The sequence below is a fragment of the Equus caballus genome, chromosome 10 (genome assembly GCF_041296265.1).
Source record: "Equus caballus isolate H_3958 breed thoroughbred chromosome 10, TB-T2T, whole genome shotgun sequence".
Lineage (NCBI taxonomy): Eukaryota > Metazoa > Chordata > Mammalia > Perissodactyla > Equidae > Equus > Equus caballus.
The window spans coordinates 24,623,731-24,765,297 of record NC_091693.1 but is presented as its reverse complement, the minus strand read 5'-3'; the positions used below and the strand labels follow the sequence as shown (position 1 = coordinate 24,765,297).

Sequence of the window (141,567 nt, the reverse complement as noted above, 5' to 3'; positions counted from 1 at the left end):
AGGAAAGTGCTCTTTGGCTTTAAAAGGGAGGAGAGTCAAGGGATGCAAAGGGCTGGTCTCCTGGCATGGGGCTGTTTCTTTGAGACTCTTGATATGGAGTCCCCCAGTAAGAGGGAGATGAGCCATGAGCCCTCAGACCTGAGAATCAACCCACCAAGAGCTGCTGTTCAGGTCACGGTACTCAGAGAAGGACAGTCATCCCTCCAAACCTTTCTAGGCTGTGCAAACTTGGTCAAGTTCCTAACCTCTGTGCCTCAGTTTCTTTATTTGTAAGATGGGAATGAGAATAGCACCTGCCTCACAGGACTAGACTATTTTCAATGAGTTACCACTTGTAATGGATTTAAACAGTATGTGGAAGAAAGGAACTGTTATCAATTTCCGTTTGAAGATAAACATTTTGCCACATGCCTCAGAGGAGATGAGATGTTGGCAAACATCCTGCTGAAAGAAAAGTAAGTAAACTAAAGAGAAGGAAAGCAGACAAGTTTACTCTTCTTTACTCAGGGATGTTAGGAGAAAGATATATTGGCCTGGGATGACTGGGGTATCCTCAACAGAACAAGGGGAACAAAGAATGAATTTGAGAGGAAATGTTCAAAGGCTCTGCTTTCAGGTCAGTGTTTCATAAACTCAGGAATCTTCAACTTCAAAGACGTTTTTATTTATGTTTTCATGTTGGTAATGACACAACACATCATCTATGCAGTAGGTATGTTGGGGTCATCTGGTTGACTGCCTTATACCCAAGGACTGGGGAGCAACATTCGTCCACACTGGGAGTCTTGGGAAAATGCTTTCTGTTAAAAGAAATCAGTACATGGATCACACATGACAATATTTGCTCTTGAGAGTAAAGATGCTCCTTACCCTAGGAGTGTGTGGTTTACAAGGGAAATTGAGATGGCTCGTCCAGTGTTCAAAGCTTATATCCCTCACATGAAACCAGAGTGGCAACCCATTGAAAGATATTATAACTGGGTTTGGGTTGGCAAACTTTAATTTTCCTGGAAGAAGAGCTTTCTTTACATAGAACCCCAAATGTTCTATGTCCGAAACATACTTTTGTGAAGTGGGCATTCCCTTTACCTTAAATCTAGAAGAGGAAATATGTGATCTTCTCCCTGTGCACACTCTGAAACACCGAGAGCAGAGGCCGTTCCACACAGGTGCCAGGGAAGCCATATTAGTAATGTTATACATAGTAATCATTTTAATGACTAAATATTTTAGCTCTTATAGACTGAGAATTAGCCATCCTTCAAAAAAATGTTTTTCGGGTTCTTATGTAAATTTTCATAGACATGCAAAAATGAGGCAATGAATATTTTAAAGTAGATTTATTTTTATAGAAATATTACATCCTCCTGATTCAAAAGACAGAGGTTAGTATTAAGAACAAAGTAAATATGTCCTTTCCTGCCATCCAGAAGTAATCATTGAACATGCTCATCTGCATCCTGTTGTTTCCCCTTAAAATTATATCTTGAACATTTTCACTCCTTTCTCTCTGTCTCTAATGTAAATGAACATGAATTATATATATAATTATGTACATGACCAAGTAGAAAACCATTCAGTCATTTAAATCATGCATATAGTATAATAGATAACAGTATATATATTACATCTAATATGTTATACATATATAAATATATAAATATGCACATATAAATATATTTGCATAATTATATTACATATTACAATGTTAATATATTTAACATGTATAATATATAGTTTATTAAATATTATATAAATATATAAATACATAAATATGCCCGATATAAATGACTGAATAGTTTTCCATTTGGTCATGTACGTAATTGTCTTTATCATTCTCACAGTTTACTTTTATATATTTTTTGTGTTTGTGTGTTTATGTGCACATGTGTGTGCCTGTGTTTGTGTGTGTGTGTGTTTGTGCGGCTATTTAAAGAACACTGAACTGAGAATTCCTGAGAAAAGGAGTTCTGCATTGTGTAACCATCTCTTGATGTCAAGTTTCTGGAATGGGTTTGTTGAGTCAAACGTAACCCACATCTGATATTTTGAGACATGTTGCAAACTACCCTCTAGAAATTCTGCACCAACTGACGCTTCCGCCAACTTCTTCCTCTGACTCAACCACAGAAGCGAGTCAGGCACCGCAGACTCTGAGTTGCTACCTTCTGTGCAGCTCTAAAATCTGCTCCTGCTTTCCACACCAATGACCTTATTAGGCTCAGACCAGACCTTCTGTAATGTAGATTCTTTTGCCAGTCTTATGATGGACTCTTGTCTTCAGTCTCCTCCCTTGTAGTCCAGTCTCCACGGTGGCCTCCAGGAAGATCTTTCTCAAACACAGTTTTGATCCTGTCCCTGCTCCATTCAAAACTCCTCCTTGATTCTCAATCCCTTTTCCATAAAATCCAGACTTAATGTGATTTTCAAGACTTGTTTAAATCTGGCCTCAGCTGATTCCCAACTGTCTTATCTCTTTTCACATTTTTCCTCCACTTGGTGCTCAATCCAAGCTAAAGGTTTGTGGTTCCTAACACATGAGGTAATACTTATTTACAGCATCTCTTTATCAAAAGTGATGGTAGGCTTTTTAATTTTATTTTTTAAATAAAAATTGTGTATGTTTAAGGTGTACATGATGACGACTATAGTTAATAATACTGTTTTGAACTCTGGAATTGCATCTTATAGACGTGGGTCCTTTGCTATCGCCTCTGCGGTTGATTTCTCCCCATCCTGTTAACTCCCACTGGTTAACACCCCATTGGTTATCACTTCCAGATAACTTGACCAACTGCATTGTTACAGAATATTCTACCTAACTTTCTTCACCTGCTAGACCAGGGGTTGGCAATGTTTTCTGTAAAGGGCCAGATAGTAAATATTTCAGGCTTTGTGAACGCTAATTCCTATCTCAGAGACTCAGCTTTGCCATGGTAGTGCAAAAGTAGCCACGGGCAATATGTAAATGAGCATGGCAGTGTTCTAATAAAGGTTTATTTACAAAGACAGGTGATGGGCCAAATTTGGCCCATGAAGCGTGGTTTGCCAATCTCTGGTCTGGTGTAAAGTTCACCAAAACTGCAGGCTGAGGGTCAGTGTCCTGTTTCTGTAAATAAAGTTTTACTGGAACATAGTCGCTCCAACCATTCATTTACATATGAAGTTTGCTGACTTCTGCACTATATCACTGGTTCTCAACCTTGGTTGCACGTTAGAATAACCCGGGAAGCCTTAAGAAATTTTACTGCCTGCAAGAGATTCTTATCTAATCAAAATGGTGGAAGGTGGAAATCTTTGTTTCCAGGATTTAAAGATTCTTTAGTTGATTTAAATATGCAACCAAGATTGAAAATCACAGTACTCGAGCCATATCTCTTAAGTTGTTGTCTCTTAATTGTCTGAATTTGAAACAGTGGGATTTTATACTTTTCCCGAGCCATAGAATCAATCTTCAACTCTCCTTCTCTATCTCCTTCCCCAACAATTCTCATCCAAACTAAAGTTTGGGAACCATTACACTAGACCAGGTGTTGGCAAATGTTTTCTGTCAAGTGTGAAATAGTAAATATCTTAGGCTTTGAGAGTCATCTGTTCTCTGTTGCATCTCTTTAACTCTGCCATTACAGTGTGAAAGCAACCACAGGTAATATGTAATGTGCAAATGAAACTGTATGACTCTGTGCCAATAAACCTTTACTTATAGACACTGAAATTTAAGTTTTGTATAATTTTTACAAGTTGGAAAATATTATTCTTTTTTCATATACTTCCATCCTATTTGGGGTCCTTTGGTCTTCATGAATATGGCTATGCCTATTAGCTTGATTGTGGTGATGGTACCACAGGTGTTTGCATGTGTCCAAACTCATCAAATTGCACACATTAAATATGTGCAGTTCTTCGTGTATCAATCAACCTCAATAAAACTGTTAAAATAGTATTCTTCTTTTGATTTTTTCAACCATATAAAATGTAGTGATGGCTGCACGACAGTGTGAGTGTACTTAATTCCACTGAACTTTACACTTAGGAATGACTAAGATGGTAAATTTTATGTTATGTACACTTTACCATTAAAATGAAGCCAAAAAAGGGAAAAAATATAAAAATGTAAAATATATGGGCTGTACAAAAACAGGTCGCTTGCTAGATTTGGCCCTTGGGCCATAATTTGTTGACCTCTACACTACACAAGAAATTCTTTGGCAAGTGGGATGGTTTTAGGATCTTTTCCATGCGTCTAGGTTGTAACACAAAACCTCACACTCAAGAGGATTTAAGTATATGTGTTTAATCGATGAATAATGAAAACTTATGAAAAGTTACTGCATCATTCTTTTGATAACTTTGGAGGGTTGAGGAATTGCTGGGCAATGACAGTAGAGATTCTGGAACTGATTGGGTGATAATCTTGAGGTCTCTAGATTCAGAGGGGGTGGCAGGACTTCTGAGTGAGAGGGGTCCCCTCAACCGGGCTGACGGCCTCAGATTTAGCATCAGCGATTCCAGAGGAGGGACCTTCCAATGGGCAGCTGTAAGTCCTATTGCCCATGAAATGCTGGCACCAGTGTGTGGCTTATTTTAGGGCAAGTATTGCATACTCGCTAGTCTGGGTCTGTCTGGGCAACGAGGGTGTGGCAGCTGTCCCCTGTGTGGGGACACTGCAGGTCACCTGGGAATAGGTGACCTCCTGAGGGTCTACAGCTTCAGAGGCCTGAGGAAGAAAGGGAGACTATGAAAAGCAGGTGTGACATGGGGGATTTCTGGGGGCAGCGTAGAGGAAGAAACTCTTACTTGTCCATCCGTTGGTCCATCCTTGAGCTGTCTCTCTTTCCTAGCAGCATCTAGAGGGAAGAGGAGATTGTCACGGACTGCATATTTGTGTCCCCTCAAAATTCATCTGCTGAAACCCTGACTCCCAATGTGATGGTATTTGGAGGTGGTGCCTTTGGGAGTTAATTCAGTTTGGATGACATCATGAGGGTGAAATTCTCATGCTGGGATTCGAGTCCTTCTAAGAAGAGGCCAGAGGTCTAGATGCCTGTCTCTCCACTGTGTGAAGACACAGCAAGACGGTGGCCATCTGCAATCGAACTCTCACCAGGAACCGAATTGTCAGCACCTTCATCTTGGACCTCCCAGCCTCCAGAACTGTGAGAAATGAATGTTGTTTGAGCCTCCCAGTCTACGGTATTCTATTATAGCTGCCAGAATGCACTAAGATGGAGGTGGTCATGTTTTCAGAGAGGGCTGTAGTGGATTCCCCCAGCTCTCTGTTCTGGTTTCCCAGATGGGAGCCGGGTTGCTAGAAGTGATGGTAATCAGAGCAGGAGGCAACAAAACAGCCCACACCTCCTTGCCTCTGGATTCCTTCAACCGCCTCCCCTGCTCCCAGCAAATTCCCCTCCCCATTTCTTCTGTACAATTTGCACCACCAGGGTCTCTGTGTGGGCTCCCCTCCCCCTTTCAAGAACATACTGTTTTTGGCCTTGCAACGGTGGAAGATGAATAGGAGGAGGAGGAGAAGGAGCAAGAGAGTAATGGCCACTGGGACTCCAATCAGAATGTTCTGGTATTTCTCCCAGGAGTTTTGGTTGTCAGGTGAGGCTACAAAAGAGACAATAGCTTTGGAGCAGCTGCCCTTTATAAGGTACCTTCACACAAGGCACAGTTTCTGGGTGCCGTCTCAGATCCCATCACAGTCTCAAAGCACAGAACTGTTGACCCCATTTCTTGGAAAAGAGGAATGAGCTTTGACCACCTCACAGTCATAGATGAGGAAGCACTTGGAAACGGAAATTTGTGTGAATATAGAGATCAGCACGTGACGCAGATCAAACCTGGCACATCACTGTTACTGTGTGGCCCATGAGCTCAGAATAGATTTTACATTTTTAAACTGTTGACACAAATCAAAAGAGGAACAATATTTTGCAACACGTGAAAGCTATCTGAAATCCAAACTTCAGTGACCGTTCGTACCGTTTCGTGGGAACATGACCTTGCTCCCTGGCTTTTGTATATTATCTGTGGTGGCTTTGGTGCTACAAAGTCAGAGTTGAGTAGCTGGGGAGACCAGATGCCCACAAAGCCCAAAACATCTACTATGTGGCCGATTATGGAAAATGTTTGCCCACCCCTGAAGTAGAGGAAGAACAGCTCAGGAAAGAGCCAGCAGAGAAATACAGAGCGTGATGATAGCAAAGCTGAGAGGAGAGCTCATTTCAAGAATTAAGAATTCAGCAGTTATATCGAAATTTGTATGGAAAAAGTATGCATTTGCACTTTGAAAAAGCAGCCACAGACAAGACATAAAGAATTCTTTATGTGTTGGCTAGATTCCAATAAAGCTTTTTCTTTTTTTTAACCAAACGAGCACCGAGCTGGATTTAGCCCTCAGACCAGTCTACCAATCTCTGTTCTGTCAATCTCTTAGGTATTTTGACCCCAATAGATTTTGTTTGCGAGCGTATTTGTCTTTTCCTTTAGGATTCTCTTCTCCCACTACCCACAGTGCCTGGATTATTTTATCTACTTGCTTTGTGATCTTCATGCTCAGCAATTCCACACTTGTGTCTCCAGTCCTTCATCCTTCTGGCTCAAGATTTATAAAGCTAACTTCCCATTGCACATTTCCCCCAGAATGAAGCACGGCCAACTCTAAAGCAACAAATCCAAGTTGAAACTTCTCCTCTTGCCCCTGATCTTGGAAACTCCTCATGTGTCTATTTCTCTGTGAATGGTCCCCCAATGCACCCACATCACAGGCACCGATAGAGAAGTGACTTGGGACTGGAAGTAAGTTCATATTAAATTCTTCTGAGCATATAGGCAGGGAGTGAGAGCGGCCGCACCACAAAAAGTCTTGTCTCAACAGTCCTTAGTCATGTACAGAATTTGCTTCTATATCTGTGGGGAAAATGGTGCTCAGAGGAGGGAAAAGACTTACTGAGGGGGGCACAGTGAATTAGTTGTAGAAACAGTTTTCATAATTTTAGTGTCATCAGCCCAGTATAGGGATGAAGCCTCCAGAGAACCCAGTTGAGTCTAGAGCTCACTAGAGCAATTATCCTGAGCTGATACTATGAGTATTTGCCCTTCTGGGAGTAGGGCAAATGGGTAAGGGGCTGTGAATCCTGGACGCTCTCAGGAATATTGGAAATGTGGATCAATGACGAATGACATCTATGGATAGTACTGATTTTATTTGCAATCCATACACTCTCTAACCTTCTGCTCATCCTTGTGGAGAGCAGTCCCTATATCTGTTTGCTGTCTCTGCCTCCAGCCATCAGAACTCCTCTTGAAAAGCTGGCTGTATTTCTGGTAAATAGCCTTCTACTCCAAGTCTGAGAGAAGAGAAAATGGAAACTCCTCCTTTCAGTTTTCCGCCTAAACTCAGTTACTCACCAGTTGAATTTTGGGGGTTTGTGGGGTCTCCATGGTCAGGAGATTCTGCAAATGGAGATGAAATGTGGGTGGTTTTCTTTCTCTCTGCTCAGGCTCTCTTCTATTTGGATGTTTTTTAAAGTTTTCAACCTAAACTCAGTTACTCACCAGTTGAATTTCGGGTGTTCATGGGGTCTCCACGGTCAGGAGATTCTGCAAATGGAGATGAAAGTGAGTGGTTTTCTTTCTCTCTGCTCAGGCTCTCTTCTACTTGAATGTATTTTACAGTTTTCCACCTAAACTTGGTCACTCACCTTTTGAATGTCGGGGATTCATGGGGCCTCGAAGGCCAAGAGCTTCTGTAAATGGGGATGAAATGTGAGTGGTTTTCTTTCTCTCTGCTCAGGCTCTCCTCCACTTGAATGTTTTTTAAAGTTTCAACCTAAACTCAGTTACTCACCAGTTGAATGTTGGGGATTCATGGGGTCTGGATAGTCAGGAGCTTCTGCAAATGGAGATGAAATGTGAGTGGTTTTCTTTCTCTCTGCTCAGGCTCTCCTCCACTTGAATGTTTTTTAAAGTTTCAACCTAAACTCAGTTACTCACCAGCTGAATGTTGGAGATTCATGGGGTCTGGATAGTCAGGAGCTTCTGTGAATGGAGATGAAATGTGAGTGGTTTTCTTTCTCTCTGCTCAGGATCTCCTCCAATTGAATGTTTTTTAAAGTTTCAACCTAAACTCAGTTACTCACCAGTTGAATGTTGGGGATTGATGGGGTCTGGATAGTCAGGAGCTTCTGCAAATGGAGATGAAATGTGAGTGGTTTTCTTTCTCTCTGCTCAGGATCTCCTCCAATTGAATGTTTTTTAAAGTTTCAACCTAAACTCAGTTACTCACCAGTTGAATGTTGGGGATTGATGGGGTCTGGATGGTCAGGAGCTTCTGCAAATGGAGATGAAACGTGAGTGGTTTTCTTTCTCTCTGCTCAGGGTCTCTTCCAGCCAGATTCCCAATGAGTACACTGCTGTTCCCAGCCCTTGGGCATGTGGTACGAGAGCAGCATTGGGGGTGAGGGGGAGTGAGTTCCTCCGAGCTTTTGTATAAACAGATGGTGCTGACACGGCCTTCCCACCCCACTGTCCTCCCTTTTCCCAGTCCCCGCTCTACCTGGACACTGTCAGTCTGCAGGAGGGGACCTGAGGATGGATGGGCTGGGGCTTCCTCACCTCTGACCTGAAGATGCAATGGGTCACTGGGGCGAGACCACACATAGGGGTAATGTTCAAAGAGTCCGTAGCATCTGTAGGTCCCAGTTTGTGTGGAGGAGACTTGATTCAAAAGGAAGACAGCCTCGTGATTACCACCCTGGTGGCTGGTGAGTTGGTTCTGGATGATGCGATCTCCATCTTCTTTGCGAAGAATAAATGCTTCAAACTTGAGTGTGGAGAAACATTGTAACTTCGCATTCTCCCCGGAAGCCACTACAGTTCCAGTCATGCTTGAGAGCAATGGTTTGTCATAAGCACCTGAGGAAGAAGGAAGTTTGGTGACAAAGGGAGGGACACCTGCATTGTTCGTTTTTGTTTCCCGGGAGCAGACATGGCTCTGGTTTCTATCACCTCATTGTCCTGCCCTGAGGAGTCTGTCTCTGCCTCACCTCTGATTCCTTCCTAGGGATAGAGGTTTTGGTCCTCTGTGCTTGATATCTGCAATGTCTAGTACTTCGCTCTGCAAAGAGGTCAGTCCTGGCTCTGCTGCCTCTGTGTCCCACTCACCGGTCATCACCAGCTGCAGGGGCTCACTGAACTGGGACCAGCTGCCTCCACTCTGATAGGAACAGTGGTACAGCCCTGTCCTGTCTGGTGTCATCTCTGTGATACTGAAGCTGTTGATCGTCTTAGACAGCAGTTGTTTCTCTCTGTCCGAGGGCTCAGGGCTTCCCACTTTAGATATCACATATTCTTCAGCGTCTGCAGGCCCTTGGCACAGGATGGTCACAGGATTCTTAGATCCAACCGTGGATCCAGGCAGAGCTGTGATGCGAGGTGGGGAGAGATTTCCTAGAAGGAAGGGAACAGGCATGGACTTACAGGTGTGTGGGTTTCTCATGCCGTCCTTCCACTCCTCTCCTCTTCCAGCCACTGGCCCAAATGTGGAGTCCCGTCTTCCCAGCAGTCAAGAGAACTGATATCTGGCCTAAACCAGGAGTAGGGTCCTGGGAGTGTTAAGAGGAATACTCACTGTTCTGTGCCTGAGTGTTCTGGCCTAGATACAACCCTGGAAGGAAACAGCGGGTGAGACAGTTTAGCCTCCTAGAACTGCTGGACCTGCCCCCCTGTAGCCTGTATTTGTAGCTGGGCCCTTCTCTCTCAGACTCACCAAGACAGAGCAGGGAGGGAAGCACCACGGACATGGTCCTGTGCCCAAGTCGGCCTGCTGGCCCCAGCAGTGCTGCTCTGATCAGGAACAGGCTTGTCTGCAAGTGACACAGACCTCCAGGAAGTGTGGGATGGCGTAGTTCTCAACCTTAGAGTGAAGGCAATCCACATCCTCTTTCCTCCTCCTGGGTGGGGCTTGCAGAAGTGCCTGACATCATGAAGACGTTCATCACCTGAACTTCCACCTACAATCAGTCCAACCTGATCCCTACTTCCTGTCCCAATGCCACATGAGCCTTTTAAAGTTTGTATATAAAGCCAGCGGTAAGAGAAATCACAGGCAAGGAGCAGGACCGAAATAACTGCCAGGACTGCTCTGACAGACCGTGTGAGCTTGTAGCTCTCGCTTTGTAACACTGAGATTATATCTCTTTGTGTACAGCAGGGGCAACGATAACGAACTTCTGAAAAGCTGTCCTCACAGCGTGAGCACGTTGTCCAGAACAGGCTCTGCCAGAGAGGCAGTAGCGTAATTATTAGTTCTTCCTCTTCGTCCGTCGATAGTCCCAACACGTTGTTGGCATCGATCCTGTCCATGGGGAAAATGGTGAACCTAAAGAAGGTACTTTCATTGCATTTTGTCACAGCTTAGTTCTCAAACCATCACACTGGCTGAACCTTACTGAGCAGCTATTCTGTCCATTCTTCTGGATCCATATGTAATTTAGATTTAAAATCTTCCCCTCGGGGGCAGCCCGGTGGCACAGTTGTTAAGTGGGCATGTTCCTCTTTGGCGGCCCAGGGTTCACCGGTTCGGATCCCGGGTGTGGACATGGTGCCAATTGTCAAGCCATGCTGTGGCAGGCATCCCGCATATAAAGCAGAGGAAGATGGACACGGATGTGAGCCCAGGGCCAGTCTTCCTCAGCAAAAAGACAGGATTGTTAGCAGATGTTAGCTCAGGGCTAATCTTCCACAAAAAAGAAAAAAAAAAATCTTCCCCTCATTCTGTTGACATGAGGCATTCTTCTCCATAAATCTGAAATAATTTAATAGTAACCCTCACTGAGTTTTCCTTTACGAAGATCACATGGGGGAAGGTTACTTATAATCTTCAACAAAATGGTGGTGGGTTGGATTATTCCACCAAGTTATTTAGTCAGCTCTTAATTCATCAGAGTCTTGGACCTTAGGTCCATTTGTAGAATCATATATAGTTCTGCAAAATCACAAATATCTCCTGCTTCTGCTCAAATTTCTGTTTGGTTGTTGGGCATTACCAGCGTCTTCACAGCCCAGTCAATTAGGCTCAGACAAATCAGATCCCTATGTCTGTATCCTTGGGTCACGGCCTGGTCATAGAGAAACGTGATGTGGAGTTTGTGATTGGAGGTGTTGGTGGCTGAGGAGAAGGGGTTTCTCCAGGACTGAGAAGATAATGGAAGGTTCCAACTCAGAGGAAGAGGCCGACAGGTCAAAAGTGGTTACACAGGGCTTTCCTCTCTTTGACACCAGGGGAAGTATCCATATCTGTCTGACTCTCTATCTATCATCTCTCTCATCTCTCTCTCTCTCTCTCTCATTTCTCTCTGTCTTTCTATTTATCCATCATCCCCCTACATATTTCCATCATGTATATCTCTCATTTATCCCTATTTATTTATCATTACCTACATCTATCTATTAAACTTTACCATCATCGTCTCTCATCCATACATCATCTATCATTTATGTGTCTTTTATTGCCCTATCAATACCTATGTCTCATCTGTCTATGATCTATCTATCTATGATCTATCTGCCTATGGTCTATCTGTCTCTGCCACTGAACCATTAAAAGAGTCAAGAACATAGCAGTCACTATTTCCCAGGAGAACCATTTCCAGTCACATTAATTACTGTTTCTTTGCTCTCAAACTATTTGGACTCATTTTTTTTTTTAAAGATTTTTTATTTTTCTCCTTTTTCTCCCCAAAGCCCCCCGGTACATAGTTGTATATTTCGTTGTGGGTCTTTCTAGCTGTGGCTTGTGGGACGCTGCCTCAGCGTGGTCTGATGAGCAGTGCCATGTCCGTGCCCAGGATTCGAACCAACGAAACACTGGGCCGCCTGCAGCGGAGAGCGCGAACTTAACCACTCGGCCACGGGGCCAGCCCCTATTTGGACTCATTTTTAAAGGATATCTCATAGGACTGGATTGTTGTGTTCTAAAACCTGCTGTCTATTTTTTACAGTCTGAGGACTAAGAACAATTTTTACATTTTTAAAGGATGGAAAAAAATAAAAAAAATTTAATATTTTGTGATTCAATGAAGATGATTTGAAATTCACAATTTAGTGTTTGTAAACAAATTTTATTGGAACCCAGCCAGGTTCGTGTGGCTCTGTGTCACCTACAGTAGCTTTTGTGCGACAACAGCAGAATTGAGTGGTCGTGAAGAAGATCAGAAGACTGACAAAGCCCAATATATTTACTATTTGTCCGTTAGAAAAAGCTGTCATTTAGAACATGACAGTGACGGCAGGAAGAGTCTGAGCAGGCGTTCAGATAAAACATCCAAGAAAAAGTTATGCATGTGCTAACACTGAGAAAAAGTGTAGGAATTAGCCAGAAGAAGGGAAATTTGGTGAGGTGACAGCAGCCAGTGTTAGAGAGCTCTTAGAGAGTGTCATCACGGGGCAGAGAGGAGAACAAAGAACAAGTGGTGGACCTTAGACTCTACCTGTGTCTACAGAACGGAGTATCCTTCTTGTTAAACTCTGAGGATATTTGTGATTTACTTCAGTAGGTTGGAGCTAAGAGTTCCAGAATGATTTCATCAACTCAGCTGTAACAGGAGTCTGATCTGACCATTCTGTGAGTCTGTTGTTTTAGTGCCATGCTCTTAAAGGTGTTCCTTTTCAGAAAAAACAAAAATAAACCCCAAACTGGAACAATGGCTAACATCACAAACATCGGTGTTACTTGAATCGTGAAAGAAACACACCAACATAAACGTTCATACTTTTACATTTGCTTTGTATATTCTGTAAATTAAAAGTAAAGGACGTTATTGAAAAAAATCAGCATTTCTATTCCTAGACCAATTTTTTTCCCCTCAAGTGCAATAACTCCGGAACTTACACATTCAGACATACAGAACCAGGATTCGTTAAGCATCTCTCTCTCTCTATTTAGATCATGTCCTGTCTCAAATTCTAAAGAATATTAAATATTCAATCCCCACGTCTCCCCCAGGAGTTAGTGCACAAGTGCAAGCACAGCCCTGCGCTATGGTCAGATATACTGAGCTCCGGGAGGTCGGCTGAATGGTCCCCCTCAAGTTGTGCTCGTCTAATTCCCAGAACTGTGAGTGGGACCTGCCACAGCAAAGGGACATTGTGAGGCGAGGAAGATGAGAATCTGGAAACTGAGAGATTATCCTGGATTATCTTCTTGGGCCGAATGTCACCACAAGGGTCCTTATAAGAGGGAAGCAGGAGGGTGGGAGCAAGAGAGAGAAGAAGGCGGGAAGGAAGCAGAGGTCAGAGAGGAGAGAAGATGCTACACTGGTGGGTTTGGAGATGGAGGAGGGATCCAGAAGGCAAGGAATGCAGGCGGAGCCCAGAAACTGGAAAAGGCAGGAACACAGACCACAGCCTAAAAGAGGAACGCAGGCCTGCAGACACTTTTTAGACTCCTGCTCTCTAGAACGAAAAGAAAATGAATTGGTGTTGTTTTAAACTGAAGTGTCTGGGGTAGGTTGTTACAGCTTCAACAGGAAACGAATCTTCTTCATTATCTCAGTAGATGACATGGCCAGGGCCCTATCTCCTCTAGCTGCTCCCCCAGGGTCCACACAATCCTCAGATGCCAAAAGAGGGACATCAGTGCTGTCATTACACTCAGGTGGGGGCTTGTCTGTGTCCATTTAAGGGCATCTTCCGGCTGTACCAGGCCTCAGCCAAGAGCATCCCCAGGACCAAGAGAATCAGGCCAGCCATGCTCAGCCGGACTTGATTCTCTGCAGAAAGATGCCAAGCAGCAGGCTCTGCGAGAAAAAGGACAGAAGGGTACAGAAGAGGCATCAAGGCCCATTCTGCTAACATACTCCAAAACCCGAGCCCATTTCTCCAGTCTACTGGCTCTGGCATGTAGCCTGCCCAGCAAACCCCTCACTGGATAAGCCATTACTTACCTTTCGTTCCTCCTGTCATTGAGACTGTGGTGGTGATCCTGACAGGGAATTCTGTGATCAAGAAAGACAGGAGTTGGGAACAGGGTACCTCTTCTTGCCCATTGGAGCCCTGTCTGCTCTTTCCTTGCTATTTCCCTGTGATAAGCCATGGACTCAGCAAACAGGGACTGTCCCCCTTGACAGTCTGTGGGCACATGAAGCTTCTCTCTACCTCATGCCTTTTGCACCTGCTCTTCCCTGTGCCTGCCCTGCTCCTTCTACAAAGATCAGCAGTTATCAGGTGAACGTCTGGCGTTCGTGGGATCGGGATCGTCAGAAGATTCTGCAAACGGGGCTGAAATAGGAGTGGTTTTCTTTCTCTCTGCTCAGGCTCTCTTCTAACCGGACTCATAAAGACTGCACGGCCCTTCCCTGGCCCCTGGGCTTGTGGTAGGATAGCAGCATTGTGGGACATTGGGGGTGATTTCCTCTGAGCTTTATGTATAAACAGATGGTGGCGACATGGCCTTCTCACCGTGCTGTCCTCCTTTTCCCAATCAATGCTTTCGCTGGACACTGCCAGTCTCCAGGAGGGGACATGAGAATGGATGGGCTGAGGGTTCCTCACCTCTGTTCGGAAGCTGCAACCGGTCACTGGGGTGAGGCTGCCCATGGAGGGCATTGCTGAAGACACCGTAGCATCCTAGACACTCTCAGGAATACTGGAAATGTGGATCAATGACGAATGACATCTATGGATAGTACTGATTTCATTTGCAATCCATACACTCTCTAACCTTCTGCTCATCCATGTGGAGAGCAGTCCCTATATCTGTTTGCTCTCTCTGCCTCCAGCCATCAGAACTCCTCTTGAAAATCTGGCTCTATTTCTGGTAAATAAGCCTTCTACTCCAAGTCTGAGAGAAGAGAAAATGGAAACTCCTCCTTTCAGTTATCCACCTAAACTGGGTTACTCACCAGTCAAATGTTGGGGGTTCATGGGGTCTCGATGGTCAGGAGCTTCTGCAAATGGAGATGAAATGTGGGTGGTTTTCTTTCTCTCTGCTCAGGGTCTCTGCTACTTGATGTATTTTAGAGTTTCAACCTAAACTCAGTTACTCACCAGTTGAATGTCGGGGATTCATGGGGTCTGGATAGTCAGGAGCTTCTGCAAATGGAGATGAAATGTGGGTGGTTTTCTTTCTCTCTGCTCAGGGTCTCTGCTACTTGATGTATTTTAGAGTTTCAACCTAAACTCAGTTACTCACCAGTTGAATGTCGGGGATTCATGGGGTCTGGATAGTCAGGAGCTTCTGCAAATGGAGATGAAATGTGGGTGGTTTTCTTTCTCTCTGCTCAGGGTCTCTGCTACTTGATGTATTTTAGAGTTTCAACCTAAACTCAGTTACTCACCAGTTGAATGTTGGGGATTCATGGGGTCTGGATAGTCAGGAGCTTCTGCAAATGGAGATGAAATGTGAGTGGTTTTCTTTCTCTCTGCTCAGGGTCTCTTCCAGCCAGATTCCCAATGAGTACACTGCCGTTCCCAGCCCTTGGGCATGTGGTATGAGAGCAGCATTGGGGGTGAGGGGGAGTGAGTTCCTCCGAGCTTTTGTATAAACAGATGGCTCTCACACGGCCTTCCCACCCCACTGTCCTCCCTTTTCCCAGTCCCCGCTCTACCTGGACACTGTCAGTCTGCAGGAGGGGACCTGAGGATGGATGGGCTGGGGCTTCCTCACCTCTGACCTGAAGATGCAATGGGTCACTGGGGCGAGACCACACATAGGGGTAATGTTCAAAGAGTCCGTAGCATCTGTAGGTCCCAGTTTGTGTGGAGGAGACTTGATTCAAAAGGAAGACAGCCTCGTGATTACCACCCTGGTGGCTGACAAGTTGGCTCTGGATGATGCGATCTCCATGTTCTTTGCTAAGAATAAATGCTTCAAACTTGAGTGTGGAGAAACATTGTAACTTCGCATTCTCCCCGGAAGCCACTACAGTTCCAGTCATGCTTGAGAGCAATGGTTTGTCATAAGCACCTGAGGAAGAAGGAAGTTTGGTGACAAAGGGAGGGACACCTGCATTATTCATTTTTGTTTCCCAGGAGCAGACCTCGCTCTGGTTTCTATCACCTCATTGTCCTTCCCTGAGGAGTCTGTCTCTGCCTCATCTCTGATTCCTTCCTAGGGATAGAGGTTTTGGTCCTCTGTGCTTGATATCTGCAATGTCTAGTACTTCGCTCTGCAAAGAGGTCAGTCCTGGCTCTGCTGCCTCTGTGTCCCACTCACCGGTCATCACCAGCTGCAGGGGGTCACTGAACTGGGACCAGCTGCCTCCACTCTGATAGGAACAGTGGTACAGCCCTGCCCTGTCTGGTGTCATCTCTGCGATCCTGAAACTGTTGATCGTCTTAGACAGCAGTTGTTTCTCTCTGTCCGAGGGCTCAGGGCTTCCCACTTTAGATATCACATATTCTTCAGCGTCTGCAGGCCCTTGGCACAGGATGGTCACAGGACTCTTAGGTCCAACCGTGGATCCAGGCAGAGCTGTGATACGAGGTGGGGAGAGATTTCCTAGAAGGAAGGGAACAGGCATGGACTTACAGATGTGTGGGTTTCTCATGCCGTCCTTCCACTCCTCTCCTCTTACAGCCACTGGCCCAAATGTGGAGTCCCATCTTCCCAGCTGTCAAGAGAACTGATATCTGGCCTAAACCAGGAGTAGGGACTTGAGGGTATTTAGAGGAATACTCACCCTTCTGTGCCTGAGTGCTCTGGCCTAGACACAACCCTGGAAGAAAACAGCGGGTGAGACAGCCCAGACTCCTAGAACTGCTGGACCTGCCCCCTGTAGCCTGTATTTGTAGCCAGGCCCTTCTCTCCCAGACTCACCAAGACAGAGCAGGGAGGGAAGAACCAGGGACATGGTCCTGTGCCCAACTCGGCCTGCTCTTCTGAGGAACAGACTTCTCTGCAAGCGACACAGACCTCCCGGAAGTGTGGGACGGCCTAGTTCTTCCCCTTAGGGTGAAGACAATCCACATCCTCTTTCCTCCTCTTGGGCGGGGCTTGCAGAAGTGCCTGACATGCTGAAGATGTTAATCGCCTGAATTTCAATCTACAACTAGTCCAACCTGATGCCTACTTTCTGTCTCCAATGCCACATGAGCCTTTTAAACTTTCTATATAAAGCCAGTGGTAAGAGAGATCACAGGCAAATGGCAGGACTGAAATAACTGCCAGGACTGCTCTGAAAGACACGTGAGCTCATGGCTCTTGTTTCTTAAGGCTGAGCTTCCGTCTCTTTGTTTACAACATGGGGCCATGATAATGAGCTTCTGAAAAGCGGTACTCACAGTGCGTGCCCAGTGGCCGGAAGAGGTTCTGCCAGAGAGATGGTAGCGTAATTATTAGTTCTTACTCTTCCTCTGTTACAGTCCCAACAATTGTTGGCACTTATCTTGTCCGAGATGAAGCACCTAAACACGGTACTTTCATGGGTTTGTCACAGCTTTGTTCTCAAACTATCACAGTGGCTGAACCTTCCTGAGTAGCTATGGCATCCATTCTTCTGGATCAATGTGTAATTTAGGTTTAAAATCTTCCCCTCGTTCTACCTATGTGAGGCACTTTTTTTCATGAATGTGAAATAATTTAATAGTAACCCTTCCTGAGTCTTTATTTATGAACATTACATGGTGGAAAGTTACTTATAATCTTCACCATAACAGTGGTAGTTTGGATTATTGCGTCAAGTTATTTAGTCAGCTCTTTTTTTTTTTTGAGGAAGATTAACCCTCACCTAATTGCTGCCAATCCTCCTCTTTTCGCTGAGGAAGACTGGCCCTGAGCTCACATCTGTGCCCATCTTCCTCTACTTTATACGTGGGACGCCTACCACAGCATGGCTTGCCAAGTGGTGCCTTGTCTGCACCTGAGATCCGAACTGGGGAACCCCAGGCTGCTGAAGCGGAACGTGCAAACTTAATGGCTGCGCCACCGGGCCGGCCCAATAGTCAGCTCTTAATTCATCAGGTTCTCTGGACTTTGGATCCATTGGTAGACTCATATATAGTTCTGCAACATCGGAAATATTTGATTTCTGACAGGTCAGAAGTGGTTACACAGGGCTTCCCTTTCTTTGACACCAGGGGAAGTATCCATATCTATTTATCTATGTCTCTTTATCTTTCGTGTACCTTATCTCTATCTGTCTGTCTATCTATCTGTCTATCTATCTGTCTATCGATCTATCTATCTATCTATCTACCTATGTACCTATCCTCTCTCTGTGTCTTTCTCTCTATTTATCCGTCATCTACCTAGATATTTGTATCATATTTATCTCTCATTTATCTATATCTATCACTTACCTCTGTCTATTTATTAAACTTTACCATCATCGTCTCTCATCTATCCATCATCTATTATTTATCTGTCTTGTATTTATCAATCAATATCTATATATCATCTGTCTATAATCTATCTATCTATCTATCTATCTATCTATCTATCTATCTATCTATCTATCTTCATCCTCTGAAATAGGGAGCCCTTGAACACACCAGTTGCTATTTCCTAGGAGAACCATTTCCAGACACAGTAATTAGTGTTTCTTTTCTCTCAAGCTAAGTGTTTCTTTTCTGTCAATTTTTGAAGGACAATTCATAGGACTAGATTGTTGTGTTCTAAAACTTGCTGTCTGTTTTTTACAGCCCCAAGAGTAAGAACAATTTTTACATTTTTAAATGCTTGAAAAAATGAAAAAAATTAATATTTTTTGGCCCATGGAGATGATTTGAAATTCAAGTTCAGTGTGTGTAAACAAATTTTATTGGAACACAGCCATGCCTTTGTGGCTATGTGTCACCTGAAGTAGTTTTGTGTGACAACAGCAGAACTGAGTGGTTGCAAAGAAGATGAGATGACTCCCAAAGAAGAGAAATTTAGTAAGGGAACAGCAGCCGGTAGCAGAGAGCTCTTTGAGAATCTAATCACAGGGCAGAGATGAGACCAAAGGGCAAGTGATGGAACTTAGTATCTCCATGTCTCTACAGAACACAGTATCCACCTGGTTTAAGTGTGAGGATATTTATTCTTTACTTCAGTAGATTGGAGCTAAGAAGTTCCAGAATGATTTCATCCGCTCAACTATAACAGGAGTCAGATTTAACCATTCTGTGAGTCTGTTGTTTTAGTGTCATGCTTTTAAGGACGTTCCTTTTCAGGGGCTGGCCCGGTGGTGCAGTGGTTAAGTACGCACGTTCCTCTTCTCGGCGGCCCAGAGTTCGCTGGTTTGGATCCAGGGTGCGGACATGGCACAGCTTGGCACGCCATGCTGTGGCAGGCTTCCCACATATAAAGTAGAGGAAGATGGGCACGGATGTTAGCTCAGGGCAAGGCTTCCTCAGCAAAAAGAGGAGGACTGGCAGTAGTTAGCTCAGGGCTGATCTTCCTCAAAAAAACAGAAAAAAAAAAGATGTTCCTTTTCAGAAAAAACAAAAATAAACCCCAAACTGGAACAATGGCTAACATCACAAACATCGGTGTTACTTAAATCGTGAAACAAACACACCAACATAAACGTTCATACTTTTACATTTGCTTTGTATATCCTTTAAAGTAAAAGTAAAGGACGCTATTGAAAAAATCAGCATTTCTATTCCTAGACCAAGTTTTCTCCCCTCAAGTACAATAAGTCAGGAACTTACACATTGTGACATACAGAAGCAGGATTCGTTAAGCATCTCTCCCTCTCTATTTAGATCATGTCCTGTTTTAAATTCTAAAGAGTATTAAATATTCAATCCCCACGTCTCCCCCAGGAGTTAGTGCACAAGTGCAAGCACAGCCCTGCGCTATGGTCAGATGTACTGAGCTACTGGAGGTCGGCTGAATGGTCCCCCTCAAGTTGTGCTCGTCTAATTCCCAGAATTGTGAGTGGGACCTGACACGGCTAAGGGACATTGTGATGTGAGGAAGACGAGACTCTGGAAACTGAGAGATTATCCTGGATTATCTTCTTAGGCCCAATGTCACCACAAGGGTCCTTATAAGAGGGAAGCAGGAGGGTGGGAGCAAGAGAGAGAAGAAGGCGGGAAGGAAGCAGAGGTCAGAGAGGAGAGAAGATGCTACACTGGTGGATTTGGAGTTGGAGGAGGGATACAGAAGGCAAGGAATGCAGGCAGAGTCCAGAAACTGGAAAAGGCAGGAACACAGACCACAACCTAAAAGAGGAACGCAGGCCTGCGGACACCTTTTAGACTCCTGCTCTCTAGAACGAAAAGAGAATGAATTGGTGTTGCTTTAAACCGAAGTGTCTGGGGTAGGTTGTTACAGCTTCAACAGGAAACGAATCTTCTTCATTATCTCAGTAGATGACATGGCCAGGGCACTATCTCCTCTGGCTGCTCCCCCAGGGTCCACACAGTCATTAGATGTCAATAGAAGGACATCGGTGCTGTCATTACACTCAGGTGTGGGCTTTTCTGTGTCCACTTAAGGGCATCTTCCAGCTGTACCAGGCCTCAGCCAAGAGCACCCCCAGGACCAAGAGAATCAGGCCAGCCATGTTCAGCCGGACTTGATTCTCTGCAGAAAGATGCCAGGCAGCAGGTTCTGCGAGAAAAAGGAGAGAAGGGTACAGAAGAGGCACCAAGGTCCATTCTGCTAACATACCCCCAAACCCGAGCCCATTTCTCCAGTCTACTGGCTCTGGCATGTAGCCTGCCCAGCAAACCCCGCACTGGACCAGCACTTACTTACCTTTTGTTCCTCCTGTCATTGAGACTGTGGTGGTGATCCCGACAGGGAATTCTGTGATCAAGAAAGACAGGAGTTGGGAACAGGGTGCCTCTTCTTGCCCATTGGAGCCCTGCCTGCTCTTTTGTTGCTATTTCCCTGTGATAAGCCATGGACTCAGCAAACAGGGACTGTCCCCCTTGACAGTCTGTGGGCACGTGAAGCTTCTCTCTACCTCATGCCTTTTGCACCTGCTCTTCCCTGTGCCTGCCCTGCTCCTTCTACAAAGATCAGCAGTTATCAGGTGAACGTCTGGCGTTCGTGGGATCGGGATCGTCAGAAGATTCTGCAAACGGGGCTGAAATAGGAGTGGTTTTCTTTCTCTCTGCTCAGGCTCTCTTCTAACCGGACTCATAAAGACTGCACGGCCCTTCCCTGGCCCCTGGGCTTGTGGTAGGATAGCAGCATTGTGGGACATTGGGGGTGATTTCCTCTGAGCTTTATGTATAAACAGATGGTGGCAACATGGCCTTCTCACCGTGCTGTCCTCCTTTTCCCAATCAATGCTTTCGCTGGACACTGCCAGTCTCCAGGAGGGGACATGAGAATGGATGGGCTGAGGGTTCCTCACCTCTGTCCGGAAGCTGCAACCGGTCACTGGGGTGAGACCACACATAGAGGGCATTGCTGAAGACACCGTAGCATCCTAGACACTCTCAGGAATACTGGAAATGTGGATCAATGATGAATGACATCTATGGATAGTATTGATTTTATTTGCAATCCATAGGCTGTCTAACCTTCCGCTCATCCTTGTGGAGAGCAGTCCCTATTTCTGTTTGCTCCCTTTGCCTCAAGCCAGAACTCCTCTTGAAAATCTGGCTCTATTTCTGGTAAATAAGCCTTCTACTCCAAGTCTGAGAGAAGAGAAAATGGAAACTCCTCCTTTCAGTTTTCCACCTAAACTTGGTTACTCACCAGTTGAATGTTGGGGATTCATAGGGTCTCGATGGTCAGGAGTTTCTGCAAATGGAGATGAAATGTGGGTGGTTTTCTTTCTCTCTGCTCAGGGTCTCTTCCAGCCAGATTTCCAATACCTACACTGCTGTTCCCAGCCCTTGGGCATGTGGTAGGAGAGCAGCACTGGTGGTGAGGGGGAGTGAGTTCCTCTGAGCTTTTGTATAAACAGATGGTGCTGACACGGCCTTCCCACCCCACTGTCCTCCCTTTTCCCAGTCCCCGCTCTACCTGGACACTGTCAGCCTGCAGCAGGGGACCTGAGGATGGATGGGCTGGGGCTTCCTCACCTCTGACCTGAGGATGCAATGGGTCACTGGGGGAGACCACACATAGGGCTCACGTTCAAAGAGTCCGTAGCATCTGTAGGTCCCAGTTTGTGTGGAGGAGACTTGATTCAAAAGGAAGACAGCCTCGTGATTACCACCCTGGTGGCTGACGAATTGGTTCTGGATGATGCGATCTCCATCTTCTTTGCTAAGAATAAATGCTTCAAACTTGAGTGTTGAGAAACATTGTAACTTCACATTCTCCCCGGAAGCCACTACAGTTCCAGTCATGCTTGAGAGGGACGGTTTCTCAAAAGCACCTGCGGAAGAAGGAAGTTTGGTGACAAAGGGAGGGACACATACATGCATTGTTCGTTTTTGTTTCCCAGGAGCAGACATGGCTCTGGTTTCTATCACCTCATTGTCCTGCCCTGAGGAGTCTGTCTCTGCCTCATCTCTGATTCTTTCCTAGGGATAGAGGTTTTGGTCCTCTGTGCTTGATATCTGCAACGTCTAGTACTTCGCTCTGCAAAGAGGTCAGTCCTGGCTCTGCTGCCTCTGTGTCCCACTCACCGGTCATCACCAGCTGCAGGGGCTCACTGAACTGGGACCAGCTGCCTCCACTCTGATAGGAACAGTGGTACAGCCCTGTCCTGTCTGCTGACATCTCTGCGATCCTGAAACTGTTGATCGTCTTAGACAGCAGTTGTTTCTCTCTCTCTGAGGGCTCAGGGATTCCCACTTTAGATATCACATATTCTTCAGCATCTGCAGGCCCTTGGCACAGGATGGTCACAGGATTCTTAGATCCAACCGTGGATCCAGGCAGAGCTGTGATATGAGGTGGGGAGAGATTTCCTAGAAGGAAGGGAACAGGCATGGACTTACAGGTGTGTGGGTTTCTCATGCCATCCTTCCACTCCTCTCCTCTTCCAGCCACTGGCCCAAATGTGGAGTCCTATCTTCCCAGCTGTCAAGAGAACTGATATACTGCCAAACCAGGAGTAGGGTCCTGGGAGTGTTAAGAGGAATACTCACTGTTCTGTGCCTGAGTGTTCTGGCCTAGATACAACCCTGGAAGGAAACAGCGGGTGAGACAGTTTAGCCTCCTAGAACTGCTGGACCTGCCCCCCTGTAGCCTGTATTTGTAGCTGGGCCCTTCTCTCTCAGACTCACCAAGACAGAGCAGGGAGGGAAGCACCACGGACATGGTCCTGTGCCCAAGTCGGCCTGCTGGCCCCAGCAGTGCTGCTCTGATCAGGAACAGGCTTGTCTGCAAGTGACACAGACCTCCAGGAAGTGTGGGATGGCGTAGTTCTCAACCTTAGAGTGAAGGCAATCCACATCCTCTTTCCTCCTCCTGGGTGGGGCTTGCAGAAGTGCCTGACATCGTGAAGACGTTCATCACATGAACTTCCATCTACAATCAGTCCAACCTGATCCCTACTTCCTGTCCCAATGCCACATGAGCCTTTTAAAGTTTGTATATAAAGCCAGCGGTAAGAGAAATCACAGGCAAAGAGCAGGACCTAAATAACTGCCAGGACTGCTCTGACAGACCGTGTGAGCTTGTAGCTCTCGCTTTGTAACACTGAGATTATATCTCTTTGTGTACAGCAGGGGCAACGATAGTGAGCTTCTGAAAAGCTGTCCTCACAGCGTGAGCACGTTGTCCAGAACAGGCTCTGCCAGAGAGGCAGTAGCGTAATTATTAGTTCTTCCTCTTCGTCCGTCGATAGTCCCAACATGTTGTTGGCATCGATCCTGTCCATGGGGAAAATGGTGAACCTAAAGAAGGTACTTTCATTGCATTTTGTCACAGCTTAGTTCTCAAACCAGCACACTGGCTGAACCTTACTGAGCAGCTATTCTGTCCATTCTTCTGGATCCATATGTAATTTAGATTTAAAATCTTCCCCTCGGGGGCAGCCCGGTGGCACAGTTGTTAAGTGGGCATGTTCCTCTTTGGCGGCCCAGGGTTCACCGGTTCGGATCCCGGGTGTGGACATGGTGCCAATTGTCAAGCCATGCTGTGGCAGGCGTCCCGCATATAAAGTAGAGGAAGATGGGCACGGATGTGAGCCCAGGGCCAGTCTTCCTCAGCAAAAAGAGGAGGATTGTTAGCAGATGTTAGCTCAGGGCTAATCTTCCACAAAAAAGAAAAAAAAATCTTCCCCTCATTCTGTTGACATGAGGCATTCTTCTCCATAAATCTGAAATAATTTAATAGTAACCCTCACTGAGTTTTTATTTACGAAGATCACATGGGGGAAGGTTACTTATAATCTTCAACAAAATGGTGGTGGGTTGGATTATTCCACCAAGTTATTTAGTCAGCTCTTAATTCATCAGATTCTTGGACCTTAGGTCCATTTGTAGAATCATATATAGTTCTGCAAAATCAGAAATATCTCCTGCTTCTGCTCAAATTTCTGTTTGGTTGTTGGGTATTACCAGCGTCTTCACAGCCCAGTCAATTAGGCTCAGACAAATCAGATCCCTCTGTCTGTAGCCTTGGGTCACGGCCTGGTCATAGAGAAACGTGATGTGGAGTTTGTGATTGGAGGTGTTGGTGGCTGAGGAGAAGGGGTTTCCCCAGGACTGAGAAGACAATCGAAGGTTCCAACTCAGAGGAAGAGGCCGACAGCTCAAAAGAGGTTACACAGGGCGTTCCTCTCTTTGACACCAGGGGAAGTATCCATATCTATCTATCTGACTCTCTATCTATCATCTATCTCTCTCTCTCTCATTTCTCTCTGTCTTTCTATTTATCCATCATCCCCCTACATATTTCCATCATGTATATCTCTCATTTATCCCTATTTATTTATCGTTACCTACATCTATCTATTAAACTTTACCATCATCGTCTCTCATCCATACATCACCTATCATTTGTGTGTCTTGTATTGCTCTATCAATACCTATGTCTCATCTGTCTATGATCTATCTATCTATGATCTATCTGCCTATGGTCTATCTATCTCCGCCACTGAACCATTAAAAGAGTCAAGAACATAGCAGTCACTATTTCCCAGGAGAACCATTTCCAGTCACATTAATTACTGTTTCTTTGCTCTCAAACTATTTGGACTCACTTTTTAAAGGATATCTCATAGGACTGGATTGTTGTGTTCTAAAACCTGCTGTCTATTTTTTACAGTCCGAGGACTAAGAACAATTTTTACATTTTTAAAGGATGGAAAAAAAAAAAAATTTATTATTTTGTGATCAAATGAAGATGATTTGAAATTCACAATTTAGTGTTTGTAAACAAATTTTATTGGAACCCAGCCAGGTTCGTGTGGCTCTGTGTCACCTACAGTAGCTTTTGTGCGACAACAGCAGAATTGAGTGGTTGCGAAGAAGATCAGAAGACTCACAAAGCCCAATATATTTACTATTTGTCTGGTAGAAAAAGCTGTCATTTAGAACATGACAGTGACAGCAGGCAGAGTCCGAGAAGGCATTCAGAGAAAACATCTAAGAAAAAGTTATGCATGTGCTAACACTGAGAAAAAGTGTAGGAATTAGCCAGAAGAAGGGAAAGTTGGTGAGGTGACAGCAGCCAGTGTCAGAGAGCTCTTAGAGAGTGTCATCACGGGGCAGAGAGGAGAACAAAGAACAAGTGGTGGACCTTAGAATCTACCTGTGTCTACAGAACGGAGTATCCTTCTTGTTAAACTCTGAGGATATTTGTGATTTACTTCAGTAGATTGGAGCTAAGAAGTTCCAGAATGATTTCATCAACTCAGCTGTAACAGGAGTCAGAGCTGACCATTCTGTGAGTCTGTTGTTTTGGTGCCATGCTCTTAAAGGTGTTCCTTTTCAGAAAAAAGAAAAATAAACCCCAAACTGGAACAATGGCTAACATCACAAACATCATTGTTACTTGAATCGTGAAAGAAACACACCAACATAAACGTTCATGCTTTTACATTTGCTTTGTATATTCTGTAAATTAAAAATAAATGACGCTATTGAAAAAATCAGCATTTCTATTCCTAGACCAAGTTTTCTCCCCTCAAGTACAATAAGTCAGGAACTTACACATTCTGACATACAAAAGCAGGATTCGTTAAGCATCTCTCCCTCTCTATGTAGATCATGTCCTGTTTTAAATTCTAAAGAGTATTAAATATTCAATCCCCACGTCTCCCCCAGGAGTTAGTGCACAAGTGCAAGGACAGCCCTGCCCTATGGTCAGATGTACTGAGCTGCTGGAGGTCGGCTGAATGATCCCCCTCAAGTTGTGCTCGTCTAATCCCCAGAATTGTGAGTGGGACCTGCCACGGCAAAGGGACATTGTGATGTGAGGAAGACGAGACTCTGGAAACTGAGAGATTATCCTGGATTATCTTCTTGGGCCCAATGTCATCACAAGGGTCCTTATAAGAGGGAAGCAGGAGGGTGGGAGCAAGAGAGAGAAGAAGGCAGGAAGGAAGCAGAGGTCAGAGAGGAGAGAAGATGCTACACTGGTGGATTTGGAGATGGAGGAGGGATCCAGAAGGCAAGGAATGCAGGCGGAGCCCAGAAACAGAAAAGGCAGGAACACAGACCAGACGCTAAAAGAGGAATGCAGGCCTGCAGACACTTTTTAGACTCCTGCTCCCTAGAATGAAAAGAGAATGAATTGGTGTTCCTTTAAACCGAAGTGTCTGGGGTAGGTTGTTACAGATTCAACAAGAAACAAGTCTTCTCCGATATCTCAGTAGATGACATGGCCAGGGCACTATCTCCTCTGGCTGCTCCCCCAGGGTCCACACAGTCATTAGATGCCAATAGAAGGACATCGGTGCTGTCGTTACACTCAGGTGGGGGCTTGTCTGTGTCCATTTAAGGGCATCTTCTGGCTGTACCAGGCCTCAGCCAAGAGCACCCCCAGGACCAAGAGAATCAGGCCAGCCATGCTCAGCCGGACTTGATTCTCTGCAGAAAGATGCCAGGCAGCAGGTTCTGCGAGAAAAAGGAGAGAAGGTTACAGAAGAGGCACCAAGGTCCATTCTGCTAACATACTCCAAAACCTGAGCCCATTTCTCCAGTCTACTGGCTTGGCATGTAGCCTGCCCAGCAAACCCCGAACTGGACAAGCACTTACTTACCTTTCATTCCTCCTTTGATTGTGGCCACAGTGGTGATCCCATCAGGGAATCTGGGGTCAAGAAAGACAGCAGTGGGGAACAGGGTGCCTCCAGTTGCCCCATTGGAGCCCTGGCTGCTCTTTCCTTGCTATTTCCCTGTGATAAGCCATGGACTCAGCAAACAGGGACTGTGCCCCTTGACACTCTTTGGGCATGTGAAGCTTCTCTCCACCTCATGATTTTTGCATCTGCTGTTCCCTCTACCTGCCCTGCTCCTTCTACAAAGATCATCAGTTACTCACCAGGTGAAGGTCTGGGGCTTGTGGGAACAGGATGGTCAGAAGCTTCTGCAAATGGGGCTGAAACGGGAGAGATTTTCTTTCTCTCTGTTCAGACTCTGTTCTCCCCAGATTCCCAATGACTATACTGCCCTTCCCTGGTGCTGGGCATGTGGTAGGAGGGCTGCTTTGGGAGTGAGGGGAGTGAGTTCTTTAGAGCTTCTTGTCTAAGAAGACGGTGGTGACATGGTCTTCCCACCATGCTGTCCTCCTTTTTCCAGTCCCTGCTCTACCTGGACACTACCCATCTCCAGGATGGGACATGAGGATTGATGGGCTGGGGCTTCCTCACCTGTGACCCAAAGCTGCAATCGGTCACTGGGGTGAGACCACACATAAGGGTAATGACCGAAGACACCATAGCATCTGTAGGTCCCAGTTTGTGTGGAGGAGACATGATTCAAGAGGAACACAGCCTGGTGTCCACCACCCTCAGAGGTGGAGATTTGGTTCTGGATGGTGTGAACTCCATCTTTCTTCATAAGAATAGATGCATCAAACTTGAGTGTTGAGAAACACCGCAACTTCTCATTCTTCCCTGAAGGCACCATGATACCAGTCATGCTTGAGAGGAAGGGTTTCTCATAAGCTCCTGAGAAAGAAGGAAGCTTGTAGATAAAGGGCTGGGCCACATGTATGCATTGTCCCTTTTTGTTCCCCCAGAGTAGACATGGCTCTTGTTTCTATCCCCTCCTTGTCCTGCTGTGAAGAATCTGTGTCTGCATCATCCCTAGCCCTTTCTAAGGATAGAGGTTTTGGTCCTCTGTGCTTCATATCTGCAACGTCTGGTTCTTCCCTCTGCAAAGAGGTCAGTCCTGGCTCTGCTGCCCTTGTGTCCTACTCACTAGTCATCACTGGTTGCAGGGGGTCACTGAACTGGGACCAGCTGCCTACACTTTGATAGGAACAGTGGTACAACCCTGCCCAGTATGGCGTCATCTCTGAGATACTCTAAGTGTTGGACGTCTTAGACAGCAGTTGCTTCTCTCTATCTGAGGCCTCAGGGCTTCTCACTCTAGATAGCGCATATGCTTCAGCTTCTGAGGCCCTCTGCACAGGATCATCACTGGATTCCCAGGTGGAACCGTAGATCCTGGTAGAGCCATGAGAAGAGGTCGTGGGAGATTTCCTAGAAGAAAGAAAACAGGTATGGACTTACAGGTGTGTTTGTTTCTTATGACCTCCATCCATTTCATCCCCTGTCATAGCCACTGGTTGGAATGTGGAGTCTCCTCTTCGCAGCTGTCAAGAGAGCTGATATCTGGCCTAAACCAGGAGTAGGGTCTTGGGAGTATTAAGAGGAATACTCACCCTTCTGCGCCTGAGTGCTCTGGCCTAGACACATCCCTGGAAGGAAACAGTGGGTGAGACACCCCAGCCTCCTAGAACCGATGGACCTGCCACCTGGAGCCTGTATTTGTAGCCGGGCCCTTCTCTCTCAGACTCTCCAAGACAGAGCATGGAGGGAAGCACCAGGGACATGGTCCTGAATCCAAGCTGGCCTGCTGGCCCCAGAGATGCTGTTTTTATGAGGAACAGACTTCTCTGGATTGACAAAGACCTCCAGGAAGTGTGGGTGTGGCCCCACTTTCACAAGGAGAGCAAAGGCAATGCACATCCTCTCTCCTCCTACTTCCTCCTTTGTGGGGCTTGCAGAAATATCTGATACATGAAGAGGTTCATCATCTGAACTTCAAGCTACAATTAGTCCAACTTGATCCCTGTTTTCTGTGCCCAGCACCACATAAGCATTTTAATCTTTCAATATGATGCAAGGGATAAGAGAGATACAGGATATAGAAGAGGAAAGAAACCATTTCCAATCATAAGACTGCTCTGAAATATCATGTGAACTCATGGCCCTCCCTTCTTAATTCTGCATTCCATTTGCTATATACAAAATGGAGGAATGGTAATGAGTTCCTGAAGAGCTCTAATCACATAGTATGTAAATTCTCCAAAATAGAGTTTGCTGGAGAGGCAGTCACATAATTATTATTTCCCCTCCTGCCCCGCTTCTGTCTCTATTCCCAACATAAAGCCAGTACTGATTCCCCATGGGTGTTAATTTTGAACCTAAAAGAGATACTTATACTAGGTTAAGTCTCACCTTTGTTCTTCAACTTTTCACACCGGCTGAGCCTGACTGCACAGCCATGCCACTGTTCTCCTGGATGAACAGGTAGTGCTGATTTAAAATCTTACCTTATCATACCTTCATAATTCTATCATCACCCAAAACCTAAAACAATTTATAGCCAATCTTTTATGAGTGTTCATTTCTTCTAGATAGGTAGATTACAGAGAGGGAGTTTGCATTTAATCTTCAGGAAACTTATTAGTATTTTAAGTGAATAGTTATTTAGTCACCTGTGTAATCATGTTGTAAATCTAAACCTTTTGCAGGTAGGATTCCATGGGAGCCTCGGGACTACTGTGAGTGCCATGGAAGACAGGCTTTATTACAGAGATTAGAGCTTAGGCGATTGTGGTCCAGACAAAGAAGTCTGTAGAAGGCCAGTGCCATTGCATCTGGTGTTCATTCTGATGTCACTAAGAGTCAGCCAGCTTGAGTGTTGAGAGGAAAAGCTGGATATGAGGTGAGACAGCTAAAGGGCACACTGGAGCCCTCAAGGGAATTTGGGGGCCAATCTCTCTTTCTCCATCTCCAACCTCAATGGTGTATGATGCTCTTCACCACAGATCTTCAAAAATGCTAATGCAGCTGCCAGCCTCGTTGAAGGTGCTGAGGGAGCTGGAGGAACAGTGGGTTTGGCTGTGGGCTCACACCAATGGGTCAGCCAGCAGGTCCCATATAACATGTGTCTGTATAACATTGTGTATAACGTGTGTCATATAACATTGAGGTCTGTAGAAACAGCAGGGCCCACATCAAACCTGGTCTATGAGGGATTTGGGGCACTGCTGCTGGAAGCTGATGCTGGAGGCTTGTTCACCAGCCCTCCAGTGGTTTTGACGCTTCACAGTATTATCTAATACTCATTTTAAGTGAATCAGGAGTGCAAGCTTCCACTGATATCATCTAAAAGCTGTGAGATTTAATGAGTGGTTGGTTCTGGGGCTGATAGGAAAGGGAAGAAGTAAGTATGGATGGCCCTAGGTTTTTATTTGAGTTACCGACTGAAGGCTGGTGCCATAATGAAGGATTGAATGAGCCTGCATTTTTGCATGTGTGTGTGTGTTGTATCGATGAAATATCTTCACTCACTGTATTACCTCATACGTTCTATGCCTTCAGGACAGAGGTGGGTCCTGGAGGACTGGCTGCTTCATATAATGGCTGCCAAACTTGTGTTACTGTTTATTTAAGGACTGTCTTTCCCTGTTTAAAATACCTCCATGTTTAGTCAATTTCACAAGGCAAAGTCTTATATTCTCTTTGACACTGGCCACCTCTTGCCAGAGACCTTGGTAGGGGTCCACATTCCTTATATCCACGGCTCTTAATTTATTCGCTTCTATGGCCTTTGTAGACAATGGTAGAATTGTACGTAGTCCTTCAAGTTCAGAAATAGCTCTTACTTCCACTAGGATTTCCCTTTGGTAGTTGTGTATCAGTAGCATCCCTCTAAGCTTAACATTCTCATCATCATGGCCTGGCCAGTTAGGCCCAGACAAGTCAGAGCCCCTGTGTTTACGTCCTGGAGTCATGGCCTGGGCATAGAGAAACATGGTGTAGAGGCTGTAATTTGAGATGTCTGTGGGAGAAGAGAAGGGGATTCCCCAGGACTGAGAAGATCATTGAAGATTCCAACTCAGAGGAAAAGACAAACAGGTCAAAAGTGGTTAGAGAGGGCTTTCCTTTCTCTGACACTAGGGAAAAATATCCATATCCATATCTATCTGTCTATCTATCTATCTATCTATCTATCTATCTATCTATCCATCCATGTTTCTAACCTATGTCTTTCTTTCTCTATCATCTTTCTACCTATTTATTATTTATATCTCTCACCTATCTTTCTCTCTCTATTTCTATATATATGTTACACACATTTGTATATTTATCTATTATTTTCTTAGCTTTCTGTATCATGTATATCTCTCATCTATATCTATTTTTCATTCATATACATCTATCAAACTTCATCATCTCTTATCTATTCATCCATCCATCATCTATCTATCCAACCATTATCTATCTATCTATCTATCTATTTCTTTTTCTATCATCTTCTATCTGTCTCCATCCTCTAGAGCCACAAAGAGCACCCTTGACCACAGCAATCACTATTTCTTAGGAGAACCATCTCTAGGCACATTCCTTATCATTTCTTTCCTCTCACACTGTTTTGGCCTCAGCTTCTTGGGGAACAGAATATAAGACTGGATTATTGGGTTATTAAGCCCCCTGTCGGTTTTTATATGCTCTGAGGACTAAGAATGATTTGTACATTTTTAAATGATTGAAAAAATCAAAAGAAAATAAGTATTTTGTGACCCGTGAAAATGGTCTGAAATTCAAAATTTGGTGTTCCTATACAAAATTTTATTGGAACACAGCCATTCCCACTCATTTATGTGTCATCTACAGTTGTTTTTTGCTAAAACAAGAGAACTGAGTAGTTTGACGGAGACCAAAGATCTTGCAATTTAGTATTTGGCCTTTATAGAAAAAGTTAGCTGATTGCTGTTTAGAACATGACAGAGGCAGCTAGCAGAGTCTGAGAAGGCATTCAGAGGATACTTTCAGGAAAAAGCTATGCACATGCATATTTCAATGATTTTTAGTAAATTTACCAATTTATGTAACCATCACTGCAATCTGGTTTTAGAACATTCTATGGCCCCAATGAAATCTCAAATTTCACTTTATAGTTTATCCCATTGCTACCTCCAGGCTCAGGCAATCTACTTGGTGTCTCTATAGGGTTGAGCTTCTTGGAAATTTCGCATTTCAGATTTCTTGGAATCATGATAGGTGGTCTTTTGCATCTGGCTTCCTTTCACTTGGCTTAATGTTTGCAGGGTTCATCCACGTTGTGGCATGTATCAGTACCTCATTCTTTCTTATTTATTTTTATTGATTGATTGAGATATAGATGACATATTGTATTGTGTAAGTTTAAGGTGTACAACCTGTTGATTTGATACATTTGTACATTGCAATATGATTACGACCATAGTGTTGGCCAGCACTTCCATCAACTCACATAATTATAATTTTTTCTTTGTGGTGAGAACATTTAATATCTACTGTCTTAGTAACTTTTGAGTGCATAATGCCATATTTTTAACTATAGTCACTATGCTGTACATTAGATTCCCACAATGTATTCATCCTATAACTGGAAGATTGTATCCTTTGACCAACAGCTTCTCATTTCCCCCACCCCTCAGGCCCTGACAACCACCATTCTACTCTCTGTTTCTATGAGTTTGACTTTTTTGGTTTCCACATATAAGTGATACCATGTAGTGTTTGTCTTTCTCTGTCTGGCTTGTTTCACTTGGCATAATGCCCTCGAGGTTTATGCACGTTGTCACACATGGTAGCATTTGGAAAGCCTGTTTAGAAACAGGCGGTTTAGAGGGTGGTTTTATTTCTCCCTCCCAGGGTGACAGTCTTGCCTTGTCCAGGAGATTCATCTGCTCACTTGCAGAGCCCCATGTCCTGGCTTACATAGATTTTAATAGCACTGGACATTCTGTTGAACTATTTTTGATTGTGGCTCTTATCAGTTCATCCAGTGCTCTGTTCTGGCCACATAATTCCTCTTTTACATGTCCAATCACCTTCTCAGTCTTTGTCTACCCCAGAAAACTCATTGTTCCAACAGAAGTCTTTTAATTCTACCCCTTTCCCCTGCCACCATGAGTTACATGAACTTGGGGGTATTGCTTAACTTTTCAGTTTCAACTTATTCACTCTTAAATGAGGATGTTAAGAGTGCATATACCCCCTAGGGTGTAGGATGATTAAAAGAAATAATTTAACACTGGCTTATGGTACATATGATTCCATGGAGAAATATGCGATTATATTTACTTCTAGCTGATTTCCTAAACACTAAAATGTGTATGTGAGTGCATGTGAACAAACGAGTACACCTTTAATTTACGTTTTTTGTTATTTAGTGAGCTAACTAGCTAGTTATTGTTCTTAGCTAATAGTTCAAGGCACTGACTGTCATGCCATCCTTTCTTGATTTGAATGCTAGATCAATCAATTGCAATCCTATAACTCGCTGAGAATTAGCTTTTAACATCAGTAAAACTGAAATGATAATATTTCCTATTTCATAAATTTTACAAAGATTAAAAGATGTAACCACACAGAAGGCTATTAGAATAGTTTTAAGCAATAGTTTGCTGAGTAATTTTATTATTATTAACATTGACTTTTCATTTTAAAATTGATCACTAGTAATCAATACTTCATTTTAATTACACAGGTTAAGTCATCATGTTAAAATACTGTGTAGTATTGGATTCTGAGGCGTGGGCTAACATAACCTGTTCTGCAATGCTTACTTTTGGGCATTTGCTTGTTTTGCAGAAGCCTAAGCTCACTTACAAATGTATGAAAATCTTTCCATTATTTGTCAGGCATTCTTAATTTTTGATAGCTGTTTATTGATGAGGTTAATCATCAAGACACTTAATGGATTTGTATTTCAGTATTTCTGAGTTGTAAGCGTGAGTTTTGAAAAGAAGATGAGAGATGTGATTTTTACAGAGTGAAGGAGAAATATGTTTGGGGTGTGTTTGTTGTATGTGTGTATAGAAGCAGCAAAGTGATGGGCACTTTTTATAATCAGTGAGTTGAGACATGGCAAGATGTGGCTTCAATTAAATTCCCATTTGCTTAGGCTAATTGGTAGATCTAGCCAACATAACATTCCACAGTACAGTTTATTTTTCAGGGAGACAGAAAGATAAGCTGACAGCAGTAATCAAGGCTTTTCACCTATATTTTGAGTAATCATATCCAGAAATTCTCTGGCCAAAGGTCTTCCAGTTGTATAATCCAGCAGATCATGGAAAAATAGAAAACACTTCTTACATACCCACATGTACACACACACACAGACACACTGAGCTGTGGCTTTTTCCATATTTATCCTATTTTATCCATTCAAAGCCTGCAAAATAGCTGGTGGGAATCATGACTTTTTGTGTTTGAAAGTGCTAATTTACCTCTTCTTTCTCTAAGTTTAGAAGCAACTCTGGGTACATATCCAAGGGAAGCGAAATCAATATCTCAAAGAGATATCTGCACACTTGTGTTCACTGCAGCATTATTCACAGTAGCCAAGACATGGAAGCAACCTAAATGTCCACCAACAGATGAATGGATAAAGAAAATGTGGTATATACATACAATGGAATATTATTCAGCCATAAAAAGAAAGAAATCTTACCATTTGTGAGAACATGGATGAACTGGAGGACATTACACTAAGTGAGGTAAGCCAGACACAGACAGGCAAATATTGCATGGTCACACTCGTATGTGGAATCTGATATATGGATCTCATCAGGATTGTGGTGTAGGTGGACTCTGAACTCACCTCCTCTGATGAACACAACCAGGTTACAACTATTCTTGGAAAAATCACTTGGGAGAGAGAACTGAAAACTGGATAAAAAGAACCCGCACAACCAGGGATAGTCCTGACTGAGGTGGACTAGGGAGAAATTCCTTCTGGAGAGAAAAAGAAGCCACCTTCATGAGCTGCAGAGCTTCACAGCAGCTGAGTGGGAGCCACCCTAAGGTACACAGCCCTCCCTGGAGTAGTGGGGGATCTGAGTGGGGGCATGTCACCACTGTAAGCATCCTTCAGACTCAGCACAACTGAGATGAGTGTCCTACTGTCTGTCTTCCCTGACTGTTAACTGCAATGGGGAATACCCCCAGACAAGCTATCGGAAGAAAGCCGAAACAACCTGGCTCTTAAATGGCCCATGCACAAATTCATCCACCTCAGAGAGCAACCTAAAATCATCATAAAGAAAGCTTCACAGTCCTTTGGTAAAAGAGACTCACCTGGTAGGCTCTGGGTGCATCTTGGTGAGAGGTGAGACCTCTCAGGAGACTGAGACATTGGTGGTGGTCACTGTTGTGACCTAGTACATGTGTGCTGACACAGACGCTGACAGTCACCATTGAAGTTCTTCCACTGGTCTGATAGCCCTGGGGTCTGCCACACCCACTAGAGTGTAGATTTAACCTACTTCAGCCAGGGCAGGCAGCCCACCCTAGGGACTGGCCCCACCTAACAGCAAGACCTCATGCTACTTGTCAGCCTGCATATACTGAGTGCCTTGCTCCTCTACAGGCAGGTGAGTGTGTCTGCCTCTGTGGGGCAGGGCTTGTGTGAGGACCAGGTGAACTGTGGGGTGCTTTGGTGGAGAAGTGGGGGCCTCTGCAGTGGGGTGACTGGCTATGCTCCAGGGAGTTGGGAAGTGTGCACGGACCAGTGCTGTGTTGACAGTGTGTGTGGACCTGTGGGAGGTGGGGCTTATCAGTGGCAGAAGACCTGTGCTTCACAAATATCTACAAAGAGGATCAGCCCTGTCTTCTGAAGCCTGAAACAATTGTGTTCCCCTTTCTGGGTCAGCCCCACTCAGTTGCAATCCTAAGAGAGCTGACAACAGCCTTGCAGGCCTGAGGCCTACAGCAACTCTAAGCCCCTGAGCCTAGCAACCAGCTACACTGGGTACCAACCCAATTAAGAGGAAAACCACAACAGGAGTGTGCTATTAGACCTTGTAGTCAATGGTGCTGGGGCTCCGCAAACTGGATTTACTGACTGCCAGCCAGGGAAGGAAAGACTAGACTCTCTGGGTACCTGCAGTGAAAGCAACCCTGCCACAGCAGAAGGACACAAGTAGCCTACAAAGGGGTCACTCCTGGATCATTTGGACTGGTGATGAGAGGGAAGCACACTGCTGGGCCTCAAAAAGAGTCTCTTACATAAGGCCACTTTTCCAAGAACAGGGGACATAGCTGACTCACCTAATACAGAGATATAAGCACAGAGAAAGAAGTAAAATTAGGAGGCAAAGGAATACTTTCCAATCAAGGGAACAGGACAAAACCCCAGAAAAAGAACTAACTGAAACAAAAATAAGCAATCTACCTGACAAAGAGTTCAAACAAAAACTCATAAGGATGCTCACTGATATTGGGAGAAGACTGGATGAACACAGTGAGAATGTCAACAAAGAATTGGAAAATATAAAAAAGAACTAATCAGAAATGAAGAATACAATACTGGAAATGAAAAATTCACTAGAGGGACTCAATAGCAGAGTAGATGATACAGAAGAATGGAAAGACTAGAGGAAATCACCCAAGCTGAACAGGCAAAAGGAAAAAGAATTAAAAAGAAGGAGAACAATCTAAAGCAACTCTGGGACAATACCAAGCACACTAACATTCGTATTATAGGTGTCCCAGAAGGAGAAGAGAAAGACAATGGGACAGAGAATCTATTTGAAGAAATAATAGCTGAAAACATTCCTAACGTAAGAAAGGAAACAGTCATCCAGGTACAGGAAGCACAGACAGCACCAAACAAGATAAACCCAAAGATGCCCACACCAAGACACATTATAATCAAAATGCCCAAAATTAAAGATAAAGAGAGAATCCTAAAAGTGGCAAGAGAAAGGCAACAAGTGACATACAAAGGAAAGCCAATAAGGCTATCGGGGAACTTCTCAGCTGAAACCCTACAGGCTAGAAGGGAGAGGAATGACTTATTTAAAGTGCTGAAAGGAAAAAACCTACAACCAAGAATACTCTATCCAGCAAGGTTGTCATTCAGAATGGAAGGAGAGATAGAGTTTCCCAGACAAGCAAAAATTAAAGGAGTTTATCACCAAGAAACCAGTTCTGCAAGAAATGCTGAAGGGACTTATTTAAGTGGGAAAGAGAAGACCACAAATAGGGATAAGAAAAGTATATAAAAGAACCCAAAACAGGCAATAAAATCACTGGTAAAGACAAAAATACAGTAAAGGTAGCAGATCAACCACCTATGAAAATAATATGAAGGTTAAAAGACAAAAGTACTAAAATTACGGATTTCAATGATAAGAGGGTAATGGACAGACACACACAAAATAAGAGATTAGATATGATTGCAAAAACATAAAATGTGGGGGGAAGAGAGTAAAAGAGTAGAGCTTTTAGAAAGAGGTCAAACTAAACAGACTATCGACTCAATATAGATTGCTATATATGTAGAATATTATATAGGAACCTGATGGTAATCACAAACCAGAAACTGATAATAAGTAAACAAATTAGTAAGAGAAAAGAAATCAAACATATTACTAAGGAAAGCCTACTATCTGATTTTGACAGCCCCAGGACTAAGGACAATTTTTACATTTTTAAATGATTGAAAAAATCAAAAGAAAATTAGTATTTTGTGGTCCGTGAAGATGATTTGAAATTCACAGTTTAGTGTTTGTAAACAAATTTTATTGGAACACAGCCAGGCCCATGTGTCATCTACAGTAGTTTTCGTGACACAACAGCAGAATAGAGTGGTTGCAAAGAAGATGAGATGACTCCCCAACAAGGGAAATTTAGTAAGGGAACAGCAGCCAGTAGCAGAGAGCTCTTAGCGAGTGTAATCATGGGGCAGAGGTGAGACCAAAGGGCAAGTGATGGAACTTTGTATCTCCATGTGTCTGCAGAGCACGGTATCCACCTGGTTGAAGTCTGAGGACATTGATTATTTACTTCAGTAGACTGGAGCTAGAAGTTCCAGAATGACTTCATCAACTCCAATGTAACTGGAGTCAGAGTAAACTACTCTGTGAGTCTGTTGTTTAGTCTCATATTTTAAAAGATGTTTCCTTTTCAGAAAAAACCCCAAAACAAACCCAATATAGGAACAATGGCTAACATCACACACATCTGTGTACCTTCAATCCTGAAACAAACAAAGCACCATAAATGCTCATAATTTTACATTAGCTTTCGATAAACATTAAATCAAGAAAAAGGATATTGAAAAAAAAATCAGTATTTCTATCCTTAGACTAATGTTTCCCCCTCCAAATACCAGCGATCTTAGGAATTTATACTTTACCTTATACGTAAGTAAGCTTTATGGGCATGTCTCTCTGTTTAAATCATGTCCTGTCCTAAATTCTAAAGAGTGTTAAGTATCTCATCCCCACGTCTCCCCCAGGAGTTAGCACACAAGTGCAAGAACAGCCCTGCTCTATGGTCAGATGTACTGAGCTCCTGGAGGTTGTCTGTGTCCATTGAAGGGCATGTTCCGGCTGTACCAGGCCTCAGCCAAGAGCATCCCCAGGACCAAGAGAATGAGGCCAGCCAGGCTCAGCCGGACTTGATTCTCTGCAGAAGGATACCAAGCAGCAGGCTCTGAGAGAAAAAGGACAGAAGGTTACAGAAGAGACACCAAGGCCCATTCTGCTAACGTGCTCCCAAAACCCAAGACCATTTCTCCAGTCTACTTGATCTGGCATGAAGCCACCTAATCCACCTCCCACGGGAGAAGCACTTACTTACCTTTCATTTCTCCTGTCCTTGCTGCCATGGTGGGGATCCCGTCAGAGAATTTTGGGGTCAAGAAAGACAGGAGTGACGAGCAGAGTGCCTCCAGTCTGTCCCATTGGAGCCCTGCCCACTCTTTTCTTTCTTTTTCCCTATGATAAGCCATGGACTCAGCAAACAGGGACTGGCCCCCTTGACACTCGTGGGCATGTGAAGCTTCTCTCTACCTCATGCGTTTTGCACCTGCTGTTCCCTCTGCCTGCCCTGCTCCTTCTACAAAGATCAGCAGTTACTCACCAGGTGAAGGTTCAGGGTTCGTGGGATCAGGATCGTCAGAAGCTTCTGCTAATGGGGCTGAAATGGGAGAGATTTTCTTTCTCTCTGTTCAGACGTTCTTCTACCTAGACACCCTAATGACTATACGGCACTTTTCCATCCCCTGGGCATGTGGTGGGAGAGCTGCATTGTGGGTGAGGGGGAATGAGTTCCTCTGAGCTTTGTGAGCTTTGTGGTGACGTGGTCTTCCCATGGTTCTGTCCTCCTTTTCCCAGTCCCTGCTCTACCTAGACACTGTTTGTCTCCGGGACGGGACATGAGGATGGATGGGCTGGGGCTTCCTCACCTCTGACCTGAAGCTGCAATCTGTCACTTGGGTGAGACCACACATGGGGGTAACGGCTGAAGACTCCGTAGCATCTGTAGGTCCCAGTTTGTGTGAAGGAGACTTGATACAAGAAGAAGAAAGCCTCGTGTTTATACCCCTGGTGGGTGGAGATTTGGTTCTGGATGGTTCGATATCCATCTTCTTTGATAAGAATAAATGCATCAAACTTGAGTGTTGAGAAACATTGCAACTTCACATTCTCCCCTGAAGCCACCACAGAACCAGTCATGCTTGAGAGAGAGGGTTTGTCATAAGCTCCTGAGAAAAAAGGAAGTTTGTAGATAGAGGGCTGGGCATCATACATGCATTGTCCCTTTTTGTTTCCTGGGAGCAGATGTGGCTCTGGTTTCTATCCCCTCTTCGTCCCACCATGAGGAATCTGTGTCTGCATCCTCCCTAACCCTTTCTAAGGACAGAGGTTTTTGTCCTGTGTGCTTCGCATCTGCAAAGCCTTGTTCTTCCCTGTGCAAAGGGTTCAGTCCTGCTCTGCTGCCTCTGTTTCCCACTCACCGGTCATCACCAGCGGCAGGGGGTCACTGAACTGGGACCAGCTGCCTCCACTCTGATAGGAACAGTGGTACAGCCCTGCCCTGTCTGGTGTCATGTCTGTGATACTAAAGCTGTTGGTCATCTTAGACATCAGCTGTTTCTCTCTGTCCGAGGGCTCGGGGATTCCCACTTTAGTTATCATGTACACTTCAGCTTCTGCAGGCCCTCGGCACAGGATGGTCACAGGATTCTTAGATCCAACCATGGATCCAGGCAGAGCTGTGATATGAGGTGGGGGGAGAGATCCTAGAAGACAGAAAACAGGTATGGACTTACAGGTGTGTCGGTTTCTCATGCCATCCTTCCACTCTATCCCCTCTTACAAGCCATGAATCAGAATGCTGAGTCTCCTCTTCCCAGCTGTCAAGAGAGCTGATATCTGGGCTAAACCAGGAGCAGGGACTTGGGAGTATTAAGAGAAATACTCACCCTTCTGTTCCTGAGTGCTCTGGCGTAGACACAGCCCTGGAAGGAAACAGTGGGTGAAACAGCTCAGCTTATAGAACCACTAGACCTGCTCTCATTAGCCCTGTATTTGTAGCTGGTCCCTTCTCTCCCAGACTCACCAAGACAGAGCAAGGTGGGAAGGACCAGGGACATGGTCCTGCATCCACACTGGCCCGCTGGCCCCAGCAATGTGCCCTTATGAGGAACAGACTTTTCTGTATGTGACACAGACCTCTCGGAAGTGTGGGCCATCCCAATTCTCAGCCCAAGTGTGAAGGGAATTCACATCCTCTTTTCTCCTCCTGGTTGGGGCTTGCACAAGTGTCTGACATCTTGAAGCTGTTCATCATCTGAACTTTAGACTACAATCAGTCTGACTTCATCCCTGTTTTCTGTTCCTAATTCCACATCCACATTTTAAACTTTCTATATAAAGTGAGTGTGAGAGATTACAAGGCAAAGAGCAGGAGAGAAATAATTCCAGTCTGAGGTCTGCTCTGAAATACCAAGGAAACTTATGACTCTTGTTTCTTAATGCTGAGATTATATCCCTTTATGTACAAAATGGGGCAATGATAATGAGTTTATGAAAAGTGGTACTCACAGTGTGAGCACATTGTCCAGAACAGGCTCTGCTAGAGAGACAGTAGCATAATTAACAGTTCTTCCTCTTCGATAGCCCCAACACATTTTTGGCACTGATTCTGTCCAAGCGTAAAATGATGCACTTAATATGGTATTTTCATTGGGTTTTGTCACACCTTTGTTCTTAAACTATCACACTGACTGAACCTTCCTGAGTAGCTATGCCGTCCATTCTTCTGGATCAGTGTATAATTTTGATTTAAAATCTTCCCCTGAATCCACCCACATTGGGCACTCTTCTCCACAAATCTGAAAAAATTTAATAGTAACCCTTACTGAGTTTTCATTTTTTGAGGATTACATGGGGGAAGGTGACATACAATCTCCACTAAAACGGTGGTAGGTTGGACTATTGCTCTAAATTGTTTTGTCAGCTTTTAATTCATCAGACTCTAAGGACTTCGGAGCCACTGGTATAATCATAGATAGTTCTGCAAATTCAGAAATACCTTCTACTTCTTGTAGAATTTCCCTTTGGTTGTTGTGTATCACTATCATCTTCATGGCCTGGCCATTTTGGCTCAAACATCAGGTCCCTGTGCTTGTATCCTTGGGTCATGGCCTGGGCATAGAGAAAGGTGATGTGGAGGATATAATTCGAGATGTCTGTGGCTGAGAAGGAGTTTCCCCAAGACTGAGAAGATAATTGAAGGTTCCAACTCAGAGGAATAGGCTGACAGGTCAATAGTGGTAACACAGAGCTTTCCTTACTCTGAAAATATCTGGGGGAAAATATTCACATCTAACCTTCTGTCTCTTTAGCTCTCTTTATCTTTCTACCTATCTATCTATCTATCTGTCTGTCTGTCTATCTATCTATCTATCTATCTATCTATCTATCTATCATATATCTAGTCTATTCATAGCATCTGTCATCTATATCATTGCTCTCCCTTTCTCTATTTATCCATTATCTACCTAGATTTCTATCATGTATATTTCTCATCTATCTATACCTATATATCACTTACCTATGTCTATTTATAAAGTTCATCATCATCGTCTGTCATCTATTACCTATCATTTACCTATCTTGTATTCATCTATCAATATCTATGTATCATCTATTTGAACATCATCTTTCTGTCTTATTTGTATATCTATCTGTCTGTCTATCTATCTATCCATCCATCTATCTATCTATCTATCTATCTATCTATCTATCTATCTATCTATCTGTAATCTATCTATCTATCATCTATTTCCAACTGCTAAGGAATCAAAAGGGAGTCCTTGAACACAGCAGTAACTATTTTCTAGTATAACTATTCTCAGACACGTTAATTAGTGTTTCTTTGCCTACAAGCTATTTGGACTCAACTTTTATTTATTTATTTCAGCACCAATAGTCTAGTTTTTACCTGCCAGAATACACACGTGTCCCTTTGCCCTTTTCGCCCTCCCACATTCCCCTCCTTCCTCTGGTAACCACTAATCAGTTTCCTTATCTATGTGTTTGTTTGTTTACCTTTCAGATATCAGTGGAATGTTATAATATTTGTCTTTCTCTTTCTGACTTATTTTCCTTAGTATAATACCTTCAAGGTCCATCATGTTGTTGGAAATTGCACGATTTTGTCTTTTTGATTTGTCTGAGTTAATATAAATTTATATTCCATTGTCTGTGCGTATATATGTACCACATCTTCTTCACCCATTCATCCATTGGTGGGTATTTGGGTTGCTTCCATTGGGTTGCTTCCATATCTTGGCTATTGTGAATAATGCTGCAATGAACAGAGGGGTGTGTGAATTTTTTTGAATTGCTGCTGTCATATACTTTGGCTAAATACCCAGTAGTGGAAGAGCTTGATCATATGGTATTTCTGGTTTTAATTTTTTGAGAAATCTCCATAATGTTTTCCATAGTGGCTGCCTCAGTTTGCATTCCCAACAGCAGTGTATGAATGTTCCCTTCTCTCCACATCCTCCCCAAAACTATTGCTTCCTGTCTTGTCAATTATGGTCATTCTGACAGGAGTGAGGTAATATCTCATTGTAGTTTTGATTTGCATTTCCCTAATGATTAATGATGTTGAATGTGGTTTTTCACATGCCTGTTGGCCATCTGTGTATCTTCTTTGGAAAAACGTCTGTTCACATCCTCTGCCTACTTGTTTATTGGGTTGTTTGTTTCTTTTTTGTTGAGTTGTATGAATTCTTTAAATATTTTGCAAATTAACCCCTTGTCAGATATATGATTTGCAAATATTCTCTCCCAGTTGGTGGGTTGTCTTTTCATTTTGTTTATGGTTTCCCTTGCCTTGCAGAAGCTTCTTACTGTGATGTAGTCTCACTTGTTTATTTTTTCTTTTTTTCCCTTGCCTGAATAGACATGGTAGTTGAAAATATACTGCTAAGATCAATGTCAAAGAGTGCACTGCCTATATTTTCTCTAGTACTACGTTGAATAGGAGTTGCAAGAGTGGGCACCCTGGTCTTGTTCCTGTTCTCAGAGGAATTGCTTTCACTTTTTTCCCACTGAATATGATGTTGGCTGTCGTTTGTCATATATGGCCTTTGTTATGTTGAGGTACTCTCCTTCTATATCCATTTTATTTAGTGTTTTTATCATAAATGAATGTTGGATCTTGTTAAATGCTTTCACTGCATCTATTGAGATGATCTCATGATTTTTATTCTTCACTTTGTCCATGAGATTTCCAAATGGATTGTTTTGTGGATGTTGAATCATCCCAACCTCTCTGGAATAAATCCCACATGGTGTATGATCCTTTTAATGTATTATAGCATTCCACTTGTTAATACTTTGTTAAGGATTTTTGTATCTATGTTCATCAACGATATTGGCCTGTAATTTTCCATTTTGGGTTGTCCTAATTTGGTATCAGGGTAATGTTGGCCTTGCAAAATGAGTTAGGAAGTGTCCTGCCCTCTTCAGTTTTTTGGAATAGTTTGATAAGGATGGGTATTAAATCTTCTTTGAATGTTTATCACAATTCACCAGAGAAGCTATCTAGTCTGGGCTTTGTTTCTTTGGAGGTTTTTTGTTACTGTTTCAAACTCTTTGCTGGTGATTAGTCTATTCCGATTCTCTATTTCTTCTTGATTCAGTTTTGGGAGGTTGTCTGAATCTAAGAATGTATCCATTTCTTCTACATTATCCAGTTTGTTGGTGTATAGCTTTTAATAGTATTCTTTTATAATCCTTTGTGTTGTCTGTTGTAATTTCTTGTCTTTCATTTCTGATTTTATTTATTTGAGTCTTCTCTCTTTTTTCCCTATTGAGTCTGGCCAAGAGTTTATCACTTTTGTTTATCTTCTCAAAGAATCAGCCCTTAGTTTCATTTATCCTTTCTATTATTTTTTTCTCTCTGTTTCATTTATGTCTGCTCTGATTTTAATATTTACTTCCTTCCTCTGACTTTTGGCTTTGTTTATTCTTTTGTTCTTTTTCTCATCTTTTAGGTATAGGGTAAGCTTGTTTATTTAATATTTTTCTTGCTTTGTGAGGTAGGCCAGTATTGCTGTAAGTTTCCCTCTTAGCACCACTTTTGCTGAAAGCCTGATGGGGTTCCTTTGTCAGTTATTTTCTTCTCTTCGGCTGCTCTTAATATTCTTTCTTTGTCATTGACTTATGTCAGTGTTAATATTTTATGCCTCAGAGAAGGTCTTTTTGAGTTGGGGTAATTAGGAGTTTTATTAGCTTCACATATTTGTGTGTCCAGTTCCTTCCTCAGATTTGGGAAGATCTCAGCTATTATTTCTTTGACTAAGCTCTCTGCTCCTTTTTCCCTCTGGGATATTTATAATCTTTATATTACTCTTCCTAATTGAGTCGGCATTCTGTCAAAGAATTTTTTCATTTAAAAAAATTCTTAGTTCTTTCTTCTCCTCTTCCTGGACCATTTCTGGGTTTCTATCTTCAAGCTCACTGATTCTATCCTTCATAATATCTGACGTATTTTTTATGCTGTGTGCCTTTTTTCCATCTCGTTAATTTAATTCTTCATATCTTGAATTTCTGTTTGGTTCTTTTTTAGAGCTTCAATATTTTTGGTGAAGTATGCCTTCTGTTTGTTAATTTTGTTTCTGAGGTCATTGAACTGTCTTTCTGAATTTTCTTGTAACTCGAGTTTCTTTATGGCAGCTATTTTGAATTCTCTGTCAGTCATCTTGTATTCTTCTATGACTTCAAATCTGGTTTCAGGAGAGCTGTTATTCTCCTCTTGTTCTGCCATGTTACTGTAATTCTTCATGGTGTTTGATGAATTGACCTCTGCCAGCACATCTGTGGTAATAACCACCTTTCTTATTTGGGTACAGCTTTGGTTACTTTGTTCCTGAGCTGCTTCTGCTTTTATTTGAGAGCCTGAAATTTCCACCCTCCATTACCTCTGCTAGAGGCATCATCAGTGCCTTCCTTGTCCTTCTTGTTCCTCTGAGGTTGGTGGTACCTTGCTGCTTTCAATGTCATTGCCATCTCAGGTGTTGCCACTGGGGTCACCAGGTTGTGAGCACTTCTGCTGCTTCTGGGGTTGCCTGGGTCTCATGTTCCCCCACTTGATCTCTGTAGGCTTTCCATGGGCTTGGGTGCTTCTGCTCCATGCACCACCTGCAACACTGCTCCTGGGTTACCTGGGGTGCTGGCAGCACTGCTTTCAGGGGCACCGGGTGCACAGGTGTTGCTGTTGCAGTTTGGGGCCCAGGTTATTGTTTGAAGCCCCTGCTGTTGGTAGAGCCAGTGTTGGAGTGCCCCTACTTGGGGCTGGGTCTCAGTTTCTGCTCTAGTTGCTGAGGCTTCATGTCACAGGTGCCACTTCTGGAGGAGGAGTAGGGGCTAAGCTGTAAGTGTTGTTGCTGCCCTGCAGTCTCTGGTCACTGGTGCCCACCACTGTGCTTTAGAGACCTCAGGTCAGGGCACCCTGCTCCTGCAGGTGGAATGTGAGCTCTGGTTGCTGTCCCCCCCCTGCTGGAGACACTAGTGCCACTGCTGGGATGAGGATGGGGCTGGGTTGCTGGTTCCGTTCTGTGTGATTAAGTCTCAGGACATCTGTCTCACTCGCCACCACTGGGGGGTGATAGGGGCCAAGACACAAGTGCCACGTTAGCCCTTTCAGCTTGTCACTGGCATGCACGCTGGTGTGAGGATATGCATTTTGGATCTCTGCCACCAGGGGTGTGGGAGGGGGCTGCTTCCTAGCTCCAATACACCCAGGAGGTCCAGTCCACCCACCTGCAGCTGTGTAGATGCATGGGCCACTCAGGCATTCTGATGAGCTGTGCAGGGAGTCCTTTGTTGGTCACTGGATGTCTAACTTGTTATAACATACGGGAGAGAGACAAAGGAATGACAAACTGCCATGATGCTGATGTCACTCCTGGTCTCACCTTTTAATTTTTGCTGAGGAAGATAAACCCTGAGTGAACATCTGTGCCAATCTTCCCGTATTTTGTATATGGGATGCTGCCACAGCATAGCTTGATGAGTGGTGAATAGGTCCCTACCCAGGATGCAAACATGCAAACCTTGGGCAGCAAAGCAGAGAACACAAGCTTAACCACTATACCACTGGGCTGGCCCCTGGACTCAACTTTTTGAAGGACAATTCATAAGACAGAATTGTTGAATTTTAACACTTGCTGTCTGTTTTGTACAGCCCCAGAGTTAAGAATGATTTTTAGATTTTTAAATGATTGAAAGAACCAAAAGAAAATTAATGTTTTGTGACCTGTGAATACGACTCAAAATCCACGATTTAGTGTTTGTAAACAAAATTTTATGGGAACACAGCCATGTCCTTGTGGTTATATGTCACCTACAGTTGCTTTTTTGCCACAAGAGCAGAATTGAGTGGTTGCAAAGAAGGTCAGATGATGACAAAGCCCAAAATATTTACTAGTTGGCCTTACAGAAAAGTTGTCATTTAGCACATGAAAGTGACAACTAGCAGGGTCTGAGAAGGAGTTCAGAGAAAACATCCAAGAAAAAGTTATGTATTTGCTGACACTTATAAAAAATGTAGGAATTAGCCAGGAGGGTGAGGGAATGGCAGCCAGTAGCAGAGAGCTCATAGAGAGTCTAATCATGGGGCAGAGATGAGAACAAAGAACAGGTGATGTAACTTAGAATCTACATGTCTCTACAGAACACAGTATCCTTCTGGTTAAGTCTGAGGATATTTATTAGTTACTTCAGTAGATTGGACCTACGAAGTTCCAGAATGATTTCATCAGTGCAACTGTATCGGGAGTCAGAGTTAACCATTCTCTGAGTCTGTTGTTTTACTCCTATGCTTCTAAAGATGTTCCTTTTCAGAAAAAACAAAAATAAACCCCAAACAGGACCAATGGCTAACATCACAAATAGCCATGTGACTTCAATCCTGAAACAAACCAACTAAAATAAATGTTCATACTTTTCCATTTGCTTTCTAGAATCTTTAAAGAAAAAAAGGGATACTATTGGGAAAAAAATCAGCATTTCTATCTCTGGACTCATTTTTCTCCCTGCAAGTACAAGCACTCTTAGGAATTTATACTTTACCCAAACTGAAGCAAGGTTTGTTAAGCATGTCTCTCTATTCAAATCATGTCTTGTCCTAAATTCTAAAGAGTGTTAGTGTCTCATCCCCACATCTCCCCCAGGAGGTAGTGCAGAAGTGCGAGTCCAGCCAGATCAATGGTCAGATGTACTGAGATCCTGGAGGTTGGCTGAGTAGTCCCCCTCAAGTTGTGCTCCTCTAATCACCAGAACCTGTGAGTAGGACCTGCCATGGCAAAGGGACACGTGCTGATGCAAGGGCGTTAAGAATCTGGAGACTGGGATATTATCCTGGATTATCTTCTTGGGCCCTATGTCATCACAAGGGTCGTTATTAGAGGGAAGCAGGAGGGTGGTAGCAAGAGGGAGAAGAAGGAAGGAAGGAAGCAGAGGTCAGAGAGGAGAAAGGATGCTGCACTGGTGGTTTTGGAGATGGAAGAGGGATACAGAAGGCAAGGAATGCACACAGAGTCCAGAAACCAGAAGGGCAGGAACACAGATCAGAACCTAAAAGAGGAATGCAGGCCTGCAGACACATTTTAGACTTCTGCTCTCCAGAACCAAAACAGAATAAATATGTACTGTTTTAATCCACTGTGTCTGTGGTTAGGGTATTACAGATTCAATAGGAAACGAATTTTGATAGTCTCAGTAGATTACATAGCCAGGGCCCTATCTCCTCTAGCTGCTCCCCCAGGGTCCACACAATCCTCAGATGCCAAAAGAGGGACATCAGTGCTGTCATTACACTCAGGTGGGGGCTTGTCTGTGTCCATTGAAGGGCATCTTCCGGCTGTACCAGGCCTCAGCCAAGAGCACCACCAGGACGAAGAGAATCAGGCCAGCCATACTCAGCCGGACTTGATTCTCTGCAGAAAGATGCCAAGCAGCATGCTCTGAGAGAAAAAGGAGAGAAGGGTACAGAAGAGGCATCAAGGCCCATTCTGCTAACGTACCCCAAACCCAAGCCCATTTCTCCAGTCTACTGGATCTGGCATGTAGCCCCCCCAAGCAGCACCCACAGGATAAGCACTTACTTACCTTTCATTCCTCCTGTCATAGTGGGCAGTGTGGTGATCTCATCAGGGAATTCTGGGGTCAAGGAAGACAGGAGTGAGGAACAAGCTGCCTCCAGTTGCCCTGTTGGAGCCCTGTCTACTCTTTCCTTGCTATTTCCCTATTTCAGCAAACAAGGACTGACTCCCTGACATACCCTGGGCACGTGAAGCTTCTCTCTACCTCATGCCTTTTGCACCTGCTCTTCCTTCTGCCAGCCCTGCTCCTTCTACAAATATCAGCAGTTACTCACCAGGCGAAGGTCCGGGGTTCGTGGGACCGGGATCGTCAGAAGCTTCTGAAAATGGGGTTGAAATGGGAGAGATTTTCTTTCTCTCTGCTCAGACTCTTCCACCCAGATTCCCAATGATATACACTGTCTTTCCCTGGCCCCTGGGCATGTGGTAGGAGGGCTGCTTTGGGAGTGAGGCGGAGTGAGTTCCTAAGAGCTTCTTGTCTAAGACGATGGTGGTGACATGGCCTTCCCACCATGCTGTCCTCCTTTTCCCAGTCCCTGCTCTATCTGGACACTATCCATCTCTGGGATGGGACATGAGGATTGATGGGCTGGGGCTTCCTCACCTGTGACCCAAAGCTGTAATCGGTCGCTGGGGTGAGACCACACATAGGGGTGACGACTGAAGACACCATAGCATCTGTAGGTCCCAGTTTGTGTGGAGGAGACTTGATTCAAAAGGAACACAGCCTGGTGTCCACCACCCTCAGGGGTGGATATTTGGTTCTGGATGATGTGAACTCCATCTTTCTTCATAAGAATAAATGCATCAAACTTGAGTGTTGAGAAACACCGCAACTTCACATTCTCCCCTGAAGGTGCCATGATACCAGTCATGCTTGAGAGGGAGGGTTTGTCATAAGCTCCTGAGAAAGAAGGAAGCTTATTGATAAAGGACTGGGTCACATACATGCATTGTCCCTTTTTGTTCCCCAGGAGCAGACATGGCTCTGGTTTCTATCCCCTCCTTGTCCTGCTGTGAGGAATCTGTGTCTGCATCCTCTCTACCCCTTTCCAAGGATAGATGTTTTTGTCCTCTGTGCTTCATATCTGCAACATCTGGTTCTTCCCTCTGCTAAGGGGTCAGTCCTGGCTCTGCTGCCCCTGTGTCCCACTCACTAGTCATCACCAGCTGCAGGGGGTCACTGAACTGGGACCAGCTGCCTCCACTCTGATAGGAACAGTGGTACAATCCTGCCCAGTATGGCGTCATCCCTGTGATACTCCAAGTGTTTGTCTTCTTGGACAGCAGTTGTTTCTCACTATCCAAGGGCTCAGGGCTTCTCACTCTAGACAGCACGTATGCTTCAGCTTCTGCAGGCCCTCGGCACAGGATCATTACAGGAGTCCCACGTGGAACCATAGTTCCTGGTACAGCTGTGAGAAGAGGTGGTGGGAGAGTTCCTAGAAGAAAAGAAACAGGTATGAACCTACAGGTGTGTCTGTTTCTTATGCCCTCCATCCACTTCTTCCCCTCTTACAGCCACTGGCCCAAATGTGGAGTCCCATCTTCCCAGCTGTCAAGAGAGCTGATATCTGGCCGAAACCAGGAGTAGGATCTTACGAGTATTAGGAGGAATACTCACCTTTCTGCGCCTGAGTGCTCTGGCCTAGACACAACCCTGGAAGGAAACAACGGGTGAGACAGCTCAGCCTCCTAGAACCGATGGACCTGTCCCCTGTAGCCTTGTATTTATAGCTGGGCCCTTCTCTCCCAGACTCACCAAGACAGAGCATGGAGGGAAGAACCATGGACATGGTCCTGATTCTATGCCAGCCTGCTGGCCCCAGAGGTGTTGCTCATATGAGGAACAGATTTCTCTGTATTGACAAAGACCTCCAGGAAGTGTGGGTGTGGCCCCACTTTCACCTGGAGAGCTAAGGCAATCCACATCCTCTCTCCTCCTACTTCCTCCTGGGTGGGGCTTGCAGGAATACATGACACATGAGTAGGATCATCATCTGAACTTCAAACTACAATTAGTCCAACTCGATCCCTGTTTTCTGTGCCCAGTGCCACATAAGCATTTTAATCTTTCAATATGATGCAAGGGGTAAGAGAGGCACAGGATATAGAAGAGGAAAGAAACCATTTCCAATCACAGGACTGCTCTGAAATATCATGTGAACTCATGGCCCTCCCTTCTTAATTCTGCATTCCATTTGCTATATACAAAATGGAGGAATGGTAATGAGCTCCTGAAGAGCTCTAATCACATAGTGTGTAAATTCTCCAAAATAGCGTTTGCTGGAGATTCAGTTGCATAATTATTATTCCTCCTCCCTCCCCACTTCTGTCTTTATTCCCAATGTAATGTCAGTGCTGATTCTTCATGGTTGTCAATTTTGAACCTAAAAGAGATACTTACATTAGGTTGAGTCCCACCTTTGTTCTTAAACCTTTCACACTGCCTGAACCTGATTGCACAGCCATGCCATCTGTTCTCCTGGATGAACAGGTAGTGCTCATTTAAAATTATCCCCTATCATACCTTCATGATACTGTCATCATCAAAAACCTAAAACAATTTATAGCCAATCTTTTATGAGTTTTCATTTTATTCCGGACGTGTAGATTACATGGAGGGAGTATGCATTTAATCTTTACAAAACTTATTACTATTTTCAAGTCAATTAATTATTTAGTCACCTGTGTAATCATGTTGTAAATCTAAACCTTTTGCAGGTAGGATTCCATGGGAGCCTCGGGACTACTGTGAGTGCCATGGAAGACAGGCTTTATTACAGAGATGAGAGTTTAGGCGATTGTGGTTGTAGATAAAGAAGTCTGGAGAAAGCCAGTGCCATTGCATCTGGTGTTCATTCTGATGTCACTAAGTCAGCCAGCCTGGGTGTTGAGAGGAAAAGCTGTATATGAGGCGGGGCAGGTCAGGGGCACACTGGAGCCCTCAAGGGAATTTGGGGGCCAAGCTCTCTTTCTCCATCTCCAACCTCAATGGTGTATGATGCTCTTCACCACAGATCTTGAAAAACGCTAATGCAGGTTCCAGCCTAGTTGAAGGAGCTGAGAGAGCTGGAGGAACGGTGGTTTTGGCTGTGGGCTCACCCCAATGGGTGAGACAAAGGGTCCCGTATAACATGTATGGGCTGCAACACACTAACCCTACACTTCACACACTCACCGCCTAGGGATAAACATGCGTGTGGGTTCACTTCCACCTTCTACATCTTGTGCCAATTTCTGTTGTGGTCATCCAGAACCAGAGAGGGAAGAAAATTCTAGGAGAGAGAGTTCAAGCTTAGCTAAATTGACATGGTGCAGAGCCACCATAGCTTCTCCTCATCAACTTGGATTCCATACACACATCTTTTAACCATTCTTCACTTTCAGATACAGCAATAGCAAAACCATGGTTTCACTGGACATGATGCAAGTGCTCTTTATGCAGCTAGACACATGCCCATCACCTCCCAGGAAGATATTACAAAGCCCTTTTATCTATCATGGGATACTATTCAGTCCTTTTCTAGTCGAATCATGCTCTTATTTTGATAATCTGTTTGGTAAATCACTGAGATATAACATTAACATCTAAGCCTTGACTTCAGAATCAATTGGGAAATTATGGTGAAGTCTCATTTTTTTAAGAGTAAGAAAGGATGGTGGTCATAGAGATGGACACAGGTGGGGGCAATGCAAGTGATACATGGAAGGCACATGCACCTTCATGGTGATCTTGACTGTCTCTGATTTATTTAAACTTAGTAGCATCTAATACCCATTTCTTCTTGGCCCAGGGCCCACTTTAGTATTGTTCCTGTGACATGGCCATGACTTCTTCCCCTTCTGAAGCAGTAAATGCTAGGCAGTCCTCTCCCCAGCCTCCATTCCATGAGATCCATATTCTGGACATGGATATATAAGCTGGCTTTGACCTGGAGCATCCATGGCCTCTCTCTGCCTGCAGGGTGCCGATGCTAGCTGAGAGCTGGTACTGCTGCGGGTGAGTAATTGCAATGAAATGAGGTTCCTGGTGTTGGGGTTGCATCAATGCAAGGTGAAGCACATTGAGGTCTGTTGTAGAAACAGCAGGGCCCACATCAAACCTGGTCTGTGGGGGATTCAGGCTGCAAGCTGAGCCTGGAGACTCGTTCGCCAGCCCTCTAAATGGTTTTGACCTTTCACACCGTTATCTAATACTCATTTTAAATGAATCAAGAGTGCAAGATTCCACTGATATCATCTAAAAACTATGAGATTTAATGAGTGGTTGGTTCTGGGGCTGATAGGAAAGGGAAGAAGTAAGGATGGGTGGCTCCTGGTTTTTTTATCTGAGTTGCTCACTGAAGGCTGGTGCTATATTGAAGGAGGGAATGAGCCTGCATGTTTGCATATGTGTGTGTGTGTATGTGTGTGTGTGTGTGTGTGTGTGTTGTACCAATGAAACATCTTCACTCACTGTATTACCTCTAATATTCTATGCCTGCAGGACAGAGGTGGGTCCTGGAGGACTGGCTGCTTCATATTATGGCTGCCAAACTTGTCTTAGTAATTATTTAGGGACTGCCTTTTCCTATTTGAAATACCTCCATGTTTACTCAATTTCATAAAGCAAAGTCTTATACTCTCTTTGACACTGGCCACCTCTTGCCAAAGACCCTGGTAGGGGTCCACATTCCCTATATCCACGGCTCTTAATTTATTTGCTTCTATGGCCTTTGTAGACAATGGTAGAATCGTACGTAGTCCTTCAAGTTCAGAAATAGCTCTTACTTGCACTAGGATTTCCCTTTGGTAGTCGTGTATCAGTAGCATCCCTCTAAGCTTAACATTCTCATCATCATGGCCTGGCCAGTTAGGCCCAGACAAGTCAGAGCCCCTGTGTTTATGTCCTGGGGTCATGGCCTGGGCATAGAGAAACGTGATGTAGAGGTTGTAGTTTGAGATGTCTGTGGCTGAAGAGAAGGAATTTCCCCAGGACTGAGAAGATAATAAAGGTTCCAACTCAGAGGAAAAGGCAAACAGGACAAAAGTTGTTTGACAGGGCTTTTCTCTCTCTGATACTAGGGAAAATATCCATATCCATATCTATCTATGTGACTATCTATCTATCTATCTATCTATGATCTGTCTATCTATTTTTCTGTCTGTCCTTCCATCCATCCATCTGTCTGTCCATCCATCCATGTATGTATCTATGAATGTATGTATGTATCTCCATAGCTCTGTATCTATCATCTTCTATCTGTCTCCATCCTCTAGAGCCACAAAGGGTACCCTTGAACACAGAAGTCACTATTTCTTGGGAGAACCAGCTGTAGGCACACGCCTTTGCATTTATTTCCTGTCACACTGTTTTGGCCTCAGCTTCTTGGGGAACAGAATATAAGACTGGATGATTTGCTTCTTAACCCCCCCTGTCCATTTTTATACACTCTGAGGACTAAGAATGTGTTTTGTACGTTTTTAAATCATTGAAAAAATCAAAAGAAAAATCAAAATTTTGTGACCCTAGAAAATGGCCTGAAATTCAAAATTTAGTCTTCCTATACAAAATTTTATTGGAACACAGCCATTCCCACTCATTTTTGTGTCATCTACAATTGCTTTTTGCTAAAACAAGAGAATTGAGAAGTTCACAGAGACGAAATATCTTGCAATTTAGTATTTGGCTTTTATAGAAAAAGTTAGCTGATTGCTGTTTAGAACATGACAGAGGCAGCTAGTAGAGTCTGAGAAGGCATTCAGAGAAAACTTTCTGGAAAAAGTTATGCACATGCATAATTCAATGGTTTTTAGTAAATTTACCAATTTATGTAACCATCACTGCAATCTGGTTTTAGAACATTCTATGGCCCCAATGAAATCTCAAATTTCACTTTATAGTTTATCCCATTGCTACCTCCAGGCTCAGGCAATCTACTTGGTGTCTCTATAGGGTTGAGCTTCTTGGAAATTTCATATTTCAGATTTCTTGGAATCATGATAGGTGGTCTTTTGCATCTGGCTTCCTTTCACTTGGCTTAATGTTTGCAGTGTTCATCCACGTTGTGGCACGTATCAGTACCTCATTCTTTCTTATTTATTTTTATTGATTGATTGGGATATAGATGACATATTGCATTGTGTAAGTTTAAGGTGTACAACCTGTTGATTTGATACATTTGTACATTGCAATATGATTACCACCATAGTGTTGGCCAGCACTTCCATCAACTCACATAATTATGATTTTTTCTTTGTGGTAAGAACACTTAATACCTACCCCCTTCACAACTTTTGAGTGCATAATACCATATTGTAACTATAGTCACTATGCTGTACATTAGATTCCTACAATGTATTCATCCTATAACTGGAAGATTGTATCCTTTGACCAACAGCTTCTCATTTCCCCCACCCCTTAGCCCTTGGCAACCACCATTCTACTCTCTGTTTCTATGAGTTTGACTTTTTTGGATTCCACATGTAAGTGATACCATGTAGTGTTTGTCTTTCTCTGTCTGGCTTGTTTCACTTGGCATAACGCCCTCCAGATTCGTCCATGTTGTCACACATGGTAGCATTTGGAAAGCCTATTTAGAAGCAGGCAGTTTAGAGGGTGGTTTTATTTCTCCCTCCCAGGGTGACAGTCTTGCCTTGTCCAGGAGATTCATCCACTCACTTGCAGAGCCCCGTGGCCTGGCTTACAGAGGTTTTAACAGCACTGGGCATTCTTTTGAACTATTTTTTATTGTGGCTTCTTATCAGTTCATCCAGTGCTCTTTTCTGGCCACATAATTCCTCTTTTACATGTCCAATCACCTTCTCAGCCTTTGTCTACCCCAGCAAAACTCACTTGCTCCAGCAGAAGTCTGTTTAAATCCATCCTTCTCCCCTGCCACCATGAGTTATGTGAACTTGGGGATGTTACTTAACATTTCGGTTTCAATTTCTTCACTCGTAATTCAGGGTGTTAAGAGCACACATACCTCATAGGGTGCAGGATGATTAAAAGAAATAATGTAATGAATGGCTTATGAAACATTTGATTCCATGGAGAAATATATGTTTATATTTCCTTCCAGCTGATTTTATAAACCCCAAATGTGTATGTGAGTGCATGTGAATAAACAACAGTAGACTTTTTAAAAAAAGATTTTATTTTTTTCCTTTTTCTCCCCAAAACCTCCCAGTACATAGTTGTATATTCTTCGTTGTGGGTCCTTCTAGTTGTGGCATGTGGGACGCTGCCTTAGCGTGGTTTGAGGAGCAGTGCCTTGTCCGCGCCCAGGATTCAAACCAATGAAACACTGGGCCACCAGCAGCAGAGCGCGCGAACTTAATCACTCGGCCCTGGGACCAGCCCCAACAACAGCACACTTTTAATTTACGCATTTGCTTATTTATTTAGTGTGCTAACTAGCTAGTTCAAAGCACTGACTGTCATGCCATCCTATCTTGATTTGAACCCTAGATCAGTCAATTACAATCCTATAACTCACTGAATACTAGATTTTAACATCAGTAAAATTGAAATGTTAATAGTACTTATTTCATAAACTTTATAAGTATTAAAGGATGTAATCACACAGAAGCCTGTTAAAATAGTTCTGAGCAATAGTTTGCTCAGTAATTTTATTATTATTAACATTCATTTTTCATTTTAAAATCGATCATTAATCATCGATACCTTCTTTTAATTACACAGGGTGTTAAGTCATCATGTTAAAATGCTGTGTGGTATTGGATTCCATGGGGTGGGCTAACATAACCTGTTCCAGCAATGCTTATTTTTGGGCATTTGCTTGATTTGCAGAAGCCTAAGCTCTCCTAGGAGAGTATGAAAATCTTTCCATTCTTTGTCAGATGGGTTTCCAATAAATGCTATTTTCACTTTTTGATAGCTGTTTATTGATGAGATTCATCAATACGTTTACTGGATTTCTATTTCAATATTTCTGAATTATAAGTGTGAGTTTTGAAAAGAGGATGAGAGATGTGATTTTTTACAGAGTGAAGGAGAAATATGTTTGGGGTGTGTGTGTTGTATGTGTGTATAGAAGCAACAGAATGACAAGTTCTTTTTATAAACAGTGAGTTGAGACATGGCAAGATGTGGCTTCAATTAAATTCCCATTTGCTTAGGCTAATTGGTAGATCTAGCCAACATAACATTCCACAGTACAGTTTATTTTTCAGGGAGACAGAAAGATAAGCTGACAACAGTAACCAAGGTTTTTCTCCTGTATTTTGAGTAATGATATCCAGAACTTCTCTGGCCAAAGATCTTCCAACGGCAAAATCCAGCAGATCAGGGCAAAATAGAAAACACTTCTTACATACCTACACATACACACACACAGACAGGCTGAGCTGTGGATTTTTCCATATTTATCCTATTTTATCCACTTAAAGCCTACAAAATAGCTGGTGGCAATCATGACTTTTTGCATTTGAAAGTGCTAATTTACCTCTTCTTCCTCTAAGTTTAGAAGCAATTCTGGGTACATGTCCAAGGGAACTGAAATCAATATCTCAAAGAGATATCTGCACACTTGTGTTCACTGCAGCATTATTCACAGTAGCCAAGACATGGAAGCAACCTAAGTGTGAACCAACAGATTAATGGATAAAGAAAATGTGGTATATATATACAATGGAATATTATACAGCCACAAAAAGAAAGAAATCTTACCTTTTGTGAGAACATGAATGAACCTGCGGGACATTATGCTAAGTGAAGTAAGCCAGACACAGAAAGACAAATACCGCATGGTTGCACTTATATGTGGAATCTAAAAAAGTCAAACTCACGGAGGCAGAGAGTCGAATGGTGGTGGTCAGAGGTTGAACAGGGAGAGGAAAGGGGAGACATTGGCTAAACGGTGCAAACTTTCAGTTATAAGACGAATACGTTCTGGGGATCTAATGTACAGAATGGTTATTATTGTTAATAATACTGTATTTTCTACTTAAGTGATGCTAAGAGAGTAGATCTTAATTTTCCTCACCACAAATAAAGTGGTAGCTATGTGAGATGGTGTGTATGCTAATTAGCTTGATTGTGACAATCATTTCACAATGTATATTTATATCACATAATCATGTTGTACACCTTACATGTATATAATTTATATTTGTCAATTATACCTCAATAAATCTGGGGAAAAAAGACACCTTGGTGAAAAGACAAGACACAATTGAGAAATAGACAAGATAATATACATGAGTTTCCAACACACTATCCATTTTATTGTTGATTATTTCAACTCAGACTGTGTATTTGGAGCAGGTGCTGGAGATACAGAAATGAAGAGGACAGGCAATCCCCAATCCCTCATCGATACCATATTATTCTGGAGATAAATATTTAAAAATTCACATTAAAAAAAGATAATTTCAGGCAGCAATTGCTGTGAAGAAAAAAACAGATAATGCATAGGAAATCGGTGGAGATAGATTAAATTTTATAGTTAAATGAAAAAGTCATATTCAGCCTGAAATTCCAGCTATATGATGATTATAGGAGGCACATTTCAAGCATTTGAATAAGGATTTTTAAGGTAAAAGAAGGTTTGAAAATTTATGTTAGCCAAGCATTTACCAATAAACCAGCCATATCTATATCTATTTTGGAAAAATATATTTTCAGGAAAAAGTCATTATTATGAATAAAGTGGCTCATTTTTATAGTGAAACATGAGTTAGTCACCATGTAGTTATAGCAACTCTAAACTTGTATGCAAATAATAAAGGAACCTCAAAATATATAAAGCAAAAATTAATAGAAAAACAAGAATAAGTTGACAAAATCACTATCCTTTTTGGAGGTGACAAGACAGATATCTCAATTATAGATTGATCAAACAAGAACAATATCTATTGAACGTCTGAACAACCCAAATGACAGGATCGATAACTACATCAATATATGTGTACGTAGAATCCTGCATCCAACACAAATTGTGATTGTGTTCTGTGCCCTAAACAGGTCATGTATTTGTATATTTGAAAAAATCCTCTATGTAATTCATAGGTCAAAGAAGAAACAAAAAGGGAATTAAAAAAATAATTAGAACTGAGTGAGAGTGAAATTATTATTGACATTTGTGTGTTTCACTGATGGAAATGTATCCATGTAAATATTTGTATTAGAATACAAAATAATAGCTTCCAATTATTGAATTGTGTCCAACTTAAGGAGGCGGAAAGAGAATAACATCAAAATATAGAAGGAAGTTTTCAATAATGGTAAGAGCAGAGATCAGTGAAATAAAATGTGAAGGTGCTAAAGAGAAGAACAAAGGAACAAGTTGGTTCATGGAAAAGACTAATGATAAACTTTACAAAGATTGATAAAAAAGACGAAAGACATGTAAATAGTAGCAGTGAAAAACTGGACACAAGCCATACATACAGCAGAGAATATGTGATAATATTATATTATGAACCATGTTGGCCAAATAATTTGAAATCTTGGACAACACATTTCTTTTTTTTTTTTGCTTTATTTATGTCTATTTAGTAAACATTCTACTTTAACAATTATAATGAACATTCTACTTTAACAATTATAATGAACATTCTACTTTATAGTGAACATTCTACTTTATTCACCTTATAGTGAACATTCTACTTTATTCCCATTGATCTTTATCGAACATTCTACTTTATTTATTTTATTTTTTTAAAAGATTTTATTTTTTTCCTTTTTCTCCCCAAAACCCCGAAGTACATAATTGTAGATTCTTCGTTGCGGGTCCTTCTAGTTGTGGCATGTGGGACGCTGCCTCAGCATGGTTTGATGAGCAGTGCTATGTCCACACCCAGGATATGAACCAACGAAACACTGGGCTGCCTGCAGCAGAGTGCACGAACTTAACCACTCGGCCACGGGGCCAGCCCCCATTCTACTTTATTTTTTAAGTGATTAACAAATACAGTGAACATTCTATATTACTGTATAATGTGAAAATTTCTCATGTCAATCAATATTCTTATGCAACACAATTTATAATATATCCAAAGTACTCCATTAATGCATAATCATTTCTGATGTGTTTCAAAATCGACGATGTCCTCTTTCCTTAGTAGAACTCTTCACACCTCAGCCCTTTGAAAAATTCACCCCTGTATTTCTGGAGGTTCTTGCGGGTGTCTTACACGTGCTTGTGAACAAACCTCAGTCTGTTGAGTGGCCAGAGCTCCTGACTGAGCCTCTGTCCTGGACACTCAGCTTCACCACGTCTACCTAAGCTTTGCTGTTGCTCTGTTGGCCAATCGCCGCACTATCCAGGTCCTGTCTCCTAGAACTCTCAAGCTCTAGATCTCTGAGATGCAGAAGCTGTGCTGTTTCCTCCTGGACTCAATGCCATCAAAGCCAGTTTATTTATTTTACTTCTTTTTATTTTTTCATTTCTTTTTTTTTCAGGTGTACATCATAATATATTTTGAATTCTGTGTAGATTACATCACATTCACCACCCAAAGACTAAATATAATCCATCACCACACGTGTCCCTAATCATTCATTTCACCCTCGTCCCTCCTCCTTCCCCTATGGTAACCACCAATCCAATCTCTGTTGCTATGTTTGTTTGTTGTTGTTTTTATCTTCTACTTATGAGTGAGATCATATGGTATTTGACTTTCTCCCTCTGACTTATTTCACTTAGCATAATACCCTCAAATTGGACAACGCATTTCTATACAAAAAACTTATCAAAACTGACTCATGTTGGTCAAAGGGTACAAATTTTCAGTTATAAGATGAATAAATTCTGGGGATCCAATGCACAGCGTGGTGACTAGTTAACAGTACTGTGTTGTATATTTGAAAATCGCTAAGAGAGTAGATCTTAAGTGTTCTCACTCCCCTCCAAAAAAGGGTAACTATTGAGGTGATGGTTGTGTTAATTAGCTTAATTATGGTAATCATTTCATAATGTATACATACACCAAAGCATCACGTTGTACACCTTAAATATACACAATTTTATTTCAATTATAACGTCAATAAAGCTGAAAAAATAAACCCTGGCTCATGAAAGAAAGCAAAATCTAAATATTCCTAGAGAAACCAAAGAAATAAAATCAGTAGTTTAAAATCCCCCTCAAGAAAGAACTTCTGCTTTTAGCTATCACAGCTTATATCAGACCAGTTGCTTCACTGAGAATAACAATAAACATTGGATTGCAATCACACAGTTATATCCTTCATTCACTTATCAGCCAAGGCTGCAAGACCCCCGAATGTCTGAGGACTCCTGGTGGTCAGGGTTGGGAGGATGAGACCTCCTTCTACCTTTAGAGAAGAATTTTATTGGAAAGAAGATTTAATATCTCTCTGATCTGGGTTTTTCCTGCCCTGATAGTTGAGACTTTTGTCAAGCTCTGCAACATCTTTGATCTTTACTTTCCAAATTGTACATTTGAAATATTGCCCTCTTCACAGATTTGTGGTGGAGACTTCACATTTGATTGTGTTGAGAACCCAGTGTGATGCAGAGAATGCTCGTGAAATAATTTAATTCTCATTTCTTCTTTATTCCTTTATCTACTTTCTTCCTCCCTCCCCCTACTTTCTTCTATTTCTCCAATTTAAAGTAGAAAGTATAGAATAACAGTAAGAGGAAGGCCAGCAAACTATGAGCAGTGGCTGAATCTGGCCCACCACTTGTTTTTTTCAATAAAGTTTTATTGAAACACAGTCAACCCATTCACTATGTATTGTCTGTGGCTGCTTTCTTGCTGCAATGGAAAATTGAATAGCTGCAACAGAGACTGTATGGCCTGCCAAACCGAAAATACTTACTATCTGGCCTTTGGTTAAGAGTATGTCCTCTGGAATTTGTCTTTCACACTCTCCATGCCTCAGGCTTATCATCTGCAAAAGAGTTGTGACATTAGTAATACCTATTGTTTTGGGGTTGAATGAGTTAATTTATGCCATGGGCTTAGAAAGTACATGACACATAATCATCGCTAAATTTTATGTTTTTATAATAATTACTATTACTACTGTTATTACTATTGACATGACCATTTTTACCTCGGTGCTTTATTTCTCTACCCCTTCTTTCCACTTTTCCTAAGCGTCAAAGTTAGATAAGTCTAAAATTCTCTCTCTCTCTCTTTCCTGAGACCCATAATCGTGGAGATAAACAAGTGTCTTAGAGAGAAAATTATAAGCTGAAAGAAAAAAACCCAAACAAACAATCCTCCTGAAAAAATCCCACAATTTATTGAATTCTTTCATCCCTCTTATACAGCCAGAGGCTGCTTTTCAGTCATAGAGCCTAGAGAGTCCTCAATTCTTTCCTGGAAAAAAATTGCCTCTCAAATAGGCAAAATGAGTTAAAATTAATATCCATGAGAATTGATACAAAATTAATACAAAATAAGTCAAATGAATGTCAACATAAATCAATGCCATCAATTGTAGAACTAACAAGCTTGGCCATTTTGATGTGCAAATTTTATTTAACACAGAGTATAGATGCATTTCAATATAGTTGGTATGATGGAGAGAGGCAGCTAATTGTAAGTACGTCAGTGGTTCTCCATCAGGGGCTATTTTTCCCCCCGCCCCCGGGGGGGATATTTGACAATGTTTGGAGAAATTTTCGGTTGTCATAATTGGAGACGCTACTGCCAACTAGTAGGTAGAGGTCAAGGATGCTGATAAACATCCTGCAGTGCACAAGACAGCCCTCCACAACAAAGAACCATTCATCTCAAAATGTCAGTAGTGTAGAGATCGAAAATCCTGAACCAGATGGTTTAGGAGAGAGACTGAACATTAGAATCACCCGGGGAGCTTCTGAAGACTCCTGGTTCCCTAAAGCCCACTCCAGACCAATTCACTTAGGATCGCCAGGTAATTTCAATGTGAGCCTCTTGTTAAAGGTTGAGAACCACCCGTTGTTAATCATGTGAGGCCATTCCACCTTTGGTGAGGAAGACCTGCCCCTCTTCTCCCCAGGGTCCCACTGGCCAATCATGGAGCTTGGGTCAGCAGACAAATTCCTCTTATTGGAGATTTTGTTTGCATGGAATACCCACTGGCTGCAAGTAAGCCCTATACTAAGGGAGGTGAGTACCAGCTCTGTACATATTTCTCTGTCTTATTTTTGAAGTAAATGGTAATTATTGGTTGAGTCTCTAACAGAATGTTGCAAGCTTTAGTGGTTGGTGTGAGGCTTTTTGAAGTCCTCAAGCTGAACTCTCTCTTTATAAGGAAGAGAAAACAGATTTGGAGGGGATAGCTGCCAAGGGTTCCATATGTAGTATTTTCTAATGTTATTTTTATTTTTAAGTATTTCATTGAGGTATAATTTCCATCCCATAAAATCCACTCATTTTAAACGTACAATGAGTTTTGGTAGACTTATAGAGTTGTACAACCATCACCACAAGCCAATTTCAGAACATTCCCGTCACCCCAAAGAGATCTCTCATCCTCATTTGTGATGTCCTTGCTTTCCCACTGTAACCTCAAACAGGGCACTACTGTCTCTAAGCCTCGGTTTTTCATCTATAACTCCTAGATCCCAAAAGACGGATGCAAGTGTCATAGTCATGCAGGCTGAAGGAGAGTGATGTGGTCATGGAATTTACGGGTTTGCATTTCCCCCCTCAAATACCTGTGGTGACAGAGTATTAAGGAAAACTGAAAAAGCAGGGGCTGGAGCTAATTATGCATGTGGAGTCTTTGATAATTCTGCAGTTTGAGGCTTTATCGTACGACTTCCTTTCAGCAGGTGCTTCTGATTTTATTTTGCCTTGAGGACAGAGCCTCTCAGGCTCATTCTGGCTCAGCTGCTAAGTTTATTAGCACTGCTGTTCATCCTTACATCACTCACTCCTACTTAAAATCAAGAACTGATTTCTCACCCCTCCAACGGTAGAACCATTACCCTGGAGTCCCACTGGGACTTGGCTCCAACACCAACTCACCCTTTCTGTTATTCATTTTCTAAGGCTACCTCTCAAGGCCTGCTTTTATCTGCCTGTGAATATACCCAAGTTGCTGACTTTCTTTTTTCCTCACCTATTCATTCTGGGTGGTAACAACCCTCTTTTGCAATGATCAGAGCAGAGAGCATGATGAGAGTGCCTCTGCTGCTCCCCTCATAAGGCACATTGCTCAGGGAAGGAGCCTCCATACTCCCAGCATCGCATGGTTGCACGTGCAGCAGTTGGCTGACCAGGTGGATCAATGGGAACCAGAATTAAATGACGTACTTTCCAGTTACTTCTGCGGGGTCGGGGGGGGGGGAGCAGAAGGTTTACAATAATCCCTACTCTGGGGGTTCTTGAATGTGCATGGTCATGCTTGCACATTTGTGCAAAACCAGAAATTCTTCTTTTTTCTTCCTTCTCTGACTTCCTTTGGGTTTGCACTCAGCATCTCCGTCAGGGTGTTATGCACCACCCCCTGGGTGGCCTGGAGAGCTGACAGCCCCTGTGCACCCTTCAGGCTTGGGCATTCACCTTCTCGTTTTTCCAGGCAGCTCTGTGGTTTTCTGTACAGGCCTACCTTGTTTAGTAAGTGAGCAGTTCTTACTGCAGCCCTAGCTGGTTGTCTCTCAGTCATGTGAGAACTGAATTGTCAGTCTGTAAGCACTCTGGGTAGATCCAGATAAGGACTTTCTGCCCATCTTAATGCCTACTTCATGCTGAGCTCTTCTGTGTGTTCCACCTTTAGGTGCAAACCCTTTCCCCTTTCCTTGTCTATATCTAAAGTTCCATCAGACTTCATGTTCCCTCATGTTGGTTTGCTTATCAAGGATCTTCACCCATCCCTTCACGTTGGGGGCTCTTAAAGCTGGATCCTAGGGTCTCACTCTCCCATCAGGTGTCTATGAATAGGTTGCAGGTGTTTCCAAGTCCTCACCACTCCACTGTGTCAGGACCACTCAATGGCTGCTATCCTCCTAACCCCAACACCTTCCTGAAATTGCTTCCTTTGGTCTTAACTGAAAAGCATAACAGATGCAGCACATTCGCCCTTTGATGACTCTCTATGACCTGGGTGACCTGTTCTGCCTCTTAAGTTTTTTTCCTCACAAAACCAATGCATGCTGATCAAAGGCAGCATTGGAAGAAAACAATAATAGGATAAAATCATCCATAGATATTGACATTCAAGCACAGCCATTGGGTGGTGGGGGTGTATATGCTTCCAGCACTTCTCTCTGAGGTGGTGGTAGTCTTGCTTCAATTGGACACTACATGTGTAACTTGACTTTTTTGGGGTTATTCTCTTCTGACTTAGCATTTTTAGTATGAGCATTTTTACAGTAAATATTTCATAACAACCAAGGGCCCTTATTATCCAATGTGTTCTGAAACATTTTGCATAATCAGTCTTCTGATTGGATGTGCTTTCCCTGTGTTCTGACTAAACAGTTGTATTTCATCTTGTGAATCATCCCTGGTGTTGCCCAATGAACGCCTCAGGATGTGAAGGTTTTTATTTGTTGGGTTGAGGCAGTGTACCAGTCACTGAGAGCACGGGAGCTTCAGTTAAACTCCCTTGATGATAATCTTGGCTTCTACTCGAGCAGCTGCATGAGCTTGGGCCTCTGTCTTATTTCCCTACATCAGTGGTCCTGAAACCAGCATTCATCATAATCACCTGGAAGGTCTGTTAAAACAGCTTTCTGGGCCCATCTCCAGAGTTTCTGATTAGAAAGGTCTGGGGTAGAGACTAAGAATCTGCATTTTACACAAGTTCCCAGGTGATGCTGCTGGTCTGGGGGCCACACTTAGAGAACCACTGAGGCTTAGGCCCCAGATTCATCCTTTGAAGTGTAGACAATAGAGTTTACCTGATGAGAGTGTTACAAGGATTAAATGTGATCTATGATAAGTTCTTCCATTGTTCCCAGCACATAGAAAATACTCAGATGTTAGTTGTTATAATAGCTCCTTAAAAAGAGGTTACAGAAAAATGTAATAAATTATCCAGATACAGGTGTTACATTTATAAAGTGAACATTTCATGTAGTTATATTTCATCCTTTAACTTAATTCTGTCACTTCTAAGTCAAAAAGCTACACTTTCTCAATTTTTAAAAACATATGAACATTTGTGTGTGCATTTGTATATGTGTACATGTAAATATAACCTCTAGCTGGTTATAGATATTAATTATCATGATTATTGATAATTATTGATATTAACTCTTAATAGTTGATGTTAATCTGGTTAGCGATTGCATGGGTGTACATTTGTGTATATAGTCACACTCATGTGATCGTTAATGAAGTCAACAGACAACTTTTTCAGATGCCTATTCTTGTCTTTCTCAGTCAAAACACCACTAATCTGACCACTGCCACCATCGATTAGTTTTGCTTGTTATGAACTTTGTATGAATTGAGTCAATTTAGTTGTAGGGTTCTTTTTGCATAGTTTCTTTAACTACTACAGTTTGGCGAATAAAGGATGAATAAAGGTTCTATGAAAAGATGTGCATAGTCTTTTGTAGACTTTGGCCCTAACTTATTTGGGGTATATGCCAGGAGTAAAATGCTGTGTCATAGAGCACATGTATGTGGTTTGCTGTAGTAAAAACCATCCACAAGTTTGGCAATGCAGGGTTTTCTTTCAGTTTATCTCCTGTAGGTGATATAAGAGAGTTGGGCTTCTCCTTCATTATATGCAACGGGGCTTGATGTCTCATTAATTTTAACCACTTTGATGGGGCAGCTTTTCTATCATTAGATTCCTTCTTAAAAATTAATTTTATTGAGGTCACATTGGCTTATAACACTGTGTAAATTTCAGGTGTACATCATTAAATTTTGGCTTCTGTATTGACTGCATCGTGTCCACCACCAAAAGTCTAGTTTCCATCTATCACCACACATATCTTCCCCTTTACCCCATCTCTCTTCCCCTACTCCATTTCCTCCCTAGTAACTACCAATCTGTTCTCCTTATCTATGTGTTTGTTTACCTTCCACATATGAGTGAAATCACTGTCTGACTTATTTCACTTAACATAATATCCTCGGGGCCCATTCATGTTGTCACAAATGGCACAATTTCGTCTTTTTTATGGCTGAGTAGGATTCCATTGTATGTGTATATATGCTACATCTTTATCCATCCATCAGTTGATGGGCACTTAGGTTGCTTCCATCTCTTGGCTATTGTGAATAGTGCTGCAATGAATATAGGGGTATATATGTTTTTTTGAATTGATTTCATGTTCTTTGGGTAAATACCTAGTAGAGGAATAACTAGAATATAGAGTATTTCTATTTCTAATTTTTAAGAAATCTTCATACTGTTTTCCATAGTGGCTGCACCAGTTTTCATTCCCACCAGCAGTGTATGAGGGTTCCCTTTCCTCCACATCCCCTCCAACACTTGTTATTTCTTGTCTTGTTAATTATAGCTATTCTGTTGGGTGTGAGATGATATCTCATGTTCAACATCACTAATTATTAGGGAAATGAAAATCTTTTCATGAGCCTGTTGGTGATCTGTATATCTTCTTTGGGAAAATGTCCATTCACATCTTCTGCCCATTTTTTGATCAGCTTGTTCATTTTGTTGTTGTTGAGTTGTATGAGTTCTCTATATATTTTGGAAATGGACCTCTTGTTGGATATATGATTTGCAAATATTTTCTCCCAGTTGGTGGGTTGTCTTTTTGTTCATGATTTCCTTTGTCTTGCAGAAGTTTTTAGTCTGATGTAGTCCAATTTATTTTTTCTTTTGTTTCCCTTGCCTGAGTAGACATGGTATTTGAAAAGATGCTGCTAAGACCGATGTCAAAGAGTGTAGTGCCTATATTTTCTTCCAGGAGTTTTATGTTTTGGTTCTTACATTAAAGTCTTTAATCCACTTTGAGTTAATTTTTGTGTGTGGTGTAAGATAATGGTCTACTTTCATTCTTTTGCATGTGACTGTCCTGTTTTCCCCACACTGTTTATTGAGGAGACTTTCCTTTCTTCATTGTATGGTCTTGGCTCCTTTGTCAAAAACTGGCTATCCATAGATGTATAGGTTTCTTTCTGGGCTCTCAATTTTGTTCCATTGATCTGTGTGTCTGTTTTTCTGCCAGTACCATGCTGTTTTGATTACTCTAGATTTGCCACATCTTTATGCACTCATTCATCGATGGGCACTCAGGTTGCACCCCTATGTTCTTTGCAGCATTATCATTAGGTTCTTAATTTGCATTTCTCTGAGGTCTAAAGGGGTTGAGAGCCTTTCAATAGGCTTATTGACCTATTGGACACTCTTTTTTGAAGGGCCTTTTCCAATCTTTTGATTCATTTTCATTGACTTATCTTGTTTTAATACACACTTGCAATTCCTTAGAGAAATATATAACTCAAAATACTCATATTTTGAGCGTATATGCTCCCAGTTAGCAGCCTCTCTTTGCTTTTATACTATTTTTTTGAATGAGCCTAAGATCCCAACTTAAAATCAAATTTGGTTTATCAGTCTTTACCTGTATGCCTAGTTTATCTTTTTTATGAGATTTAAAAATTTTTATTGCAGTAAAATACACATAACATACCATTAACCATTTTAACTGTTTTAAAGTGTATGTGATCCAGTGGCATTTAGTACATTCACAGTGTTGTGCAGCCATCACCTCTTTCTAGTTTCAAAACATTTTCCTCATCTCAAGAGGAAACTCTCTGCCCGTTAGCAATCATTCCCCATTCCTTCTCCCCCAGCCCCTGGCAGCCACTCATCTGCTTTCTGTCTCTATGGATTTGCCTGTTCTGGACATTTCATATAAACTAAATCATTCAATATGTGACCTTTTCTGACTGGCTTCTTTCACTCAGCATTGTGTTTTTGAGGTTCATTCACGGTGTATCAGATACCATTGCCTTGTTCCTTTTCACTCCTAGAGGGTTTTTTTTTTCTTCTGAGGAAGATCAGACCTGAGCTAACATCTGTGCCAAACTTCCTCCACTTTATATGTGGGATGCCACCACAGCATGACTGAGTGGTGTAGGTCCATGCCCAGGATCTGAAGCTGTGAACCAGGGCTGCCAAAGTGGAGAGCACCAAACTTAACCATTATGCCATGGGGCCAGCCCCAACTTGTAAAGCTTTTTAAAGACATACTTGCCTGAGCTCCAACCCAGACATACTCATCTAGGATAGGAAACAGGTGGGGAGAGGGGGAAAGGGGCAAAGGACCACATGTGTACAGTGATGGATGGAAACTAGACTTTTGGTGGTGAATACAATGCAGTCCATACAGAAACCAAAATATAATGGTGTACACCTGAAATTTATATAATGTTATAAACCAATGTGACTTCAGTGAAATAACTAAAAATAGAGGTGGTGAGCCAGATTTGGCCCATGACATTGTTTGGCTAGTACGTTATCTTGACAACCTCAAAGCAGTGGGGGTAGTCTTTTTCTTTTCATGAGCTTTATTGCTTTGCCTTTCACAGTGGGGATTGTAATCAATCTCAGATTAGTTTTTGTGTATGCTGTGACATAGGGATAAGACTTTCTTTTATGTGGATATATGATTGACACAGTACCACTTATTGAAAAGACTGTTCTTTCCCCATGGCTGTGCACTGTAGGGTCACAACTATAAGATGCTGACTGTGTGATGTGAGTCTGTTATGAGCTCACTATTCTGTTTGTTGGTCCATTGTTTACATTACACCAGTTTCCTATCTTTTGATCTATTACATGGTAGTGTAATTCAGGGTCAGGATGAGGTTAGAGCAAGTCAGTATCATCTTAAATTTTGTGCCCTGAGCTCCTTTTATCACATCCTCATCCAGACCCTCATCTTCATCTTTCAGTGTAAATCTTTCCATTACTGTTCTTATGCAAGTGGTTTGGATTATTTTACATCTTTGCATTTGCATATGAACTTTAAATTTAGCTCATCAAATACCCAAACCTGCTGGTATCTTGAACGGGAATCCATGGAAACTGTAGAACAACTTGGAAAGAACAGATATTATAATAGGGTCGTCCAACTCTATGAATGTTATTTCTCCATTTATTGACGATCACTTCAATGCCGTTTACAAACTTGTAATTCTCAGGGGAGAGACCTGACCCACAATTATAGACTTATTCTTAGGTATTTGGTGTATTTGTATATAATCTTTTCAATAGCACATGGACTTGACAGATTCAATCACCTCTAATAGCGTGTCTACTCCTTCGGCTTCTCTCACATCACAGTCTGCTCAGTCAAACTGGGTGAACCAAGAAGGCAATATAGACTTAATGGTAGACTCTCGATGAAGCTCAAACATTATGCTAAATGAAGGAAGCAAGACACAAAAAGCCACAGAGTTTGATTTTGTTTATGTGAAATGTCCCCAATAAATCCAGAATTTATCCAGAGACACAATGCAGATTAGTGGTTGCCAGAGGCTGGGGAAGGGGGAAATGGGGAGTGAGAGCTTAATCGGTTTGGGGGGTCCATCTGGGATGATGAAAGTCTTGGACCTAGATAGTGGTGATGGTTGCATGACACTGAAGGTTTTCAATACCACTGAATTGTATGCTTTAAAATAGTTAAAACTTTTATTTTTATTATAGTAGAATATACATAAAAGACTTGAATATTTAAAGTTTGCTTTATCTACAATAATGTTTCATCTAGGAAGTACAAATAATCCTATGGTCAAGCTTTCACCCATAGGTATTTTACAAAGTGCACACAAGTGCAAAGAATAGATAACCCTAAGTCAGGAAAGGCAGACGGGGACTTGGAAGTAGGAAAAGTCAGGTAGATAAATACTGTATTACAGTCATACATTTGGTGTCTGGTAGAGTGTAAGATGATTTGCCTCTTCTTGGTATTCCTCATTTCTGGTCCTTTACAAAGTGTATTTTCCAGTTGAGTATAATTGGCACCCCAACTTTCTCCCATTATGTATTACTACAGGTGAAGACGAGAGAGAGAGAGAAGCACGATGGAGAAATTTTCTATCTGGGAGAACACATTTTAGCCAGGAGATGGTGATGACTTTCACTACAGTATCACTCAGAGAAGCCAAAAGTTCATAACATTCTTGAATCCCCAAATATCCACACAGCTAATGCCACTTACGGTCGTGCTGCATGGTCCTGCAGGTGTTGGGAAAACAACACTGGCCAAAAAGTGGATGGTGGATTGGACACAGGACAACCACGCAAAGACATTCAATTCCACCTTCTATCTCAGCTGCAAGGAACTCAACCACAAGGGGGAGTGCTCTTTTGCAGACCTGCTATCTAAGAACTGGCCAGATTTGCAGGATGCCGTTCCAGAGATCCTCACCCAAGCTCAGAAAATCCTGTTCATCATCGATGGTTTCGAGGAGCTGAGAGTCCCCTCGGAGGCACTCATCCATGACATGTGTTGTGACTGGCAGAAGCAGAAGCCAGTGCCTGTCCTCCTGGGGAGTTTGCTGAAGAGAAAAATGTTACCCAAGGCCACTTTGCTGATCACCACTCGACCTGGGGCTCTGAGAGAGCTTGGGCTCTTGGTTGAACAGCCATTCTTCATAGAAATAGAGGGGTTCTTAGAGCTGGATAGGAAAGCGTATTTCCTGAAACACTTTGAAGAGGAGGCCCAAGCACTGAGAGCTTTTGACTTGATGAAGAGCAATGCAGCTTTATTCCACCTGGGCTCAGCTCCTGCTGTGTGCTGGATCGTCTGCACCTGTATGAAACTGCAGATGGAGAAGGGAGAAGACCCCGCCCCAACTTGCCAAACCATCACATCACTGTTCCTGCATTTCCTCTGCAGCCAGTTCACATCACCTCCTGGCAGCTGCCCCGGTCCATTCCTCCAAGTTCCAGTGACAGCTCTGTGTCTCCTGGCTGCTGAGGGCATATGGACACAGACATCTATGTTTGATGGAGAAGACCTTGAGAGACTTGGGGTAAAGGAGTCTGACTTCCATCCTTTCCTGGACAAGAATATCCTCCAGAAGGGCAAAGACTGCGAGGGCTGCTACTCCTTCATCCACCTCAGCGTCCAGCAGTTTCTTGCTGCCTTGTTCTATGTTCTGGAGAGAGAGGAGGAAGAAGATGGGGATAGCTGCAGGTGGGACATTGGGGGTGTGCAGAAGCTGCTCTCCAAGGAAGAAAGACTCAAGAACCCCAGCCTGACCCACGTGGGGTATTTCTTATTTGGCCTCTTGAACGAAAAGAGAGCCGGGGAGCTCGAGACAACTTTTGGCTGTCAAGTGTCGAGGAAGGTCAAGCAAGAATTACTGGAATTCAGGGTAAAGTCCAATAAAAATAAACGCTTGTCCTCAGTGACAGACATGAAGGAGGTTTTGTACTGTCTTTATGAATCTCAGGAGGAGCAGCTTGTGAAGAATGCAATGAGCTATGTCAAAGAAATCTCTATTCACTTGACAAATACATTTGAAATGATGCAGTCTTCTTTCTGCCTTAAACATTGTGAAAACTTACAGAAAATTTCACTGCAGGTAGAAAAGGGGATATTCCTGGAGAATGATACTGAATCAGAATTGGATGCTCAGGTTGAGAGGTAAGAACTCTTATTTCTTACTCTCCCAGCTCTGCCATCTTGAGCCTCATCTCATGCTCCATTAGGAAGAGGACAGTCTCCTGTGCCCTGTGGTTTAGGGTCATAACTTGCTTCTTGCTGGAATTTCTTCCCACCAGCTCACCATTTAGAATGGGAACATGATGTTCAGATTAGGAATGGGGGCTTGGAGCCTTATTTTGTTTTAATGTTGTAGTGTTCATATGGGGAATGGGTTTAGAATATCCCTAGACACTCTTAACATTTTACATATTTTCCCTCCCTACCAATTTCTTTTGACTATAGTCACCATGTTGTATCTTACATCCCTGGGATTTATTTATCTTATAACTAGAAGTTTGCACCTTTTGAACACCTTCACTCTTTTGCCCACCCTCTGCCTCTGGCAACCACCAATCTATTCTGTTTCTATGAGTTCTCCTGTGTTTTTTTAGATTCCACATATGAGAGACGACATATGGTATTTGTCTTTCTCTGAGTTTTCTCACTTAGCATAACAGCCTCAAAATCCATCCATGTTGCCCCAAATGACAGGATTTCCTTCCTTAAGGCTGAATAATATTCCATTGTGTGTTTTTTTGTGTATATATATATATATCTCACACCTTCTTTATCCATTCATCCATTGGTGGACACTTAGCTTGTTTCCATGTTTTGGCTATTGTAAATAATGCTTCAATGAACATGGGGGTGCAGATAACTTTTCAATTTAGTGAGTTCTTTTTCTTTGGATAGATACCCAGAAGTGGAATTGCTGGATCATAAGGTAGTTCTACTGTAAATTTTTTGAGAAACCTCCATACCGTTTTCCATAGTGGCTGCACCAATTTACATTCCCACCAACAGTACACAAGGGTTCCCTTTTCTCTACATCCTCTCCAACATTTATCTCTTGTCTTTTTGATAATAGCCATTCTCACAGATATGAAGTGGTATCTCATTCTGGTTTTGATTTGCATTTCCCTGATTGGTGATGCTGAACACGTTTTCATGTACCTGTTGGCCATTTGTATGTCATCTTTGGAAAAATGTTTAATCAGTTCCTCTGCCCATTTGCTAATCAGATTTTTTTCTATTGAGTAATATGAGTTCTCTATATATTTTAGATATTAACCCCTGATCAGATACATGGTTTGCAAATATTTCCTCCCATTGCGTTGATTCCCTTTTCATTTTGTTGGTGGTTTCCTCTGCAGCACAGCCTAAGGACTCCTGTTACTTTCCCATATGTGCTCTGAATATGTTCTCTATCACTTCCTCGTAGGTCACAGTGCGACCATCGCTCTCTCCCTCTCTGGACAGATCTCTGCTCTGTGTTCAGTTCAAACAAGAACCTGAGCTTTCTGGATGTGAGTCAGAGCTTCCTGAGTCATTCCTCAGTGAGGATTCTTTGTGAGCAGATAACCCGTGTCACCTGTCACCTCCAGAAAGTGGTGTAAGTAGAAGCTAATCCTCCAATGGTGATCCCCAGATGTTTTTAAGGTGGGAGCAGTAGTTGAATGCCTCCTCTGGCTCCAACAAGCCAGGTGCTCAGAAATGAAATGATTCCTATCCTTAAGTATGCCTAATGGTGGAATCGTATGTTATATTGAGGCATTGTCATGAAATTTGGCCAGTTATATAGCTGCTATGAGATGTATTTAAAACTCAGCTTGTAGGAAATACAGGCACATGCATGTCAGAAGGAGACATGAATGAGAATTGGGGAAATATTCCAGAGAGCAAAGTTTAAAATACTCGAATAACAGTGTTGGTGAGGAATGGTGAACTTTTAACTAGTGTGTGGAAGGGGATCAAGAAGTGAGTCTGGGTAAGGTAGATTGTGGCAGATGATAATCATGATGTGAGCCACCTGGGCAGGTGACTATTAGGACATCCTTTTAGACCAATACATATTCAAGGGATAAACTTTCAGTTCTGTTCAAAATTACATACAGATACATTGCTGAAACTTTCCCCCAGACCGGTATGCTTAGAAGGCTTAATTAAGGCTTAACTATAAATGGTTGTAGATGCCTTAGAAGGCTTAATCAAGCCACTGAAAATGTAGTGTTATTTACTGGGAACAAATAGCTGTGCCAAACATCAATTGACTGTACCTGCTTATGTCAGGTGACAAGTAGCTCACTTATCTCAGAATGCCACGGAACTTGTCTGTACAAAGCAACACAATCTAACGATAGGCTGTTGCCAGGAAAGGTGGAAATTTCTTCTGCATGACTTTGAAAACTTTACATTGCTCTAGTTCTGTGAGGTGTTGCATGAGAAAAGGGAAATGAGAACACGCGTCTAATTTATTCCAAGACTTAAGAACAACTTAAGCAGGGATTCTGAACAGCTGGCACTCCCCTTATCCCGGATCTCTCTCTGCTGAAATTTAATTTTGAAGCTTCTTTTGAGCCACAAGAACATTTACTATCTAAAAATGAAGGCTCAAGTCTTGTAAGACCAATTGTGAGTTTAGGGAGAAGAGGATTTCGCAATGGGGGGATGGATTGCCTGGTTTGGAGGTAGTAGATAAAAACAGGTTAAAAAGCTGTAACAAAAAAAATACTAGTGAAAGTGAGGGTCTGAAAGAGGGTGGTAGGAGAGGCAGTAATTCAGGTGTTGATTAAAAGAAGCCCTGACAAAGTCCTTTCCACAGTTATTTCCTACCATGCCTGCAGGAAAACTTACGAGCTGGTTCATTACTGCATAACACGAGGTTGGTTGATTCTTCTTCTGAAGAAGGTGGTGCAGTCAGGTGCTGGGAAAATCTTATTTTTTTTTGTGCTGAATTGTTTCTTGAGGCCTAGAGTTTGATTACAGAAAATCCATGTTATATTCTACTTAAGATTTCTTTTAATCCCATTTAAAATCCCACAATCATGTTAGATGGGGAAATAGAAAACAAAGAACAACTCAATGGTCCATACCTTCAAGGAGTCTAATTTATTTGTTAACTTATGTATCATAACTTATTGTAGCCTTAAACAAACTGCTTTGTGAAAATGCAGATGACTACATGGGGGTGTAGTATGAAGTGATTTCTCTTAGTACAAAAAGTCAGCAGGTACTGAGGGGGAGGGGAGAAATATGGGAGCTGAGTGTTGAAGGAAATAAAGGATATAACACAAATATAAAGATAGGGATATTCAATCTGAAGAGCAGCATGAGCAAAGACAAGCCCTTCACTATCCAATTCCATCGCCCCTCCCATCACCATATACTATTTCCACTGGTAGTCACTCCTTTTTTTCCTTGCAGCTATGACTCCATTGACTTGGTAAGCTTGACCAGACCATCTCCTCCTCTCCATCCTGGCCTGTGGCATCTCATCTCACTATCTGTTCACAGCATCTACTATCTATAGCACTCTCAAAATGGAATCCCTTCTCATTTTTCTAGGATTAAAAACATCTCCCCTTCTGATGCTTATCGAGACTTGTGTCTGGCTTTCATTGGTAAGAAGACTCTGACACACCTGATCCTGGAAGGTGATGTCCACACTGATAAGATGCTGCTGCTGCTGTTGTGTGAGATGCTGAAACACTCAAGATGTAACCTACAGTATCTGAGGTAGATGTCACAGTCATTGCTGCTCTCAGCATCGAGAGGATGCTGTGAGCTATGCTGTGCTGCTGGGTGAACTAGAAAGAAAATGGTAGCCACTCTGAATGGATGCCATGCTAAAGAGGGGAACATATTCTCAAATAGAACCTGGGTGGGGTTTCAACCTCTATTCTTCCCCCAGCCAGCTTGTCTTAATGCACTGAATACCAAATACTGAGTGCAAAGAAACACCCAGAATTTTGAGTCATCCTTTAGCTTAGGGACTTGGTATTTCAGACGGCATGTTGCCTACCTGTTGTGATTCAGTGCAGCCATCAACCTTACCTGGCCACTCACTAACACTGTAGAAGCATCAAGTGTCCTGGTTCCTGGTAGCTCATTGGTTTAAGAGATTCCGCTGTGAGTGATCCCGACGAGTGCTCTGATTATCATCACCATCTTTAGGGTACCATTTTTGTTTTCTTCTCTACTTAGTTGAGTAGCAATCTGAGGTACTTGCTAGTGGTACAGGTTTTTGGATTTGGGAATGAGATCAAATCCTCACTCTGATATTTATGACCTATATGATCTTGAGCTGTTTCTTCATCCATAAAATTGGATTTTGAGAATTGAATGAATGGAACATGGGATGTGAACTGCATTGCATAGGCACCAGACACTAATGGTAGCTCTTACCATTATTGATGAATTCTGATGGTGCTATTTTTCATTTAATTAGAAAAATGTCTGTTGCTCTAAAGTTCTGACTAATGCTGTTTCTGAGTTGGATACACTGAGGCTCCAAAATGACAAATGGCTGATACAGAATCGCCTATTTATGGCCACTTGATTTGAGACCCTTCATGTTTCACCTGTATTCCAATTACTTAAGTAAACTTATAAGGTTCTTGTTATAGGTTAAGCTCCAAGGTAAGAAAGATACTAATTTTAAGAACTCCAATTTTACTTATAAGTACTTTCTAATACGCACAGTATACGGATTGATTATCTCCTTCATTTGCTTGACATAAAGGGATTGTTTCTCCTCAAAGTACAGATTGGAGGAGAAAAGAATATTACAAAGGTTAAGAAACTTGCAAAGACTTTGAAGATATTGAGAAACAGAGCCATGAGTCAAACAAGCTTGTCCTAGGGTTGTCCACTCTGACCTGTGTTTATAAGAGCAGCTGGGTTTCAGAGACAAATGTAAGGGACTACTTGCCTCAATGTTCTCCAAAACAGCACCACATTCATATTCCCATCAACAGGAGCCCCCAATTGTCACTATCCTTGCAACACTTAAACTCAACAAATTTTGGACCTGGCTGCCAAGTGTCAAATTGTCCCCTTGTTTTAATTTGCATATTCCCTAATAATTTATGAAGTTGAATTTTGAGTATCAGGCATTTTTTTCCCCCTATGGAATCACATATTTAATTCTAAGTGGGATTAGGACAGACTCAGGTGGGAGAAAGTGATCAGATAAAAAGCGGACTTTGAGAAATAGCAGGCATGTTGGTGCAACTTCATACAGATTCTAGTACAGATTTTTTCCTCTTAAAGATGAGGCTGGGTGTTGATCAAATGGCCATGGGGATATGTGAAGAAGCAAAGGAGATCAACTCTCTCCAATAGTTCAGGCCAGTGTTGAACACATATTGGAGTAGAATGAGATGGAAAAGAAGTATGTAATTTTCAGGGAAGCAAAATCTGATACAGTCTCTGTGTCACCCCAGAAGAATGACTTGCCCCCATTTATCCCTCAGGTTGGGATCTTGTTGTGATGCAGCTCAGAAGTGGGATGATTCCTCCTTGGCCCTTGGAATCAACCAGTCCCTGAGATGCCTGGACCTCACAGCCAGTGAGCTCCTAGATGAGGGTGTCAAATTGCTGTGTACGACTCTGAGACACCCAAAGTGTTTCCTGCAGAAGTTGTCGTAAGTCCCTCATCTGCTCCCATGGACCATCTCCATTTTAAGCCTGGGGCCACATAGAGAAGAGTGATGTTAATTCTGGACTTATGGGGCAGCTCATGTGGGACCTCCTACTGATGTCAACACCTAGTTCCCGCTTATGGTCCCAGGCAGATGATTTATGCATTTTGCTTGCTCTTCTCTCATTCCTGGTCCTTCAGGCTTTGGTCACTGGTGCAAGACAGAGAAAGAGAATTAACAAGAAGGGCTGTCAGCCCAGAAGGTTGGATTTTGGAAGTATTCTCACTGTCTTACCACTTGTGTGGTGCTTTTGCAGGTTGGAAAACTGTCATCTTACTGAAGCCTGTTGTAAGGAGCTGTCTTCTACTTTGATTGTCAACCAGAGGCTGACATACCTGTGCTTGGCCAACAACAAACTTGGGGATGGTGGGGTGAAACTTCTATGTGAGGGCTTGAGTTACCCTGAATGTCAACTACAGACCCTGGTGTAAGTCCCTGCTGGCTGTGTGTGTGTGTGTGTGTGTGTGTGTACATGGACACACATACCTGGATTCAAGTAGGACAGAAATGACAGCACTTAATAATTCTACTTGAATGAAACTGGCAAGACCCTGGTATGAGCTGGGGAAAGAACAGGTAGAAACAGATGTAAATATTTGCATGTCTTTCAGAACAGGTTTTACTTTCGTCCTCTTCCTGTTCTGAGAATTTGGGATAGGCGATTGGTTCTCAGCTCTGATATTTTGTGTGTGTTCTTAAAGTTTACATGACATACTTCTTCCTGCACTTGGGAATGGATCAAGTTATACGGTAGGGTTCAATACATTTCTCTTTATTCTGCAAAGGGCCAGATGGTCACGATTTTCCACTTTGTGGGCCATATGGTGTCTCTCGCAATTATTCAACTCTGCCATTGCCAGTGTGAACATGTAAAGGAAGGAGTGTGGCTGTGTTCCAATAAAACTTTATTTATAAACAGGTAGTGTGCTGGATTTGACCCATGGGCTGTAGTTTGTTGACCCTTGTTACATGGGAACAAGCTCAGCATGAACTACCTGTCCATGTTGGAATCATAGTTAGGGTAACATTCAAGAAATTGTGTAGAGTTGGAGACCGATTTCTGTTCAGAAGTTTTATCTGGTTTTTATTTCTCTGGGGTTCTTGCTCTCCTTTAAAACTACCATCTGTCAGTTTGTCCTGTGGCTTCTAGCTGGTTCTAGAAAATCTGCCTTAACCTAGGATATACCTAATCCAGACAGGCCACAATTGTTTAAGGCTGAAAAGGAGAAACAGGTATTTAGTTTATAGTGGCAGATAGAGAAAAGGAAAAGATCATAGCTCTACCCACACAGCATTCATTAGAAGAATGTAAAATTTCCTAAATGATATTGCTATATAGACAGCCCTATTTTAAAGTTAGAATTGATTTAGGCATCTAAAGAACAAAAAAGAAAAATGCCCAATGCTTGTTAACCACTTACTGTGTATCACAGACTCTACTAAATTTACAAGAATCACTTTTTTAATCCTTACAACTATATGTGATAGTTACCTTTATTTCAGTTTTACTAATTAGAAAGCCAAAGCTTAACCACTTAGCATGCATGGTCATTACTGTGTAGTAGGTATGAAGCCCCCTCTATCAACTGAGTTGTCAACTATCATTACTTTCTATATAAGGTCAATGTTGGACCAAGCCTTCATTTTGTAGACTGTAAACTTAATGTTAGACTTTGTTTTAGGCCCCGTCCCCAAACCCTCCAGGTTTCCATATGATTTTGGGGTTTCACGTAAGACAAAGCATGACATCTTTTGGTCCAGTTATCCGTCTTCTTTGTCATGTTGCTTCAGGTTCTGCAGCCTCTGTTGCTGTTATGCTGTGCTTAGCGCACAGGGCTGTTAGCGTTGATTGCAGATCCACCTGCCTATCTGTACCACGTGGCCATCCTTCTGTGGTCTGGCCTCCAAACCAGGAGGACTAGTAGAAGCCTAAGCTTGTAGGAAAATCTATAGCATTTAAATTAGAAACATAGCCACTAAGATATCAGAAATATTGGACTTTTGGTGTACCACAATTCTGCTGGGACGATTAAATCCAAGACTTGAAATAAAACATAAAAATACAGGGAGAGTGAAATCCCAGTGATCTAACCATGCAGAAAATAAGCAGGGCTTATTCAGTCTTGGGTCTATCTGAACCTAGAGTCTGAGTTCTTGATCTATATGGTATGCTGCTGTTCTAGGAAAATCTGTATCTTTTGAGATGTATATCTGTTTCTCCATGATAAAAGGTGGCAGACAAAGGCCAGTTTAATTCTCTACCACATAGGCAGGGTGGAAATGATGTAATTATCATTCCATTTGTAGGTTTTTTATGTACAAGCTTGCCTGAAAGTATATGGCTTGAAGTAGAAGATGGTGTTGGAAGTAGCAACCACTTCACAGGGCATAAGTCACAGAGGAATAATAGACTTCTCTTCTCATGATCATCCTCATAGGTTGTGGCATTGCAACATCACCAGACGTGGCTGCAAACTTATCTCAAAGCTTCTCCAAGGAGACTCCAGCCTAACAAACCTGGACCTGGGTCTCAATCCCATAGCCACTGGATTATGGTTTCTTTGTGAGGCTTTGAAGAAGCCAAATTGTAACCTAAAATACCTGGGGTAGGTACTTTTTATTCATTTTTAAAATGTTTTGGAAATATGTAATCTCTGAGATATTTTGGAAGGTAGGCTGCAATGGTGTCACTCCTGTTCCAAGTTTAGGAGAAAGCCCCTTTAGCAATTGAATACAGGTAACTGGGTGCTTAAGGAGTCGTTCAGAGGGCCTGGAGGAGCAGGATATAGGTGGATATGGCCTCCAGTGAAGTGGATTTCAGGAATACACTGCTTCTTCTGGGATCCAGTGATTGAAGGGGATACAGGGGGCCTGCCCCAGCTCAATACCCAGCAAACTGTAGATGGATACTACCCCCAGGAAATGCAATGGCTCCACCAGGATGGTGAGCTCTGCATCACTTCCCTCTTCCAAGTCTCAGTCAAATGCATCTCATTGATGCCACCTACTTTGCAACTACAAACCTAATGGAAAGAGAATCTGGGTCAGGTAAATACTTCCTTAGCCTTGCAGAGATCAGAAAGAACACTGGAACATATATACGATAGTTTTGTCTTATATCTTGTCTGTATCTGGGACACTTAAAATTCTTGATGGTTGGGTTTCCCCTGGACTGATTAAATCTAGGCGAAGTGGATCCAGGCATCAGAATTTCTAAAGATATTCCACATAATTCCAATATTCAGTCAAGTTTGAGCTCCCCTGAATTAGAAGTTGGAGAACATGCTGGAAAGCAAATCCATGGTATCTACAGATTGGGATTCATCTTTCTAGATCACTGAACAAGGATCCAGCACCATAGCAAAGGCATTGAATAGGGGCATTGACATTAGACTATGGTTCGTGTATCATCTGATATTTATTAGCTGTGACTTCTGGTATTCTGTTTTTACCTCATGGAACAGACAATTCCTCTATAGGACTCATCCTCTTAACAGCACAGTTAATGCATTTACTGAGTTACTTTGATCTTGTAAACCTCGTTTATAAAAACTTTTATGTAATAAGCATATAAATCCATATTTGTTAACAAGTCTAGAGTGTTCGCTATGACTGACCCCCTTCCTGTCTCTCTAACCTCATCTCACACTTTTCTTCCTACCTTGGTGTACATCCCTCAACTGGCTTCTTTCTCAGTTCTTAGAACACACACAATTCTTCTCCACGGCAAGGTCTCTGTTCTTACTGTTTTTTTCCCTGATGAGAGCACTTAGACCCTGTAGTTTGCAGGTTATCTAGTATTTTGCTTCTTGCCTTGGTTATTATGTGGAAGAACAAACAAGTTTTGATAGGTCACAGTTTCTTTAACTATCCTATTGCAATATTCTCTACTCTCAATAAATTGTAGTATTGTCCTGCCCAGTCACTGGAACTGTAACTTTTTAAAAGTTTGAGGTGAAATTCACATAGCATAAAATGTCATTTAAAAATTATTTTATTGAGGTCATATTGGCTTATAACACTGTGCAACTTTCACATGTACACTATCATATTTCAGTTTCTCTACAGACTGCATCATGTTTACCACCAATAGTCTAGTTATCCATCACCATGCATACGTGCCCCTTTACCCCTTTTGCCCTCCCCCATCCCTTTATTTTCTGTTAACCACTAATCTGTTCTCCATATCTATGTGTTTCTTTTATCTTCCCCATGAGTGAAATAATATGGTGTTTTTCTTTGTCTGACTTATTTTGCTTAGCATAACACCCTCAATGTCCATCCAAGTTGTCACAAATGGCATGATTTTATCTTTTTTATGGCTGAGAAGTATTCCATTGTATGTATGTATATGTATGTGTGTATATATATATATATATATACCACATCTTCTTTATCCATTCTTCCATTGATGGGCACTTGGGTTGCTTCTGTGACTTGGCTATTGTGAATAATGCTGCAATGAACATAGAGGTGCATAACTCTTCTTGAATTATTGATTTCATGTTCTTTGGATAGATACTCAGTAGTGGGAAAGCTGGCTCATGTGGTATTCCTATTTTTAATTAAAATGAACCGTTTTCAAGTATACAATTCTATGGCATTTAATATATGTACAATGTTGTTCAACCACCACCACTATCTACTTCTAGAACTTTTTCATCATCCAAATGGAAACTCTAGACCTATGGACTGTCACTCTTCATCCTCTCAACCCCTGGAAACCACAAATCTGATTTCTGTCTCTATGGATTTACCTGTTCTGTGTATTTCATATAAATGGAGTCATACAATATTTTTTGTTGTTGAGCTTCTTTCAGTTACTATAATATTTTCAACGTTGATCCACATTGAAGCACATGTAAGTACTTCATTCCTTGTATGGCTAAATAATATCCCTTTGTGTGGGCATAGCACAATTTGTTAATCCATTGACCCATTGTAAATTTTTAGAGAGAAATTGAATCTATTTTCTGTACCTCCAGTGCTTATCATAGTGCCAAAGAGCAGCAGAAGGATGGTTAGAGACAAATCATGAAGATGGGCAGATGCTGTGTGCTCAAGGGCACATGGTTGAGGGGTCACTGTGACTTGAGTCAGCTCAGTAGGCTATACATAAGCTGGCATGAGCTGGATCTACTCTCATTGGTGCCTCCCTCCGTCCTCCATGGACAAAGGCATCTTTTAGAAGGAGCTCTTGGAAAAGTAGGTGAGGAATGGAGGCAATGATAACATATCATGCATTACTGAGTGTCATTAGCTCAACTTGCTGCAGAGTCGAAAAGAAAACAGTCCAATCCTTCTATTCACTGACCGCAAGGCTTCTGATCTTTTACTTCTACCATCTCACACCTTACACTCAAACCCTTTTGAGGCACCTCCTTCCAGATACCTAGACGATGACTACCTAGCGCCCTCTATTGCTAACACTCTCCATTGCTAAAACTCACCAACTCTCACATGGATTGTTGGATAGTCTCTGAACTGGACTACTGCTTTTGGTTCTTGATTTCCTGAAGTTTGTTCTCAGACCATCACCCTGAGGTACCTTTCAGGTTGCAAGCCAGACCATGACACCCTTGTTTCAAAAGCTCCTCTTATCACTGCAGATAAAATCTTAAGGTTTTCACAATAGCCTACAAGATCCTATGGGGTCCTCTTATTAGTTATGAGCCACTCTTTCTACCTCCCCTTAGCTCAGTATTTCAGCTACACTGGCTTCCTTCCCCAATTACCATAATGTCGCACTTTGTAACTTCCTTTATTTATTTTTTATCACCTTCCCAATGAGGAATTCACTGACCACCATAAACCTACCTAATCATTTTATGGCCAATTTACCATAATCCTGTTCATTTTATTATAATACCATTATCCACTGTCTTTAATAGAATGTCCTGATGTCTCATGTCGCTAAAATAAACTCCATGAAGAAAATAACTTTTTCTCGTTTCTTCACTACTAGGTCCTCAGCAAGTAAGAACGTGCCTGGCAACACAATAGGGTCTAAATAAGAAGTGGCTCAGTGAATGAGTGGGATTCTGTCCTCTTTCTCAACAGGCTCTGGGGCTGTTCCATCACTCCTTCCTGTTGTCAGGGCCTTGCATCTGCTCTCATCAGCAATCAGAGGCTGGAAACACTGGACCTGGGCCAGAATGTCTTGGGGAAGAATGGAATAATGATGCTCTTTGAGGCTTTGAAACAGAATGATGGCCCCTTAAAGACACTCAGGTTGAAGGTTGATGAATCTAGTGTGGAAGTACAGAAGCTGTTGAAAGATGTGAAGGACAGCAATCCAAAATTGACGATTGAATGTAATAATGCCAGAACAACCAGATCCTCATGTTGTGACTTCTTCTCCTGAGCGCCCTGACATGATTCTCTAGTAATTATATCTCACAAAGGGGGCAATCTGATTTCTCTAAGATGTCTCATTTATGAAGAACAGAGGGCCAAATGTTAATTCCTGGGTCAAAATGTAGAATTTAGCTCTGGCTTTCACTCTTTGGTTTCTAGTAAATTCTGTACAAGTCACATACACACTTTGTTATGTTTTATCTTTCACAAGGATATAAGGATAATAAAAGGTAAAGCACTTTGTTTGAAGCTGCGCTTATTAATATGCCCAAGAGCCAACTCAAAGTAAACTATATGCTTGACATACTTAGCCTAGGAAAGAATGTTAAAGTTCATAGATGGTTATGTTGATTTCTTCTTTCTTTCTGCCATAGCTCAGGTATTTCTTGGCCTGACATAGTAGTTGCCTGATGAGTCAACTTGATCATTATGGTTTGTAGCTTCCTTAATCTATTTTATGATATTCTAACACGAGTTGATAATTTCCTTTCTGTAAAGGGCCAGATAGCTAATATTCTAGGTTTTGTAGGCTATGTGGTCTCTGTCACAACCACTCAACTTTGCCATTGTAGTATGAAAACAGCCATAGACAATACATAAATGAAGGGCCATGATTGTGTTCCAATAAAACTTTATTTACAAAAGCAAGCAATGGACCAGATTTGGCCCATGGACCATAGCTTGCCAATTCTCATTCTAATATATCCTGTTATTGATGAGGCATAAATATGACCACATCACTATTCTCTTTAAACTTGCAATGATTCTGTGTGTGTGTAATCCATTGCCATGGAAAACACAGCCTTTTCCTGAGTTATTCACAACTTATTGCTGGTAATTCATAGAAAAGGTGGCAAAATCACTTGAACTTTCTTTTAAAAATTAATTCAAAATCACTGTTTAGCACTAATTCCTAGGCACTGACAAAAGTGAGTGATCTATATATTCTCAATTTTTCCACCAAACTGGACAGGTAGGTGATGTGACTACTTTTAGAATGAGAATATTGAGATGCAGATGTTATCAAGGTCCCAGTTACAAAAACAATGGCCTATGGTTAGCAATTTAGGTTGAAAGCTGAAATAATGTCTTGGCCTTCATTGCTGTTGGGTTATCTGCTCCCAATCTAATTGCTGTTTCTTTGTAGCCAATCATCCTTTCATTCTGGCTGTTGTTGAGATAGTCTTGTCTCTTGTTTCCTATTTTTAATTTTATTTCTTTTTATGCTGCTAGAGATTCAGAATTCTGGAAAAAAATTCAGCCCTCATCTCTTGATTTATTGTCTCTTTTCTATTTTCTATATTGTTTCCTCATTTTATCTTCCATATCTCAATCTCTTTCACATTTTTCCTTCTGTGCTACATTTTATGGGTTAAACATCACATTGGTTAGTTGAAAGAGAATTAGTCAAGTAGAAGATAAAGGCCACAAATTGACACAATTCTTTATTAACTAAATATGGAGGTAGTATGGCTTAACATAGTCACTCAATGATACCAGGAAGGAACCAATTTCTCTTACTATTTGGCATTGCCATCCCTTGGAGGCCCTTATTAAGATAAATTTGCTGAAATTCTCAAGGTTGCTGCAGTATTTGGGGTTACACTCATATGATCCTAACTTAAATAAGGCTTTTGGATAACAGTGTTTAGTGGGATGCGGTGAGACAAGCATTTCAAGGGAATATATGGTGGAGGAATCGAGGATGGATCACGAGAGGCTATCAAGTTATTAGAGGTGAGGCTGAGTAAAAATCCAGGGTTCTATTTAGGTACAAAGCTCATGAGTGAGATTTATTTTTAAAAAAAGATACAAACATAGTGGAGGGAGGTTGTGATTGAGAACATCTGGTTCACACCCTCTGCTGGATATTTTAAATGCATTGTATTGAAACTTTGCATCAGGTTTTTCCCAGGAAAAAAAATCATATTTTATATATTCGTAAATAAGGAAATGCAGTGAGAGAACTCAATGCCCTGATATGGCACAGCCTCTAAGAAGCCAATTGAGACTTAAAACCAACGATTTTCAGATTATAAAGCCTGTGGCTTGTCTTATAGTTCACTTTGTGAAGAAATTTTAAAGTCTTATGGAATTTGGGGTACAACAGCAGAGTTTAGGACTCTAGATTGGTGGCTCTCAGCGTGAATGATCTTGCCGCCCACCGGACATTGGGAAATACTTGGAGATATTTTTATTGTCACAACCGGGGGTGCTCCTGGCATCTAATGGGTAGAGACGAGGGATACCGCTAAACATCTTATAGTGCATAGGACAGTCTCCTGCAATAAAGAATGATCTGGCCCATACTGTTTTCCATAGTGGCCGCACCACTTTCCACTCCCACCAGGAGTGTACCAGGGTTCCCTTTTCTCCACATCCTCTCCAACACTTGTTATGTCTTGTCTTTTTAATAATAGCCATTCTGACAGGCTTGAGATGATGTCTCATTGTGATTTTCATTTGCATTTCCCTAATAATTAGCGATATTGAACATCTTTTCATGTGTCTGTTGGCCATCTGTATATCTTCTTTTGGGAAATGTCTGTTCATATCCTTTACCCATTTTTTAATCAGGTTGTTCATTTTTTCGTTGAGTTGTATGAGTTTTAAAAAAATATATTTTATATATTAACCCCTTATTGTATGCATGATTTGCATCATTGGATATATGATATGTATGGATATCTTCTCCTATTCAGTAGATCATCTTTTCATTTTGTTGATGATCTCCTTGGCTCTGCAGAAGCTTTTTAGTTTGATGTAGTCCCATTTATTTATTTTTTCTTTTGTTTTCCTTGCCTGAGGAGATATATCTGAAAAGATATCACAGCCACTATGGAAAACACTATGCAGGTTTTCAAAAAATTAAGAATAGAACTACCATATGATCCAACTATTTCACTTCTGGGTATTTATCCAAAGAACAAGAAAACACTAATTTGAAAAGATATATGAGAAGGAGGTGGGGAAGGTGAAAGGGGTAAAAGGACACATAGGTATGGCAATGGGTAAAAACTGGACTGTTGGTGGTGAACATGATACAGTCTCATGCAGAAATGGAAATATAGTGATGTACACCTGAAATTTACATGATCTTGTAAGCCAATATGACCCCAATAAAATAATTGAAAGAAAATACTTTTTCTGAATTTTTAAATAAAAAGAGATGTATGCACCCCTACATTTACTGCAGCATTATTCATAATATCCAAGGCTTGGAAGCAACCTAGATGCCCATCAATGAATGAATGGATAAAGAAGATATGGTATACATAGCAATGGAATACTATTCAGGCATAAAAAAGATGAAATCTTGCCATTTGTGACAATAGGGATGGACCTTGAGGGTATTATGTGAAGTGAAATAAGTCAGATGGAGAAAGACAAATACAGTCATGCATCCCTTAATGATGGGGATACATCCTAAGAAATGCATTGTTAGGGAATTTCATCATTGTGTGGTCATAGAGTGTACTTACACAAAGCTTAGGTGGTACAGCCTACTACACACCTGGGCTACATGGTAATCATATGGGACCACCATTGTATATATGGTCCATTGTTGACTGAAACATCGTTATGAGGCTCGTGACTGCACTGTATGATCTCACTCGTATGTGGAGTATAAAGAAAACTAACAAAAACACATAGATGCAGAGAACAGATTGGTGGTAACAGGGAAAGGAGAGTAGGGTAAAAGAGGTCAATTGTATGTGATGGATAGAAACTAGACTTCTGGTAGTGAGCACACTGTAGTGCATACAAAAGTCGAATCATAACGGACCACTGAAACCTATATAATGTTATAAACCAATGTTACCTCAATAGGAAAAAAAGGAATGATCTGTCCCAAAACTTCAATAGTGCTGAAGTTGACAAACCCTGCAGTCTACGGTCTAGCCATTCATTAATTTCAAATAAGACAGTGGCCCTCAACTGAGCACAATTTTGCCCCCAATCTGGCAATACCTGGAGACTTTTTTTTATTGCGGCATAACACACAGAATTTACCATTTTAATCATTTTAAAATGTACAATTCAGGGATATTTAGTATTTAGTATATTCACTGTACAACAATAACCACTATCTAGTTCCAGAACTTTTTCATCACCCCAAAAGGAGATCCCATACCCATTAATCAATCATTCTGCATTTCCCCCTCATCTCCTGGAAACCACCAGTCTGCTTTCTGTCTCTATGGATTTTACTATTCTGGATGTTTTTGGCCACAACTAGTTGTGCTACTAGCTTCTAATGGGTTAGATGCTGCTAAGCATCCTACAATGCACATGACAGTCCCCACAACAGAGTGGTTCCATTGTTCTGAGGTTGAAAACCCTGCTGCAGATGGAGAACCAGCAAGACTTCTTGTCTGGCGTAATTTCTTCAGGATATTGCACCCTCCCTCATTCTCCACACTGCTTAGATAAAGACCTAGGAGTAGTAGTTTTTAAAAATTCTCTCTTCCTTCAAGAAGACAGGTGTTAAAACCTCAGCCTCATGGTGTCAGGTGGGCCCTGCTCCTCACATCTTGTACCTCTACCTGACCTCCCAGCATCAGTCCCTTCACAGCTCAACTCTGCAGGGCACAGAGGGCCTGCACGGTTGCAGAATTAGGTTTCCTACTCTCACTACCCTGCTGAACCTTGGTGAGTCCCAGGAAGAAGGTAGAGGTCCATACCATGCCCAGAAAGGAAGGCAACTCTTAAACTTTGGGCTGATCTTATCAGGACTTCTCTTTCAGGGCTGTGTGTATGAGCCGGAGGATCCAGGCATGGGAAGGTGAGTCCTTCCCCCAACCTCATAGTTACTTAACTTTATTCTTGTTTAGCACAAGGTGGTTGTGGAAGACAGATTATAAGCTTACTTTTATAAAAGTCTTAAGAGGGAGGATGGCATTGAGAGCTGAATCAAGGGAGATTCAGGGTTCGATCCTTCTTCCCAGTAATGCTTGCCAGATTTTCTCTTTCAGCTCATCCTGATTCCATGATTTCAAACAAGAGGTCTGTGACCACTAAGTGTCTGGGTCCTCCAGAATTGGAACAAACATGATAGACTAAGGGGAGGTGGCTTCACACTCAGTGTAGAGAGAAACCTTCAGTGTCCAGACCACAGGTACAATGCATCTCTCAGAGATGGATCCAGGCAGACAGAGAAGTACCGTTCTTCCTATCGAGGTGGAGGACCCTGGACAGAGCTCAGTGATCCCTTGAAGCAGATGGTGATGGGTGAGCGGAACTCACAGGGACGTCTTGGTCAGGGCAGGGCTGGGATCTGTTATCTCCAGAAGACCCACTGCCCAACATCCCATCCTAAATCTGAGTGCATTTAGGTCTCACTCAGAGCTTTCTTAGATTCATCTCTGTGACCCAGGCTAGGATCCTGGGTTTCTCTCTAGCCCAGTGGTTCTCAACTGGGGGTGATCCCCCCCACCATGTCTAGAGACATTTTTTGTTGTCACAACTGGGACAGGGGGTGCTACTTGTGTCTGGAGGTAGAGTCTAGAAATGCTGTTAAACATCCTTCAACGTGCACAGTACAGCACGCCCTCTACCCCAGTACAACAAAGAATTATCTGGCCTTAAATGTCAAGTGTGGAGGTTGAGAAACCCTGGCTTAGATGATTCTCTGCCAGAAATAATCGCCACCTTTGATCACCCAATTCGGGGGAAAGGCAGGGTTGCTAGTCCAGGGCAATTCTCCAAACTTAGCTTAGGGTAAGACTCCCTATTTTTTAGAGAGCTGGCATTAGGTTCCATGTCAGTAAAAAGAGAGCAAGCGAAGCTGGAAAAGATGTATAGATTGAGATATTTTATGAAGAAAAACTTTAAACAAAAAGTCCTCTATCTGGCCCTGCTGACCTCTTCATTCACCTTTCAGCTGAGTTTCCCCTGAGCTCACTCTGCTCTTGCTGTGCTGGGTGTCCTGCTATTTCCATACCTCAGGCTCTGCACTTGTCGCTCTCTGAGCCTGGTGCGTGCGTGTTCCTGGGGTGCTGCAGTGTTTCACATGGCTTCCTCTTCTCAGCAAAGTCACCACCTCCTCACCCAGCTGCTCCCTAACCCCCAAATATCATGGAGGCCCTTCTCCCACCACAGTCACCTCCCATCACTCTGTTTATATCCTTGATTTTGTGATTTTGTTCATAAGGGGACATCTGGCATTATCTAGAGATATTTTTGGTTGTCAGTTAGTGGGTGCTGCTGGCATCTTGTGGATAGAGGCCAGGGATGCTGCTCAACATCATACAATGCTCAGGACAGTCACTACTATGGACTGAATTGTGCACCCCCCCATCGCCCCCAGTATATATGTTGGAACCTTAACCCCCAATATGACTGTATTTGGAGATAGGGCTTTTACGGGACAACGAAAATTAAATGAGTTCATCAGGGTGGGATCCTAATCCAGTAGGATTTGTGGCTTTATAAGAAGATAGTGATGTACACCTGAAATTTACACAATGTTGTAAGTCAATATGTTCATGCACTGAAGAAAGGCTGTCTGGAAGTCAGGAATAGAGCTCTTACTGGGAGCCAAATAGACCAGCACCTTGATCTTGGACTTCTAGTCTCAGAACTGTGAGAAATAAATGTCTATTGTTTAAGCCATCTCATCTATAGTATTTTGTTATGGCAGCCGAAGCAGACTAAGACAGTCTCCCCCAGTACAGGATCACCTGGCCCCAAATGACAGCAGAGCTGAGATTGAGAAACCCTGCTAACATGTTGAGTTTGAAAAGTGTCAGATGTGCATACACAAGTAGAGATGTCTGTGGGAGACTGATTTATAGGTGGGGTGACTGATTCTTCCTGCTTTTTACATTAATGGTTACATTACATAACAATTTACATAACAATTACATTAAATTGTTAAATTAAACAACCAGCTTCTACCATAAAAACATATATGATGTGTATGTGTGGTATGTATGTATGTATATAATGAAATAGTTAATCTAAAGCAAAAGAAGTTTAATAGGAAAGATGAGGACATTGCGTTTTGGGGTTTGTGAGGCCTTTTAAATGGAATGTAGGAACACAGAAGTCAAAAGTATTTACTAATGACTATACATAAATCAAAGTATTGTGAGTTGCAATTGATACCATATATCAGAGAAACACAGTGCCATAAATACAACTAAAGAAATTATATGTATAACATACTCCTAAAATTATAAGACAAACAGTTCTTTAAAAATGTTTATGTATGAGACCTTTACCTGATCAGAATTTCAAAAGACAAGTTGACATAAGGTCATTCATTAGGAGAAACAATAAAAAAAATGTCTGCCCATAAATACAAAAATGGTAAATGGCATTATTACCTGCTGATTTGTGTGACACATTTTTTACAACAGTGGCCAGAAGCACAAGTATAGGTATTGAGAAGAAAGCAAAGTAACCAGGGACATGGTTGGGATTTTCCCAAGTTAGAGGAACAACTTTGGTGGCAGGAAGATGATAAGTCCAGGTTGGTTGGAAAAAGCTCATAAAATGACCTGAAATTCCAGGAAAAAAGTTAGTTTTCACAGAAACAGATTTGGGCATCCATATTAGAGAAATTGAAACCATTGATTAAATGAGATCAACCGATATTTGTATCCTGGGAAAGGTGGGTCTGCCACAGGACCCTCCAGCTCTGGTATTGGAGAGCCTGCAAACTGGATGGTGCAAGAACTGTCAGAAAATAAGTAGAGATAAGTGTCAGAGAAAGCAGATGAAGTGACAGTTTCAAGGAGGAAGTGGTCATATAAAACTGACAGAGGAAGAAAGATAAGAGAAGGGTTGAAAGTGTCCACTGCGAGTTCCAGGAAGCTCATCAGCATTTGTTACAAAACCAGCTTCAGAGGAAGTGTGAGGTGAGAAACCAGTTCCCAGTGGTTGACTAGTGAGCATGAAGGGGCAGAGCAAAGGCTACCTGTGTGGGTCATGTCTCACGGAAATTGGTCTTCAGATCCAGGGACCAGACAGAGTTGAATGAGATGGACATTGCTCCACATAACTATCTCCATGTTCTGAAGCTTAGCTCCTGTTCCTAACTCAGAGTTGCAAACTTTGGTCTCAGTGGTGGTGGCGGAGCATTGATAAATCCCTAGGATGACATCACCACCTTGTAACACTGCTAAGAAGGAGCTACTGTTCCCTCCTTCTGGCAAATGGAAGGTGGAAATAGAGGAGACATATCTTGCCTCAGGAACACATATTTTAACAGATATTGAATTTGGTCCTTTCTCCCTACCTTGTGATTCTGCAATGCATTTGTTGTACAAAGTGGGATGAAAGAAACAGACAGGGAAGGCAGTCTGGAGATTCTGCCTTGTTGTAATTGGGAATATGGAAGAAACAGAGGTCAACGCAGAAGGAAGAGAGGCTGGACTGAGGTAGGGAAAGGAGAGGTCAACCCAGCCTTCCGGCCTCACCTTTCCTATCATTTGTGAGACCAGGATACCGTAGCATCAACCTGCAGAGACAGACTGCCCAGCATGTGAGCATCTTGAAAAGGGAGACAGGCTAAACCAGGCTAGTCCTGGAGATCTAGTGCACAGTATAGTGAGTATAGACAACAATGTTGTATTATAAACAACAATATTGTCTTATTCCTAAGAGACTAGATCTTAATTATTCCCACCATAGATAAGAAATAATTATGTGATGTGAAGGAGGTGTTAGCTAATGCTATGGTGGTAATCATATTGCAATATATAAATGTATCAAGTCAACATTTACACCTTAAACTTATACAATGTTGTATGTCAATTATATATCAGTAAAAAATAATAACACTTTTCAGTTTGGGAAGATAGATCACTAATTTGTGTCTCCAGCTCTGCCCCAAATGTATCCTCTTCTTACCGGAACTCTCATGGTTCATCTACAATATCAACACCAAATGGGTGGGATTGGTGGGGGGGAACATCCCCTTCATCCACTCAGGTGCCCAATCTACAAATTTCAGAGTCCTTGTTGATCCTGCCACCTGCACAGCCATCATTTCTAAACAATCAAATGAAATACTGTTTCTGTGCCTAAAATATGTCAAAGGTGCCCACCTTTCTGAGTAGTTACCAACTTTCATCTAGAATAATGTAGGAGCCTGATAACTGGTCTCCCTGAATATGCTCTTTCTCATTTCAAATGGAAATAAGCTTAGCAAAAGAAGAAAATAAAGAAATTTTCTAACTGGGACAATGAGTATCTACAAAAAATTATAGCAATTAGCTTACTCAATGGTAAGATACTAAAAATATTACCCATAATACTGGTACTAGGAAGTGAATACCTGCTATTATTACTCCTATTTATTAATGTACTGGAGGTTCTAATTAGGTAATGACAGTAAAAAAATTAATTTTTGAAAAAAATTCTAAAAATCTTTGAATCTAAAAGTAATCTGAGATAATCTAAAACTATTAGAATTAAGAAGCGAACTCTGCAAGACCACTGAATACTCATTCAATATACAAAAGTCAATTTTATTTTTGTAATACCAGCAACAAACAATGGCAATAGAATTATTTAAAGAATGATACCACTTACAAAATAAAAGTCATGTAACTAGGGACCTACCTGGAGGTGATGTAACTGATGATATGTCTGGCAGACATCTAACAAAAGACATGTGCATTTTCTGCATAGAAGACTACAAGATATTATTTAGAGAAATTAGCAAACGTAATTAAATGGTTAAATATTCCACAATTATGGCTGGAAATGTCCAGATTGAAAAGGCTGAAGAGATAATAATTCTCTTTAAATTCATCTGTGGCTTCAATACAATCTCATGTGCAACCCAGGCAGGTATTTTGTGAAAACTGACATCCTAAAGTTAACAATGGAATCTAAAGAACCTAGAATAATCAAGGCAATCTTGAAAAATAGGGGCAAAGTTGGAGAATATATGTCATCAAATCTTGAGACCATGTACCCTGGACCTCCCTCTGGGTTACCAATATTAGTTGTGGTATCGTTATCTTCCTGATTGTCAACTCTAGAAAAAGATGAGCCATTCTCAACTCTTCTCTCTTTTTTCCTATGTTTTTGTTTTCTTCTGCAGATTTCATTTTTCTCACTGCAATCAGAAGGATCTTTATACAGTGCACAACTCATCATATCACATCCATGATCAAAATGCTTAATGAGCTCCCTTCACCTTAAGGATAAAACATGCATTTATTACTGTGGCTTCCATGGCCATGCTTCATCTGTCTCCTGCATTTTCCCAGCATCACTCAGTGCCACTCTTTCTCTCACAATCAAAGCTTTAATGAATGTTTTTCACCCTCCATCTTACATCTGAGCATTTTCATGAATTGGTACAGACACCTACCACCATCATCCCTTTCCCCACCTCTACATCCTCCTCAATGTCTAGTTAATGGAATCCGGCACAGGAAGAGGCTCCCCTGGCATCCTGGATTTCCTCTATCACAAGACTTAGCCCTTGTTCTTTACTCACTTATTTAAGACCTGTCCTCCTGAACAATCAATCCTACTATGGCAGGGATAATATTTGCCTTGGTGTGTTATACTTTTACAGTGCCTGGCACATAGTAAGCTCTTGTAACAGAGATTGGAGTTACCTATTACAACTCTATTACATTACTCCTCCCTTCACTGGTACCAGAAATACCAACTTCTAGCTTGGCACAGAGCCACCTGAAATAAAGGCTACACATCTCAACCTTCTTTGCATCTAGGTGGGGCAAGCTACTGGGTTTTGACCATCGAGAAATAAATGTAAGTGTTGTGTTCTTCCAAGAAATCTTTGTAACAAACAATTGGCCAGTGCTTTCCTCCCTCCCCGTTCCCCCTCTCTCCTTCCCTTCCTTCCTCTTCGTCCTTCATTTTGATGTCTGCAATACAAGCCATGTTCAATATTTCAAGAAGAGTAGTGCAATAGTTAAATATCTGGTCTTGCCCTGTTGACAAGGTTTGGAAGATTTTTGACTTGGACTGATGAGACCAGTAGGGCCATGGGTGGTAAAGACCCCTCCATTCCTCTGAGCAGGCTTCATTGCCAGGTCAAGCCCCTGCGTCTATATCTTGAGACCTAAAATACTTCTCCTTACACATTTTTTCCTTGAGATTTTACGTTTCTTGCTATAAGCTAGAATATGGAATATTTAGAAGTTCATAAACATACTTTAAACACCCTCATCTCATCTTGTGAAAAAGACTATAATTTTATATTAATTTAGAAATTCTTAGACCTCAGGACACTTGTAGGTGAAGAACAGAAAGTAGAAAATTCAGTATTAGGGCCACTGGTAATGAGGTAATAATTGGTGAAATTTTCATTTCCCTGTGGTATTGGGAATAATAACGGTTACTATGCATTGAGTAACTTACATATGTCAGAACTTCTGGGGTTTCTTAAATCTTTACATCACTAAACCTTTATGTTATCCCTTTGAGGTTGGAATTATTATTCTCTGGTATTTAACAGAGAACTCAGATTTAGAGAATGAATTTAACCTATGTGAGGTGTCAGGATATTGAGAGGGGGTGGGAATCCATATAATAAGTGTATTAATGAATTGGTAAAGTAGAAATTCTCAAGGAGAAAAGAGCTTGTGGTGCTTAGATAGCATTTCAAAGACCATAAACAGGAGGCTCAAGTTTCAAACTGTACTCTGGTCCCATTTGTATGTCCATTTATCCAACATATATCTTCTGAGAACTCTCTTAGTACTGGGTACTGTGAACATGGCCATGAAATCTGACATAGATTTAATTCACGTGAGTTCACAGTATAGACTGGAAAATGGGTATATATGCAGCATTAGGGTTCAAGTGCTGTTATAGAGAAATAACAGGTGTTTTGGGAGTATAAAAGTGTCATCTTAAGTCAAGCTGGAGGACTTGGGAAACTTTCTTGGAGGAGATGATATCTACTAAGAGACCAGAAGAACAAGATGAGGTATGGATAAAGGAGTGAAGCCGGGATCTTGTGGTGGACGGGATAGAGGAAGTTGAGGCTGAGGTGGGTGAGATCAGCCAGGACACACTCATATAGCTGCACTGTTTGTTTATAGCCTGCATCTCCAGTGACTGGTTGTTGCCTTTCTGGCTCCTGTTGCATTTGACAAATGCCTGTTCTGTATTGGTTATTAAATATTTTGAATGACATCTGTAGAGAAAGCAAAGAGGAAATAAGGATAAAGACCAGGTTAGGAAGGAAATATTCCATGGCCGTGCTGTTAAAGATGTTTTCAGGAAAAACTGGAGTGGCTAAAAGTTTAGTTTGCAGTAAGAGGGTGCAAAGATACTTAGAACCTAGAGGAGAAAATGGGATCTGTCCACAGAAGAAATTTAGCATCTTCATCCCCCCTTTTTCCTCCTCCAGGATGCTTGCCAAACTCCATGCAGTTGTCCCTTAGTTTCTTGCAATGACTCCCTCCTCCATGGGGACAACACAGAGCTCTCAAGCCCAAGGTCAAGATCAGCTTTCAGCTCTACCTACGGCCACTGCATCCCTTGATCATTTGTCCAGGGATCTTTGTGTTCTGAACCTTCTCCTGCATTCCAAACTTGAAGCCCTGCTTGTTCCCTCTTGAGTCCTCTTTCTGTGAAGCCAGTCTTCAGCTAGGAGCCACACGAGGGCCACCAGGACCAGGAAAGCCAGACCAATCCGAAGGAGATTCTGGATAGCGTAGTTCCTGAGGGCAGGATCTGGGGTCAGAAGAACAGGGTGATCGCTGACAGGAACATATGCACACCACCTCACTCCATCCCTCTCCCTCTCTCCTTTCCAGATCTTACTTCCTTTAGAGACTAAAGTCCCAGATGCTTGCTTACCTTCCTGGAATTGCATCTCTGTGGTTAACAAGTACGGGTCCCATGAATCTGAAGATTACAAGGAAAGTGAAGAAGTGAGGAAAGGGGATGGTGTTGGCCTCTTCCATCCAGGCTCTCCTTCCCTTGGATATACCCCATTACATTCTATTGCTTTTTGAAGTCCCCATCCTACACTCCAGGTTCTAGTGGCTTCATCTGGCAGGTAGAGTGGAAGAGTCAAAAGACAGATGAATCTGAGGAAGAATTCAGCTCTAGGACTAATAAATGTGTGTCTTCATGCCATTCTACATGAGCCTCAGTTTCCTCATTCAGTCAATCAATATCATTTCTTCTTCCTCATACATACTAAAATTCAGAGTTTTACCATTTTCTTCAGGGTCCTAAAAGAGTTGCCCCAGTACCAGCCCTTCCCCACCATCCCCTTACTAACATCATTTCCAGTCCCACTGGTCTCCTTGCTGTTCTTTTATCACGCTGGCCATCTCCCCGCCTTAGGGCATATGCAATGGCCATTCCCTCTCTCTGGAACCTTCTTTCTCCAGATAGCCACAGGACTAATGCCCTCAGTTCTTCAAGTGTCTGCTCAGATGCTTCCTTCTCTGTGAGGCCAACTCAGACAACTGTGTTTAATACTGCTACCTGCACTCCCAATCACCTTGACCGCATTTGTCCTGCTTTGTCTCTTTCCATACCATAATTTCCTCCTCATGTGCTATATACTTGATCTATTTATCCTTACTTTGACTCACAGTGTTTTCTGCTACAATGCAAGTACTACAAAAACAAGGATATTTGTCTGATTGGCTTAGAGAGCTGTAGGTCATATCATATACTATGCACTCAATGGATATTTTGAATAGATATCACATTTTTAGCATCATTAGGAGGATTTGATTTCTCCCCCAAGTACCTGTTACTCACCAGGAGAAGAGATGTGCTCTGTGGGCACAAGGCTGGGGTCCCCGACATCTGCTGACAATGGAGGCAAGGAAACAAGTAAGGGTTTGGGGTTTCCTCTGCTCTTCCCAGCTATTCTCTATACCCTCCCCCCATCCCTCTGGCGTTCTTCCTCATGAATGATCAGCTGGGCCTCCAGGAAGTGGATGTGGATGAGGGCACTGGTAGGAGACACCCTCTCTGCATCTTCCCACCTGTCCTTTTGCTGCCTTCCTCTTCACTGGTTGAGGTTTACCTGGGGTTCCAGAGGGGACATGGGAGAAAATTGGGGATTTCCTCACCTGTGACCAGGAGTTTCACGGGCTCACTAGGGAAAGACCACACATGGTTGTTATAAGAACCAAAACATCTGTATGTCCCTCTGTGGGCTGTGGTCACAGGGCCCATGGGGAACTTCGCCTGGACATTCCCATATCTGCGCCATGGGCGGCTGGATCTTCCCTCCTTGAGCAGAAAGAACGTGGTTGTTGCAGTCTCTAGATGGCAACAGAAGGTCACATTCTCTCCTGAAATCACCTCAGGCCTGGGATGAACTGAGAGGGTGGGTATGTCATACATTCCTGTGAGAGAAGGTGACTGGTAGGTAAAGAACATCTTTATATATCTCCCATCCCCCTGGACCTTAAAACCAGGTATCACTTCCCAGAATCTCAGTCCCTTCTATTTCCTAAATTTGCCCTGATCATGGACACACCCTCCCTGATCTCTCCCTTCAAGGATGAGACACTCACTCCCCTAGCTCCCATGAGTATTAACATGAATCTTTCTCTGGGGACTGCCCTACTCAGTGGTTATCAAAGTCTGGTCCTTGGTACCAACAACATCAGCATCTCCTGAAACCTTGTTAAAAATGCAAATTCCCAGGCTCCACCGAGGCCCACTGCATCAGAAACTCAGGAGTATGGCAGCCATCTATGCTAAAAAATTATTATTTTTGATTGTTGGAAAATGCACGCAACATAAAATTTGCCATCTTAACCATTTTTTTAAAGTGGACAATTCAGTGGTGTTAAGTACAGTCAGATTGTTGAACAACTATCATCAATGTCTATCTCAAGAACACTTTTCATCTTGCAAAAGTGAAACTCTGTACCCATGAAACAATAACTCCCCATTCCGTCTTCCCCCAGCCCCGGGCAACCACCATTCTACTTTCTGTCTCTGAGTTTGACTATTCTAAGTATCCCATGTAGTATCATTCTGTGACTAGCTTATTTCTCGTAGCATAATGTCTCCAAGGTTCATCCACGTTGTAGCAGGTGTCAGAATCTCCTCACGTTTTAGGGCTGAATAATATTCCATTGTATGTATATACCACATTATGTTTATCCCTTCAGCCATATATAGACACTTGGGTTGTTTCTACTTTTTGTCTATTGTGAACAGTGCTACTATGAACACAAGTGTACTAAAGCCACCGGTGTTTTCACAAGTCCTCCAGGTGATTCTGATCCTTGCTTAACTTTGAGAAGCACATCCCTCAGCTGAAGGAACTGTTCGACCCAAGATTATCCTCCCTCCTAATAACTTTAACCCTGTTCTGCTTTGTCTTTTTCCATACCACCATTTCTTCCTCATGTACTATATAATTGATTTATTTATCCTGACTTTGACTCATGGTCTGTCTTCCGTTAGAATACAAGTGCCACAAAAGCAAGAATATTTGTCTGGAACCTCACTAACTGTGGTTCTCATTCGATAACTGGTTGACACCGGGTGGTATAGAGCTCCTAGCCTCATTTCAAGACAATCCTGAAGGTCCATCCCAGGTCCAGTATCCCACATTTGCTTGGCTGAGGACTCTTCTGAGACTACATCACAGGCCAGCTTAACCTTCTACCCGGCCTGTTTCCCAGCCTGTGTTGTGTTTGAGGATATTTCCCAGTAATCCCCCCTGCACACACACATCCACCTCAGACTCTCTTACCTGGAGAACTTGACCCAACACAAATCCACTCCTAGGTCATAGAGACAGCTCTCTATAGATAACTCCTGTAGGAAGTGATCAGACCCCACCCCCAAGATGAACAGTATCTGAATGAGCTTGGAAGAGACTAAATGTGATGAATACATGATGGCCTTCCTGAGGATTCAGGCTGAGGAGATGACTATACAGCTAGAGAATGGGACGGTTACCTGTTACCACCAGATCCAGAGGGTCACTAGGCTCTGACCACAGCTCCCCACTTCGATAGAAGCACCTGTATCGCCCTGCAGTGCTTGAGGTCATAGCCGGGATGGGGAACTTGACTTTGTTCATCATTCCAGGTGTTTTTGGTCTCTCTGAAGCAGAAAGTTGTCCTTCGAAATGCAGCTGATACTCAACCGTCTTGTGAGTGCCCTGACACCAGATGACCACTGGCATTCCCTTTGGAATCATGACATCAGGCTTGGCCCAGATGACAGGTTTAGAGGGAGTACCTGGAGGTGAATCAGAGGCTGGAATTCTAGATAAAGCTCCTGCCCACCCTACTTCCCACCCAGCTGCTAGCCTCAAGCCCTCCTAGCAAGTCAGAGCCCCTGCTTTCTCCCCTAGTTGTTTTCAGGGAGATACTTATTCTGAACCCCGCAGAGTGACTCTGGGGCTTTGAAGGAAGGACTCACGCTTCTGGGCGTTGACCCTCTGGCTCAGATACAGCTCTGGAAGATAGGATTAATAAAACATGTTGTGCCACCCATACCCATACTCCTGGATTTCACCTCCCTTCCATGCGAGAACTCACCGAGGCAGAGCAGGACAGTGAGTATAGAAGGCATAGCACAGATTCTGCCAGGCTAGTGTGGAGCAGCTGAGCAGAGACTGAGGCCAGTAGGCCAGGAAGATGCACAGGATGTGGTGGGTGAAGCCCAGCACGAATCACCATGGGGCTTTCACATCGATCTTTTTACAAGAATGTTCACAGCTCTCCCTCCACCTCTGACCATGGGGCGTAAGAACATGGTACTCACGACACATCTGGTCATATCTGCGGTCTAACCAGATCCTCTGACCATTGCCTGCCTCACATGAAACTCATTTATGAGTCAACTTCCAAATTTTGAAATGTGGACATTATGTCCAGAAAAGGCATGGGGCAGTGTACAGAGAAAAAACCTTAGAATCATTAAAAAAAAGTGTTTAACCCTGCTTCCCCTGTGTACAGCATGTATATGCTTGGATAAATTAATTGACCTCATCAGAATGGAATGATAACACTATCTTCTTTAAAGATTTGTTACAATGTTTTAATAAAATTCTATTCTTCATGCAAAAAATGTTCTATTTCTTACATAAGTACATTCATTTAGTCTGTTATAAAGCAGATATTAAATATCAAAATCTTGACTATTTTGATAATTTTTAACTAAAAAATGTGTCCATTATTCTTTTTTCAAAGGGCCTAAACAATTTTTGAAAATGAAATGTTACGCCGATTTATATTATGCCTCGTATTTTATGAGAAAATCTTCTCTAATCTATCACCTTTTGTTCTTATTTCTTGATGTTGTCGAATATTTTCCATTCATTTTTTAATTTGTGTATGGTAAAATTTACTCATTTGGTGTTCAGTTCCATGAGTTTTGATAAATGCGCATAGTCATGTAACCAACACCTCAATCAAAACATAGAACAGTTTCATTCTCATGTAAGTGGTGTCAGTAGTATTTGTCCTTGTGTGTCTGTCTTATTTCACTTAGCATAATGTCCTGTGAGCTCATCCATGTTGTCACAAATGATAGGATTTCCATTCCATTCTTTTCTGTTGCCTTCAATCTTCAGCTTCAAATTCCAGAATTCCCCTTCTCCAGCCAGCCAATATCCATCCACTCTACCTGTCTAGATAGTCTCTACCAAAATGTCCTTATAACATTTTGAGGGAAGGCATCATTCCCATGTGTCTGTAACATCTTGCTCAGAAGCTTTCTTGGAGAGGAAAACTAAAGAGAGATGTTCACTCTTGACTGAGATGATAGCTTGGACATCAAACTCCTAGGCAGATTCTAACCTAAAATCAGAAACTGTGCTCCCCCTGTGAAAAGGACCATCCATTGGATTGCTTGTCTTGTCCTCCCCTACTGGGTGTCTCCCATATAGGACTCACAAAGGATAGGTTTCAGTGCTTCTTCTAGCTAACTTCCTATTTTGCATGGTTTGGAGACCTTAGCTTCTGTAGACTTACAGAAAAGATGGGTGCAGAGAAAATAGCGAGTGAGATCCCAGGTGAGGATGAGGTCCCCACCCGTCAGAATTTCCATGTCGACCACATATAGAGAGAGGGGACACAGCCCATGCAAGTGAGAAACCTGGCTATGTGGTATGGTTTTGGGTCACACTTGGTCTGTGGAAACATTTAGATGCCAAAACACTTGGGAGGGAGGCTGGAGCAGCTCCTTCGGAGGAGACGATGGGGCTAGCTCACCTGTAGTTGAGAAAGATGTCTCTGGACCAAGAGGGAATCTTGTCTCACTCCTCCCACACAACATATCTTAATTTACTCATCTTTGTCAGTCTAAACTCAACCCACAGCATGAAGGTAAGGTTACTAGTGAATGGGTCTTTGGGTCAGGAGAGGGCTAGTTGTGCTTTGGGGATAAAGTGATCAGGGCAGAAAAATAGTTCCCCTGGAATGGTGATAAAGTTCTGCTACTTCTCTCCTCAGTGAGGCTGAAGTTCTATTTCAGTGACTGGTTGCCTGATAACGTGTTCCTGGGAAAATATTTAAAAAGTTGGGAGGAACGGCCCTGGAATTTGAGTCAACCCCCAGGTACCACCGAGGATGAGGCTAAGCTCTCCATGGTATGGCCCTCATTGGGTTTGGGTCTGGATTTTAGAGAATAGGTGAAGCCTTGCTTTCCTTATGGATTTTCTTTCTTCTTACTATTTTAATAATGTATATATGCATATGATTGTTCTATATCTCAACTTTTTTGGAGGTGCTAATTCTTCCATTATACTTTGGGGTTCTTTGTTTCCTCATGAGGTTTGTAATTTTTATTGATGATAATTTACATTGAATTTTCCTGTCTATGGGATTCCAAAATATATTGTTATGTGTGCTTGTAGCAAAACAGTCATGTGCCACATAACAACGTTTTGGTCAATGATGAACTGCATATATGATGGTGGTCCCAAAAGATTAGCACCATGTAGCCTAGGTGTGTAGTAGGCTATACATCTAGGCTTTCGTAAGTACATTCTATGATGTTTGCACAACAATGAAATCACCTGACAATGCATTTCTCAGAACATATCTCCGTCGTTAAGCAAGGGATGACTATAGTGTTGTCTTCCATTTGATTCTTCTAGAGTTCCCAGGTGTTTCAGCAGATTGTAACCAATTTTACATTAACTTATGGGTTTGGTCCCACATGTCTCAGGAGCGAAATTCAATCTCATACTTTCGTGAAAGACGTCTGTGTTTTTGATTTTTCATAAGTCTTCTTCCAGACTTGCAGACATAGGCAAGTTTTCTTGTCATTTTCTGAGCTGGCGATTGGAGCAATTCTAGAGCTGCTTTTTCTAAGAAGGAAATCCTTCCAAAGACTTGGCATTACTCCAGTGTTTTTTTCTCTGCAATACTACCTCTTAGTTCAAAACACTTGCATCATGAGGGCTTAAGAGCACAGCTATTTTCTCTGGAAGGTACTGAAACCACATCCTTAAGTCTTTAGAGATAATATCCTGTCCAGTATCTGTCTAGTAGCCAAGACTTTTGTCTCAAGAAAGTTAATCAAAATGGTTTTAAGTTTCCATTTCTGGGAGTGGATAATTTGCCTTTTTATTTCTTCATTTAAAATTTTTTCCCAGTTTTATTGAGGGATATATTTATATATCATCACAATGTGGTATATATACATTGTAAAATGATTAATATAATGAAGTTAATTAACACATCCATTACTTTCCCTAAACAGATTTTTTTTTTTGTGGCAAGAACACTTAAGATCTCTTCCCTTAGCAAATTTCAAGTATGTGATACAGTATCAACTACCATCACCATGTTGTACATCAGATCCCCAGAACTTTTTCAGCTCAGAAACCGAAGTTTGTACCCTTTGACCAACATCTCCTCATCGCCCCCACCCCCCATAATCACTGATCTGCTCTCTGGTTCTATGAGTTCAATTTTTTTAGATTCCACATATCAATGAGATCATGCAGTATTTTTATTTATGTGTCTGGCTTATTTCACTTAGCATAATGAAGTTCATCCAGGTTCATCTGTGATGTTGCAAATAGCAAGATTTCCCTTTTTTGGGCTGAATAATATTCCACCATATATATAATATAACAAATTTTCTTTATCCATTCATACATCAATGGACACCGGGTGTTTTCCGTATCTTGGTTGTTGTGAATAATGCTGCAATGAACACAGAGCTACAGATATCTCTTCGAGATATTGATTTTATTTCCTTTGGATGTATACCTAGAACTTAGAATGCTGGATCGTATGGTAGTTCTATTTTTAATTTTTTGAGGAACCACCATCCTATTTTCTATAATGGCTGTACCAACTTACATTCTCAGCAACAATGCACAAAGTTCCCTTTTCCTTCACACCCTCGCCAACACTTATTATCTCTACCTTTCAAATACTAGTCACCTGAAAAGGTGTGAGGTGACATCTTATTGTGGTTTTGATTTGCACTTTCCTGATGGTTAGTGATGTTATGTACCTTTTCATGTGCCTGGTGGCCATTTGTTTATTTTCTTTGGAAAAACGTCTGTTCAGATTCTTTGCCCATTTTTTATTGTGCTATTATTATTGTTATTTGCTATTGAGTTATATGAGTTCCTTATACATTTTGGATATTAATCCCTTATTAGATATATGGTTTGTGAATATTATCTCCCATTCTGTGGGTTGCCTTTTTGTTTGTTGATTGTTTCCTTTGCTGTACACAATCTTTTTAGTTTGATATCATCCCACTTGTTTAATTTTGCTTTTGTTGCCTGAGATTTTGGAGTCAGATCCAAAGAAATCTTTGACAAGATCAATGTCTAAGAGCATTTATTTTCTACTAGGAGTTTTGGAGATTCAGGTCTTACATTTAAGTTGGTAATCCATTTCATGTTAATTTTTGTGTATGATGTAAAATAAAGGTCCAATTTAAATCTTTTGCAAATATTTTCTCCCAGTCTGTGGCTTGTCTTATAATTCTTTTAGTGTTGTCTTTTAGAGAGCAGAAGTTTTTAATTTTACTGAAGTCCAGGTTATCAATTATTTCTTTCATGAATCACATCTTTGGTCTTGTGTCTAAAAAGGCATCACCATACTCAAGGTCATTTATGTTTTCTCACATGTTATCTTCTAGGAGTTTTATAGTTTTCATTTTACATTTCAGTTTGAGACCAATTTTGAGTTAATTCTTGTGAAGGGTATAAAGTCTGTGTCTAGATTTGTCTGTTTATTTTTGCATGTGGATGTCCAGTTGTTCCACACCATTTGTTGAAGAGACTATCTTTGCTCCATTGTATTGCCTTTGCTTCTTTGTAAAAAATCAGTTGACATTTATGTGGGTTTATTTCTAGGCTTTCTATTCAGTTCCATTAATCTGTCTATTCTTTTGCCAATACCACACTATCTTGATTATTGTAGCTTTATAGTAATTCCTGAAGTTGGTATGGAAATTTGGGAGAGCAATGATCTCTCACCGCGTAATATTAATGATTCTTTAGTCCTCTCTTTTCTGCTTCAGAACTCACATATGTAGACCTTGGGTGCATGAGGCCACTCAGAGTGGAACACTTTACTCCAACAGTGTGTAAAGACCTGAAGATAGAATCATCTTTAGAGGTGTGGCTTGTGTTAACCAGACTTGAAAAATGTTTCCTGTGTATGAAGCACTATCCTGGGCAGTTTGCAATCGTTAATTTATTGAATCTTCATGATAAGCTGATGAAATTGGTACTATTTATTCCATCAGTTTGCAGGTGAGAAACTGAAGCACAAGCATGTTAAATAAATTCTATGTTTTATCCAGCTAATTAGAGGTGTTGTGTGATCACTTTAGGGGGCTATGCCTCTGAACCTGAGTGTCTTCCCTGGACACCAAACACTAACATCAACCATACCATTCACCTCACTGTTTGTCTTTGGTTTCTTACAGAGCCTTCTGTATCTATGTAGTTCAGCCAAGTTTCCACCTTAAGCTCACACCTGTACTCCTAGAACTATCCTCATAGACAGACAGAAAGCCATGTTGGAGATGATGGACTTCAAGTCATGACTTAACCAATTAAAGAGTAAGTGACACTGAGGATGTTGCTAATAATTTTTCAGTTTTTGGTACTTGAAAAAACCTCAACTTTATGGAGATATAATTGATATACAATTTACCCATTTGAAGTGTGTAATTCAATGGTTTTAAGTATATTCACAGAGTTGCCTAACCATCACTGCAATCTAATTTTAGAACTTTTTCAGCACCCTTAAAATAAACCCAATACCCACTAGCTGTCACTGCTCATTACCCCCTTACTCTTCCAGCCCTAGGCAACCACTCATATACTTTCAGTCTATAGACAATAAAGAACTTTCTAAAAATGGTGGAAAAATAGACATGGTATAAAATTTACCATTTTAATCATTTTTAAATGTTATTTTTGGTAAAAAAAAATGTAACATGAAATTTACCATCTTCACATTTGAAAGTGCACAATTCAGTAATGTAAAGTACATTCATATTGTTTCAAAGTGGATCTCTAGAATGTTTTCATCTTGCAAAACTGAAACTCAGTACCCCAAAAGAGGAGTTGTCATTTACCAGATATAGAGGTTCATTCAAGCCATTTTAAACTGTGCAGTTCAGCAGCATTAAGCACATTCACATTCTTGTGCAACCATCACCACCATCTGAGTCCAGAACGTTTTCATCATCCCAAACTGAAACTCTGTACCCATATATTTGAATCATTATCCAAATCATGCCACTTCTGAGCCTCTGTTGGCTCACATGACATGCAGCTTGATTAAAATAAAATTCACAGGGTTACAGTATGCTCCTGTAAACAAATTGCCAGCATAAAACCTAACATAGAACAGAAAGTCATGGAATATAAGCCCCCATACTCTTTGCTCCTAAGCCAAACCTTGTACTTAACCTAAATCAATCCAATACATGAACTATCAAAGGCTAATGTACTCACTATTCAATGCCTGAAATTAAAAGGCAAAGTCAAATTTATTTTTACTGTGGTAAAGGACAGCTCTGCTGGCCAGACATGGTGTCTCTGAGCAGAGCCTACTGATGATTCTACATCCTATGCGGTTTTTTCTCTTTCTTTCTTTTTTTTTTTTTTTGGAAATGTGGATTTTCAGGGGCTCCTGTGGTTTGACATCATCTGTAAAAGTATATTTATTTGAAGGAGACTATTTTTTTTTTGTGAGGAAGATTAGCCCTGAGCTAACATCTTTTGCCAATCTTCCTCTACTTTATGTGGGATGTGGCCACAGCATGGCTTGACGAGCTGTGCTAGGTCCAGTGGGATCGGATGCTGCTAACCCAGGGCTGCCCAACTGGAGCACACGAACTTAACCGCTATGCCACCATGCCAGCCCCAAAGGGAGACTATTTTGATTGGTTATCACTCACAGGTGTGTTTAGTGGAGTGAACTTGTTTCTGTTTGGCTGACATTTAGAACAAAGAAGCAGTCTGATTGGTTGAATCTCCAAGGCATTTTCACTGGGGTGAGCGGTCATTGATGGTGAGTTAAAAACTGGTTGGGTGGCTCCTTGTCACGGGGCTACAGGACAATAACATCTTTTCCTAGGAGTGCAGCATGTTTTTATTCTCAGAAGCCTTTTTCCAAACAAGGCCCTGCCATCATCTAAACCACATAACGTGAGGCTGTTCTTTTCCCTCTCCTGGAGTCAAACCCCATTGCATCTCTGGTCCAAATCCTGGATCTGATGTAAAGTCTCTTGTTAGCCCTCCTCTGAAATCATGGCTCTTCATTGTTTTATGAGGCCCAATTAGGAACATTTCCTTCGCCAACTTATTTATTCATAATTTCAAAAAATATTTCCAATATTTTACATTGTCTAGACCTCATGATGAATACTACAAAAAGACGAATCAATAGACTAAGTTGCTCAAAGTGCTGAGATAACCCAAAAGAGACTCTTGTTCTGGCTATTTTCACAAGTCTATCTACTGTGCTTGAGGCATGAGACAGTTTGAAATGTGTTACAGTTTCATAAGAACAGGAGAATATTCTTAAAAATGGGGAAAGCATGCATTAATGCAAGAATTTTAGTGTAGGGAAAACTAGAATAACATATGTATGGAATATGTGGTATGCTGAGTGGACAGTATTAATAATTAATGGAATTCTAAGTGTTAAGGTGCTACATAGGAAGACGTAAAGGTATTCTGCTTTGCTGATGAATTCAAGACAAAATGAAATTATGGGTCAGGACTTCTACAGAGGATGGGTGAAAAACAGTCAGCAAGGAGAATTGACAATGCTTTGAATTATTTTTATCACAGGAAGTCAGTTAATCCAAGATAATAGTGAGAATTTTATTATCAGTGTCCAGGAAGGTGGGGTGCAAATATCCCAGATCCCTATAAGAAAATGCTATTTGATTGGCTTGAGAATGGATCCAAGCTTGTTAGTGCCACTTTCTTCCTTCTGTTCTCCAAGTAGCTTTTCCAGACACCACAAAATCCTACTCATCTGCCTTTAGCACCAGGTGTCTACCTGCTGGCTGTTGGGGGTTGGTGCAGAGGCTGTTTTTGGTTGGTCCAGAGGGTCTGTCTTACATTTTCTGTTTATCATAGCTCCATTCAGGCAAGTCTTGCCTGTCTTCCTTGTGAGGAAGCTTATAGCTGTGCCAATTTTCAGCCAGTATGGCCAAGAGAGCCACAAGGACCAGCCCTGCCACACCCACTCGGATCAAATTCTCCAACTTGTAGTCTTGGTTCATGGTATCTAGAGACATAATTCAAAGGAGATGAACAACCATTGGTCATGTTCTATTCAAACTTCAACCCCAGAGGCCTGAAAAGGGATCTCATTTCTCTAGTTGTGGTCCCACTTGGACCCCCTCCTTGATGAGCTCATGCATTTGTGAGTGCCACACTTAGCCTGCAAGCCTAGGTCTAATGGTGAGGAACTGTGGTTCCCAGAAGGCCTTATAAATGGGGAAGGAGGTGGTTGTATGGATGTTCTGTTTGCTTTTAATTTCCTCCTCACACGGCGTTCTTACTGAATGTCTAAACATATACCAGCAAACCCCCCACATATCCAGAACTCTAAATTCTCTCCTCTACACCTTCTTCACTCCATGTAACAATTTGTGTTCCTCTCTCATACATGACAAAGGGTACAGCACTGTTGGTATCTGGGAAGTAGGTGGGAGGAAATTTTCAGATAAACTTAGGTAAAAATTATCTCCATTATTGTGTGACTCTTCACTCTATGTTGCTGTTGTCTGAAACTTTAAAAAATTTCTTGATTTCTTAATTTTTTGTGTGGACTGCATGGGCCTATGTTCCTCTCAAGGTGTAATAAAGTACTGTGAAATTACAATGTTTAGAATTCCTAGTAACTCTTTCCTGTTAAAATACGGAAATCAACTCCAAATGAGCTTGCAATTCCTAATTGCAAAATGCAAAATATTTTGAGTTTCTGAAGATAACACAAGAGATAATCGTCTTGGCACTGGAAGAGCAGACGGTTTCTAAAACAAGACACAGTGACTATCTACTCTAAAGGAAACGACTGATAAGTTCACTCCTCCTCCATAGATGCCCGATTGTCCATGCACCATTATTTGAAAAGACCATTCTAGCTGTGACTGTCATATTTGCTTAGCTTGTAGAATGACTAGACAAGGCGGATCTGAGAGATGAATGTGGTCACCCTGCTTAGCCATCGGCAGGGTTGCTGGGTATCACAGTTCCTCACCACTGCTTTTCTTGTCTATAACTCTTCTACCTCTGAGCAGAGTGATGTAAGCAAACAACATAAAAATGGGGCTTATGATAGAGTTTTTAAGAGTTCTCCCATGAACCATAAGTTCCTAGCCAGTCACTCAGAGTGGATCCCAGTATTGCAGGTTAGTGTAAGGATGCCCAGCTGCAAGTAAGCATGTGAAAAAGAGAAGTGAGTCAGTCTAAGGATGTATCAGATACCTATTGTCTCAACAATGCCCCTTAACATGATTCTGAGCACTTATTTTTCCTTTCTCAAAAGACCACGTGTTTTCAAAGGGTCCTGTCTAGAGAACTCTAGGAGAGGATGTTAAAGTCGAATGTGGTGTGATTGAGAAGTGCTTCTCTCTTCACAGTCCTCTGAGTAGCGACTCTCTACTGCCCCATCGTTCTTTCTTAGAACACCTCTTCAGACTCCTGCCTGATGCCCAGGCCTTGGACAGCCAACTGGAGCCCCAAAGAGAAGGTCATTGGCTGGGTTGAGATACACATACCTTTGACCACAAGCTTCAGGGTGTCACTGGGGGCTGACCACACGTAAGGGTTGTCACTATACCAACCATAGCACCTGTAGTTCCCTGAGAAGCCAGGGGTCACAGGACCCAGAGTGAAGTTTCCTTGGTGTCCCTCATCTTGGTGTTGTGGCAAGGTGGCTCCTCCCTCCGTGGTCAGTGAAAATCTATCAAATGGGGTGTGTGGTGAACCACACTGGAGGGAAATATTCTCTCCTGGAATCACTTTAGAGTCCTGGTCAGTAGAGAGGAAGGGTTTGTCGTACAAGCCTAAAACAGAAGAGAGCGAGCTGTTAGCAAGCTATTCGCAGTTATTCCCTTTTCCCCCTTCTCTGTGCTAAGAGAAGGGAAGATGCTGATGTTCCCTGCTGTAAAAGAATGGCAGCTGGGAATATCCCATTTCCCTACCACAGGACACATACTCTGTCCCAAGCTATTGCAGACAGAGTTGAGCAAACAAGCAGCCCATGGGGCTTAGATTAGATGCCATCTTCAAGAGATAGATCTGGTCTCTAAAGCCAGAAGATCCCTACCATGCTGTTCCCAATTACAATGCGTGGGTTTTATTGTTTTTCCCACACCACCAAGCAATTCTGCAACACCAGACGGGTGTCCCACAATTCAACTCTGTTCTCACACTATCTACCCTGAGATAGTATAACATCCCACAGATTAGGGGCTCAGTCCCACAACTTACCCCCACCCCACTTGAGAACTCCAATTGCAAGTCCAGGACGTCACCTGTGCTTCTGATTGATCAGCTATAAATCAGAGGTTCCCATGACCCCCTCCTTGGGTTCAATTAATTTGCTAGAGTGGCTTTCCAAACTCAGGGAAACATTTTACTTATTAGATTATCAGTTTATTATACAAGGATATAACTTAAGTACAGCCAGATGGAAGAGATGCATAAGGTGAGTTATGGGGAAAGTGCGGAGCTTCTGTGCTCCTTCCACGTCACCTACTCTCCCAGCACCTCCATGTGTTCACCAACCCACACACTCTCTGAACCTCATCCTTTTGGGTATTTAAAGAGGCCTCATTACACAGGCAGGATGGATTAAATCATTGGCCACTGGTGATTGAACTCAATCTCCAGCCCTGCCTCTCTCCCCGGGAGGTCAGGGGTTGGGGCTGAAAATTCCAACCCTCTAATCACATGATTGCCTCCGGTGGCAACCAGACCCCACCTTTAGGTGCTTCCCCAAAATCACCTCATTAATCTAAACTCAGGTGTGGTTGAAAGAGGTTTGTTATGAATATCAAGGCACCTTTATTGCTCTTATCACTTAGGAAATGCCAAGGGTTTTAGGAGCTCTGTGCCAGAAACAGGGACAAAGACCAAATATGTGTTTCTTATTATAAATCACAATATCAGAAGCCATATGTTGGAGAAAAGATGGGATAGTATCCAGAAGTTTGAGGAGCTATGTCAGGGGCTGAAGGAGGTGACAATGTATAAGAAGAATGTCAGTAGGTAGAAGAACCTGGAAATCTGGGGTGCCCCTTTTTAGAAACACAGAGTGTGGGTCACCCTGAGGACAGAGCTTAAAGCCGAGGGCTGGATTCATGCAGCAGAAGCACAACTCCTCACTCCTTAGGTACAGGCTGCATATAGTGATTTCCTTTCACAAAGAAACGGTAGGTAGGAGGAAGAGTAACTTTACAGTGGAGAAACCTGACACACACTATCTCAGCCAGGGCCTCAGGGTCAACATCAACAGCCATATTCTTTTGTAGAGTATGTACCCTTGATATGAGGCCACAAAAATGGCACTCTGCCTCTATGTTCTTCCTCACGATAATCCATAACCCCTGTCTTATCATGAGTAAAACGTCAGGAAACTTCCAACAGTGGGACATTCTACAAAACACCTGACCAGTGCCCCTTAAAACTGCCAGGCTTGTCAAAGACAAGGAAAGTCTGAGAAACTTCCATGGCCAAGAGTAGACTAAAGAGGCATGACAACTAAATGCAATGTGGGATAGGATCCTGGAATAGATGAAAGACATTAGATAAAAACTAAGGACATGTAAACAAACTATGGACTTTGGCTCATAATACTGTATCAATATTGGTTCATTAATGGTAAGGAATGTACCCTACTAGTAGAAGATGTTAATGATAGAGAAAACTGGGTGCCGGGTATATGGGACCTCTCTGTCATATCTTCTCAATTTCCCTGTAAATCTGAAACCGCTCTAAAAATGTTATCAATGAAAAAAACAAGAAAGAAAAAGACCCTGAAGGCCCCCTCACCTGTCACCACCAGCTGCAGGGCTTCACTATACTTTGACCATCTGTATGCTTTCCTGTATCGGCACTGATAGCGCCCTGCAGTCTTTGTATCCATGTGGTTAATGATGAATTCAGCCTCCTTCTGAAATCCATATTTTTCCTCCACCATCTTGTTTGTGGAGTTTCCCAGGATCTCCAGTTGGTACAGGAAAGACTGAGGAGTTCCCTGGCACAGGATCTTCACAGACTCATTCAAGGGAATCACAGAACTGGGTACAGCAGATATGATAGGAATGGGAGAATCCTCTGGAAGAAAATAGAGCCCAGACTCAGAAGGCCTGCCATGGGGAAACTACTTCTTTCCTTCACTGTGAGGGAGAACGCAAATAAATTAAATTGCGAAGAACCTATAATTCCTTTCTTTTTTAAACAGCTTTTTTGGTATTTACTAATGGTGGTAAAATAAAATGTGTTATACAAACATAAAATTTACCATTTTAATAATTTTTCAAGGGTACAGCTCAGTGGCATTAATTACATTTGCCATATTGTGCAATTATCACCACCAGCTATTTTCAGAATTTTTCATGACTCCAAACAAAAACTCTTTAACCATTAAGCAATAACTGCCTATTCTCTTTTTCCTCAGTCCCTGGTAACCTCTAATCTACTTTCTGTCTCTATGAATTTGCCTATTCTAGGTACCTCATATCAGTGGAATAATACAATATTTGTCTTTCTCTGTCTGGCATATTTCACTTAGCATGATGTCCTCAAAATTCATACATGTTGTAGCATGCGTCAGAATGCCCTTCCTTTTTGTGGCCAAATAATATTACATTGTATGTGTAGACCACATTTTGTTTATCCATTCATGTCAATGGATATTTGGGTTGTTGCCACCTTTTGGCTTTTGTGAATAATGTTTCTATGAAAATTGGTGTACAAATATGTGTTTGAGTCTCTGCTTTCAATTCCTTTGGTTACATAGGTGGGAGTGAAATTGCTGGATCATGTTTAGCTTTTGAGGAACCAAAGGACTCTTTGAGGAACTGAATTCCTTCCTTTTTATATATTTTTTTTATTGAGGTGAAATTCACATAACGTAAAATTAACTATTTTTAAAGTGTATGGTTTAGTGGCATTTAGTACATTCACAATGTTGTGCAACCACCGTCTCTATCTAGTTCCATTTTCATACCCCCGAAGGAGACCCCATATGCATCAAGCAGTCACTCCCTATTTTACCCTTCCCGCAGCCCCTGGCAATCTCTAGTCTTGCGTGGTGTTCTGTTGCCATGGTAATCCTTATCACTATGCAATCCTGCTTTTCACTCTAAAGCGAGGGTGCTGAAGCTTGGAGAAACCACGCCAATTGCTCAAGACGACAAACTGAAGAGTGGTCAGACCTGATTTGGAAACTAGGAATATCTCACTTAGATTCGGTGCTTTTTCCTCTGCAGTTGAGGAGAGCTCTCTATCCTGAAGCAGTTAGAGAGTGCAATGTGAGGGACAACTAACACAAGTGTCTGATGAATATGATGATTAATTCTGTGAGAGAGAGCCAGAAGGCTGGGGCTTAGAAACTAAATAGCTCTAGGAGTGGGATGTAGGACAGAAAGGGATTTGGGAAAGTTTTGGGGTATAGGAAGGTGCTGGTTAGCTTCTTGGCGCCAATCCATTCATGCTCAGTGGCTTTGAGCAAGTAATGTTGCATTTTGAAGACTTCTTTCAGTTTTAACCCAGATATAGTGTATAGGGGAGCTGGGAAGATTTAGGGAGACACTTACCTTCTTGTGCCTGAATTTTCATGCCTAGGCAGAGCACTGTAAGAGAGAGAGCCATGAAAAAGCAATTCTCCAATTGCCAATCTCTATTATAGCATACCGGGGGAAGGGACTCTCAAAACCTGGTTCCTCTTGTCATGTGTATTATTATTATAGACCTGATAGTGATGAGCTCAACAGCAGCTCTGTGAATGAGGATAAGAAGGGAGTTTGCCATACTAACAAGGATTATTGTCAAGCAAGACAAAACCCTGAAGAATTTCCCTGTATTGAGTATCATTCACTCACCAATACACCCACACATTTGTTGTTCCAAGATATGTGAAGAGATGCCTCCATTAACCCAGGTGCATTGTTTATCTACTATCATGACCTAAACCAGTGGTTCTCAACAGTGGGCAATTTGGCCTCCCAGGGGACAATTTGGCAATGTCTGGAGACATTTTTGTTTGTCACAACCGGGGTGGGAGGTACTATTCGTAAGTAGTGGGTAGAGGCCAGGAATGCTGCTAAACATCTTAGAATAAACAGGACTGCCCCCAAAACAGAGGATTATCTGGTCTCAAACGTCAGTAGTACTGAGCTCAAGAAATCTGACCTGAACAGACTTTGTTAATACCTTTAAGGGAATGATGATATGGGAGATGTCACATACTAATTAAAAAATACATAAGTATGTAATTGTAGATCATGATATATGGCCTGTGGTATAAAGACAGAACTCAGAGACCTGATAACAGACATAAGGGTTCAGCTGATATATGAGGATGAGTAGGAAGTGCCTAGCTGATGTGGATAGGTGGGTTTGGAGCATTGCAGATAGACAGGAAGTGAGAAAAGGCCCTGAGATAACAAAATGGAATGAATGAAGGAAAAACTAAATTAAGGTCAGTGTGGGTGCAGAGCAGACACTCAGAGGGAGAGTGGAAGATGTGCTGGAGGAGTAGACACAAACCACTGTGGGCAGGACTTGGGAGACCTGGAGAAGCAGCTAGGTTTATCTGAAGATAGACTCCTGAGGAGTTTTAAGAGGCAGATGAACAAGTTTGTATTTTAAAGACAAAAATAATCCAGGCTACAGTTTTTAGGTGAATGGCTATAGGGTTGCACCCATTAGAAGGCCAAGGCAGTAGATGGAGTGACAGAATATACAGAAGTAATTTAGTATTGCTTAGTGCTTTGTACTGTAGTTAGTATGGGAGAATACACAGATTGTACAGTAGCATTGGACTAAGGCAGCGTCCCTTTAAATGAAGCAAAGTGGATAGACTGAGGAGAATTAGTTGTGAAAGCAAGTAGACGTGACATACGGGAGGATTTGGGCAATCACAGAGGGCTCCCGACTTCCTCATCCCTGCAGTTGTCAACATCCAGTAAAACACACGTCTTTGGTGGACAGACAGCCTAACAGAGGCAAAGAGTCAATCTATGTCTGAGCATGATGAATTTTAAGGGGTTGGAGATATCAAAGTGAAATAGAAATTATGCAAGGAGAACATAGCAGAAACAATCAGAATGGGGGATATAATTGGAATTCATCTTGGCTTTAGACTATCCCTTCATCCCTTCTACTGCCAAGCTGCCAAGAGGGTACAGGGGAGCTTGGGAGATATAGGGGAACAATTACCTTCCCCCACCTGAATCTTCTGGCTCAGACAGAGATTAAAGAAAAAGCAATCCTCCAGTTACCAATCTCTACTAGAAATCACCCTAAGTAATAGCAGACAGGGTGTCATTTTTTCTTCCACAGTGAACATAGCTTTGAGGCTCATCTTTTAGTTTTATCTTCTAGATTCTAACCCCTAAGGCTCTCATCTACAGGAACTCTGGAACCATCCTACATCCCCAGACAATGTGGCATGGGTTGGATGAGCCCCACAAGGTCAACTTGACAACTTGACCACTGAGCCCCACAGTTTGGCTTGGCCTTGGTTAGAGGCAGTTACAGACATCTAGCCAAAGACCATCTCTCCATTAAGGAGATTGGAATCTCCTTGGCAACCACTAAAATCACCAAGTCCTTGCGTTAAGAGGGACCCTGACTATTCTGGGATTCCCTCATCTTCCCCTCTAACCTGCTTGCGTATTAGGACTCACCAAGACAGATGAGGGTAATATCTCTGGGGGTCATGATTCTGATACAGCCTCAGCCCAGTTAGCCTCTTGTTGGCGCACGTTAGCAGGATGGCAGATTCTCATAAGACAGTAAGATCTACAGGAAATATGAGGTCAGAGACCCTAGTCAGAGAATTTCTACATCTATTGCTCCACAAGAAATGATTTCTTCTCAAAGAACTTAGTTCCGGGTAGCTCTTGGATTGGATCCAAGAGGAGACCAACCTTCTTCCTGTTTATGTTTCATATTAGAAGTGAGTGTTTTCTTCAACCAATGTCTGATGGGGCTTAAATCCTTCATTGGACCAGACCCCACATCTGAATGGAAGGGCCTGGGATAGAATATAAGATGAGTGCTATATAGACAGAGATTTTTCTTCACTGGACCATCAGTCAAAAGCCATGTGGTCTTGCCTGTTATGGACCACACGTCCTCTCTGGAATTCATGTACCCTAACTCCTTCACATACACTTGTACCCGATCAAGCAGGCAGTGTAGTCTTCTACTGGGATTATCTCAATGCCAGCATATAGAGGAATTTTCTCAGGAGGTTTCATCATCTCTAAGGAAAGAACCTCCTATATCTATATTTATCTATATCAGTAATTCATGGGTGGATAGAGAGTATAGGATAGATAGATAGATAGATAGATAGATAGATAGATAATTTGGTTATAGTCTCCTGAATGTTACTATTTCTTCAAGTATGGGAAGTCAGATATTTCAAATCACACTTTCTATTGATTGTCTTATTTTAATTGTAAAACATCACTCTTTTTTCCAGCTTTATTGAGATATAATTGGTGTGTAACATTGTATACGTTTAAAGTGTACAACATCTTGATTTGATACATTTATATATTGCAAAATGATTTCCACTATAGCCTTGGCTAACACCTCCATCACCTCACATAATTACCATTTCTTTCTTTTTTTTTTATTGAGTTATTGATAGGTTACAATCTTGTGAAATTTCACTTGTACATTAATGTTTGTCAGTCATGTTGTAGGTGCACCACTTCACACTTTGTGCCCACCCCCCACCCCACCTTTCCCCTGGTATCCACTAAACTGTTCTTGGTCCATAGTTTTAAATTCCTCGTATGAGTGGAGTCATACACAGATTATCTTTCTCTTGCTGGCTTATTTCACTTAACGTAATTCTCTCAAGGTCCATCCATGTTATTGCAAATGGAATGATTTTGTTCTGTTTTGCAGCTGAGTAGTATTCCATTGTATATATGTACCACATCTTCTTTATCCATTCGTCTGTTGATGGGCACTTAGGTTGCTTCCACGTCTTGGCTATTGTAAACAGTGCTGCAATAAACATAGGGGTGCACAGGACTTTTGGGATTGCTGACTTCAGGCTCTTTGGATAAATACCCAGTAGTGGGATGGCTGGATCGTATGGTAGTTCTATTTTTAGTTTTTTGAGGAATCTCCATACTGTTTTCCATAGTGGCTGCACCAGTTTGCATTCCCACCAGCAGTGTATGAGGGTTCCTTTTTCTCCACAACCTCTCCAACATTTGTTGCTATTAGTTTTAGATATTTTTGTCATTCTAACGGGTGTAAGGTGATATCTTAGTGTAGTTTTGATTTGCATTTCCCTGATGATCAGCGATGATGAGCATCTTTTCATGTGCCTATTGGCCATCAGTATATCTTCTTTGGAGAAATGTCTGTTCATGTCTCCAGCCCATTTTTTGATTGGGTTGTTTGATGTTTTGTGATTGAGTTGCAAGAGTTCTTTATATATTAAGGATATTAAGCCTTTGTCAGATATATGACTTGCAAATATTTTTTCCCAGTTAGTGGGTTGTTTTTTTGTTTCAATCCTGTTTTCATTTGCCTTGAAAAAGCTCTTTAGTCTGATGAAGTCCCATTTGTTTATTCTTTCTATTGTTTCCCTTCTCTGAGAAGGCATGGTGTCCGAAAAGATCCTTTTAATACTGATGTCAAAGAGTGGACTGCCTACGTTTTCTTCCAGAAGGCTTATGGTTTCAGGTCTCACCTTTAGGTCTTTAATCCATTTTGAGTTTATTTTGGTGAATGGTGAAAAAGAATGGTCAATTTTCCTTCTTTTACATGTGGCTTTCCAGTTTTCCCAGCACCATTTGTTGAAAAGACTTTCTTTTCTCCATTGTATGCCCTCAGCTCCTTTGTCAAAGATAAGCTGTCCATAGATGTGTGGTTTTATTTCTGGGCTTTCAATTTTGTTCCATTGATCTGTGCACCTGTTTTCGTACCAGTACCATGCTGTTTTGATTACTGTAGCTTTGTAGTATGTTTTGAAGTCAGGGATTGTGATGCCTCCCGTTTTGTTCTTTTTTCTCAGGATTGCTTTAGCAATTTGGGGTCTTTTGTTGCCCCATATGAATTTTAGGATTCTTTGTTCTAATTCTGTAAAGAATGTCATTGGGATTCTGATTGGGATGACGTTGAATCTGTAGATTGCTTTAGGTAGAACGGACATTTTAACTATGTTTATTCTTCCCATCCATGTACATGGAATGTCTTTCCATCTCCTTATGTCGTCATCCAATTCTCTCAGAAAGGCCTTGTAATTTTCATTATATAGATCCTTCACTTCCTTAGTTAAATTTACCCCAAGGTATTTTATTCTTTTTGTTGCGATTGTGAATGGGATTGTATTCTTGAGTTCTTTTTCTGTTGGTTCATTACTGGAGTATAGAAATGCTACTGATTTATGCAAATTGATTTTATACCCTGCAACTTTGCTGTAGTTGTTGATTACTTCTAACAGTTTTCCGATGGATTCTTTGGGGTTTTCTATATATAAGATCATGTCGTCTGCAAACAGCGAGAGTTTCACTTCTTCCTTCCCTATTTGGATTCCTTTTATTCCTTTTTCTTGCCTGATTGCTCTGGCCAGGACCTCCAGTACTATGTTAAATAAGAGTGGTGATAGAGGGCATCCTTGTCTCGTTCCTGTTTTCAGGGGGATGGGGTTCAGTTTTTGCCCATTGAGTATGATGTTGGCTATGGGTTTGTCGTATATGGTCTTTATTATGTTGAGGTAGTTTCCTTCTATGCCCATTTTGTTCAGAGTTTTTATCATAAATGGCTGTTGGATCTTGTCAAATGCCTTCTCTGCATCTATTGAGATGATCATGTGGTTTTTATTCCTCAGTTTGTTGATGTGGTGTATCACGTTGATTGATTTGCGGATGTTGAACCATCCCTGTGTCCCTGGTATGAATCCCACCTGATCCTGATGTATGATTCTTTTGATGAATTGCTGAATTCTGGTTGCCAAAATTTTGTTTAGAATTTTTGCATCTATGTTCATCAGTGATATTGGCCTGTAGTTCTCTTTTTTCGTGGTGTCCTTGTCAGGTTTTGGTATCAGCGTGATGTTGGCCTCATAGAATGTGTTAGGAAGTGTTCCACCTTCCCTAATTTTTTGGAATAGCTTGCAAAGGATAGGTATTAAATCCTCTCTGAAAGTTTGGTAGAATTCCCCAGGAAAGCCCTCTGGTCCTGGGGTTTTATTCTTTGGGATGTTTTTGATTGCTGTTTCAATCTCTTTCCTTGTGATTGGTCTGTTCAAATTGTCTGCCTCTTCTTGAGTGAGCTTTGGGAGATTGTAGGAGTCCAGGAATTTATCCATTTCCTCTAGGTTATCCATTCTGTTGGCATATAGTTTTTTGTAGTATTCTCTTATAATCTGTTGTATTTCTGCAGAGTCTGTTGTTATTTCTCCTCGCTCATTTCTGATTTTGTTTATTTGAGCTTTCTCCCTGTTTTTCTTTGTAAGGCTGGCTAGTGGTTTGTCAATTTTATTTATCTTCTCAAAAAACCAGCTCTTTGTCTCATTGATCCTTTCTACTGCCTTTTTCATTTCAATAGTATTTATTTCTGCTCTGATTTTTATTATTTCTCTCCTTCTGCTGACTTTGGGCTTCATTTGTTCTTTTTGCTCTAGTTCAGTTAGGTGTGCTTTAAGGTTGCTTATTTGGGATTTTTCTTGTTTGTTAAGATGTGCATGTATTGTGATGAATTTTCCTCTTAATACAGCTTTTGCTGTATCCCATATGAGTTGGTATGGCATGCTATCATTTTCATTTGTTTCCAGGTATTTTTTTATTTCTTCTTTAATTTCTTCAATGATCCATTGCTTTTTCAGTAGTGTGTTGTTTAGTCTCCACATCTTTGTGCCTTTCTCAGCTTTTTTCTTGTAATTAATTTCTAGCCTTATAGCACTATGACCTGAGAAGATGCTTGTTATTATTTCATTTTTTTAAAATTTGTTGAGGCTTGCCTTGTTTCCCAAAATATGGTCTATCCTAGAGAATGTTCCATGTGCACTTGAGAAGAATGTGTATTCAGCTCCTTCAGGGTGGAGTGATCTATATATGTCTATTAAGTCCAATTGTTTTAGTTTTTCATTCAGCTCCACTATTTCCTTGTTGATTTTCTGTCTGGATGATCTGTCCATTGATGTGAGTGGGGTGTTGAGGTCCCCTACTATTATTGTGTTGTTTTTAACATCTTCCTTTAGGTCTGTTAATAGTTGCTTTATGAATCTTGGTGCTCCTGTGTTGGGTGCATAGATATTTATAAGCATTATTTCTTCTTGATGAAGTGTCCCTTTGATCATTATATATTGTCCCTCTGTGTCTCTCTTTACCTGTCTTATTTTGAAATCCACTTGGTCTGATATGAGAATTGCAACACCTGCCTTTTTTTCCTTGCTATTTGCTTGAAGTATTGTCCTCCACCCCTTCACCCTGAGTCTGTGTTTGTCCTTGGGGCTGAGGTGTGTTTCCTGGAGGCAACAAATTGTTGGATCTTGTTCTTTAATCCATTTTGCCACTCTGTGTCTTTTTATTGGAGAGTTCAATCCGTTTACATTGAGAGTGATTATTGATGCATGTGGACTTCATGCTGTCAATCTGTCGCTCATTATCTTGTTTTCCTGAGTTTCTTTTCCTGTGTGCTTTAGACTACCGATTTAATACTGCAATTTCTTATGCTGGGTTTCTTAGATTTTCCCTTATCTACAATTTGTGACTCTGTTCTGTACTTTATTTTAGTGTCTACCTTGAAGTTTGTATTTAGAATCTAGTGTATAATATAGTCTATTCCCTGGTGGTCTCTTACTTACTCGACCAATACTGATTTAGACCCTTTGCTCTTCTCCTCCTAAATAATTATTTTCATTTTTTATTCCAACTCGTCTTATTAATTTGTAGTTAGAGTGCTAAGATCGTCCTTGTTTTGGTAGTTTCCTTATTTTTACCCTAATGCTATAGTTGAATATTTGCTGTCCTGTTCTGGTTCTATCCATCGGTCTCCCTAGTCTGTGGATTGTGTCCCCTTTCTCCCTTTTTTCTTTTTTCAAGTACGAGAGCCTTCTTGAGGATTTCTTGTAATGGAGGGCTTTTAGTTACAAATTCCCTTAACTTTTGTTTGTCTGGAAAAGATTTAATTTCTCCCTCATATCTGAAGGAAATTCTTGCTGGATAGAGTATTCTTGGCTGAAGGTTTTTATCCTTTAAAGCTTTGAATATATCACTCCATTCTCTCCTAGCTTGTAGGGTTTCTGTAGAGAAATCCGCTGACAGTCTGATAGGGGCTCCTTTATAGGTTATTCTCTTTTTTTTCTTACTTCCCTGAGTATTCTTTCCTTATCATTCCTTTTTGCCAACTTTACTACTATGTGCCGTGGGGTAGCTCTTTTTACATTGACAAATCTAGGAGATCCAAAACCCTCCTCTACACACATTTCTCCGTCGATCCCTAGATTTGGGAAGTTCTCTTCAATAATTTCGTTAAGCACACTTTCTGCTCCGTTTTCCTTTTCCATATTCTCGGGAATTCCTATGATCCTTATGTTCTTACTCCTCATTGAATCCATTATCTCTCGGAGATTTTCCTCATTTTTTTAAATTCTTAGTTCTCTTTCTTCCTCTGTCTGGCGCCATTCAGCCTGTCTCTCCTTGATTATGCTGATTTGCTCCTCTAGGTTGTCTACACGGGCATTCAGGGAATCCGTATTCTGTTTTATCTGGTCCATTGTGTTTTTCATCTCAAGTAATTCTGTTTGATTCTTCTTTATGATTTCAATCTCTTTTGTGAAGTAACTCCAGAACTCGGCTTGTTTCTCTATCTTTCTCTCTACCTCATTGAGTTTTTTGATTATAGCTGCTCTGAATTAATTATCACTTAGTTTACCTAATTCCAAGTCCTCAGGACTTAATTGTGTGTTTTTATTGTTTTCCTTCTGGTCTGGGGCTTTTATAAATTGCTGGATGGTAGAGGAGTGGTTTTTTCTCATGGTGGTAGAATTCAGTTGCAGTTACAGCCTGTGGCCACTAGATGGGGGTCGAGAGCGGCGTGTTAGCTCTCCGCCTTGGGGCAAGATGGCTGTGCCCACTGGCTTTGTTGGGGGGGAGGGGCTGTTACTCACACGCGCAGGTCTGGGTTCAGATCAGTTCTGTTCTCTGGTCTCCCAAGGCCCTTGATTTATAGGGTCCCCGCGGACGGAAGCTTTCCCCCCCGTCAGCGGGTCTCCACTGAATCAGCGGCAGGAGTCCCGGATGATCCCCCAGTCGCGCGGCCCCTCCCCTGCTCCTTCCTGACCCACCCCGCAGCGATCGCAGACTCTAGGGGAGGGAGCGATGTTCTCTCCTACCGTTCCAGCACCTCCGAGGGTGTAAGCAAGGTTATGATCTCCGCCTTCTTGGTATTGTAGGTCTCTAACGAGCTGGCATTATGTTTATTCTCTGAAATTCAGTTCTTCCAATCTTTTGTTGTATTTTGGAGGGGAGAGAATCCCGGGTCAGCTCACCCTGCCATTTTGCTCTGCCCACCTCTCATTTCTTTCTTTTTTTTTTTAAAGATTTAAAATTTTTTTTTTCCTTTTTCTCCCCAAAGCCCCTTGGTACATAGTTGTATATTCTTTGTTGTGGGTCCTTCTAGTTGTGGCATGTGGGAAGCTGCCTCAGCGTGGTTTGATGAGTAGTGCCATGTCGGCGCCCAGGATTCGAACCAATGAAACACTGGGCCACCTGCAGCGGAGCGCACGAACTTAACCACTAGGCCACGGGGCCAACCCCAAGCATTTATTTCTTGTGGTGAGAACATGGAAGCTCTACTCTCTTAACTTTTAAGTGTATGTTAATTATACTCACTGTGTTGTACATTAGATCCCCAGAATTTACCCATCTTATAACTGGAAGTTTGTGCCCTTTGACCAACAGCTCCCCATTTCCCCCATTCCCCAGCCCCTAGTAACCTTGTCTTCCAAGTATTTTGAAGTCCTGAGCCTCTTCCATCCTTTGGAAGGCAAATCAGCTCCTGCATTCACTATTTCACTTTGTGCAAATTTAAGTTGTGTCTTTTTTTCATAAATTTCCATATACATACTTTCAGTCCTCTGGAAATTCATTGATATAGACTGCATAAAATTGCCCACATTCTAATATTATTTCCTGTGGTTTAGGCCTTCTTTCTTTTTTCCCATTTGAATGAAGCTTGAGTGGAGGGAAGAATGATGGTTGTGTTCTTAGTTGGGTATTTAAAATAAGTAGAGGAGTAATGGGAAAATTCATGGATCATAGAGGCAGAATGACCTGATTGAAAACACTATTGTTATTGCTTAAAAACTAAGTGGCTTTCTAGGGGGGAGGGAAGGTTAATTGGTTGACTTGCAGGAAAAGGCCTGAGCCACATTTATTAACGAGCAGGAACGCATTGTGTTAACTCACCACAACATTTGGGGTGAGGTTTTACTTGCATTATTTCTTCTTGTGGAAGAGGAATGTTAAAGTGTTTTAGAATCTTTCCCACAGCTTCTTTGCTCTTTCTTTCAAATCTATTTTGGCCCATTAATTTCAATTGCATTAGATTCTGTTCTGCCTTGAGTCTAAATGAATAAAGATGAGACCCAAAGTATAGGCCCAGACTTATGGATGGCTTTCTAAGCTCAACCCCAAGCTATAGCCCAAGAGTCAGCAAATTTTTTCTGTAAAAGGCCAGAGAATAAATATCATAGGCTTTGCAGGCCATCCAGTTTCTCTCACAACTAATCACCTTTGCTGTTGCAGTGTGAAAGTGGCCATTGGTCGTAAGTACACAAATGAGCACGACCATGTTCCAATAAAACTTTATTTCCAAAAATATGTAGGGGGTCATATTTGACCTGTAGGATGTAGATTGCAGACTCCATGCTCTAAAGCCAACTTACTGGACTTATTTTCTATTGGACTTATTATATAATAAATAAATAAATATTTATATTATATACTATATATTATATTATATATAATATATACTAATATAAATAAATAAATATTTATTATATTTTATTGGACTTATTTATTGGACTTATTATATTATTGGACTTATTATCAGGAGGTTAGGGGCTCTGTTAATAATAACAGCTGGTCTCTGCTGTGGTCTTTGAATGAACACCGGTCCCTACACAGCCTCATGGAAAGAAGTGACTGTAGTCTTTGTAAGCATCAGGTACACATGTTGACTGACTTTTAGGGTCATATTTATACCATCAACAACCCTTTCACGAGTTCTGACATTTCTCAGTACAATAAAGGGAAAAAAATGACTAAGTGGTTTTGGGCAGGTGGCTCTCCCTTGCAATTTCCTTATGTATGAACCATATCATTTTAGGAAGTTTTCCTAAGTGTTTTTGAAAAACTTCTAAACCTCTTAGAATGTTTTCCTAGTGAAAGAATCTTTGGTTAAATAAATCTACCACTGCCAATATATGAAATAGTATTTTCTCCCATACGTATTATTGACATTGCTTCTGTATTAGTTTGCATCTGTTACTGTTGATGCTATTTTATCTTTTTTTTCTAATGTTGATGATTTGTTTCTTCTCTCAGAATACTTATAGGATGAATTATTTTTTATTTAAGTTGAGATGACTTGATTCTTATTTTTAATTTTTAATTTGTTTATTTTTTGGATTTTTTTTTTTTTTTACTGCAGTAACAATGGTTTATAACAGTATACAGATTTCAGGTGTACATCATTATATATTTTGATTTCTGTGTAGAGTACATCATATTTGCCACCCAAAGACTAATTACAATCCATCACCACACACATGAGCCTAATCACCCCTTTCACCCTCCTCCCTCTCCCCTTCCTCTCTGGTAACCATCAATCCAATCTCTGTTACTATGTGTTGGTTTGTCGTTGTTTTCGTCTTCTACTTATGAGTGAGATCATAGAGTATTTGACTTTCTCCCTCTGACTTGTTTCACTTAGCATAATGCCCTCAAGGTCCACCCATGTTGGAGATGCCTTCATTCTTATGTCTGTCTCTATATAGATTCTTGGATCACTTTGATGGAGACTTCTGAGAAATGACTGCATTTGCACTGGGAAGACTTTATATTATCCTCACCCCTTCAGCTAAGATCAGCTCCTTACCAGGGATCTGATGGGACCCCAGGATGCCTGTGTGTTGGGGTGGAAGGCAGATTGAGAAAAGATATTTTAGGAGTCAGAAGAAGAAGGATTGAAGTTGACCATTTCATGAAGAGCAAATAAGTGCCAGGTTTTGTTTCTGGAGCTTTTCAGTTTTTATGATCCCATTAGACTCTGACAAAGCCACCCTGTGGGGGAGATGGTAATGGCACCAAATTAAGGAGATGCAGCTGGGACTTAGCGAGATATCATGACTTAAAGGGAGGCAGAAATTATGACTCCAATGACTTTGACCCTCTATTGTGCCACTCTGCCTCCTGGCAGATGCAGAACCCCCATTTAGGACCAAGGTCACCACCCATACTCCTACTTGGCATGCTTCTCTCTTCTGCCAGCATTAGCCACAACTTGATTTTAAAAATAATGAAAATGAGTCTTTAAGAGAAATGGCTTTGCCTAAGGTCCTGCAGCTAAGAAAGAACAAAACAAAATCTAATTGCTAAACATTCAAAAAGTGTCCATCTCTAGAGTACGTCTTAGACCCTCCAGGGAAGGTGCTAGGATTACTCTATCCTGGGACAAAATGAACATGACAAACACATTTTTGGGTTACATTCCAATGAAATGTCTTCTTCTTGGGGTACCATATTGCATGCCTAGGTGGAGAGTAAGAGTTTTGTGTTCAATCCTGAGAAAGAGAAGCTCATGCATTAATGGCGTCATCCATTCCTTGTCCTGTCCTTTGGTATCTGAACAGAGCTCCTATTCTCAATCTCCAATCTTTTGTGTATATTTTTTGTCTATTACTATCTTTTTTTCACTGCTTGATTCCCTCTGCATATGTCTCCCTTTATCTTTCTCTCAGCATCAAGTTACCTCTCGCTCTTTATCTATCTGATTTTGAATTTTTGCCTCTGCTGGCAATATGCTTCTGTGATGGTTATTTTTTTAAGTTATTTATTTATTTTTTGAAGATCGGCCCTGAGATAACGTCTGCTGCCAATCCTCCTCTTTTTGCTGAGGAAGACTGACCCTGAGCTAACATCCGTACCCATCCTCCTCTACTTTGTATGTGGGATGCCTGCCACAGCATGGCTTGATGAGCGGTGCCATGTCCGCACCCGGGTTCAAACCAGCGGATCCTGGGCCGCCAAAGTGGAATGTGTGAACTTAACTGCTGTGCCACTGGGCTGGCCCCTTTTTAAGTTTTTAAAGTCAAGTTTATTGAAGCATAATTTTCTTTCTTTCCTTCTTTTTTTATTGTGGTAACATTGGTTTATAACATTATATAAATTTTAGGTGTACATCGTTATATTTCGGTTTCTGTAGATTGCATCATGTTCACCCCGAAGACTTATTACAATCTGTGTGATGGTTATTTTTATGTGTCAACTTGACTAGGCCATGGGGTGCCCAGATATTTGGTTAAACATTATTCTGGGTGTGTCTGAGAGGGTGTTTATGGGTGAGATTACCATTGGAGTAAAGCAGATTGCCCTCCCTAATGTGGGTGAGCCTCATACTAATCTGTTTGACCTGAACAGAATAAAAAGACTGATCATCCCATGAATAAGAGGGAAACTCCTTCTGCCTGACTGCTTTGAGCTGGGACATCAGTCTTTTATGGTCCTCAGACTCGAACTGAAACATCAGCTCTCCTTGGGTCTTGAGCCTGCTGGCTTTCAGACTGGAACTTATACCATTGACTCTCCTGGTTCTCAGGTCTTTGGGCTCAGACGGGAGCTACACGTCAGTTCTCCTGGGTCTCCAGCTTGCTGACTACAGATCTTGGACTTTTCAGCCACTGTAATCACGTGAGCCAATTCCTCATAACCTCTCTATCTCTCTCTAATTAAACATCTATATCCATCCTATTGGTTCTGTTTCCCTGTAAAACCTTGACTAATATAACCTTCATGTTCCCACCTCTACTGGTCAGGAATCCCCTTAAGACAGGGCTTATAATAGCCATTCTATGACCCAAGGAATTAAAAGCCATGGAGCTCTAGGAATCACATTGATTCCAGAGTCTATATAGAGGCAGGTGGTAAGAATAAAGATATCTATTGGTGCCTGAATATTCTATCGTCTCAGAGCTAATGGAAAATTTGCCTTAAAACTGCCTAACTGGTTATTAACCGGTGATTAGTAGCTTCCATTCTCCTTGTATGGTGCAACTATATTGAACCCAAGCTGTGAGTGGCAGTGGAGATCCACAGCCCTATTTGGGCTACCATGGTGCTCAGCTATACCTGTGTGGAAGACTTATTCTAATTGCCTAAGCAAGAAGGAGGCCTTTGCTTTGAAGAGGAGGGAGGGGGACTGCTCCTCTACCCACCGACCTCAGAGATACAGAAGGAGAGTGATCAGTTAGGGTCTTTTGTCTCTTGCATTTTTAAAACCAACTTACCCCAAATTAGAATATACATAGGCAGCTGGTGGTATGCTGAAGAGTACACTCCACCTTGGAGTAAGCATGGCACATCTTCCTGAAAATGATGTTGAGCCTTAGAGTCTTGAGAAATGCTAAAAGATGCTTTCTTTGTTAATGTCAAAAGATGCTATTCTGATGTGTGAAACATTTTACATTTTGTATCAAAGAATAAATGGAAGTGTGGCTTAAGACATATATATATATTTATGTATATATATACACATCTATATCTTGTATATGTATATGTATGCATCTTATATATAATAATCTTGTATATGTATATGTATGTATATATATTTGCATGTGTGTATTCCTTTTACATACATGAATATACATACATATATAGCCCTCTAAGAAAACATGGCTCTGTCATTGTAAAAAATGAGCCTGTCTCAGGATATGCCACATGTTCCAGGTGTTCATGACACATCAACCAGCTGGTTCTATTGAGGTGGTGACAAACATTATATCCTAAACAAGGGTTTCTCAACCTTTGTACTATCAATATTTGGGGGCTGGATAATGATTCTCTGTGGTGAGGGCTGTCCTGTGCATTATAGGATGTTGAACAGAATTCTTGGCCTCCACCCACTAGATGCCAGTAGCAGACTCTCTCACAGATGTGACAACCAAAAATGTCTTCAGACATTGCCAAATGGCTCCTGGTGGGCAAAATTGCCACAGATGAGAGCCACCATCCGGTGGTATCTGTTGACATGTACAGGCTGAAGAACGAGACATTATTCTAAGACATCACTGAGCTGTGTGCATCTCATAGCATCCCACATCCCTTCCTTGAGGTGTACATGCTCTACAGTATGTAGACCCCTCTTAGGGTCAGCAAACATAGATTAGCCCCATTGGAAGGTTTCTGAAACATATTTCCAGGCACAAATCCCAGAAGTGTTCCTTTAATCTGCTGTTTCCCGGGGTCTCAACAACCAAGTCCCTCCCAGAATCAAATCCATCCCTAAAACCCCATTTTTCCTCCCAAGTTCCCTGAAGAAGCCTCTTGATACTCTACCAAGAAGGAGGACATTGTGGTTTGGGGAAAGAACTCACCTTTTCATCCTTATTTTTAACACTGTAAGAGAAGCCACATGGAAATTTAATCTTCCTCCAAAACTCTTGCCTTGGTTCTAGCATCCAAGCTGAAACCCTGTGTTCAAAAAGCCACATCTGGGGTTGTGGAAAATCTCAGTTGCCCATGCTGTTACCCATGTGTACATGCCCAATATCTGGGGAATTCTGATCTGCAGTTCCAGGTAACTCCATCATGCCTCCCCTTCCAGATCTCACTAACTCCTAATACCTTACTTTCTTTTCTTGGCTATTGCACACTTCTGTTATACAGAAAGCAGGGGCCCCATAGAACTGACCCATGTGCTGCATGTGGTCTGTTGGGTCCCATCATCACTGTTCAGGTTCCTCCTCAAACTAATGACAGCAGAGGAAGCTGCACAACTTTTTCTTTTCCCATGCATTGCTCTGGTTTTCCCAGATGTGTGCTAAACAAAGATATCTGACTTCCTGGAAATTTTTTGAGCCAAACCCAAGTTCTTACCTGGTTCCCACACCTTTCCATACTTTGCAAAGTGGAGATAACAAAGAGCTCTGATAAGTTTTACATTAAGTTTTGATAAGGAAATGTATGTAAAACATACTTCATAAAGTGGGTGCTCAAAGCCATAAATTCTTGTCATTTCTGCACATGAACATATCATTTTCATTGTTATTCACCAACAATTCTAAATTTAACGCTAACTCTACATCCAAAATATCATGGCACCTATAGTTTAGGTGAGTGTCCAAACTCTGATGTCTTAATTTCTTGTACTCTTTTGTCCTTCCAGAATCATCCACAAAGATCTACCCATTCTACTAGATCTCTTTACATTCTTACAAACTAAACATACTCATTATATGATCCAGCAATCACACTCTTTGGTCTTTATCCAAAGAATTTGAAAACTTGTGTCTACACAAAAACCTACACATGGATGTTTATAGCCAGTTGATTACCAATGACTAAACCTTGGAAGCAACAAAGATGCCCTTCAGTAGGTGAATGTGTAAATAAACTGTGGTACGTCAGACTATTAATAGACTATAAATGAGTCCTAAAAAGAAAGGAGCTATAAAGCCATGAAAATACATGGGGGAACCTTAATTGCATATTACTAAGTGAAAGAAGCTGATCTGAAAAGGCTACATATTGTATTATTCCAACTATGTGACATTCTGGAAAACGCAAAACTATGAAGACAATGAAAAGATCAGTGGTTGCCAGGGGTAGGGTGAGGGGAGATGAATAGGCAGAGCACAGAGGATTTGTAGGGCAGTGAAAATACTCTGTATGACACTATAATGATGGGTAAATAACATTACACATTTGTCCAAACCCACAGCATGTACAACACCAAGAGAGAATGAACCATAAAGTAAGCTATAGACTTTGAGCAATTATGATGAGTCAGTGTAGGTTTATCCTTGGCAAAAATTATACCATTTAGTGAGTGATGTTGATATTGGAAGAGGCTATGCATATGTGGGGGCAGGAATTATATGGTATTTTATTGTAAACCTAAGATTGTTAAAAATAAAGTCTTGACAAAAATCCAAACAAATGACACAGTTACTCACTGAGGAGTGCATGAATGAACTGGTTTGTTTGTCCACTAACATCATATTATCTTAAAGACGTTTAAGAATATTTGATTATCAGGAAATTAAAAAATTACTTATTTCTGGGGACATTTATTTAAGTTGGGAAATGAACTCATATTTGAATAAATTTATCTGCACCAAGGACTTCAAGCTATATTTGAAAGAAAAAAGAATTAGCTTATATTTATGCATCTATGTGTTACTCAGCATGGCTGTAACTTCAAATAGGAGTGGAAAGTACAGGCGATTATGATGTTGAGGTTGGCAGGGGTCAAGTGAAATAGAGAACTTAGAGCTAAGCATTGGAGTTTGGTTTCTGTAGAGTAGACAAGGGAAACCATAGAAATTTGTAAGCAAAAGAGAGCCATGCTCAGATTTGTGTTGTTCAGAAATTTCTTGGACAGATTTTCATAAGCAAAAGTGGCCAAAGATAACAAAAGGAGGGGACTCTACATTTCCCTCTCTCTTATAGATAGAATTCAATAGTTTCACCCGTTGGCATCTCCCATTAGACCAAGATCCACAAGAGTGTGAATTTTCTTCACTAATATTTGCTTAAAGACTTACAATATACTGTGTCTCTATAGAAACTTGGAGGAATTGATTCATTGGCTAAATGTATCATGATTTCTAGAGTCTTATCAGTAGAATGTCAGAGAAAGTGGGCCAATTATGGTTGGATTTCTATAACACTTAGGTGATTTTGTTGACAATATTGGAAATGGCTTGGATCATCATAATAGCATACTAGAATGTCTGGGCAGTTTTCTTAGGGGCCCTGAGATTTTAGATATGACCCTCTGATGAAGAGGGGTGACACTAGAGATGGAGACATGTCTCAAGATTCCAGCTTTATTACAATTGAGCTGTCAAGCTGGGTTTGAGAAAAAGCTATGGCATCAATAGATGACCTCCTCAAGGTCTTTCTATGTGTGCTCAGGGGATAGGATTCAATCCTTGATCTGGCCTTAATGTGTTGCAAATTCCATGTACACACTGGTATCAGTTAAGGATTTCTTGGGCCTCTGGGAAGTGGGGGTGACTTTTTTTCTGTGTGAAAATCCAATGATCCAACTGTGCGTATGTCACCTCCTGTGGGTCTTCTGTTTCACGGTCCTGCATAAAAGGGAGATGATGAGTGAGGATGTGTACATATTCGTGGGGACTAGGAATAAATGGGACTGCATTGAAGAGGATGGGCTGATGAGGACCTACCTCCCTATTCACCATTTTGTCCACCTCAGGCTCTCTGTCCATTATAGCAGCATCTGTAGGGGATAGAAGTTGTATAAACACCTGGTATAGCACTTACGGATCTTCATTTCATATACAGACACCAAGATGCAGACAGAAGCAGTGGATGCCTAAGATTACTCATCTGCCCAAAAGCAGAGTCAGAAATTCCACCTCTCTAAAGTTCAAAGACCCATCCTAATAAAGGATCCCAATTTCTATCCTGTTGATTCTCTCTCCTCATTTCTGTCTTATATAGATTCTTCTCCTGGATATCAGTGGCTGCACTGGATGTGAGGATACACTGGAGAATTAGGTAATGGTATGCAGACAGAGAGGAGGTGCAGAGCACCAATGTTCTCTCTAGAAAGCACTAGCTCTGTAGGTCCTGCCTTGAAGCAAGCATCAGCCTGCAAGTGTGGAACACACACTTTCTCACTCTCATCCCAGCTCCCCACTTTGCCCAGCTAGCACTGGCCTGTTATTCCCAAGACTTACTCTTTTTAGCAGGGCACCAGTGATGAATGAGGAAGAAAAGAAGGATAGCAAGGAAGATGATGGCCACCAAAGACCCAATCAGAACAGGCAGATGTTTGGAGTTACCTGGAGGAAGATGTGAATCCAATAATAAGCAAATCATAACAACTCTCTTTCATTAAGTGTCTCCCATTTATTGACTGTTAGGTAAATGCATAAACATCTCTACCTCCACCACACCCTTGAATCAAACAATTTAAATTCTCCAATAAAAGGAAAAAGTGAAATCAAGGTCAAAGTAAGTTGAGCTGCTTTATGTCTTAGCCAGAAAATAATGCCAAGAGGTGTGAGCCTAGGGCTTCAGAATGCAATGTGTTTACTCTTTGTGGGCTCATGAGGCTTATATTAGGTTGATGCTCTGCTGATGAAGCAGAGGGAAAAGACAATCCTTTCTACTAGCTATTGCTCAACATATTTTGTTGTTGTCCATTTTTTGCCCCAAGAAAACCAGTCCTTTTGGGAACTAGGAGGAAAGTTGACCAGCAGGAAGTTCTGCCTCCTATCTCTAAGATCTGAAGTAACTGAAAAGAATATTGGTATTCACCTCCAAGGAATCTATCTATATCTCCACATATGATTGGAAGTGAGGGTGAGGTAGAGGTTTTTTGGTGAGAGGACTGGAATGGGGCAAAATTTATACCATGTATAGATCACTTTCTCTGTTCCAGGACCTGTGTTGTGTGTGTGTGTGGGGTTATGCTTTCACATTTTTGGCCTGACCTCATTCTCACAGAAAGCCCAAAAAAGAAGAGATTTAGCCTAATTTTATTGTGGATAAAATAGTGGATCAAAGAGGTAATCATACCGAAGTAGAACAATGATTTGAAGCCAAGTGTCTTTATCTTCCTGGTATCTGATTATACTAGGTGCCTTCATTTGCACCTCCCTGCATACTTTCTTTCTCTTCTGCCAATTATGAATTTACATGTTTTGAAAATAATTGTCAGAAAGTAATGAATGAGCCTTAGACCAAGCAACTAGGAAAAATCAGACCCAGTAGAACCTTTCTCCAAATGATTCTACCTAAACAACAGATCTTATATCCATCAACTTCATTCAGTTTGTGTCCAAGTTAGCACCATATCGTGCTAGGAGGTGGCAATTGTCTCTTACATAGTCTCCTGGCTCAAAGCTATGCAGCTTACAATTCATTCTTTTCATATAAGTCAGTATTAACCATATATGGTTTCCTAGTAAACCATGATATGACTTCCAATGGCAGTGAACATACAACACAATCTCTTTGTTTATACTTAGTTCTCTTATATAATCTGTATCCTCTCTATCTTTCTACATTCATCTTGTAATTCTCTCCGACTCACTCACAGAATTTCAGGTATAGACTTTTCCTTGGACATAACATTGTTCTCACTTTGGTAACTGCAAGACTCTTGGAATATTCTTCCATCAATCTTCAAAGAGTTAAATACTTCTTGTCATTAAGGTCACAAAATAAATATTGCCTGATGAGTGAGAGATTCTCTGCCACTCATGCTAAATTGTCCACTAAACATTATATATCACTTTATTTTAAATTTCCTGCATAGATGTTTCACAATTTATCATTCATTCATCCATTCGTGCATTCATTTTTCTGCCCTCCCACTTAACTATACTGCAATATCACCTTTCCAAGAGCAGAGGGCAAATTCATCTTGTCTGCTATTTGTCTTAGGCAGAAAAATGCATCTCCCTTTGTAGCCGCCCCTGATGCAGGAAGGGTTAATAATCACTGGAAAAGGCTTGCCAATAAACTGTGACCCAGAGGTGAGAAGGCCTGTCAGCCAATGATGGGTAAGATCTCCAGGGAGAGGCAACCTAAGCCAGGCACGGTCACCTCGGGGCACAGATGGAGACACAATATCGATATTGGGAGCAGGAGGGGCCGTTGCCTAGGATGCCTTGCCTGCTCTGAGATAAAAATATACGAGCACAGCAAAAACATAGTAATATCAAAACAGAGGCCGAGGGAGGGCTCCTTGAGAAATCACTAAGAATTCTTGGCATTCACTAATTATTTCATCCAGAACACCTGTGTATGTTTAACAGATGTAAGCTATGTATATATTGAAATGCTGGTTATAATAAACTCAGAGTGACCATCAGCCCTCTCCACATCTATCCTGATGTGTACATTGGATTGTGACACTGACACCCTTCCCAAAATGTCCATGTCCCAATCCCCATAACCTGTGATTATGTTATATTACATGACAAGGAGGAGGTAAAGTTGCGAATGGAATTGTTTGATAATCAGTTGACTTTAAAATAGGGAGATGATCCTGGATTATTTGAATGGGCCCAAAGTAAGCACAAGGGTCCTTAAAAGAGAAGGAAAGAGACAGAAGAAGAGCATCAGAGAAAGAGATATGATGAAGGAAGGAGGGTCAGAATGATTTGATGTGAGGTAAACTTGACCAATCATTGTTAGTTTTGAAGATGAAGGAAGATGACCACAAGCCAAGGAATGTGAGCAGCCTCTAGAAAGTGGGAAAGACAAGATAATGGATTCTCCCCTAGATCCTGCAGAAGGACTTCAGACCAGCTACCATCTTGATTTTAGCCAAGTGAGACCAATTTCAGACTCCTGACCTCCAGAACTGTAAGACAATTTAAAAAATGATGGTGTTTTAATCCACCAAGCTTGTGGAAATTTGTTATAGCAGCAATAGGAAGTAAATACGCATTGCATATCCAGCACATGGAACGGTACTTGACTGAATAAATTAATGAAGGAGTAATATATGTAGGTGAACTCAGTTCTCTTGCTGCAAGGCTCTTGCTCTACTGAGTACATCAAGGTTGCATCCTAACAGACAAGAACTCACTTCTGTTAGAACTGACAAAACCACCAGCTTCTCCCTTCTGTTCCCTCCCTCAAGTCCTCATGATTCTCATCTCCAGTTAGGAATGAGGACAGAATAAGTGTGACCTTAAGTTTATCCTTATCTTAGTGGCAGAAAATTAGAGATTTAAGAGTCCTCATTTATCTCTACATTGACCCAAGCCCCTTCTGCTATTGTATAGTCTAGGGATCAGAGAGGGAAGGTGTCAAGGCCAAGATCACAGAGCTGGAAGGTGGCTGAGTCAACACTCCTACTCAAAGCTTCTCTCTCCCAGGTTTCCACAAAGATAAGAAGGATCCTTTACTCACCAGTATTGGAGCTTTGTTCAGTGGGTAGAAGCCAACTACTTGAAGAGTTTCCTAGAAAACAGGACAGGAGAGAGATGAGGAAATGAAGCTTCCCATCCTCTACCCTACCGAAGCTGCTTTGTCTTCTAACGCTGAGCTCCTGGGAGTCCTGGGATCACCTTCCTGTATCCATGGGGACTTGACTCCCTCCCTTCAAGTTGCAGAGAGGGAGCAGAAGTTGATTATGACAGGTACCTGTACTCAAAATGAGTCTCTTACCTTGCAGTAAAGGCTTCTGTGCCACCTGGGAAATCACTCTGTGAGTGAGAAACCAGGAGGGGCTTCTGAGAAATGGATAATAGGGAGAGGATGATGCAACCTCTGATCTCCCAAAATGACCTGGTTGCTCCTCTTCCTAACTCTGCCCTGACCCCTTTCTCCATCTGCCTGGATGCATAGACCTTCCCAATGTGGGCATGCATGCAAGATATGAGGGAGGACCTTGGAGGTGCATTCTCAGTTTCTTTTTTCCTTCCTCTTTATTTATCTATGCTTCTTTCTCTCAGAATTACTAAGCATCCCCTAATTATCAGCAGGACACCCCTCAGATATGGCTTTAAAATTTAGTCTGAGTCACAAGACACAGGGCAAATTTGGAGCTTCCTCACCTATGACAGAAAGGTACAGCAGGTCACTTGGGTCTGACCACACAGAGGGAGAGTTATTGAAAGAGCCGTAGCATCTATAGGTCCCGTTGTGGGCTAGGGTCACAGGGCCCAGAGGGAAGATGGCCTGGAATGCACCATTATGGCTCTGCCCTCCAGCAAGCCAGAATTCATGGGCCTCCTCATCCCTGGATAAATGGTACACATCAAATGAGCTCTCAGAGCTGCAGAACAAGGTCACATTCTCTCCTAACCTCACCATGGGGCTCAGCTGGGCTAAGAGAGAAGGTTTCTTGTAGAGGCCTGGGAGAAAAAGAGACAGTTTAGTTAGAGAGGCTCTTCTTCCTTAACACATGAAGGACCTGAACTGAGAATTCACTCTCCCTGTTCTCCTGACTTCTCTTTCTCTCCCTTTCCCTCTCATGTCTATCTCTATCCTTCTACTTTCTCTGTTTATTGCTCTCTCTCTATGTCTCTGACCTTGCCTCTCTCCTATTTGGTTTCCTTTTTGTAATTTTTTTTACTCTCTCTGTCTCTCCTTGGATTTGTTTGTTTGATCTGTATCTTTTTCTTGCATTCTGAGTCTCTGTTTCTGTCTTGACCCTATCTTTTTGCATCTACCTATGTATCTAGGTATCTTTATCTATCTATCTACCTATCTATCTATCTATCTATCTATCTATCTATCTATCTATCTACCTATCTATCTTCATCTCCATGACCAGCTCTGCTTCTTTGTCTCTCTAATTCGCTTTTGGAATCTATCATCCACCCCTACATCACCATTTTTCTCTATCTTTGTATCTCCTACTCAGGTCTCTGCTTTTTAGGGTTTTTATCTCCCCCTTCCCATCCCCTTTTCTTTTTCTCCACCTCTTTTTTTTATGTGTCTCTGAGTTAGTGTCTGTCTCTCTGTTTCTTCCATCCCTCTGGCCCATTCTGTGTGTGTGTGTGTGTGCACATGTACACATGTGTTTCTATGTCTCTGCTTTTCACTGACTCTGCTTTCTCTCTGACTGCATCTCTCTGTGGGCTTTTGACATCAGTAATCCTGCAACATCGAAGTGACCTTGGAACATGTGCCTGAGAAACTTCAAGAACTCATAAAACACACAATATATAGTGGCTGGTGGCTCCTTCACCCAGGACCATGGTATTCTGGGGCACATTGTGGCTTAACCACATGGAATTAAGTCATGTCGGAGTAAAAAGAGCATCTATGGGTGCTACATGGGAAGAGGACACAGGACTCATGGGGAATCAGTCTGAGACAGGTCAGCTTGGCCCTGAAATGTGAGTCAGGTATGTGGTGTGCCTTTGGGTTCTCCTGGTAGTGAAGAGAATATGGAGTTAAAATGGAACTTCTAAACGTTCCCAGGTCTCTGAACAAACTCAGAGAGGAAGGGCACCCTCCCTTTGATATGTGCATATCTGTCTGTATCTCTTCCTTTACTCTATCTCCATTTATGACTCCCCTGTCTTTGTCCCTATATCTTTCCTTTATATTGTAACAAATGCTCTATATTGTTTCTCCTCTTTCACTGTCTCTCTTGGTGTAGTTGTCACCAAGTCTGTCTCTCTTCATAAGAAGCCAATTTTCATCTCCTTCATCACCACCTGGAGCTTTTAAGTCCTGGAACATCCCACCTGCATCCAAAAGAGGACAGGGGGCAGGTCTGGAAACTCTCACCTGTGATCTTGATGTTCAGTGGGTCACTGGGTGTCGACCACTCATAGGAGGAGTAATTGATAGAACCAAAGCATCTGTAGGTCCCCGCATGGGCTATCGTCACAGGACCCAAGAAGAAGGTGGCTTGGGAGCCCCCATCATGGAACTGCCCAACAAGGTGTAAGGGGCTCTCCATTACCCCCTCTCTGTGAAGAATGAAGCTGTCAAACACGATTTCTGAGCAACACTTCAGGGTCACATTTTGTCCTGATTGCACCAGGGGACTCGGCTGGGCCAAGAGGGAAGGTTTTCTGTAGACTCCTACAAATGTAGATGTTGTGAGTTTAGAAGAAGCCATCCTTTCTCGCCTCATCCCATGGAACTTGGAATGAGTGAGAATTTCTCCTCATATCTGTCTTTCTCTTTCCTCTTTATGTCCTTTTCTATCCGAATGCCCCCTTCTGTCTCTTTCTCTCCTTTTCTCTATTTCTCTGTCTCTAGCAACATCAGACTCAATTCCCACTGCAAAGTCTTTGGCGCTTTTGCTGTTTTTATCTGTTTCCTAAAGACCTCTTTCCTGCTTTCTGTGGTGGGGATGGGAGAGTGACTACCATGGGTTGCATTTCTGGTCTCTCTTATCAGCTCGGCCATGCTTTTTTTGATAAGTTGGAATTCCTGATAGGAGATAAGAATTAAGCAGTAAGGCAGGGACCTCCCAGTGTCCACCCACCTTGTGCCTGAGGGAAAGGGACACATCTGCCATGTCTGTGCCTTCTCCATGGTCCCAGCTTCCATGGAGTGCTCCTTGAGTCTGGCTCCATGAACACTGACTCCTCCCTGTGATACTGCAGTCTCGTGGTGGCATCACTAGACTGTCCTTACCTATCGTTAGGTAGGCTCACTTCTCCTTTTGGGCTTCCTAATTCATCCTTCACCTGGGTATCTGTATTGCTTACCTATTGCTGCTGTAACAAATTTCCACAAATGTGGTGTCTGAAAAGGACACAAATATATTATCTTATAGTTCTTGATGTCAGAAGCCCAACACGGGTCTCACTGGGCTAAAATTAAGGTGTTGATAGGGCTGTGTTCATTATGAAGATCAAGGGGTGAACCGGTTTCTGTGCGTTTTTGGGTTTAAAGAAGCAACCTGAATGCCTTGTTCCCTTCCTCCATCCTCAAATCCAGCGATTGCTGGTGGAGTCTTTCTCATGCTGCAAGACTGTCCTGCTTCCTTCATTCTCTTATACGGACACTTATGATGACCTTGAGCCCACCCAGATAATCCAGGATGATCTTCCCATCTCAAGGTCACCTGATTAACAACCTTAATTCCATCTTCAATGTTAATTTTCCTTGGATTGCAGCATAACATATTGGTAGATTTGCAGTATTAAGATGTAGACATCATTGAGGGGTCATTATTCTACCCACCACAGCACCCCAGTCCGTGTATTAAATCCTGTTTTATCTAAAATACTTTGAGTGGTTCTTGTAGTTCTAACTGGACCCTGACTGACACCCCCATGAGGAAATTCTGGGGTTAGGAATATTGGGACAGTGAATAGCCACTCTGGATAAGAGCTCTCTGACCTGTGACCACAATCACCAGGGGGTCACTGGGTGTTGACCACACAGAGGGGGAGTGCCTGTAAGAACCATGACATCTGTAGATTCCTGCATATTCTGGGGTCACAGGGCCCATGAGGAAGTTGTTCCGGAATGTTTTGCCCTGGAGCTCAGGGATGTGGGCTCCATCATCCTTGTCCAGTCTGAATGTGTCAAACCCAAGAAGAGAGTGACACTGAAGATTCACATGCTGTCCTTGAGGAACCACAGGGCTTGGCCAGGCAGATAGAGAGGGCTTGTCCTGACCACCTAGGGTAGAAAGAGGCACAGCCTTAGAGGAGAAAATGGGGACCTCCTCCCCTCCATGTGCTCAGAAGTTCCTCCTCCTTCCCCATAGTTCTAAGGCTCCTTTCCAAACCTGGGGGTACTCAGAGCTACGTGAAGACTCCCCAGCACCACATAGACATGGCAGCTTCCTACAATATGTATTGACTGAGAATTTTGAGCAAGTACTGAATAAAAGACTCTTACTAGATGTTGATGATGAAAAAATGTTAATGTAAAAGAAGACAAAATAGACAGTGAATAGAAGAAAACCTATGTGAATGAAGTCACATCAGCTAACACATGAAGCACATTAAACCATTGATCCTGCAACAGAACATTCTGGAATTTCAGGGGGTCATGGCATACAGTTCTCCCACCTCTTCTGATAGAAGGATGGCAGCACCACTCTGCAGCCCTGCATTTCCCTCATGGAAATGCTGGAGAACTTGAGTTATCATCTTGTCCTCAGAGGGTCTGTCATTCCTGGCACTGCTTCCTTCCCTTACTCTACAGACGACACCATTTTATCTCCAGACACGCCAGCCCTGAGCACCACAGTCTCCTCCAGGAGCCCGTAGAGCCTAGTTCAACTAAGAGGAAGAGTCTGGGGAGAGTTTATAGACAAGAATTGGGGCCAGGTTTCCAAGGGAACCCATTTTCTGGTTCACAAGAGATTTACCCACAAGGCTTACAGAAGTCAACCCATCACCCAACGTCCTATGCCTCCTGCCCTCCTGTTACAGGAAATATTTGGGATGGGTGGCAACCCAAGATTTGGAGAGAGGACTCACCCACTTGTGCCCAGATCCTCTGGACCAAGAAGAACTCTGGAAAGAAAGACTCATAATGGACGATCCATCTCCACACAAGACCTGGCTTCCCACTCCTGCCCTTGCCTGGCCTAGGAGCCCCACCAGTGAGGCCCGTGCTCGGCAGAAGATAAACTCAGCCAAAAATGCCCACCTCTCCCCACATGCACAGGGTGCTCTACTGTGGAGAGACACAGACTTCCAGGCCAATATTTCCACCATAGTGTTCAAGCCCCTTTGTTCCCTTCCAGGACTCACCAAGACACACCAGGCTGATGATCATGGGCGACATGGCGTAGCTTCTGCGGAACAGGAGGCAGCGACCCAGCAAAGCTGATGAGTGCACAGGATGTTGCAAGAAGAGCCCAGCTCATGTAACTTATAAGTTGACCACAGTGTGGAAGGATGACGCACACAGGCTCGTCTGACCCTACATATGGCAGAGGCGGGGGCCAGGTTGAGGGCGTAATCGAGCTTCCTGGAAAATGTTCAGACTAGAGCTGTCACTTCAGAGCATTTAATAGGGTCAGACTTGAAATAAAATCTTAGACCCAGTCCCTCCTAGGCTGAATGATCAAATTCCGTACTTCGATTAAAGGCCTCTGACGTATTTTTGTCGTTTGTATG

General features: G+C 41.9%; 8 protein-coding genes and 1 non-coding gene across 67 annotated transcripts; 1 reads left to right on the top strand and 8 right to left on the bottom strand.

Moving 5' to 3' along the window:
• Window positions 1-4,278: 4,278 nt before the first annotated feature.
• Window positions 4,279-16,969, bottom strand: LOC100055141 (leukocyte immunoglobulin-like receptor subfamily A member 5). 26 transcript variants are annotated; one of them, XM_023650444.2, is made up of 16 exons: window positions 16,823-16,953; window positions 16,686-16,721; window positions 16,220-16,504; window positions 15,671-15,970; window positions 15,342-15,386; window positions 15,197-15,241; window positions 15,052-15,096; window positions 8,145-8,189; window positions 7,999-8,043; window positions 7,853-7,897; window positions 7,707-7,751; window positions 7,561-7,605; window positions 7,414-7,458; window positions 5,482-5,610; window positions 4,798-4,847; window positions 4,279-4,717 (listed from the first exon to the last, which is right to left on the bottom strand). In XM_023650444.2, the coding sequence occupies exons 1-16, from the start codon at window positions 16,854-16,856 to the stop codon at window positions 4,580-4,582; spliced, it is 1,377 nt and encodes a 458-aa protein (XP_023506212.1). In that variant the 5' UTR covers window positions 16,857-16,953; the 3' UTR covers window positions 4,279-4,579. The 26 variants fall into 26 exon arrangements, with proteins under 26 accessions (XP_023506212.1, XP_070079496.1, XP_070079500.1 ...); XM_070223395.1 differs by lacking the exon at window positions 16,686-16,721 and having other exon boundaries at window positions 16,823-16,969; XM_070223399.1 differs by lacking the exon at window positions 7,999-8,043.
• A 1,771-nt stretch (window positions 16,970-18,740) lies between these two features.
• On the bottom strand, window positions 18,741-23,390 carry LOC111775273 (leukocyte immunoglobulin-like receptor subfamily A member 5). 28 transcript variants are annotated; one of them, XR_011422035.1, is made up of 9 exons: window positions 23,134-23,340; window positions 22,996-23,031; window positions 22,531-22,815; window positions 21,979-22,277; window positions 21,650-21,694; window positions 21,210-21,396; window positions 20,696-20,746; window positions 20,187-20,548; window positions 19,006-19,381 (listed from the first exon to the last, which is right to left on the bottom strand). XR_011422035.1 is itself a non-coding variant. In XM_023650498.2 (8 exons), the coding sequence occupies exons 1-7, from the start codon at window positions 23,165-23,167 to the stop codon at window positions 20,711-20,713; spliced, it is 801 nt and encodes a 266-aa protein (XP_023506266.1). In that variant the 5' UTR covers window positions 23,168-23,390; the 3' UTR covers window positions 18,741-20,548; window positions 20,696-20,710. The 28 variants fall into 28 exon arrangements, 3 of the variants coding, with proteins under 3 accessions (XP_023506266.1, XP_023506270.1, XP_023506265.1); XR_011422019.1 differs by having other exon boundaries at window positions 21,210-21,328; window positions 21,650-21,814; window positions 21,920-22,277; window positions 23,134-23,291; XR_011422030.1 differs by having other exon boundaries at window positions 19,006-19,385; window positions 22,032-22,277; window positions 23,134-23,291.
• A 3,669-nt stretch (window positions 23,391-27,059) lies between these two features.
• Window positions 27,060-28,876, bottom strand: LOC106781659 (uncharacterized). The gene is made up of 5 exons (XR_011422039.1): window positions 28,688-28,876; window positions 28,391-28,505; window positions 27,669-27,968; window positions 27,341-27,397; window positions 27,060-27,109 (listed from the first exon to the last, which is right to left on the bottom strand). It is a non-coding gene; the product is annotated as an uncharacterized protein (transcript).
• On the top strand, window positions 27,994-87,266 carry LOC100054965 (NACHT, LRR and PYD domains-containing protein 2). Of its 4 annotated transcripts, XR_011422012.1 has the most exons (11): window positions 27,994-28,523; window positions 50,248-50,403; window positions 70,629-71,955; window positions 72,166-72,227; window positions 73,510-73,680; window positions 75,633-75,803; window positions 77,543-77,713; window positions 78,027-78,197; window positions 80,209-80,376; window positions 82,423-82,631; window positions 83,736-84,374. XR_011422012.1 is itself a non-coding variant. In XM_070223375.1 (8 exons), the coding sequence occupies exons 1-8, from the start codon at window positions 70,783-70,785 to the stop codon at window positions 84,132-84,134; spliced, it is 2,391 nt and encodes a 796-aa protein (XP_070079476.1). In that variant the 5' UTR covers window positions 70,629-70,782; the 3' UTR covers window positions 84,135-84,374. The 4 variants fall into 4 exon arrangements, 2 of the variants coding, with proteins under 2 accessions (XP_070079476.1, XP_023506201.1); XR_011422011.1 differs by having other exon boundaries at window positions 28,038-28,523; window positions 70,629-72,227; window positions 83,736-87,266; XM_070223375.1 differs by lacking the exons at window positions 27,994-28,523; window positions 50,248-50,403; window positions 82,423-82,631 and having other exon boundaries at window positions 83,831-84,374.
• Window positions 37,814-40,921, bottom strand: LOC138915082 (leukocyte immunoglobulin-like receptor subfamily A member 5). The gene is made up of 6 exons (XM_070223422.1): window positions 40,662-40,921; window positions 40,525-40,560; window positions 40,057-40,341; window positions 39,505-39,804; window positions 39,180-39,236; window positions 37,814-38,750 (listed from the first exon to the last, which is right to left on the bottom strand). The coding sequence occupies exons 1-6, from the start codon at window positions 40,792-40,794 to the stop codon at window positions 38,593-38,595; spliced, it is 969 nt and encodes a 322-aa protein (XP_070079523.1). The 5' UTR covers window positions 40,795-40,921; the 3' UTR covers window positions 37,814-38,592.
• Window positions 46,907-50,618, bottom strand: LOC100055052 (leukocyte immunoglobulin-like receptor subfamily A member 5). 2 transcript variants are annotated; one of them, XM_070223421.1, is made up of 7 exons: window positions 50,489-50,618; window positions 50,351-50,386; window positions 49,884-50,168; window positions 49,331-49,630; window positions 49,002-49,046; window positions 48,734-48,784; window positions 46,907-48,588 (listed from the first exon to the last, which is right to left on the bottom strand). In XM_070223421.1, exons 1-7 carry the CDS (start codon window positions 50,520-50,522, stop codon window positions 48,443-48,445), a joined length of 897 nt encoding a protein of 298 aa, XP_070079522.1. In that variant the 5' UTR covers window positions 50,523-50,618; the 3' UTR covers window positions 46,907-48,442. The 2 variants fall into 2 exon arrangements, with proteins under 2 accessions (XP_070079522.1, XP_070079521.1); XM_070223420.1 differs by having other exon boundaries at window positions 50,351-50,595.
• A 6,319-nt stretch (window positions 87,267-93,585) lies between the features above and the next one.
• Window positions 93,586-100,781, bottom strand: NCR1 (natural cytotoxicity triggering receptor 1). Of its 2 annotated transcripts, none has more exons than XM_070222727.1 (7): window positions 100,612-100,781; window positions 100,493-100,528; window positions 100,025-100,309; window positions 98,170-98,448; window positions 97,853-97,900; window positions 96,932-96,979; window positions 93,586-96,805 (listed from the first exon to the last, which is right to left on the bottom strand). In XM_070222727.1, exons 1-7 carry the CDS (start codon window positions 100,643-100,645, stop codon window positions 96,615-96,617), a joined length of 921 nt encoding a protein of 306 aa, XP_070078828.1. In that variant the 5' UTR covers window positions 100,646-100,781; the 3' UTR covers window positions 93,586-96,614. The 2 variants fall into 2 exon arrangements, with proteins under 2 accessions (XP_070078828.1, NP_001243774.1); NM_001256845.1 differs by having other exon boundaries at window positions 96,589-96,805; window positions 97,853-97,903; window positions 100,612-100,684.
• Window positions 100,782-108,377: 7,596 nt separating this feature from the next.
• On the bottom strand, window positions 108,378-116,569 carry FCAR (Fc alpha receptor). 2 transcript variants are annotated; one of them, NM_001099764.1, is made up of 5 exons: window positions 116,450-116,494; window positions 114,356-114,391; window positions 112,587-112,871; window positions 110,309-110,596; window positions 108,378-108,810 (listed from the first exon to the last, which is right to left on the bottom strand). In NM_001099764.1, the coding sequence occupies exons 1-5, from the start codon at window positions 116,481-116,483 to the stop codon at window positions 108,638-108,640; spliced, it is 816 nt and encodes a 271-aa protein (NP_001093234.1). In that variant the 5' UTR covers window positions 116,484-116,494; the 3' UTR covers window positions 108,378-108,637. The 2 variants fall into 2 exon arrangements, with proteins under 2 accessions (NP_001093234.1, XP_070078824.1); XM_070222723.1 differs by lacking the exon at window positions 114,356-114,391 and having other exon boundaries at window positions 116,450-116,569.
• A 15,267-nt stretch (window positions 116,570-131,836) lies between these two features.
• KIR3DL (killer cell immunoglobulin-like receptor with three domains and long cytoplasmic tail) lies at window positions 131,837-141,278 on the bottom strand. The gene is given in 9 exon segments (NM_001082518.2): window positions 131,837-132,114; window positions 132,214-132,266; window positions 132,730-132,834; window positions 135,923-135,973; window positions 136,570-136,869; window positions 138,257-138,556; window positions 139,829-140,113; window positions 140,923-140,958; window positions 141,199-141,278. Coding segments are annotated over 9 exon segments (1,278 nt in total). The 5' UTR covers window positions 141,233-141,278; the 3' UTR covers window positions 131,837-132,000.
• Window positions 141,279-141,567: the final 289 nt, after the last annotated feature.

Coding starts and splice junctions, on each gene's coding strand:
- LOC100055141 (XM_023650444.2), bottom strand. CDS start 16,856: ATGTCCCTGGTTCTTCCCTCCCTGCTCTGTCTTG. Junction 15,097..15,196: donor GAATCCCCGACATTCAACTG/GTGAGTAACTGA, acceptor CTCCATTTGCAG/AAGCTCCTGACTATCCAGAC. Junction 4,718..4,797: donor ATGGACCAACGGATGGACAA/GTAAGAGTTTCT, acceptor TTTCTTCCTCAG/GCCTCTGAAGCTGTAGACCC.
- LOC111775273 (XM_023650497.2), bottom strand. CDS start 23,167: ATGTCCGTGGTGCTTCCCTCCCTGCTCTGTCTTG. Junction 23,032..23,133: donor TCCCTCCCTGCTCTGTCTTG/GTGAGTCTGAGA, acceptor GTTTCCTTCCAG/GGTTGTATCTAGGCCAGAAC. Junction 20,747..21,649: donor GAATCCCCAACATTCAACTG/GTGAGTAACCAA, acceptor TCTTGATCACAG/AATTCCCTGTCGGGATCACC.
- LOC138915082 (XM_070223422.1), bottom strand. CDS start 40,794: ATGGCCCACACTTCCGAGAGGTCTGTGTCACATACAGAAAAGTCTGTT. Junction 39,805..40,056: donor CCTGCCGCTGGTGATGACCG/GTGAGTGGGAAA, acceptor CTTTTTTCTCAG/GAGCTTATGACAAACCCTCT. Junction 39,237..39,504: donor ATTGCAGCTTCAGGTCAGAG/GTGAGGAAGCCC, acceptor CTCCCATTTCAG/CCCCATTAGCAGAAGCTTCT.
- LOC100055052 (XM_070223420.1), bottom strand. CDS start 50,522: ATGTCCATGGTTCTTCCCTCCATGCTCTGTCTTGGTGAGTCTGGGAGA. Junction 48,785..49,001: donor GAACCCCGGACCTTCGCCTG/GTGAGTAACTGC, acceptor CCTTGACCCCAG/AATTCCCTGATGAGATCACC. Junction 48,589..48,733: donor TATGACAGGAGGAATGAAAG/GTAAGTAAGTGC, acceptor TTTTTCTCTCAG/AGCATGCTGCTTGGCATCTT.
- LOC100054965 (XM_023650433.2), top strand. CDS start 70,783: ATGCCACTTACGGTCGTGCTGCATGGTCCTGCAGGTGTTGGGAAAACA. Junction 75,804..77,542: donor TGTAACCTACAGTATCTGAG/GTAGATGTCACA, acceptor TTTATCCCTCAG/GTTGGGATCTTGTTGTGATG. Junction 78,198..80,208: donor TGTCAACTACAGACCCTGGT/GTAAGTCCCTGC, acceptor TCATCCTCATAG/GTTGTGGCATTGCAACATCA.
- NCR1 (NM_001256845.1), bottom strand. CDS start 100,645: ATGCCTTCTATACTCACTGTCCTGCTCTGCCTCG. Junction 100,529..100,611: donor CACTGTCCTGCTCTGCCTCG/GTGAGTTCTCGC, acceptor CCTATCTTCCAG/AGCTGTATCTGAGCCAGAGG. Junction 97,904..98,169: donor CGTGAAACTCCTGGTCACAG/GTGAGGAAATCC, acceptor CTCCATTGTCAG/CAGATGTCGGGGACCCCAGC.
- FCAR (NM_001099764.1), bottom strand. CDS start 116,483: ATGACCCCCAGAGATATTACCCTCATCTGTCTTG. Junction 112,872..114,355: donor GAAAATTCAGGCACAAGAAG/GTAAGTGTCTCC, acceptor ATTTTCTTCCAG/AGGATTCTCCCATTCCTATC. Junction 108,811..110,308: donor CCTGAAGCTTGTGGTCAAAG/GTATGTGTATCT, acceptor TTATGTCTCTAG/ATACCATGAACCAAGACTAC.